Source organism: Motacilla alba, chromosome 2 (assembly GCF_015832195.1).
Source record: "Motacilla alba alba isolate MOTALB_02 chromosome 2, Motacilla_alba_V1.0_pri, whole genome shotgun sequence".
Taxonomy (NCBI): Eukaryota; Metazoa; Chordata; class Aves; order Passeriformes; family Motacillidae; genus Motacilla; species Motacilla alba.
In genome coordinates, this window is record NC_052017.1 from 112,127,138 (window position 1) to 112,271,316 (window position 144,179).

General features: G+C 36.7%; 1 protein-coding gene across 2 annotated transcripts; it reads right to left on the reverse strand.

The window, feature by feature from the left end:
- Positions 1 to 19,516: 19,516 nt before the first annotated feature.
- On the reverse strand, positions 19,517 to 86,628 carry RB1CC1 (RB1 inducible coiled-coil 1). Of its 2 annotated transcripts, none has more exons than XM_038123754.1 (24): positions 86,364 to 86,628; positions 73,552 to 73,657; positions 71,470 to 71,597; positions 68,955 to 69,081; positions 68,535 to 68,705; positions 58,078 to 58,280; positions 56,537 to 56,972; positions 52,342 to 52,512; positions 50,349 to 50,533; positions 49,193 to 49,379; positions 49,030 to 49,111; positions 48,124 to 48,185; positions 47,013 to 47,116; positions 44,397 to 44,523; positions 37,429 to 39,344; positions 33,493 to 33,652; positions 31,131 to 31,239; positions 30,771 to 31,011; positions 29,151 to 29,202; positions 28,017 to 28,064; positions 24,951 to 25,009; positions 23,148 to 23,275; positions 21,511 to 21,581; positions 19,517 to 21,167 (listed from the first exon to the last, which is right to left on the reverse strand). In XM_038123754.1, exons 3-24 carry the CDS (start codon positions 71,538 to 71,540, stop codon positions 21,090 to 21,092), a joined length of 4,788 nt encoding a protein of 1,595 aa, XP_037979682.1. In that variant the 5' UTR covers positions 71,541 to 71,597; positions 73,552 to 73,657; positions 86,364 to 86,628; the 3' UTR covers positions 19,517 to 21,089. The 2 variants fall into 2 exon arrangements, with proteins under 2 accessions (XP_037979682.1, XP_037979670.1); XM_038123742.1 differs by having other exon boundaries at positions 23,139 to 23,275.
- Between the last annotated feature and the right edge of the window lie 57,551 nt (positions 86,629 to 144,179).

Below are 144,179 nucleotides of genomic sequence, written 5' to 3' on the forward strand. Positions count from 1 at the left end.
GATGCAACGAAAAACTGCTAGGGTCAAGACATCAGCAAAATTTGAGGAGAAAATGGTCGTTTCTGCAGATGACAGGAACATCCACAGTATCACTCATTACAACTGATTCGGTGCAAGAGACATGAAACCACAGCCTTCAGGATTTAAGCAAATTTCAAATGATTACAACCCAGAATAAGCCTTCAAATGTCTGTGTATTAGCCAAGACCACATAATCCCATTTTTGACTGATGTATATGACACTAATCATTGATGGATACATGGTATGGGATTAGGTGAGGTTTGGACTTGATCCAAGATGTATTTCCTCTATGCCAGCTCAATTCCACTTGGGGCTTTTCTGCCAACCCCCTCCAGGGTGCCCAGAAGCAGAGCAACTGTTGCCAACATTTGTTTTGACTTGCAGCCTTGAGACTAAATTAGTCTTGAAGACACACAAAGAACCAGTGCATCATGTAAGAGTCAGGAATCCTTACCCCAAGGAAGAAATGTATCAAAATATCTCCCAGTTTTCATATTTTTAAGCACTGTAAAGGGAGAAGCAAATATTCAGGGAAAACAGAGAACAGATCAAAACTTTTAGAAGTTCAAATGTGCTGGCTGAATTACACTTACTGATTTAATAATTTTTTTTCTGAGTTTTTCATGCTGGATTTGGATAGAAAGGGCAAAGACCTCTAGCCAACTTTTGCACCATCAAGAAGGCTGTTTTGAAAGACATCTGGATTTGAGAAGCCTGGGGAGATCCAAGATTGTCTTTTCCAAGCATTCCAGTACTATAGGTCAGCATCCTTCATACACTTGAAAGTGTAATAATTTTTTTTCTTAATAATTAAATTTCAATCTACTAATCTGAAATTAAAACACTTGGTCAAGCTAATTTTCCAGGTTTACAAATACCCATAAAGCATTAAATTCCATGGTTCAAGGGCTGGTTTGCTTTTTTTTTTTTGTTTTTTTTTTTTTTTGTTTTTTTTTAAGTAATCAGAAGATTAAAAGGGCTGGCAGTTCTCAGTTCTAATGACACTACAAACATTCAGCATACCAGCACTTTTTTCTTTTTTTCCTCTTCTCTGATCAAGCTGTGAAAAAAATGAAAAGAAAAAAAAAACCCAGAACAAAGTCCTGATAGCAAATAAAAACCTACTATTTGATCTCCTGGAGCCAGACTTTCATCTCATGAATTGTTATAACATGGCCAAGAATTATACTTAGCTATTGTTCAACTAATCCAACATCCCCTTCACAGCAAACCCTTGAGATTCAGCATAAATCAGCACCCAGAACTGTGAAAGGAATCCTGGGAAACCTCTAAGTCATCAACTCTGTTAGAAATAAGGAATGTGATGGAAGATAACAAAACATAAACAAGGTCTCACAATATTGAGCTTTTTTTCCTAGAACTTTCTCATTCAAAATTAAACAATTCACACAGTATTTTTTTCTCTTTTTCATGCCTTGTTCATCTGCCCCAGTTTCTTTGCTGCTTCTGAAGCTGCTAAAGCCTTATCTTCACCTTTTTTTGACACTTCCCAACCGCTAATATATTTCACACATCTGTTTTCCTAGAGTAACAGATGTTGTTGCTCAACGAAGACAATACTGTGTATGTTTAGGCTATGAAGTGCAGAAAAAGCATTTAAAGCTAGTTTCTGCTTTTTCTCAGTAGATGCTTCAAAAATATAGATTCTGCAAAGAAAGTGTATTTCCAGTGCATGTGCCCAGGGTTTACAAAGCAAACCAAACTGGAATGGACCTAGATAATTCTTGCTGCTCAAGAGGGCAAAAAGAAGCATCTTTCTGATATATGAAAAAAAATAAAAATTAAAAAAAAAAATCAACGTTTTAGCCCTCCAGTGGCTACTAATTGCATGCAATTAAATTCACCACAATTATTTGACTTTGAGCAAAATAATAATGTATGATGCATTAATGGATGCTAATTCTATTATTATGATTCTGTTCTCTTCCTTCATACTCTGGTTTTGGGTCTTGCTGTTCACTAACAGAGAGCAACAATTAGCAACAAAATATTTCCAAATTGAGACAGAGAAAATAGCTTTCAACTGGTGTCTAGCAACCCGGACAGTACAGCCCAGAGTTTATAATTCTGCTCATGGTTGTTATTTCCCATCATCACTGTTAAGTTATTTTTATGAACTTCTGGGAATCCTGGGCAAATAGGCAGGAGAAATTGGCAGGACAGATTTTCAGCGGGCGTCAGGGGCACAAGTACCCATCCACAGTGCACTGCACAGTGTGTACGTACCTGGGACCGTGGGCTCACCCTGTGACAGGGTACAGGAGCTGCCTCCAAGTGTCCCCTCAGCACAGAGCATCAGTAGGGGAGCCCAGAGACCCCCTGCTTTTTCTGGATACACCACTCTGTATCCCACTCCAGATACATCCTGGCTGCTTCTGGGACCACACTGCACGTGAAACAGAATAGTAACAGACTATGTACTAACATGGTCTACAGACATAGGCCAGCTGTCTCTTCAGCAGAGATGTTGAAATAATATAAACAATGGAAATGTAGCACAATGCTCTGTAAGACTGCCTTAGAACTAAATGTCTCTGATCCCATAACTTAATTATCTAATTTTCTTAGAATTTTGCTTTTTGCAGAGAGCTTACATGTATTTGGAAAAAAACCTGTTTGCCCATTTGGGTTTGCTCAGCAGTTATAATTAGAACTTCCTCAATTTCTATACTCCTTCTGTGGAAAAGATGTCACAGAACTCAACTGAAAATAAAAATATTTCTAGATGGTTGTGGATGTTTTCCCTTCACAGAAACTTGATGATGTTCTCATTTTCACATTTTGAAGGCTGCCTTTTCCTATAATACATTTTGTAAAACTATTCCCCCCCCCACCATGTCATCTCTAACTCATTCTGCTAAACATCCACTTTTAAGAATATTGTTCCAACTTTACCCTCACCCTTCATTTACTAATAGGGCTACTCTCACTTACATGCTAGTTTCTGCAGATCTACTGCAGCACTATTTATTACCCATATTTGGATAAATTCTTTCCAATTTTATTTGCCTATCCCTTCCAGTTTCAAGATGAAGGGATGAAAAGCCTGAGAAAAATACACAGGAATGATCAATACACAGGTATAGTTTTGGCAAAAGCTAACAGAGCTCCAAATACTTGATAATGCTATTTCAAACCACCTCAGTGCATAAACAGTTTACACAAAGCTTCAAAGTCAGATTGTAATTAACTAATTCATATTAACTTACGAGAACTATCATTATTCTAGGAGACAATTATTTTAAACTACTAAATCAGGTCAATTATTTTTATGACTCAGTCAAAATCAAAACATAGATATGTTGCACCTACAGGTTCCATATCATCCACAATCAAATCTAATACATTTATGAAAAAACCTAAATGTCAGACAGTAAATGCATAAAAGTTCATTATGACTTTCTCTGAAAATACTTCCTCACACTTGTAGCAATGTAGAAGCTGCACCCTTCACGGGAAGATGATAAAATGGAAACAAAATACTGCCCCCACCTACAAACTCTTATTGCTCTCAGTGGATTTCCAATATAATAAAATGCTGTATTAGCCTAAGATTTTTATAAATACGGGTCAAGCCTGTGCTACGAAGCACTTCACAGCTGGGATGCACTTGTCTCTAATGAGGTAAAACTATCAAAGCTGGAAGTTTCTTACAGACAGTTTACATTTTGTGATGACATTCCCTTGAATCTTAAACGAAGCAGCCCTTCTTATTTGTGGGCCCAGAGCTCTCCTCTGGGAATGGAAACATTAGCTACTGATGAAAATATTCATGAACTCTTTGTCATGCTGTTTTTATGGAAGCAAATTCCTTCTATATCATGATCACAAACTGACAAGTAAACTAATCTTTGCTCCGATGTATTAGTCATATTTTCCCCTATGCTCTTCGTAGAGCTAGTGGCACATGCGTATTTAATTTAATTCTGTATAAATATTCAACAGGGCCTTTATCGTATCACCTTGATAGCTCATTTGGCCTAATAGCAATTAGCCTTAGAGCCAGAAAAACAATCAATTTTTTACACTTATTACAACAGTATGTGACGCTTATCAGCACCCAGCCTTGCAGAAAGTGTATTGCTGATTTAAGAGTAACTAATCCTAACTCTGCACGTCTTAAGGAACTGGCCAATGACAACCAGGATCTCTGCTTTTTTGTTCACTTTCAGTCACAGTATTCATTGATTTATTTGCAGATTTTACTCATTATTGTGTTCAAGCGTTCTTCAACTAAGCATTCAAGTGATGATGATACACTTGAATTCTGCAGTTAGGAAGTGAGGTGATTAAATAATTTTAACGTGATTAAATGGTTAATTGTGTAGAGTCTGAATATATTCTGTGTATGACAGTGGTTATTTTTTAATATTCAGATCAACTTTGTGACACAAGACAAATAAACAAAATCTATCTAACTTGCCCTCAGAACAGTGCCTGCTGCTTTCTGAAGAGATTTGTGTTTCCAGCTCACCAAAGACCTCTGAGACTGCAGAGAGGACTTCTCTACTTTAATCTTCACCAACAGGACACATTTCTGCACCACTGTGAACACTGTGCCATGTGCCATTTCAGGGCAGGCACTTTCACTACAGGCAGCTGCATAGTTTATTTAGGAAGCGATGGAGAGAATCTTCCCACCTATTCTGCCTCTTCTTTGGAGGATGCACCATCCAGTGTTCTAGCCCTTCAAAATGCCACAGCTGACAGGGATGGAGGGTGGGAGAGAGCCATGACCTGCTGCTGCACTGACTGTGCATTGGATGGGGCACAGGGATGCAGCCTTGGAGCTCTGTGCACTATCTTGAAATCTCTGGCTCTACTCCTGCTTACCACTGCCAATATTACATCACTGCAATAGGACAGCCAGACCAATTTTCAAGCTGCCATTGAACTAGAGGACAACTGAGTTCATCTTTCCCACCTGTGCTATTTATATGCAGGATGTTCAGGAAGTGTATGTTGCACACTGCTCTATTTCTGACCTAAACATATGCTTTCAAGGCAGCCTACAATCACATACAGCTTAGAAATACAGTGTGATAGGGGGAAAAAAATTCTTACATAAGTTCCAGCATCACTTCCTGTAATACCAATTGAATTTGCCCTAAAAGCTAGTGATAGTGAGCTCAGAGGTATCAAAAGTGAGTTCAACAATCCAAGGAATGTGTCTGAGCAGCCTATTTCCATGATGACCCATTCTGGTCTGCAATGTCCTTCTTACATGGGAAGATGCTCTAACTGTTTAACTTCATCTCACTGGAATGTGTTTTGCAAATGTTTTAATAAGTTATGACCCTACTTGTCTATGCAATGCAGTTCCTCAAATACCTCAGCTGCTCCTTTCAGCTGTTTAAGCTGCAAATTCCATAACACCCGTGATGTTTAGGAAAAAGGGAAGTTTATATCTTGCTAAATAGGGCTGTTGCTACCCCAATGACAAATTCTATGGATGGATTAATATCTGAGAAAACTTCTTTTTTTTCTTTTCTTTCTTTTTTTTAAAGGCATTTATTATCTTTCATGGCTTCTAGGAACCTCTCACACGTTACTGGATGTTTTCCACCTCTCACAGCATGAGTGCCACAGGAGATGCAGCTTGTTTGGAGATCTCAGCACATCTGGAATCTACAGCAGCCGCAAAGATGTTCACAGAGGAGGAGCACACTACCTCCCACTCAACTGCTCCTTCCCAGAACTGGCACTGAATTCCACAAAGAATCAAAGCCCTAGGTGTGGGAAGCTTTGCCATTCATTTGCTGTCAAGAAGCCCATCATCTGTGTTTAAATGAGTCCTGAATGTTACCTACACTATCACAATAATTAGGCAATCATTTTACTTAACAAAACCAATCAGAGAAAGATCAAAAGGCTAAATATAGCTTCAAATATAATTAAGGGGAAGAAAACCCAAACAATAAACCCAGCTTATCATGCTTATCAGGTTTCAAGAAGGTCAGCATGAGGAGACTGAAAAATTATTTTGCCACCACATCTAATGTGACTCAGGAGGGAATCGTCTCCTGGGAGGTTTGTCAGTCACATTGAGCACTGACACTTAGAGTCACTTTTTCTCAGCATCCAACTTGCTTAACACATCAGTTATCTTTACTGCTTTTGAATTTAACAGAGACTAATTTAAAAAATATTCTAACGTTTCTAAATAAATACTTCAGTATAATGGCTACACATTGAACACAATGAGAGCACCTCCACCTGTTTTCTTCCCTGGCAACAGAGCACTGAGCCAATGCAGATCTGCCGTAGAGATAGTTTGAAATCCACCCTCACTGGCAGTCATCTCTGGGACTTCTAGTCACAGAGCTGGAGACTGTACAAACACCGAAGGAGCACGGGGAAAGACACACAGCAGACACAGGAACTGCACCACTTGTCCCTCCTGAGAGATGGGGCATCTCTGATGCATCTGGTTAGAGTAATAGTCTGGCTGGTAGATTTTTCTGAATGTACCTTATATTTCCACCGACAGAAAATAAATTAAAAAAAAAAAAAAAAAACACAAAAAAACCCAAACACAAACCACCACCGTCTTACATACTTCTAGAGATCAATCTACGCAAACCACTCAAAAAACATGGATAAGAACCAAAGACCTTCAGGAAGAGAAGATGCTTTCCTGCTCTACATAGGTCAGCAGACCACAAACCATTTTTTGGGCATAACATACCCTTCAGGCCCTCTCTAAAGTATCCTGGGCCAGCAACCAGCAAAACTAGAACATGAGCTGGAAAATAAGCCACGTGCATTTGATTTAGAAGGCAGGCCCCTTTTTTTTTTTTTTTTTGTCTTATTTTTAGAAGGTAGGATTAACCACTGTTACAAATACTTATGAATTAGTGGGAGCCTTGACATCAAGACCGAGTGTCCTGGAAGACAAACTCATGTTTTAAGCTATTTTTATTTTGGCAAGTTGAGTTCACTTCTGTCCTAATAGAGAAAAATATAATGGCTTGTAGAGTGCCAAACTAAGGCCAAATTAAGTGATCTAATCAGTTTTCTGACTTACATGCTATAAAATTAAAAATACATAATTAATTACAAAATAACTCATTAGAACAGCAGCAAGAGAAGTTATCCATTGCTTTTCTATCAGATGGAAGAATTCCTCATGCTGGCTGAAGACAGTTATTCTAAAATCTTTCTTTAACACTATGGAAATAGATCCATCTAAAGAAAAACTATTATTAGTGTTTTTCATTATTTACTCTTTAACACAAGGTCCTCTATTGAATTACTAAAAATAAATTTGTATTTATTCATTATTGAGACACTTTGTCACCACAAAGATTAATCTAAGAACATAAATTCTAGCCAATGTTCACTGCTGAATGGCTGTTTTTGTTTCTGATGGCACTTCATCTAATTATCTTGTAGTGGAAGACTGCTCTAAAGGGTCAGCTTCTAAAATAGTTATCTGGATGTTTAAGATCATTATAATGGATGCACACTTGTTTAGTCTCAGAACATAATGCCAAGAGATTTTTACGTGACTGTTTTATTTTTCCCAAGATAAATTATCATCAGCTTTTTTCCCCTCTTATTTTTTTTCCTCCTTCAATACCTTTCTTCAAGTATCAGATGTGCAGGATGATTTTTTAAGAAAATATCTGGAGGAAACTGAAAATTCTTTTTCAGAGATGAGATTAGATTTCTATTTTTTTAATTTTTGAAAAACCAAATATTAAATTAGGTAAAACAGATAGACAGCTTTAATAAAATTCCAAAAGGCAGCCTTTCTCACATGAAGAGTATTTTTATTTTGGTGCATCTATTTCTTTGTAGAAGGTTGTTGATTCCCTCTTTATTTTAAAGATGTTGGAGAAAGGTTGCTGCACCATTGTTCTGACCAAGCTGCATGATCTTGCAACATCTCCCATGGTGTATTTAATATCCAGGACTGCTTGAATTCTTGCAGAACACTCCATATCAGTTAACAGACAACCTTGTCCATGGCATTACAGATGTTAGAGCAGCCAAAGGTTCATCTCAGCAAGACACTAATAGAAACCATTCTTACTCAAGGCTTCTCATGAATAATGAAAAAAAGAAATCAAAGTCAATTTAATCTGTTGTCTTTTGGCTCATATTTCCTGTCACAGGCAACTTTTTCCTAATTTGGAAAACAGTATTTCAAAGCAACAGCAGTTTTTTATTAGATTCATAACTTCATGGGATTTCCCACTACTGTGGTTGTGCTATTCACACCTATAAAGCATCAGAAAAACCTTGTTTTTCTCACAGATGCCCATCCAGTTGTGACTGCTTTCCCAAAGAATAATCTCTACCCTTTTCTCTCACTAACAAAGAAACAGTTGTGCAAATTTACAAATTCCTACTATAGGCAAAAAGAGACCAAAAAAAGAAAGAAAAAAAAAAGAAGATAAATCCATGCCTCCTAAAAATTGACAAAAACCATTCCAAGCTCTGGATTGTTAGGATCATTCTTCTGAATTCAGTTTATAGGTGATGTTTTGCTGTTGCCTGGATTTGTGGGTCTTTCTTTAAATAGTACTGCTCTGCCATCAGGAGACATTACATTAATTTCATTTGGCATCACTGGGCCTCAAAGCAAGAGAGATGCTTTCCTTCAGCAGGACAGAAAGATCTGGCATTTTTAATTCACTTTCTTGTGTGTCTTGAAGTAATTTAATTCTCTATTTGCCCTTCTGAGAAGATAATCTTGTACGAAAATGAAGGTAACTTATTTGTAAACATTGTTATCAGAAAGCACCACCTTTCTCTCTGCTTCCCTCATGCTACTGCCACAGTGCCAGCTGCTGGCATCCGAAAAACCAAGGATTGATTGATCCTTTTTTTTTAAATTTTTAACCACTGCATGTTTTGAAACTTCAGTGTGAGATGAACTGCAGATGGGTAGGTTTCTAACATTTTTGCTCTGGGCTTTCCTTTTAACAAATCAGAAAACAGAAAAAAAAAAACAAAACCTTGAGGGTACAGATCCTAGATCTTTGAATGCTATGGAAATTTTCTTTCCATCCATTGCTTTGGGATGAGGAATCCCAAAGGAATAATGTATCTAAGCCTGAACTTCTCTGCAAAGTCCTGCACTTCATGCTCAAACTGTGACTCATTGCAAGCATTAGACTATTCTTCATCTGAAGTCCCTGGGAGGTTTTTCTGTAGTAGGTAACATTGCACCAAAGCCTAAACAAGGGTAATGGCACAAGAATTCAAGGGTCAAAGTGTAAGGCAAGGGCCTATTTTTTCCCCACAAACCAATCAGCATAACACTGATCTTTCCTAAGCCACCAGCCTGAGGTTTTCTTGCTTGTCCTGATCTTTATTTTTAACATGTGCAGCAGAAGTTTGAGCATTTCTTCAGGATTTCTAGCCAAAGCTGTATTTGGAGAGGGCTCCTCAAACCTCTGAAATGGTCAAAGACTTCCACATATTATTTTAATGTATCTTTCTGTACCATGTGAGGAAATGTCACTCTGCCCTGGAAATACAGACCCATGGAGGATCAGATGTCTTTAATAACTACTCCATATGTTTGTATCTTAGGAACAGGGAGGATTATGGGAACCTTCTTCTACACCAGAAAACCAGAGACACCGGGAAAATGAGGACCCATCGGAATACTCAGTGAAGCACGTGGGAGCCTTCAGAAAAAAATTTTCTTCCTCTTTCGAAGTGGAAAGCTATTTCTGTCACAGAAATAACTAATCTGTGAAATTCCAGAACCATTCTAGAATCTGTATCACATTGCTAATGTTTACCTCAAACCTGAACAGCATCATTTCCATTCTGGTATTCCTTACAAATACTGCAGCTTTTCCAAGTAGCTAATGCCACAAACAATCAATGTTCACTTTTACTCTGAAGACAAAAAATATTTTTCTTGCCTCTTCATAGCTTCAACCTTCCTGAAATGCAAGCAGGCCTTTTCTCCTTTAATTTGCCATCAAAGAGTCACTCAAAGTGTGTAGTCTTCAGGTTGAAAGCAAACCATCAGCAAGATGACCTTAGCTGCCTGCCAGGGCACTGCTTGTTTTTCCTCTTTCACAGTTCAGCACTTCAGGGTAGCAAGGGATACAATTCTTCAAGGAAAAAAAATCAATATATATTCTCTCACAGAATTAAATAATATTGTTTAGAAATCAGGAGACAAGGAAAAAAATCAAGGCTAAGAGAGTGGCAAAAAACTCAAACTGGAGAATAGGAAAAATATGCCAAGCAGTTGCAGACTTGTAAGGCCTGATTTATATGAAACAGGGACCTGGAAAAGCAACTCAATTGAGACCCTTATTTCCACCTACCAAAAAGTGATACAGAGAAGTGACTGGAATTATGAGTAACAGCCCTTAAGAAGTGAAACTACAGTATAGTAAAACAGTGTTACTTATCCTTAAGAAAGTATCCTCTCAGTAAAATATTGTTACTTATTCTTAGGAAAATATTTTCTAGTCCATAGTCAGCACCTTACTTTATCCATTATCTGTAGTTCTCCCCTTGGGATTTGCTCCAAAACTCAAATTTCTCAAAAAGCTGTGAGTTTTGCTTCTTACAAAGCACAAAGATTGTGTAGACCCATTCCTCCTTTATAATTCTTTTCATATAACTTTTTAAATAGAATATATTTTCATTCACAAATCAAAATTAGAACTTGGTAGAAAGAGAGGAGACAGAGGCTAAACTAATTCCTTGCAGGAAATTACTCTTTTTTCATGTCAGTCTTCAACACATGCAACTTTTAAAAGCAGGCCTAGAGGAAGTTGGTCTAATGAAAGGACTAATCTCAAGTCAGACAGAAACAGACAAAGGGAATTATCAGCTTTACATTAAGAACATTCAAAATATCACAGAGTAGCACAGCTGTTCATCAGTATCACAGAGTAACAGCAATGCTGTTTTCATGCTACACAACCTATATAGAAACATATGTTGAAGCCACAGCTCAGGCATATTGCCTTAGTCAAAGGATGAAGCACAGAAGGAAGAAAGCAGGGAATTCCATTGAAGTGGTTTCCACTGTTCCATTTTTTCTCTACTTTTACTGATCACCAAAACCAACCAGAAATTGTCTCAAACCCACAAAATAACTGTTTAACTACCCTGCGTACATAATTGGATGCAGTTCAATAAAATAAATTTTTTTTCAAATCAGGTTTTAAAATTAGAAAGCACTTAATTCTATATATTTCAACATTAATTTAAACATTACTTATGTAAAAGAATTGCATGAGAATAATAGCATGGGGGTTTTTGTTGGTTTTTGGTTTTTTTTTTTGGTTTTCATGGAAGTAACCTACAGTTTTTGTGTTATAAAAAGACTCCTGGGTTCTTGGGACACATTTAAAATAGTAACTTACCACAATTCATTGTATGCATTCAAAAATTTAATAATAGACCATCAGACCATCCCTGAGTTGGAATTTCCTTTTTCTTTTTTTTTCTCCACATCTAGAAAGGCTTTCAAATGAAAATAACTACTAAATCAACTCCTTCCACTTTCATGTGGAAGCATAATCACATGCTTTTTAAAAAAGGAGTAACTAAGCATGCAGAAATGGAAGTGTTACTATTGCTCTGTCATTTATCTAATAACCGTGCTCATAGACTTAAAACAATATTCTCTCAGAAAGAACTCAGCAAAGGTTATGCAACAGTGACAGACATCATCCTGTTGAAACTACCCATCTATATTAGGAAGGTTAAAAAGTGGAGACTGTACCTTCTGGAGGTGTGTTAAGGATGGAAATGCCACAACCGCAAGTCATTGGAACTGAATATTTGTGACTGGGAAACATCAGAGCTTGTAGAGCGGCCAACTGCATTTTTTGAGGGGGCTCATAAATGTCTGCCTCTTGCAGCATCACACTGTATAAAAGGGGGTGAGCTTTAAACAGTGTGCTGGGTTTACTTTCTTTCACAACAATATGTGCAGAACTGTTTTATCAGTGATCCTGCAGAGGACATGCTTCAGGGTTAAACTTCAAGAACAGCTTCAGAAATTACTTTTAGTTCCCCTGGCCAAGACTCTAAAACCTGTGCTAAAATGGCTTTTCTATCTTGGTACCAATTTCTGGATTAATGTTAAGAGGAATCACAGGAAGCCTCTGGCACAGCTATTACAACTCCCTCCTCTTCCTGATGTCATCTTCCTCACCCCTACATCCAGGATCAACAGCCACAGAAGCCTGGATCAATGCAAGAAAAGACCTGCAGCAAATGAGCATCCTAAAGAACCCGCCTGTGACCCTGTGCTGTATGATCACAGGCCACTGCCAGCATCAGAGCTCTGATCCCACTGAGGTCCACTGCTCCTGAGCACACATCCAACATCCACTCCCTCCCTTGTGCCACATGTCCTGAACATGCAATGTACAGCCATAAAGGATAACAACATCCAGCTCATTGCAAAACAACTCAAGTTTCTGCAGACATCTCACAAGGGAAAACAAATTAAAATCCCACTAGCCCAGGGAAACAATTTAACAAGTTAAATATAACAACTTTGGAGCAACTGAAAACATGAAGGGCAGGTGAGGAGTATTTATGGAAGATGATCCAAATTCTGTGGCAAGGAGAAGGTAAAATGTCACCAGTGAAGATGGTTATCATAAACCATCTTAAGGATATTCTTCTCTCACTGGTCAACATGCAAAGTTCAGTAAATGAGAAATGTAGCCATCAGCACAAGAGCAGATTTGTCATTTTTCTCACCTAAATCAAGTTTCCAACATCTACTGGGCAATGACTAAAGAACACCTTCATTACGTTTCCTTCTTATTTATATTAATTTATGCTTAGAAGTACAAGACATACTTTACAGATTTCTTTTACTTACAATAAAAATAATAATTCCTAGGATAATTTCGGTTCTCTAAATATTGAGGATGCTTGAACAAAAAATTCCATATTTAGGAAAAATCAAATTATGCACTGAACACCTGAATAAGTTTATGACTTCATGCTCTATAGCTGTCATAGGAAGCAAGAAGGAATAGACACTGCCATCTCTAAAGTGTTGATTTTTGTCTCAAAATTTGATTGCCAGTGAAATTACAGAATTATCTAAGCTAGGCTGAGAGTCCGTGATGTCTCAAGATGTTCCTGCAGAATAAACTGTTGTAGCCTGCTGTTTAAAACAAAAGAAGAGGTAACAGATGCACTGATTTTAGTTGCTTGAGAAACACAACAGCAATAAAGAAATCACTGTCTGATGTGTAAAGGAACACAACATAACAAATTAAGTTGGTAAGAAAGTTGAAAATACATTTTTTAATAGTTACAGAAAATAAAATCATTTTAACATCTCCCCTTCTCATAGTTTCTTAATGTATCCATTAAAATACTTGATTATAAGAATGTTTTGTAGTAAGGAGACTGGTGCTACCGATGCCTACTAAACAGCTATTCCTCTGTACAGAAAGCATTGCAGTTTTGATGTTTAACTCTTGCAGTTAAGGAGAAAAAACAAAAAAAAATCCAACAAAACCCCGAACACTAAGACTCCTTGGAGAAAGCTATTTAATCAGTGGCCCAGCAGTTAGAAGTGAGGTGTCTTCCCTCAAGAGCCACATGGCTCCTTTCATGCCAGACCACTCTGTGGCATCTCTACTCTGAGCAGCTTCAATGTACAGCCGTGGAACTTTTCAAGATCCCAAGAGTTGAGATTTTCCAGAAAAGAACTTTGCACTACACCCTAACCAAGCAGCTCCAGCACATCAAAGCTTCTGCACAACTTCTTTTTTTGTCCCCAGTGAGTAGGTTAAATTACCTGTGTGCAATGGAAAATGTGATTCATCTACCCAATGAGACAAACACATTTGCTTCATTTAACCATACAGGGATACAGGGAATGGACTTGAGTTTTCAATGGTAAGTTCCTCTTTCTGAACTCATTGAAGAGCTAGGAAGAGGACATGCGACACTAAAAAGGTATAGGAAGAAAGATTAAAATAGACAGTCCAAAGGCACCATGTAAGAATCATGGCTCATCCTGTTTCCTGTGCAGTATTGTATTGGGTCGTAACTTACACACAATTTCTCAAGATAATTTCTAGGTGACTATAGGAACAAAAAGTCTGAAAGTTCAAGATGACACTTGTAGCTTAGCAAAGAAATAATCTGGCAGATGGAGAAGCGCCAAGATTGATTTTTTCTTCCTTTTTTTGAATGCATTACAGAAGTGTAATATAAAGCTGAAAAATACAGAAGATCTCTAGAAAGAAACTGAAACCTATAGAAGTCCACTGAAAATAAATTAAAATTGATTTTTTGGTGTATTAGGTCTCTGTCAAAAAAAACCACTAAGTATGTGATTTAACACACACGCCACATTACTACAGTGCATCTTGTATGAACATGGAAAACCAGTTTCCAGAATAAGAACTGACCCACACGGATACCAACATGCAGTTTCCAGAGGCGCCTGAGAACCACAAGTATCAAACAGGGCAGAGAAGCAAGGCTGTAAGTTTTACTTGAAGCGCCACATGCCTTTGAACACACTGCTTTACCTTCTTGCTTACATAACGGAGACAACAAAATGGTGAGAGCACAGGATTCAAAGATATAAAACTGCTATGGTACGAAAGAGCAGCCCAAGTATCTCAAGTTGGTTGTCAGGTACCAAAAATAAGTAAATTATCTGGAGAACCTCAGGTCTTACGTAAGGGATACATAGCAAGCATTCCGCTCAGAAATTGCCACCATAAAAAGGACAAGAATGTAATCATATGTTCATGGCAAGGTTTTTATGCATAACTGAGAACAGATGTGGAAGCACAAGCACAGGAAAAGAGCACCTAATTAGCTAATTGAAAAGCGCACCCTCAGGCATATAAAATCAAAGTCTGACAAGCAGTCATAAGCTGACATTTCTCAATTTTTCAGTGCTTTAAACTGCCGAAATAGAAGCATATGCCATCACAGTATATAAATACATTCTGTAATCATACATAGAAATGTGGAATATTCTGGACTGGCAGGGCCTTCTAAAGAATGTCTAGTCCAACTTCCACTAAAGTGAGTGGACATCTTCCACTAGATCAAGTTGCTCAGAGCCCCATCCAGTCTGACACTGAATGTTTCCAGGGATTAGGCATGCACCACCTCCCTGGGCAACCTGTCCCAGTGCTCCACCACCCTCATCATAAAAAACTGTTTTTATCTGGTTTGAATCCACCCTCTTTTAGTTTAAAACCATTACCAGTCACCCTATCCTATAACTACGTTCAAAAGATCTACTGGAACTCTGGTGTTCCAGAGTAGCAACAACACTGTATATATACTTACATTCTACTGGTAATTTGGAATTTTTTTCAAACTCTACAACGTACTGTTAGAAGGTCAACAGAAGCATATTTAACTGCATGTATCATATCTGGGGCAAATTATTTGAGCTTCCAAAAATTCACTTATAAGTAAGAGCTACAAACATAAGGAACTGAAATATTATTAGTATTACATGGTCTAAAATTAAATAAAATACTTTACTTCTTAGCTGTTTTGTTGATTTTAAAAAATACAATCTCTGAAAAATTACTTCAGCCTAATTCAAGAAATCGTAGTATATACCAAAAAAGGCTATTTCTACTTTACAGCCTTTTAAAAGCAGACAGTTGGTTTTAGTCAGCTGATTTCAACTGAAAATAAGTACCTGGATTTTTCTGTATAGTTACATAAAATAAATGTCTCTTCTGAAGCTTAAAAAGCTGTCAATTGTCTACAAAATTATCACTTGTTATTTACAGAATTCTATACTGTATTCAATTTAAGTATAAGCTTTTTCTACCATTTCAATCATTGCTAAATCATTGCTAAAACTACACCCCACCATTCACAAGAGACATGGTAGACAATTAATGCTGACCAGCACCCCACAAGAAGCATAGCTTAGCAGTCTCATCGTGAGCACTTTGATTATATTAGACATTAAGAGTTGACATTTCAACGGCTTAAATTAACTGGCTCAGAGATGGACTGGTACTTAAAACTGACTAGTATCCCTTAAGGATCCAGGATCTTGAGGCCATTTTTTTGGTCCCTCCTTGATAACTGACCTGTAAACATTATTATGTCCTTGATAACGACTAAACAATGTGTAAACTCACAAGTGTAAAATTCCAACACAGCAGATTGTTTTGGTTATATGTAACTCATAGCTCTGTACCTAATCTTCATTAAGAAATAAAAAATAGGCATTACTTATCAATTTTTTCTGCACCTCTAATGCTCCCAGCACAGGAGCTTGTGTTGTGTCCACAAGCATGCATCTCTGTATCCAGAACAGGTAGATCTCATGCAGAGATCTGGGACAGAAACAATTATTCTGAGCATGGTGAAAAAAAATTTCTTCATTAGCACCCTTTTGAAAACAGTACAAATTTTTGACTAGGAGGTAAGAAAATAGCTCTTCTCACTGCAGAAAAGAAATCCACTACTCACTAAACAATTTTGCCTAAAAAGTCAAACCCACAGTGAATTTAAGTCCAAAGAAGCAAAAGTCAGGAAAAGGAAAGCAAGGATGCCAGCCATTATTAATTTCAGAAAATTGAGCCAGAAATAAGGGAGAATTTAAAAATTACTCAAATTACAATGGCAGTTTAAATCCAGGCTTCATAACAAAGGACTAAATGGAATGTTGAAAACATTTAATTGCCAAATCAGTTGCAAACTGAAGATCCTTATTAAAAACATCACAGGAGTCCAGCCCCAGCAGAGTTGGGCAAGAAAACCTCAGGAGGTTTCTTACAACCTCAACTGTTCTCTAAATCTGATGCTGCTTGAGAGCACCAACACTGAACTCAATTCTTAGCCAGTATTTGGAGTATCTGGAGTCTGGGGACTAGACTTTCCCATGGTCCTCAGTATTTTATTTGGATGTTGTTAATATGAGTGAGTGTTAATAGAGCGAGGGCTAAAGGAAGTAACTGTTTACCCTTTCTCATTTGTCATCGCTGCTTCAGGACTGCAGAATGGCTTGTAAAGTGAGATAAAGAAATCAGTGACTTAAAATGCAGCACTGAGATAGACCACTGAAGTTTAAAAGGCTTGAGAAGGAAAAAGAGTTCTTCTATGGAGAATGCTTTATTTCTGATTTATTAATTTGGCAATAAGCAGTAATTGCCTGCATTTACTAATTTAAAAATAATAATAATAATGTATTATATTGTTATAATAACTAACTACAATATAATTAATTATTAAATAACAATTTATCAATTAAAAATTACAGTAATGAAACAGCACTCCGAAGTACTAATCAATTTTTGCTGTAGCTGCTCACAGCCAACCTGTCTTCTAGCTAAACTCCACAAAATAAGGCTGCAATGTAGGTCACAAAGAAAACTAGTGCTGCAAAAAGGCACAGAATAATTCTGCAGAGGGCAGACTACCTAGTTCTACTATACAACATAGGTAACTTAGGGAAAAGTACATACTTCAGTGTAAAAATGGTCCTATCAGACCATCTTGAGGTTCAAATGCAACACAGCTGAATTCTAAAGAGCACAAGCTGCTGACAGGAGACTGCAGAGCAGTGCAAAAACTGATATGCTTCTCAGAGTATTCAAATGGATATAGCTTTCCAAGCACACTGGAAAAAATCCCTTTTAAATTATCACATCCCTTCTGTGTTAAGTCTGCAGGACAGCATTTGCTTTCAATCAACTTTTTCTACCATTCATTTTCCTTTCTGCAGTTCAGAAAAATAAATTTCTTCTCTCTAAAGCCAGACTTTGGAATAAACACGTATTAGCAGTAGCACAAGAGGCTTTTATTTTTAGTATTTGCTATGTTTCCAACATGCTGCTCCACAAAAGAATTAGGGAAATTTGAGATCATCAAATCTATCCTCCAACTTCTCCCCCATCCCTCCTGACTATGCTCCAAATTATATAGCTATACACAAAGTTTTATTATGGCACAAGATGAAGCACATAGGTGGTACATAACAAACATACTTTCAAGAACTAGTAAGGCTGTGACATACAAAAAATATGTAAACTACATTTTTCTCAATGACTGTTCAGAATCATTACTGAATACGTTAGGAGTTTGTTTGACAGAATTTCTATTTTGAATATACATAAAGATTATAAAATGAAACACATGACAAATATTCCTAAAACCCAAAGGCAGTGCTGTTTATTTATATTTTTAAAATATTATGTCATGTAACAATAACAGATACATCCTGGCATTCTATTAAGTGGCAGATATCAGCAGGGAAGAAGTTTTTCCTCCCTCATAGTTTGCATTACAGCAATTTATTTTAATCAATTTATTTAGGTACTTCCCAAGTTCACTTTCATATATTGGTCATGTGTTTCTGAGTTATATAAACCTCAATCATGTCTTTTTATCTTAAACTAGAAATCAAGCCAACTTTTATAGTATCATAAATCATTGCTGCTACTGTCCATATATAAGCTTGAAAGTATGTATTTTTAATCTAGGCAACAGTAAAAAAGGACTAGAAAGCTTAGATGTTTTTATAGACAAAGACAAGGAATTTCTGAGGTTTTGTTGATTTTTTGGCGAGGAAGTTAATTCTCAGCACAAGTTCTGCACTCACCTCACTTCAGCACTCAGGGAACCATCTCAGAGCCTACAACCAACGAACTTCATGGTATGTCATCAACACAAAGCAGAAAGACACACAAACCTTAGTGATTAATGATTCACAGTGTAAGAAAAATGTGTACTTTTGTATGCCCTAAAAGGAGTGCCACTTGTAGGTACTCTGTCATGGAGGGCCATCATCAAATTAGCAGTTTTATCGAACTTGAAAGAACTTGATTGACAACACATCCTTTCCTCCCTGGAGAAAATTCTAGGCAACATTTTGCTTATCTTTGAAGTAGATTATTCAATAACAAAAGAGTGGAGTCTTATGTTATAGCACTGGATTGCCCCTTCCTACACAGATTCATTGCTGCTACTCAAGGAACAACTGCCCTCCCAGAAATGGAAGGAGATTCAGTGCCTCTTAGCAAAGCCTGCTGGCTTCCAAGAGATAACTAATCCCTGGAAGACTTATAATACTCACAGCAGTACTATCTGAGGCTGTGAAAGTTTTGTCAATGGGTAAAAGACATCAAGGCTTCTAAACATTTGGCATATTAAAAGAAATGAATTACACTATGTGTGCAACTTCTTAAACCACTTGTGACTAAGTTAACTTAAGGAACAAGACTGCACCAAATTGCAGACAGAACTGAATTCCCATTTAGCTGAAGGTGAAAAATTCAATGATTAAAAAAATCACTGCATCATGGGTGGTTTCTCTGGCTTGCTTTTTTTATGCATTAAACCTGTTCTATAGATCCACGTTATTTACACACTTGACACTGGACAGTACTCAAGTACGGTAATACTATTCTTGAAGAACAAGGCACATTAGAAAACTAATTTTAAAAAGTCAGTACATCAACTAGTAAATTTAACAACCAGGTAAGAAGGCAACTTGACGAAATGACATTCTCTTTTCCACAGATCAATTGTCTTAGATTTATTTAATCAAAGATATGATACAGTTACAAGCCCATGCATTTCATAAAAATCTGAACTTAAAATTTTTATGGAACAAAATTTTAAATAAGGCATATACAGATGTTTCTGGGTATTCAACTGGACGGGTTAGTCTAGAGAAATGTTATTGGAAACATATGAGCAGAAGCATTGAGATTTTCATGTGGTTGTTTCTTTATCTCTTCCTCTTCCACTCCAGACCTGAAGATAAATCACAGCTGAATAACTCTATGTATTGAATCCTAGGCATAAGCTCGTAGCTGAACTCATAAATTCACTTCCCACTGGTTACGTATTTATAGTACATCCCTTTTATACTGTTATTAAAAATAAAATAAATAAGACTACATTTTAAAAATGTAGGAGGTATAACTACTAAAAATGTCATTTATGCATTTAATATGCTGACAAAATTAAAATTTCTGTCTACTTAAATTAATTTTTATGATTACAAGGAAATTCTTGTAATTCCCAAATGCTTTTGAAAATTACTACCTCTCATAGAAAATTTGGGTATTTCTATGTAATGAAACCGCTGGAGAAATCATAGAGAAGATACAACAGATTAACATGAAATAAATATTAGAGATAGTATTTAAAAGGCACACAAATACTTCAAACACATACAGTTTCAAATCTTTATTGTTTTAAAATTCTACATGTCTTTTACAATTACAATAATTTGTTACTTAAATGACTCTTGTATGGTTAATGTACAATGAGTTTTTTCCTGAAACTCAACCATGAAATACAATTTCATCAATATGATTTTTCTAAATAGATTAATACAAGACTTCTGTTTTGTTGGGAAGAACAAGTGCTTCACCTTGAATAAACAGCACAGGTGTCTTCCCTTCAGAATCTGTGTGATCAATCCATCGAAAGTGCTTTTGAAGATTGCAGATCTAACTGTGACTGATTTTCAAAATCAGTCCATCAAATTACAAGGGTTTTTTAACATTAAAGAGCATTTTCATGTAATGAAACAAGCTGCAGTAGTTATTTTTTATTCATCTACTGAGGCAAACTCATGTTGAAGAAAAATTATATGATTATCTGCATGCAATGAACACCCTCTTTAAATAGTTGATGAATTTTACACATATAAAGAATCTGTTAAAGAGTGCAAGTACTTTGATAATGATTTCACAAAAGGACATATGCTGGTAATAATGGTAACTAACATTTAACATCTAAATACAAGCTAATGTATATTTAACAGGCAATTAACATGGCAAACAAACCATGTTTCATGTGGTTGCCCTTAGAGAAAATGAACTCATTTGGTCCACACTCTTAAAGTTATCTGGGTAAAAAAATCAAAGCAGTTAGGGCCAGAGTTTTTGATGAATTTCTAAAATGTCACCTGTTAAAAAGTAAAAGCAGTACATCAATGACGTATCTTGTCACATGACCTCAGTATAAAAAAGATGGCCTGGTATTTGGAGCGATGAACAAGCACTGAAGGACAAGTCCAAAAAGAATGGAGACAGAATGAACTAAAACTTTTAAATTTGTTGTGTTATACTTTCTTGTTCCATGGTACTGCTTTCACTCTGTAGAATTTTGTACCCAAAGGAACTTTGAATCTGTTTTGTGCCTACAAAAAAAGAGTAAAATAATTAAAATGTGGAATTATTCTACTGATTTTTGTACTTTTAAGGTCAAACTGATTCCTACTACTCAGTATTTAGGAGACCCTTAGAAGTCTGGAAGGGCTCTGGACAGTGTGGATGCAAATACCCAACCCGCTGCTCTCTCAACTCTTCTGGCTCCCCTACTCTTGCTATTCACTGACTCAAAAGAAAAGCAGCAATAGCAGAACTTAGGATAATTTTCATCTACCTTTTTATGCAGAGAGAGTTTGTCACAATTGTTAAAAATATTAAAAGATACTTTCTTCTTTATTAATCACAGATGATTTCTCATTACTATTTTCTTACCTTTTTTGCCTGGCAATACTCCTTTTCCATCACTTTTCCTAGCACCCAAGGTCTCCTAGATGCACCTGACGCTAAAGAGAGAATGTATGTAATATTTTGGATAAGCAACTACAGGTACCAGGATATTACATTATATTTCCATTAAAGGCAGAAATTTTTTTGAAACAGTTTAAATAAACAAACAAACATTAAGTAAGGTCAGACTTAAATGCAACATTTTGGTGGCCCTTAGAACAATAATTTGCAGTACCTAGGCCAACACCAATTTTAACCTATCACAAATACAACTAGTGTTCTGAATCTTATTTTCCCCACTTCCTTGATGCAGGAATAGAATCAAGACATAGTTTCCTGAAGCAGTGAGACAGAGACAAATGCATCCCTCAGGCAGTTGTTAAGTCTTGATATTTGTTTTATCTGCAGTTTTCTTGGATTTGAGATTAACTCTATTCAGGCATTGGTAAAGACCAGAGCAAGCTAAGTCGCTCTGAAAACAGCTCAGTGAATTAAGCACTCACAGCACATTTAAGCACATACAAACTGACATGGCTTTTACCTTATATACATGAAAAACCAGTAAGAAAAGTCTACCATATTTCACACAGCTATGTATGCACTACTAATGCCATAGGTAAGAATATATTACATCTAGAAGTGAGACAGTCATTTTGCCCTTAACTTTCACAGATGACACATGGCACAGAACCTTCAGCAGACTCACAATCCAGTTAGGGCTTAGTGGTCTTCTGGAGAATACACAGTTATTCAAGATCTATCATATTTCATCATAACTGCAATCTACAGTGAGTCTGCTCAGGGCAATTATTTGACAGCTTGTGACATGTAACAACACAGAAACTTTCACTGATAAGTTAGAATTGATACAAATTTTCTTTTGATGCATGTTCTTAGACGTTTTTACAAAGTTGGGAGCATAGGTGGGTTTGCAAAAAACCACAATAGTTTAAAGGCATTTCAATTAATCCACTTCATGTAGAGCCCATGGTTGAGTGCAAGGCATTGTTATTTTTCCTCATTTTAAAAGATTTCAATTATGCCAAGTTTAGATCACTGCCAAAAAAAGCCAACAAAAATCCTTGAAAATTATGGGAGAAAAAAATGTACATGTGCCATCAACTTGAACATAAAGACATACAGGAAGTCTTCTCTGAAAATTTATAATAAATACCATTTTAATTTGGTGGAAAAACCATGAGCAAAAATATTGCTTGCAAACTCCCATATACTGTTGCCTACATTTTTTTTATTTATTATTTATGCTGAGTAGTTAAAGCAGCCTGATGGGAATGTTAACATACTCTGTGTGTGTACCAAATAGGCATACTCTCCCTCTTTTTTTTTTTTTTCCATAGTTTACTTTGAAGGCGCAGATATTTTTCCCCAGTTTTCCGAGATATTAACATCTATATAAATTTTTAATTAAAAATGTTCTGCTTTGAAAAGTATTTTGCACCAGAACAAGTAGCAAAAGCTACAAAGGCAGCGGACAACTATTACATGCTTCTTGTATTTATCACATATATAGTTATAAAAATCATTTAGTGTTAGAAAGTTAAGACTGTTAGTTGTGAGAGGAGATAATAATTAGAAAAAAATCTGACACTTACCACACTCACCTGGTTTGAGATCCAGTGCAGCAAGGGACTCTGAGTGCAAGAAATACAAGGTTGGACTAACAGTAAACAACACGTAGTTGTCATGCCTTTCATCCAAGATAATGAGTACCAAATCGCCAACCTGAAAACTAGGGAAAAAAAAAATAAAATCACAGAACTTAACTAAAAAAAAGACCACAGAAACTTAAAGCTACATTAATTACACTACATTTTTCCATCATGTATTGCATGAGACAGACTAAGTTGAAGAGCAGCAGACATTTCCACGTGCTATGCCAACTCATATACATTTCCTATTTTCGGACGACAACAAAAGCAGGCTAATTTTAAAAAGGTTTTTGAAATGTTCTACACTCATCTGCTCAAACTGTTTTTCTCAAAAGAACTGCCATTTTTTCTTTAAAACATAATCAGAAATACCTAACTAAATGCTAGTGTTTCAATTTTGTATTATTTTTATTCACCCGTATTTAAGGTAACCGTCACTGTAGTGGTGTTTACAAACATTCTTTTGTCGTTTTAAACTGAAGCAAAACTGAACACAGAACGACAAAGAAGGGATGAAGTGTTTATCTTTGATCAAATGATGAAAAGCCAAAGAAACACTGTGGCAACTGTACATGAAACATTTAAACTCTGCCTTTCTGACACCAGGGTAACACAATTTCAACTACAGAATTCAGAGAGCAACTTTTGTCTCCAAACTTCTTGTTCCACAGTGTAAAGTGTTGTGAGTAAATTATTTACCCATTAATGAAATGAAGTCTAAATTAGCAACAAATTAAGCATTAGAATACAAGGGAGCTCTAGGAATAAGTATTACTAGTCCTCTGGGGATGAGGGAAGTGCAAAGAAAGTGAAAAACTTCTCCATAGAAGGAGTCTACAGATACACAGACAGTCAATTGAGTTTATCTAGAGAAATTTAGGTGATCATCTTTAAAGTTCATTTTTGGATTAAATAAACAATACTCCAAACTTTTCTGCCTGGACTTACTATGAAGACAGGCTATATTGACTTAAAAACATCTCTACTGGACAGATGAATTCTTCTTTCATACCATTTCCCTCCTCAAAAACTACCAAGACACTTGTGACAATTTTCAGATGCTAGAGAGAAAAAAATTATTCTTCACCTCCTGATCTTGTTACAGCAAAAACGAAAACTGGTGTAATTCAGAAAACATTAACAGAAAAATCTGTGCAGGTTTTCTCCAAAGATTTTTTTTATATTATTCAAGTAATATATAAGCCTAATATTAATTAAGAAGTTGTCTGTAGTTTTTACATTTTACAAGAATACTTCTTTTTCCAGCAACAATTCTACATGCAGCTGCTAACAGATTGAGAATACCTAACAAAATGTTTCAGTTAGTTTTATTTCATTCGGTTAGAGTAAGACAAGAACTTGGAAGACTTCAGGAAGGTAAGACTTCTCTTGAAATATAATACAGCACTATGTATATTCAGGATGAACAGATTTCCTTTTTCTTAGACTTCAAGGTTACAAGTAAACAAAAAAGTAATCTAAAAAAAGCCTCAGAGAACTCTAGAAATCCTACAAAGTATGGAATTCAAGAAAGTCACTGACAGAGAATTCAAAAAGGTCTTTTCATTGTTTATAAAAAGGTTTTATAAAATATGATTTATGCTCAACTGGGACCGTTCAATAGCTGATGGCTAAATTATAGTGATCTATGCATCCTTTCACCACAGAGCAAGAACAGAAGAACTGTAACATTAACTATACACTTATTTTATTGTAAGCATATCCATCTGTTTATAGGAAAATTAATGTACTTACTCTCTAATTGCTATTTTTTCAGAATGTCTTGAGGATACTGATGACATGCTTTGGGACATCTATAAAAAGAGAAAAGCTATAAAGTACTGGCAAGCTATGATGAAACTACATTGCAGATAAAGATATGACAAGATGATTTATCATTGATTTCAAACCGTGCCTAGTCTTGCAGATTTTATACTCACTCAGAAAACCCACCATACTTTTGTGATCCTGTTATGCAGTGTGTTTGGTTGCTTGTGATTTGGTTTTGTTTTTTATTATTGCACTTTTTTTTTAACAGCTACCTTTGTTTATTAAAGTTCCTACATAACTAACTTCTCCCTCATTATTTAAAACTGGGAAGGGCTTTTCATATGAGTGCTAGTGAAGATTTACTCTGGGTATACACAAGACCTATGACAAACGTGTCCATTCTAGCAGAGAAGTCACTGGCACCAGAACAGGCTGATGGTAGAACACCAGAGATTAAACACGTTTATTACAATTAAACTCTAGATGTTGAGCTCAACATAGTCTGAGTTTTTCTACTGACTGTCACAAAATCTCAAGTTTATTGTAATCAACAGGGCAGCACTCCCTGGAACAAAACTGGAGTCAGGACCAAACAAATGTTCAATTCTGTAAGGTTTTGGACATAAGAATTACCTCCTATCTGTATATTTGCTTTTAATTCTCCTTAATTGATACAATACTGGCACGAACAACTTCAATAGAACAAACTAGACCTAAAAATAAACATAAGTGCACACAAAGTTTCTACAAGAACTGTGATAACAAGAAATGACAATGGGTAATTAATTCTATGTCCAAAGGAATACCTATCCCACATGCAGGCAAGTAGCTGGGAAAGCTGTTCAGACATAAATGTATCAGTTCCATTACCCTCTGGTAGCCTCCTTACAACAGACAATTCATAATTGCTCCACAGAAATTCTGACTAGAGGTCCTGCAGTTTTTCCATCCATTCCTACTTCCTGGATCATTTATACATGCTATTCAAATCTAGATTGCTCACACTTGAAGTTTAGCATGTGATTTTTCAGCTGTAACTCAGATATTGTTCCCCACAGCAAATTTCCTTCCTATTGTCAATCTTGCCCCCTGCCTTCCCCAGAGGCAGTACCAGCCTGTTTTTGTATGAGCCTGAAGCCTATTCACAGCTCATTTTCTTCATTTCTTCAAAGAATGGGTCCAAATTCAATGCAGTACATCACAGAATGCTCTCAAATTCTGATGACACCTTAAGCAGTTTTCTTTACAGGGTCCAACTTCAATTTTTTTAGTTTTTATTTTTTATTATTTTAAAAATTTTTAGAGGTTACCTTTCTTCCTTTAAAAGGTTGCAGCTAGCATGAAATTTGTCAAAATTGTTTAGACTATTCACAAAAGTGTTTAAGAGTTCTCTTCAGATATACAGACCAGATATTTTCTTGCAGTTTTTTTCAAACTGGAATAAGTGTTAAATGAAAACACTAAATAGCTTGATTTCTGTAGTTTTCCTTAACTTCTAACTTCAAGAAAAACCAGAACAAACTAGAATGTTGAGAATAATTACATTAAAACCTAGTAAGGAATGTTTTATTAATACAATTGTAATAGCCTTTATACAGAAAAATTGTTCCCTTTCTCAATAACTCATTTATTGTAACAAAAATCCTGTAATAACATTCCAAGTATTAAAAGGAGCTCCTTTTTTTTCCTTGTGGAAGTAATCCACAAGTTCTTCTGAAAAAGCCAATGAGCTATGAAGATTTTCTTTTTCACACATAATGCCTTCTGAGCTCCTTATCCCAAGTGCCTCAACAGAAATAAACATAGGTATTGAAGTGTTGATGTGTATCTCAATTTTAGAAGTGCATTTAAATGGCGGGAGAGAGGGAAAGAAGGATGGAGAGACAAATAGTAAACTTATCTATGTAAAAACTCACTTTATAAGTAAGGAATTGAAAAGATATGAAGTTCCATTTAGAAATCAAATTTTAATAGCTTTAGGGACCAAAGAACCATCAATTTCTCCTACATGGCTTTGTATTATCATAACAAGAATAATCTTATATTTGTCTCATACAAAGTGTTTCTTCCATTTTATTTTCCTCCAACATGACAAGAGATCAAGAGTTTGATTCAGGAAATCTACAGAGAAGTTTAGAAAACTGTCTGGGTGTATTTTGAGTTTTTATTGTGAAAATTACACTTAAATAAATTCTGTGTACTTCACTGTCATTCTGAATTAAAAATAATCATTGAAAAATTATACTTGTAGATGTCTTGCAATTCTTTCTTACACCTGGTATGTGTAAGTCTTGTGGCAAGTCTAACTTCCCATGACAGAGCTATCAGTTCCTGCCAAACTTTTAGGTATCACCTGTCACTTAATGAAAGTATGATCTCCATGGTCAGTCCAACCAAACTGCCTGTTTCGTATACACTCAGGAATTTTTTTAAGACTTAAAATTGAGACCCACAAGCATGCATAACATGTGGGAATAAATAAAAGGAGAAGAATTTATACTACAGGAATCAAGGGCACTCTGTCACTAAATTATTTTTACTTCCATAGGCATTTACTGTAGCATTTCATATGGTGGCTGCCTGCCTGCATTTCCAGCTACTAGGCAGAATTACAGTTTGCCACACTACAAAGCAGGCAGGTGCAGTTTTCCCAAAACAATCTGTAAGTTATTGTTAACACTCCCAATTATGCCTAAAGTGCAGGCATATTCTTGTAAACTGGCCTTCAATCTACTGCTCCTGAAAACTGAGTCATGGTGCCCTGGAAATTGACACCCCGTTACCCCAACTCTGGATGGTCTGTATTCTTTGGGAAGAAGTCACTCTCCAGTCCTGTGAACCTTTTTCCATGAGAAGATTAAGCTCACGTACCTCTGGAAGGTTATCAGGTTACCTACTCATCACTTGCCTTAACACTTAAAGTATTTTTAAAATTAATTTTAAAAATTTTAAAATTAATTTTAAAAATTCCTAGATTTTAAGAAATGTAACATTTTTAACCTTTTCTTGTTTTTTCATGAGGCTTAAAAAATGGACTGCCCAAATACTTACCAATCTTTGATTTAATCTCTTATTTTCCTCTTCTTTCAACTGCAAAGTCTAAAAGAAAATCTTCATCTCATTAACTGGATATTATACTTCATACAGTACAAACATTTTTTTAAAGTTCTGGTATGACTAGAGACCAACTACTTGTACAATACTGCATTCTTCAGTTCTAAAACAATTATCAAAACATCTTTTGAACAAAGACGCGCAAAAAAACCCCTTGAAGTCTAGGGATTATCCTAGTGCTGCAAATCCCCATGTTAAGATTGTACCTGCATAGTCATACTTCTCTCTCAGTTTGAAAAACATGTCAATGATAGAACAGTAAAAGGAATGTAATATATTACTATGTTTTAGCTTCTACCCATAACAAATCCTTGGTAATCAGACGACAGAAAAAAGCATATATGTGCTCACAGTCAGAAACACCCAGGCAGTTGCTTCATACAGTGTCACAATCCATTAACAGAAAGCATTCCTGTTCTTTATTTGGTCCCAGATTATATCCAAGTGATCCTAGAAAGCTGGAAGCTAATAATACCTGTGGTTTTTGGTTTTTTTGGTTTTTTTTTTTAAGTCAACTTCAAAAAGACAACTGAGATGAAGTTAGATATGACTGGCCAGTTAAAAATTACTAGAATCTGAAATACTCCAGTGTAATTACTAGAGGTTAAAATTTCACATTTTACCAAGAATTCAGCCTATGAGGAGAAATTACCCATTTTTATGAGAAACTGGCAAATCAATCTTAAATCCTGTCCAGCTGTTTTGTATTTCTTAATTAGAAAAAGAAATTGTAACTTTTTTTTCTATATAAATTCTCTGTATCAATGATCTGCCACTCCTAAAAAGTGACAGATCATTGTACTTGTACATTGTACTTGTACTAAAGCCCACATAAACATAACAAGGTTAGGCCAAGAGTAATGTTTTAAAAGTTATCTTGAATTACTTCAGTGAATTACAGTGATCCAAAAGTACAATGAAAAAAGATGCCCTGAAATCATATTTATAATACTGCAGAAACTATATTATATATATATATCAGAGCATATAACTGACCACAGCACAACTTCACATGTACATACTTTTGAGTACTTAGTCATAAGTACTTAATTCCACAAACAATCTACTCACTCTTTCTAGCAACATTATCCTCTGCTTTTCTTCAGACATATGAACATTTTCACTAAAAGAGAAAGAAAATGGACAAATGTTAGGTTAAAAACTAGTATTTTTTTAATAATCAAAAATTGTCTTTTCCACACCCAGCTGTTATCTTCACTCAGTGAAGAGTGTTACAGATTTGCTAGCACAGAGGAAACAGCATAGAAAGACAGACACATTCGGAATCAGCATCGATATTTCTGGCTGGTGTTTTGGATTTTTTTTTCCTTTTCTTTAAACCAAGGAGGTTCTTTCTCACAACAAGCCAGTGGATTTTCAGCCATTGATTAGTTTATCAAGCTACATCAGGGCATTTCTTGGTATTTTGCATTGCTTTGAAGACACCAGGATGAAAGATATAGCCCCACATGCTTTGACAGTTAACCCCTGATATTGCAATTCAGCTCTATCATGTCCCATTTTCCTGGTCTGTAGCTCAAAGGCTAAGGGGTGCAGTCTGAAGTGCCCTGGTACTCTCTGGTAGAGACACTACTGTGAACTTGCTACTTGTTGCCATTCATCTGTGGGATACACTGAGTACTGAGGCATGATAAAACAAATGCTAACATCCCGAGTAATTGCTTAAGAACAGAAACAGTAATTCCTAAAACAGTTATAATGTACTTTAAAAGCAATTTAAATAGGAAGAAACAATATATTTTCTAGTCCAAACTGATTTGGTTCAGAAAACAGACAAATTTTAGGATGAAACATGCTATAAATCCAATCAAAATAATCAGAAAAGGTAACATTATAATTAAACCATACTAATCATGACTTTACTTCAGTTTATCACTCATGTAATAGGAAGCAGTCAACAGCAACCTGTGAAAATTTCTGTCTAATCATACATTGGGTCATAATTTTTTTGTTCACAAGCTCACCCTAAATTTTTTTTTGTACATCTGTTTTAAAAGTGCAGGACTAGAATGATTACTATAAGAAACAGCTCTTTTTTTAAAGATGGGGTAATTCCTTGTTTTATTATCAGTGCAAGTTTAGCTTGGCAAGGACAAACTGTTTTCATCTTCACTTCTACAAAGCTATTCAGTGCTCTGGATATGACTATTTAGTGATTCTGGCATCGGGTTGAGACACACACTGACTACACCCAGTGTAAGTACATCTAACTGTTTTGCTCCTGTTCCTCTGATAAAAACCTTGCTCCTCTTGTGTGGTTGCCAGTGAAAGGTTTGGAGAGAAGTCTGGGGTTCTTTAAAATGCTAGTGGCATGAAAGTGAGACACTGTTCAAAAAATGTGCCAGTAACATGCAGCCTCCCAGTTCATTCACCGTTAAAGTTTTCCTTCTGTTTGATGTACGTTCCGTATACTTAGGTATATTCTTTTATGTCATGTTTGTGGGGCCAAGTTTCATCTTGAAGCTGCATACTTCAAAGTCAAACGCACACACTCCTAATGACTGCAACACCACAATTGCATGCATATGTATGTTAAAAAGGATATTTTCAGGAAGAGCATCAAGGGTAGGAGGAGAGTTAAACATGCTCACCTGTACTTCACACTGCCCAAGAGCTCAAATTCCCAAAACAAGAGCATGCTTTATTTCTACTGTGATGCCCCATACTTACTGCACAGCCATCATACTGGTTTCCATTGTGGAATCCATTCTCCCCTCAGCCCCAAAGTCAGCAACCAATCTCTCTGTGTCTGTGGGCACATCAGCAGCACAGGCTCCACAAGCCTCTGATGCTGCTGCCAAGTAGGTTGATGGAGAAAAATTACTACTTCTCAGTTTATTAACTTCTTCTTCAAGTTTCTTCTTCTCTTCAAGTAAGCGAGCTCTATCTTCAGAAAGTGTTTCAATCAAATCTATGGCATAAATCAACGGAATTTCTTTTAATTACAGCAACACTAAGGACAAAAACCAATCTGCAAAGAATGGAACAGTCCAATTAGAAATGATGAAACTTCTTCAGAACTTTGCTTACCCTTATCTTTTTCTTGCTGTTGTGTAAGCACTTTTAATTTGTCACTAAGATCATTAATTATGTTTTCTTTTTTCATTTTCTCTCTTGCCAGAACAGTGTTAAAGTTGGTCTGAAAACAGAAAGGAAGTATTACTGAAATAAGGAATGTACTGTAAAAATGTAATGCAAAATAGTTCAAAAGACAGCATGCATTTTAGTTTTCCACAATATAATTAAAGAAGAAATTAAAGCTTTTTTACTTATTGCTTTGGTGAAGAGATAAAACGCCAGTCCATTTTATTTTTATGTTTGTCTTTAAAATTTTTTTGTAATTAATTTTATTTTTAACCCTCTCATTCCCTCAAGCCTGAAACATACAAGTAGTACAATAAGAAATAATTTTAAAAAACCGTAAGTTGTTCATTTTTCTTTAAAATTAACACTTTTTATTCCAGTTAATGTAAAATAGTCAAACATTCTACATTTAAAACAGTTACTAGAAGGGTTCAAATTATTAAGATAAAGCTGAACTGCATCCAGATATGTTACATAAAATGAAAATAAAAAATACCATTATCAATACACTATAACCTGAATTAAAAATGTATTTCAAGTCATGCATTAATTCTTCAGTGAACAATTCATTATTGTAAAAGATACACAGGAATCCTGGTTAATAGCTTGAATAGGTGAACATAAAAAGCACCCAGCACAGCCTTCAGTACCAGTCTAACAAATCTTTCCACTTCTTCAATCCTTCCACTGACCATTGTGCCCTTTAATTCTTAGGGTGCTGCTGAAGAGACAGACAAAACCTACTAACAACCATCTATTAAAAGGATATTTCAAATTACTTTAAATTTTTTCTGTGACTTTGAAGATTCTCTGGATATATGCCTATTAACTCTCAGTCTTAAAATGCAAACGATATGGTGGGCTACACAACTTACATAGGGCACAGCAGCCTTTGTTATATGTCTGCATACCACAACCCTGTTATATACATATATATAACATATATACATACACATAACTTTGTTATATGTCTGCATAACAAAAGCGTAAGTGACACCTCTAAGGAAACTTCACCAAAAACAAAAAACCAAAACCCAAAAAAGACAAAGGCAAGACTAAATAGCCAAAATATCCAGTAATCAGCAGAGCCAGTGAAGTAAACTGTCAGCACTGACTGATACAAACTTTTTCTGGGTTTGGGGTATTTGTTTGCTTTGGCTGGGGTCTTTTTTGGGGTTGTTCGTTGTTTTTTAAAAGAGTTCCAGCTTTCCCTGGAATTTGCTGTCAATGCCTCAGAAGCTTCCCTTTCACGCTCAGCTGCAGAAATAAAAGCTACTGCTAGATAATGAGGAAAACAGAATACTAAGGAATATTGGGGAAAAAAAATCAATTTATTACCAATCTAGGAAAACATTTCCTATTAGATTTACTATGTAAGGCTAACTTCAGTATTAATGCTTGCAGTCCAATTGCAGTAAGACTCCTTTCTTTACAGCCATCTGCAATTTTGTGCTCCCTACTCCCTGCATCAAGTGATTCATAGCATTCATTCACCAAGCTGGCTGATCACCACCCTTGTCTCTTTGTAATTATTTGATCCTACCACAGCTACAGTAAGGAGAAGTGCTTAAAACAGAAAATCCTTTCTCAGTGTTTAAATGCAACAAAGCTGCAGATAATAGCTGTTACTAACAGATTTAATTTAAGAACTCGAGACATCTACAGAAACTAAGAGGCTCAAGATGTTTTGAAAGGAATAAATGTGAGGCTACCGATGTAAAATAATAATCCTGTGCAACGTGATTTCTAATCAAGATAAGGAGAACATAGCAGCTTTAAGTTTATTATGCAAAATGCAACATATTCAATTGTTTGAACTTCAAAATGAAATATATTTATGCTTTGAACCTCTAAACACCACCTGTCCATGGTAATAAACTTTAAAAGCCAGTAAGCAGCATTCCAGATCAATTAGTATTTCACATAATTAATTTAGTGTTGTCCATAAATTTTGTAATACCTGGTATCTTTCTGAAGTTCAAGAGATGAATGACTATAAATTCCAAGCACTTAAGAAAAAGAAGTCACATAAACTGAATCTGGATTGCCAGTTGTCTGGTAATTTGTTTTGCCTTTTGGTCTTTTTTTTTTTTAGTTGAGTTTTTTTCTGTTTCTTTGTTTTGATTTTTTTTTTATGCTTAAATATTTGACTGCATTAACACATCATATCCTGGCTTCAGACAATCACACAAGTTTAGAATGTGGAAGTGTTACAGAGCAAAAGAGAAAACCGTACTCTAACTTGAAAGCAGCAAAAGAACACAACTGTCATGGGAGCAAAAATAATTTTTAAATAAATCAGCTTTACCTGTTGCTCTGCAGTGAGCGATGTTCTGATGTTCTGCATTTCTTCATTCTTTCTTTTCTCTTGTTCTTCAAGTTGCTCTAAGAACTTCATTTTTTCTTCCTGAAGCTTCTCCTGAAGTTCAGCAACTAAGTTTGATTCAGCAGATGATTCAGCAGGAGGACTTAAAAGAAAACATTTAGGCTTTAAATGTGCAGCATATACCAAGCCCCACAATACACGAAATAATCACACACACAAAAAGTCAGATGTTCATTTTGAGACATTATTTCTGAAATATTTAATAAATACTATATTACAATTAAGCCATTACTAACTTCAATTCTACTTTTTAATCATGTGCATCTTACCAATTCTTACTCTTGGGCATTCTGTGTTTTTGGCATAGCATGCCAGCTCTAACTTTGAAGTTTGTTGTGAGGGAGGACTTTTGTTTATACTTTTACTAATGTAACAGAAGGCACAGAAAGTGGTAAAAAGAAACAACTATCAACTTCACAAAGATACTTAGTATGTAAAAATAGAAAGCCTTCAGAAATATCACATAAAGAAAACAATTCAGCAGAAATCTGATGCTAAGGAATCCAGATGTGAAATTCAAAACTCTGAATTTGGAGGACAGCAGTGATGATCATAAAGGAAGGAAACCATCAAGAGTCAGGAAGGCAGGATAATAACCTTAAATGGCTTTTGAAACAATGTTACATAAGCCAAGTATTTTTCACCACTGAAGCAAAAACTAACTACACTCTTCTGTGTTTTGGCTTGAGTTACCAACAACATCCCTGAAGAACTTTTGAATAGAGAAACCCCTTAGATGGGCAACAATTGTGAAAATTTGTATTATTTTAAATGCCTATTATTCATCTGCACCAGAATCATATTTAAACCATATTGATATTACAACTAATCATATTTAAACCCGAAGTTCTTAGCTGAACTAAACCGAAGCAGGAATCATCTGCCTCTCAGATGGATTGCCTGGACTACTGTTTGCAAATGATAGCCAAGTAAAGGATATTGCTGCTCAGCAAAGGATGCTGGCACATTACCAGTTTTTATACCTCATCACTGTACCAGGCAGTAGGTTTCAATATTTAATCTGAAAAGGTCTTGTCAGCTACAGCAACAGTGACAATGCCTAACTTTATTGTTTTCAAGATGCCAAAATCACTTATCTTCAGATGGGGGTTTCTTTTCAAGCAAACCCTTGCACTGCTCTAAGATGACAAAGCATGTACTTAACAATACTGCTACTGTTCTACCACATGGGCATATACTGAATATACAAACTATTATGCAGCAGCTAAGCACTCCAAAAGCCCATAAGAAGCTCTAAATAAAAGAGCTCTGAAAGCCAACTGAAGCTCTCAGAGTGGCTAAACAGCCTCTGACGTTCTAGAAGCCAGAAATAAAATAAGCAGAGAAAAGAAAGTCATGAAACACTCTGGAAAACTTTTTTGTGCCACCAAATAAACATTTTTGTGCTTGATTAAATTTCAATTTATTTCTAAATGAAGCCTAGCTAAGAGAGAGAGGACACGCACTCAGTGAAGCTCCACTACATATGGGGGTCTGACAGAAGCGGCTGGGCAATACTAAGACTGCAAGATACCAAAGCAGTAATTCCATCTTTAAAGCAGTTGGGATTCCTATTCTACTTTTAACATTCTTCAGAGTATTATAGATATTTTAACTAACCAGAAAACTGTTTCAAAATGCTTAACAACAAGTCATTAAAGATATTGTCGTTCTCTCTACTGCTTTACACTACCACATAGTGCAGAAAGAGTAAATGAAACTACAAATGCCTTCAGTTTTATTACATAATCAAATTACTTCATTTTCAGACACACCAAACCATGTTAATTTTTATACTGTGGTAATGCATGGATAGCAAACATTTCTTTGTTGCCTCTTAAAATTTTTGTTAGTTTTCATGGAAGTTCAAAACCTAAATTCCTGACATGAGTGCAATACTCAGGTCAAATTTAACAATCCCCTTCTCTCTCTGTACCTTCTGAATGGGTAATGTAACATTACTCTTGCAGGAAACAGCTAACATAGTCACATGCCAAATAAAAGTTGTTTTCTACCATTAAAACTGCTAAACAATGAGTGAGGATAAATCAACTTGAGTTACTGACACAGCTTGGGGTTTTAGGAATTCAAAAATCAAACAAATAGTGATTTCAAATGGACTTCGAAATATTAGGACAGATTTACTTAACATATAAGCCCTCTGGAAATAAAACACACTATATCTTGATTCCTAGAAAAAAAAAATTAACAGCAGAATAAAAGCATAAAAAGAAGCTTTAGGAGACAAAACGTATTTCAATGTCACACTAAAAATTAAATTACAGAACTTTTAACAAACTGACAGCATTTCTTTAGATTGAAGCAGATAATATTTCTTTGAAATACATTATCTGTTTTAATCCAGTTTGGATAAGAATGCACAAAGCTGTGATCACAAGTTCAAATTTAAGTGTAGGTGGATTTTTAAAAAGTCTGATGACACAGCTACATCTTTTTCCTGTTGAGTCAAGTTCTTAAAATTTCTACAATGCATTATTACACAGAAAAGGAAAAGAATGCAGAATTTATCATTTTTCTTTTCATCCCCCCATATTTCATTAAGAGAATATCTTCCTCAGTTAAGAAGGGCTGTTCTTAAATTTCATTATATCCCAATCTTAATTCAAAGAAGTAATATTATCTAGATGCATTTCTTTATACACTGACAAGCAAACACAGTCACTAACACAACACCACATAGTGATGGATTTGCTCGCACGTGAAAATCTTGACATAGCAGACAATTTCACTGAAGCAGATATTCCCATTTCCCTTGGACTGTGCTGCTGGACTCTGCATGACCTCCGCTCTTCTACCTTTTTTTTTTAACAGTACACTGATACTCAACATTTAAAAGCTAACTTAAGTCTGTACTCATTTTTTGCAGTATCCTTGCTTTTATGTCAATTCTGTCCATTTTACTGATTTTTTCCCATTTCACATACTTGGCCTAATACCTGGGAAAAAATTCCTCTATTAAGATATTTTACAAACGAGATCTGCTGCATTGATTCACACCACAAGAACATAAATGATAAATGCTAGCATTTAAAAAAAGTACTGTTGCTAAGCCTTAATCACATGGAAAAATTCTACTATTTCCATTCTATAACAACATAATGTAGGCTGCTGGCAGGCATTACAAACTCATAAGTATCTAAGATACGATAAGTCAGAAAGAATAAGTCTATGCATTCTTGGCTAGGGAAAAATATATTTTTTAAATGGAAAATCTCTGCAGAAATTACCAAAGAAAAAATGGTGATGTTAGGATGTTCTTTAAGATTATGTTGCACCTTTGTGTTTCATTATGAAGCTCAAATTGAAGACCCTAAAATAGGTAAGTGGGGCAGCAAAAGTTAATGGAAATCCATGTGGCCATGGGACAGCTCTCAGTCAAGCCTGCATTAATTCCCACACAAGTTTTCATGCCCCATTATCACCAACCTGGTGTACAGCTAGCCAATAAAGAAAGTTATCAGGCTACCTAAAAGCCAGACACTGTATGCTCCCACAGTGCTAGCAGAGCAAAGATGGGAAAAGAGAGAGGGACTGAGACCATCAAAATCGGAACTCCAAGTAACTTGTTACTGTGGAAACACTCCTTCGACATGACTGAAATATAAAACCTTCATTGCTGTCGTGAAATAATGCTGTATAAGATATCTCACAATCCTTGAGATTAACTACAGATATGGGAACACCACTGCCTATAAACATTCTGAAACTTGAATATAGAAACCAATACAGATAAACACTATTACAAATACAACAATTTTAGTTACTGCACAGCGTGTCATGAATATACCATATTGATTAAAATACTAGGAAAACACAGTAACTTAATTCTTACAGTACCTCCGATTCACTTGCATCTCAAGTTGCAGTATTTTTTCCAAAAGCCCTTTTTCAGCAGCTTCCCTCTGTAATTCCAACTCTTTACAAGCAGTTTGTACTGCATCCTCTTTCTCACAATTGAGCTTCTCAATGAGCGACTGCCTGTCTTGTTCTTGGTTAGATATTAGCAGTTCTTTCTCTTCCTTTAGCTTATGGATAATAGCTTCATACTTTTCCTGCTGCTCACAGAGAGACAATTTTTCTGTTTTTTCCTTCTCTAGGGCAGTCATTTCCAACTCCAACTTACTTTGCAGTTCTGTTATTTGCTCTGAAAGTCTTTTTTCTGCCTCAGCAGTTTTTTGATGAAGAAGCGTTACTTTATTTAATTCAGTTCTAAGCAAATTTGATTCTTCTTCATACCTATCTACTAGTTCAGAAATACACTGATCTTTCTCAATTGTCATCAGAGTCCTTAGTTCTGATAAGCCCACTTGATGTTCATCACTGCTGATTTGTATTTTATTGTTTAATTTATCTATCTCCTTTCTTAAGCTTTCAGTTTCCTTGTCAATCTGAGATCTTAAGGTCTCCTGTTGCTGGTTTCTGCTTTCTTCCAAAAGAAGCTTCATTTCATCAGTTTCTGCCTCTTTCAGGGCAAGTTCAACTTCTAGTTTGCACCTCAAATCAGACAGATCTGAAACCTTCAATTGTAACTCTTCTACTTGTTGTTGTTTCTCTTTCATAACTACCTCATGAGATTCCTGCATTTGTTCAAGTCTGTGCTCGTTCTCTTTTTTTAATTTATCCAAACAGTCCTTGTGCTCAGCTAGGACCTTCTCAAATTCCTGTAAATGCCTGGCTTGTAGGTTGCTTTCCAGTTCTTTTAAATGGCTTTGCTCTAAACTCTCAAGTTCTGCCCTCAGGAGTTGTAGTTTCTCATTGTTTTCAACATGAAGTTTTTTCAAGTCTTCAAGTACAATTTCACGTGACTGCCTCAGTTCCTTGATTTCAGAATTTTGTGTCTCCATTTGGCATTCCAATTCAAGTAATTTCTGGTCTTTTTCATTCTGAAGGCAAACTACAGCTTCTTTCTCATTCTTTACTATTGCAAATTCATCATTCTTATTCTGAAGAACTTCCTCAAGACCTAACAGGTCACCTTTTAACTTTTTGATTTTCTTTTTATTTTCTTCACCATCCTCTAATAATTTATTAATTTTAGTTTCATACTCACTTTTCAAAGACTGTAATTCATTTTGATGTTTATCATTTAGCGTTTTTTCAAGTGAAAGCTTTACCTTTTCAATTGTATTTACTATTTCTAAGGAAGTACATTTTAAAGAATTAGAAAAGTCACACTGTTCTTTTTGTACAAGTGTTCTGAAATGGCAAAGATCTTCTTTTATACCTCTTAAATGTACCTTTGAGTCTTGAGCAATAACCCTACACTTCTCCACACAAACACTGAGAGAAGCATTTTCTACTGAAACATCCTTTACACAAGAACTTGTATCTTGCATACGCCTACTGTCTATTGCATTGATAACTGAAGAATAAAGAGATTCCACCATCATTTCTGGGCTTTGTGGGTCACTTATTACATTAGGAGACACTAGATTTTCTTCTATTACAAATTCGTTTACTGCTGACATAAAGTCAGATTCTGGACTCTCTGCCAATGAATCCAAGTCTAACGACCCTTGCTTGAGAGCTTGCTCCAAGTTCGGATGGGCAATAGTTTCAAAATCGAACGTGTGAGCATCAATGCTGTCTGGAGACAATTCTTCTAATGGAGCTGGGGGGCACACAGGAGGACACAGGGGACCCTGAAGACTGAGTGATGGAGGAGTTCTTGAAGAGGTAGCAATTGCGGTTCCTGTAGTACTTTCCATCCTTGGTGTGGTAGCAGATTGTGGTGATGCTTGACTATTGGAGGCCTACAAGTTATAAAACAAGAAATGAACACAAAGTGATAAGCAGAACTGTTAATATTAAAAATTAATTCAAAACCACCAGGCAAAACAAGAACTTTAAAAAATCAGCCTTATTATTTGTAACAATCCAAAATATGTACTACTAAAACTTAAGCAAAAACTGCAGAAAATCAAAGAGATCTTCCATCAAGTTTCAGAAAAGTATCATTTGTAAACACATAAATACTAAATGTTCACCTAGCCGAAAATCCTATGTAGAGCATAGCCAACTGTATCTTACCAGTCAGAAATAGGCTTTGGTTCTTTACAGCCTACTTATTTCAGTTTTCCTAATAATTTCATTACTAAAATATTTTTTATTCTATTAATGCCGATATTGTCATTAAAAACTCCTTTAGTAGCTTATGCTATTAACTATTATATACAACATGGAATATGGAAGCCCTAATGCCGACCATACATCTATAGATTCTTAAAAATATAAACCTTAAGCTTCAGCAAGTGCAGAACACTTTCCAGTGTAAGCCAATAAGCAATGTACAGCCTCCACCAATGTAAAGTATCCACCAAGGACGCATTCCTGGAAAAGTTTGTAATAGGATGGATAGTGAAGCAATTTTTCCTAGGAAGATTATAGTGACACACACAGTTAAAATACATAAGGCAAGTAGCTGTGACACACAATTAAGGGGTATGCACAGGATCATCAGGATCACAAACTAGAAGAAATGCAAAGTTTTGTGAACATATCAGTGCTCTGAAAGATCGCAGATGCATTCTCTGTAACACCATAGCTCAACTATTACCTTGCTCTTCCATCTTTCATCACTAAGAACTTGCTTGATTTAATTCATATAAGAAATGTGACCACCTTGAAAAGAAATAGCTCCTGAAGAAAAACTCATATAAATTTTTCCAGTAGAAAATTCCCATAAAATATTCAGTCTCAAAGTGCTGGAAATCTGGGGGTACTCTTCAAAAAGCCAACATTGCCTCCAGCTGATAGTTTTGTGATCTTGCTGATGCCTCTTTCCCAAACCATCCACACTGCCTCAATGCAACTAGAATGCATGTCTGGTGTTCTTTACCATGTTAGCTATTATTGAAGAAACCTCTGCCATCCATTGAATTCAGCTACTTGACTGGCAACAGTTAGTGGAGCTTGGCAATAAATGTTCAGCAACAGCAAAAATCCCAGAAGTGACAGACATTGATCTGCTGTCATATAAATAGCCATTTTTTGCTGTCTCCATCTTGTAGAAATGACTGTTACTCAAAAAGTGACCTTACCCTCCTCTGTGCCAAGGAAATATTCCTTGAAGGAGATATAGTGTGTTTAACAATTCTCAGCTGTGATTTAAGAAGAATCTATTTCCAGTTTCAACGCTCATCTATTTAGCAGAGTTGCACTTGCACCTCAGCTCTCTTAGCTTTTGCATCTCTATGAATCGAAATCACACAATGATTTTTAAATACATTGTAAAAAAACCTTGTGATCATTGCATACAGAATATTGTATTTACAAAAAGTGAACAAGACATGATACTAACAAATTAAAAGGAAATGCTCCTTTCTAAATGATTCTATTAGCCCAGGTTTAAGCATTTCCCTCAGACTTAATTTCAGCTTGTTGTTTATCTAAGAAAACTTATAAAAATAGATGTTGAAGGGTACTGTGTTTGCTGATACATACCCAGGTTCAAAGCTTTAAGTGACAAACATCTACCATTAATATACCAGAAGCAGTAACAAAAACTATCATCACAGATATCAAAAAAAGCAATTCAAAGACTTTGAATATGGGAAAGTCCTACAGAAATCCACATGCAAAGGAATTATAGTAACTACTTTTGGCAACCACGCAGAATCATCCTAGAGGATAAAGAGTAAGGAATTAGCATAAAGAAGAAAAAAAATCGTCACTCTGTGGAACAATAATGAATGCTGTTTCCTCATGACCTGGGGCTGTAGCACACCACATGCCTCAGCACTGGCCTCTGTGAGTTGGGAGTCTAATGAGAGTACCAGATTACTGCTTAGAGAAGAGTTAAACCTCACATTTTAGGTGTCCGAAACTGTATGAAGACTTTGTTTACTGAGAAGCCTGTGCTTGCCATCTAGTCCGTTTACAATCTGCAGGCAGCAATGTATGCACATGTCATACACTAATATTCATAACGACAAATGAAGAGGAGTCAAGAGCAAACAATAAAAAAACAGAGACAGAAAAACAGAATTAATTTCCAAGTTCTCAGGTATTGCAAGACTACGTGCCTTGCTCTGATTATGTTACTACAAAAAACAATAACCAGGGATGCTGCAATTCTCAGGAAGATTACAAGTAGTGTTTCAATTCCAAACTCAACAAGAAGAAATGGTAGATTTATGATCTGATCTGAAAAGCCAGCCTCCCTTATAAAAAAACTTTTAATACCAAAGAATTGCAAATTTTAATTACCTACTAACCACTGAGAAGACACCTTAATCATCTTACCCATGGGCACCTTAGCTTCTCCTGGACATCTTTAACCAAATTGCTGACCTGCCTAAACTTTGCATTATGGAAATAAGAGGGCACAGCAACATCTTTGAGGCTATTAAATTACAAAGAATAAGCAGAAGGTCTTAAAAATTAAAATATATTTTGAAGTATTAACAAATTAAACAAATACCCACAAAAATGTCCTTTAACTACTCCAGTGTAATACTAAAGTAAAAAATTGTCATTAATGTTCTATGAACTTGAAAGTTGAAATAGTAAGAGTTATGGAGACACTCGAAAAGAAATACTCTCAACATCCCCAGTAAGCAATTGGATCTCCTCTGACTTGCCCTTTACTCACTTGTTCACAGTCACAACTTTTCCCTCCTGCCTAAAGCAACTATCAAAGGACAGTTGCTGTGGCTGATGCAGTAGGATGAACTTCCTCTTGACCCAGACAGAATTCAACTGCTGCACTACCAACAATCCAGGGAAACTATCCCAGTGAAATCTGAAGAACCAAGCTTCTGCTGCCACTAGTATGGAAAGGGAAATGCCAGGGTCGAATGTGTCTCCTTGGTAGAGTATGAGAATAACAATATGGACAACACTCAACACCTGCACAGCCAACTCTGCACCAAGCTGGGACAGTTCACTACCAGAAAAAGTGGATGCATGAAGATGTAGGCATCTTCATGACAATTAATAAATGTTTATTCATTCTTCTAATTATTTATTGTGAATTCCCAGCAATATTGAAGATATAAAAAAATATTTAAAAACTACTTCAGTAGCTCTACAAAGGCAAAAGTATTATAATTAAAAAAAACCCACTTCTATAATAGCTGCAGAGCAAAACAACACAGAGAAAGACCTTGCGTCTTTCCTCAAGTAGTAAAAAGAACATTGCCTTTGAAAAGTAAAAAATCTCTGACAAATTTGTTTGCTTCAATTCCAAAAAGAGTTCAAATGAATCACTGAAATGACACACAGAGATGGGCATTTTCAAGATGACATCATGAATGGCCCAGCTCTGATTGTGCAATGCAATTTGCTCTAAGGAAAGAGACAATTATCCAAATCTGTCTAAGCACCTGACATTTCTGTGTGAGTGAAGAATCCAAATTAGTCAAACAAAACCAAAAGAAAAGAGTATATTCTCCTGATCTGACAAACTCCTTTTTCAGTACAGCCAGATATTTACAAATTTTTTCAGATAAGTATGTCTGAAGAAAGAAGGGGAAATGACAAAGACTTCACAAATTCAGGTATATTTCCTGCTTATCTTTCTACTGTTATTATGCATATTTTAAATTAAAACCTAAATTTCACATTCTTCTGACACTGCAAGCCTTTGTGAAAAAAATAATTTATTAGAACAATTGTCACTATCCTAATTTCTTACGAGATAAATTTCAGGATTTGGGTGGAGTGAATGTCTATATTTTAGAGCAAGGTCTGTTGTAAGGGCATGTTCAGAAAACACCAAAATTTCACAGAATTTCACTTCCAGCAATTTCAATGGCTGTTACAGTGTTCAGGCCCTAATATTCTCATTCTTAATGGCTGTTCATTTGAAAAACAATCTTCATAAAGAGAGAAAATAGCTGGAAAATAATACTTCAGTAATACAGAAAATACCTTTTCACAGTGAACAAAGTGCAGTCCAGATTTCATATTTTACACAAATAAAAGATTTCCAATAAATCTCCTGTTCAAATCCCATAGAAATCAAGAGATCATGTCACTTGGTTTAAGCAGGAAATTGCTATTCAAAATTAAACATGCCCATAGCTTTATCTGTTATATAAGATGCTTCCCAGTCAGCCGAGCGCATAAAACAATTTACACTGCAGATAGTAACACAGCCCCTGGAAAAACCTACTGATTTTCTACAGCAAAAGAAATCCAGTTTGAAGCAGTCAGCTTCACAAAAAAATCTTAAGCATTGCTAAATTCACTCAGTGTTTTCCTGAGAGAAGCCACAGTCAGAAGCTAAAAGGAACCTATTGGGTGTACTATGGAGTTCAGAGGCTGCATGCACAGAAACAAAAGTGATTGGCAGAAACACAGTTTGTAGGGGAAGAAATCTGTTTGACAGGCAGAGTGAAACTAGGAAGGAATCTTTTTACCATCTGTTCCTTCTGTACTCAAAGAGAAAGACTACGCAACAGCCAACCAAAGCCCTAAAATCTCCTTAACTGCTCGTGCCAAGAGGACCTAAGAAACAATGCAGAAATCCAGAGAAGTTACAAATTCACTGAATACAAACTAAAGCAATGAAGGCAGAACGCATGCTGCAGACAGCAGATTTGAAAGTGACAGAAAACAAAAATATAAACAGTGCAACTCTACACTACAAATCTACAACTTCTGTGGAATACATACATCTGTTAAATATTCTCAGAATATTTACTAGTTCATGATTAGAAAGAAAACTTACGCAGTTGATCTTCATATCAGGAAAAACAAAGATGCATTCTAAAGCGTTTGATAAAACAATGTTATGAAAATATTCTACTGTTTTAAATATAATATTCTCTTTTTTTATTGATAAAGAAAAGTAAAAATACCTTTTGCTCATTCAGCAGGTCTGTAATAGTTTGTGACATTTCATCCAAACTCTGTGCTGCCTTGACCAGGTTATGTAGAGCACGTACATGCTGGTGAAGAGGTTCAAAGTCACAAAGTATGGGAACCCTTAAAAACAGCACAGGATTACTTTTTTCCACACTGTTAGTTTAATATTCCAATCTATGAAATTATTACGTGTATGTTTCAACAACACTAAGCTTGCCTCTGCGTAAGGTCTGTACGTTTTTAATTTCATCTATTTTATATGGAAAAAAGTCTACAAAGACTCTCCCGTTTGTTTTTTTTTTTTAAATTGAAAACTTGAGCACTATTAAGGAGTCCATAACAATAAACACAGTGATGAGCAAGTAATTCCAATCTTTCCTCCCAAAAGCATTTGCCAGTAGTACCTAGAGTTCCAATGACAGTAACAGAAGTGATTAGATCTCTAATAGAAGCACTTGTGTTTGCAAATGATATTTTGTCTCCAGTTGGATTCTCTCCAATCCAGCTCTTCCTCTGAAGAAGCGATTAATTCTCTACCGTTTTATTTCCATGACAGGTTACCTAAATTAAACAACTGATTAATGTGTCCTGATCACATTTCAAGTGTAGCAAGATAAGCTGAAAACATGGAGCAAGAGTTCATCTAGACTAATAATATAGTAGAAGCAGATTGCACTCCAATGTATTCTGCATTCTCTACTCAGTATATAGGGCAAGTGGCATTTAGTGTATTTTTTCAGTATTAAGGTTTCAATAATTGTTCAAACACAATTTCAGAAGACAGAAGCACTGTAAGTAAATTAAAACATCATTTTAATTATGCAGCTGGAGTGGTTCAGTGCTGATAGAAAAGGACTTAGTGCTGGGTCTCAGTTTTGTTTATTGCTTGTTCTTTACTTGTTAAATGAAAATACCAAAGAAAGCACTGCTCTCAATTTTCTTCTGAAGATCAGTATCTACCAGAGGTGTGTGACAGCTTTTGCCCACACGAGTTGCAAGTTCACCACTATCCTCTGCACTTTTCACCAAATACAACCCTGAGCACAGAAACCAGGAGGAATGACATAATTCCACCTCTATTGCCATCAAGTGGAAAGCTATGTCACTACAATTCAAGCCAAATAAAACATCTTAAGACAGTGATTGGTTTTCTGACAAAAAGCAGGGCAAAATTCTTCCTGAACTCAGTATAAACTTCCAGGAAGATTGTAAAATTCTCATAAATAAGAAAATCAGGCAAACATTAGGAATAAGATCCTGTAATTACACTTTTTTTCCCCACAAAATTGATGAGGAATAACCTAAGGAGCAGAACAAGAGAAATTAAAAGGGTACATCAGCTATAAAATTACCTATGGCAAATCCACTGTGATGCTGACCAAGCTCACTACACTTGTTAACTCCACCAACACTACCATAAAGATAGCCAGGAATTTTGAATCAAAAAGAATGCCAGTCCAAAACACAGATGAACAAAAGCAGTGGATCCAGCTCCTGCCTTTTGCACCAATAGCAGGTATTAGGTTGACACTGTTGGTGGACCTGACAGATGGCAGTCAATCATCCTCCTCTTGCATTTACCTTTGTAAATGCAATCCCACCTTTGTGGGACTGTGGCCTCAGGGCTAAAAAAAACCCCCAAAAACAAGAAAACAAACAAACAAAACCAAAACAAAACAAATACAACAAAAAACCAAACAAACCCCCCCCAAAAAACCAGAAAAACCAAAAAAAGAGGAATCACACCAAATCTTAAATCTCTAACTATAAATCTCTTTTAGGAGGATGATGATGATACATGCAACATCTGAATGTGGGCATACTGATAGATCTCCTCCTGGGCAGAACCTTACGTACAACTTGCTACTACCCATTTCTGGCCCATTATCTTGGTTGGCATTTCTCCACCTTGACTGCTCTGAGTTTGGAAGCTCACACTAATGGTCATCTTTTTCAGTAAGATATCTCCAAGTTCTAGATAAGGAACTAATCTCATAAATTATTTGTGAGACAAACCAGTAGCATTCCTGTCTACATATGCATGTCTGCCTCACTGTTGGGAAATAAGAAACACAGAAATAGATCTTCTACTCAAAATTATGGATTTCCATTGACAGCAGAGGCACTTAAGAGAATGCACTTTTTAGCAAATTCAGTTTAATAAAATCGGAGAAAAAGTAGTAATTGAATATAGGAGATCTCTGTGATCTCATGCTGAGCTAAAGACATTTATTTTATTTCCTACAGAATACCACACAACAAAGATCAAAAGAAAAAAGTATCAAATCTCATTCTGATCTGACAAAACATAGTTATGAGTTTATTTCAGTTTAAAACTGATGGCAATTTTTTTTTGCTTTTTAGCTCTGAGGCAGATCAAAGGAACACCCAAAATCCTTTACATCTCAATACAGAATAGATATGTTCAAACCATCAGAACTTGAATACATATCTATCTGCATTAAGTCAGTGAAGATCATTGCTTAAGATCAGAAAATATCCTTGTTTGTTTTTTATGGAAAATTACCTAAGGGAGTGGAAAACTGATGGGGATGGGACCCCCAGTAAAGCTATTTCCATAACACACCAAGTATAAGAAGGTGCCTTACCTGAGTAATGGCTGTACTTCTGAAGGACAGAAAGACTGCAAAAACTGCAAGTCACTCAATGAGATATCTGGAAGCTCACTGTCAAATCTGCGAGGTTTTCGTGTCTGTAAAGAAGATATTGATTTACACATTGCTGTAAAGTATCAGATGACTAAAGAAGGATTAAGAAGAGCTTAATAAATAACATGGAAAAGTTAGCAGTAAACTGATCTCTTACTCAAAAGATTTTTAACTTTTAAGAAACCATGTCTGGTCCTTCGCCCCTAAAAACATCCCTTACACTTGTAATGATTAACTATCAATAGTGCTTGGGCAGCAGTAGAATAGAGTATTCCAGTTGGAAGGAAACTATAATGAGCATCTAGTCCAAATTCCTCCCTACTACCAAGCTTCATAAACATTATGGATGTGTTTAGAAGTTAAGGGATAAGAGATGGCACTGAAGCTTTATTTATTGTGCTGCTACACATACAAATATTAATTCAGTTCAGTATTTGAAAAACTGAAGTGAGTAGCATTCTTATTTTCCAAGTATCCTTTAAATAAAAAAAAGGCTGAAAAGGAGAAGCTGAAAAGTTAAAAAGGCAAAGTGAGATGGCAACATTAGAATCAGGGAGTTAGCTTACCTCAGTTAACCAAGCTGTATGAAATCAAAGCTAACAGGCAATACTTAATTACAATGCCCTCATGTTATCAGCCAATTAAGAGGCAAAAATGCTTTTCCACTCATCCAGTGATTACATGGAAAACTTTTACTTGCTTTTACCATCCAATTAATTTTATTGCTCTATTATTCACAAGACAATTAGATGATCAAATTATTGCACCTAGCTTCTTTTTTCTGATTATTAAGATTAATTTTTTTTCAATACCACAGACTAAAAAAGGACTGCAGTACTAAAAAGGAGATCTGATATTTCCTCTCCCACTGCATTGTAAGTTACAAACCAATGTTAATATGGGACACTTGAAATGGCAGAGAACACTAGCTCCCAGCTTCTTCATGTGTCACAGCAAAGCAAAAGGCATACAGCTTCCATGAATAAAGCCTGGGTTTTTAATTTATAAACCTATATAGAAATTAAATAAACCCCAAAATATGAGTACATACACAAAAGGATGGAGGCCAGGAGTCAAGTCCTCTAAACAAACGATTCCTTAGAAAAGACTTCCCTGAAGAAAAAAACCCAAACAAACAACTTATTTAAAGGAAGAAATGCAACATCTCAACAGAAATCAACTGAAGTTACTGCAATTTAATAGCTGAACTACATTTGGAAGCATTACTACCTATATTGATGTCTACATAAAATTGCAAATGACCACAGAACATCACACAAAACCCACCATTCAAGCAGAGCTCCCTTCACAGAAGTCTCTTTTTGCTTAATGTACACAGGCAAAAGCCTCAACTGATTTTTGAAATTTTCACTGTAATCTTTCTCATCTCCTTTCCAAAAAAAAATTTGATAAACTTTCACCTAATTTTCTTATTTTCACTGTCCATTCAGAACACAAGCGGCAGACTTTGCAGAAAAAGTAATCAAATTTCTTTTAGTAGAATCTTTATTTTGAATTATGTTTTTAAACTTCTGGTGAAGGTCTTTAGACACGGGTCTTAGTTCTTGGATTTTTCTGGAGTAGTACGGAGGAAGACATAGTAGTATCCAAATATCCAGTAATGGTTTTAGAAGTGTTATTTAAAAGAAAAATAAAGCTCATAAAAGCTCACAAGGCATGTTTAAGCACAAACTGCATTGAAGTGTGATAATGAGAAACCGTATCTTTTACAATCATTTCACAGCTTTCACATTATTTTGGATAATCTATTTGAAATAGTTAATTGATTTGATCAATGGAAAAATATTTTCTTTGTAATAGGACCAGCATGCACTCCTATTTAAGTAAAAGAAAACTTTCAGGTCTTGAAATTAGAATATGATGAAAACTATTTTAACTACAAAGACAAGAGACATACTTTAATACAATTCAACTTCACAGAAGAGAAAGTACTTACTAAAGAGTTTACCAAAAGATTCCCTTTTTGCCTTTTCAGCTTCATATAGATGTTTCCCATCTTTTATTAGAGCACCTGCCCACTGTGAAAGGGGAAAATACATAGTTACTTGTTAATTTGTATGCTGATACAAAGGTTTGGTCTCAAAGTTTTATTTACTTACCTCCCTGTAGTGTTTTATGAACATTTTTCTCCTCACAACTTCAACAACAGCTAAACAGTACATCTGAGGAACAGTGCTGAGAGCCTCTACAACTTTGACCCTTTCTAGGAGTTCTGTTACAAGACGAAGCAGTGCTTGTAGTTTCTCTCCATCTTGGTCAGCATGAAGCATTACAAAACAACACCACCTACAAAAGTAGATTACACTTTAGAAGATCACATCTTAGCATTTTTTTCATTTAAATTAAATTAGCAACATGTTTGGATGAAATGAACAATGAAATCATTTCACACGGGACAACAACAGGCTAACTGAAAGTAACAAGCTGTTCAGAATTCAGTAGTCACCTTGCAGTTTCCTATTAATTGCTCACAACAGAATATCCATATCAAAAATGGACATCTACCACCAACTGAGTTAAGACATTGGTTTTGAATGTCTTGGTAAGACATTCAAGTTAGTAGCATAAATAGCCTTAGGAGTAGTACTAATGCAATTTTCTCCAGTAGAATTAAAAAAAAGCTGATACATCCTGAGCAAAAAAAAAAAAAAAAAAAGACTACTTTTTGTTTATAGATCTTAAAAATACTTACTGAAAAGCTTTAGCAAGAGGTATTAAAGGTTAGAATGCTGTCAAAGAAATAAGAACACAACACTGTTTGGGAAGTCCACACAATGTACTCACACACTACAAGCAACAGCCCCTGTAACAAATTCTCACATCTTGTAACCACATCTTCAATTCCCTTAATCATACAATCAATAGAAAAATTTCAAGCACAGACACCAATATAATTAAACCACGGGATAACTACTGGGAAGGTGATCAACTGGTGTGATTGAGGAGAAACATTACAGCAACTTCGCCACCAGAGAAGACCTAACGTGGAGGTATATCCCACAAGTAATAAAAAACATATAAAACCACTTTTATTATCAGAATTGAAGCAAAACTGAAACAACAAATACAAACAAGTCAATATCAAGCAATCAGGAATATATACTAACAGAAAGCAATTAGGAATATATACCAACAGAGACACTACAAGATACATGCTCTTGACCTTTTCATAGTAATGATTTCCTTCAGACACACATTCCTTACACAGCCTTGCTGCAAGTGGAAGTACTATAAAGTTGCAAAGTTTTAACTTACTTCAGTCTGACTTGCAGATTATTTGCAAGCTCCTGTTTGGCAGTGGTACACTTCTGTTTAATATCTAACAGTTTTCTGTGATTAGTTAACATAATCATCAGCTGATTTGCATGACTCAAACACAAATCAGGCAGCACAGAAGGATCTTTCAAGTTCTCAGCTCTCTTCTGATTAGCCAAAAATCCCTAGAGGAAGAGACACATTTGTTACATGTGCTTTGTGACAATCAAACAGTGTGAAAGTGATACATATTCTCTAATGCAAGAATTTTAACAAACTGACTGTAACCATTGAGAAGTATAACAGAATGATACATGGAGAAAGCAAGTGTCAGAGTTGCTTCCTTTCAGTTTTATTATCTAATCCAAATCAATTTTGTTCCCTATTTCCCTACCAAATAGCTACCAACACAACCCTGACAGAACTTCACACAACTAACTAACACCAGTGAAAGACCACAAAACTTAAATCAGCAGAAACATAGCTACTAGGATAGAGGGGATCAACCATCATTCTGACTTCTGCTAACAATCTTCTTCCCAACTTCTGGCATTTGAAAGATTAAACGTCAACTCAGAGCATCTTCAATACTACTGTGGGCTAAAGAATTTTTATATCTTGCATAAAGAAATTCCCACATGAAACTAATTCTTCTCAACACCTAAGATCAAGAGCCACACATCTGATTTGTATGCAAACTGTTCACTTACATCCTAAGTAAAGGAATAGACAATTTATAAAAGGAAATGGCAAGGAAGAAGGTTTGAAAGCTGAGGTCTCTGCCAAGTCTTGAAAAGGCACAAATTCTAAATTTACAGTAGCATTTAAACAAAGTGACGAAGTCTCTTTCCAGCTGACTATAACACTTCTTACTCCAAAGTGGGATTCATAAACTTGAGGTAGGCTCTTCATCCAAGTGAAGAAGGAAAAAATAGCTAAAAGCACCACTCACAATATAGGGCAACCAAGCCTAGGGATGGGAAGACTAGCTTAGCCATCATGCTAAATTCACTTGAGTTTAGCACTGGCCTTCAATATAAAGACCACGAGACTGAGATTTAGCATTTGCTCCTAAACTTACTCATTGAATTTATTTGGAGACAGGCTCCACTTTTAAACAATGCTGCCAGAAGTACTGGTTGTATACACCTTCACATACCAGACCAAAGCAACATACCATACCATACCAGGCAACAGGGAGCATGGTCCTACACAACTTTCAGCCCAGCACTGCCCTCCTCAAAAGGGGCCTCTAACCTCCCTCAAAACAGGGAGGCAGGATTGTTCATTTGTCCCTTCTAATAATGTATTAGTGTGTAAGCAGGAGTAAGAAACTCATACCTTTTTCAGAGTCGCAACTCCAAGGTGATGGTGAACATATGAACATCATCATGTATTGCCAAATAGACTTTTAATTACTTTCAGTAGCAAACGACATTAAAGGACAATCCTAATTATCAAATTAACTGGTGCTCTTTACAGAAACTGTATTTAATAAAATAACTTTCATATAATACTGAAGTGTTTGCTAAAAATAGGAGCTACATATTTTACATTCAAAAGTCTTTAACTCAATTTCTTATCACTGAAAATGACACTGTCCAGTGAAGGCATGCTACTTTTTCTCCTTACAACAATACTGATGATCAACCATTAACCTATTCCCTGATCCTGTATCACTGAGTGATAAATTACCAAGGATTCAATATCTCCCTTCCAAATTAAAAGCGATCTACTTAACTCTTATTACCTATCTCTAACTAAAGTTCTGATTTTCTAGCTGTAGCTTTAAACCACATGGAAATATGACAACAAGATGTAAAAATTGCTAATACTTAAATGCCAAATTATTATGAAATAGCACCATATTGACTAATCCCAGTGTGAAAACTATCTTGCATAAAGACATGCAATTGGTTCATTGTAACTTTAACAGCATACACATATCAAAAGCCTACCATCTTTCCATGTTGTACACACAACTGTGTATTACCTGAGCAAGTTCTTTTTGTTCATTCACCAGTCTGCTGCAGCTTGCTATCATCTGGTCCAATGCATAGAGTCTATCCTCAAGGCCTTTAATAGCCTTCATGTTCTGATTATCTAGTTTGGCGATAGTTTGGCGACATTCTGCCAGAAAGGGTTGGATGATCCTTGGATCAAGCTAAAAAAAGAAATGTATTAGTATATGACACACTGAAAGGTGATTTAAGTTAGCTAAATGAGGTTTTTAAACCTCAAATATTTTCCTTTTTTTTTTTAATCTAATGTGTGACTACATCTATCAACTGTTTCAGAATTCTGAATAAATGAGTCTGTGCACATTCTATACCACAGCATGAATTTTTCTAAAGTATTCCAACCAGACCATCAGAGCAATCCGGATCCTTACAAAGGGAAGGGACACTGGTTGACAGGGCAAGGTGAGGTGCAGGAGGAAGAGGCACTTTGTAGCGAATGGACAGTCTGACCTGTGACAGAGTCCTTACAGCTACAATCAAAACCCATCACGAATGTGGCTCAATGGAAAGTGCAGAAAGAAGGGTAGTCAGAAAAAGCTGCAAGAGCTGCAAATCTTTGCCCACTAAATAAAGTGTTTTAATTGACTACTTAAAAAAGCAGATAATTTCTAAGCAACTGAAAAAGACCTCATGGAAAAAAATCATATTTGTCATACTTTTAGCTAGAGGGTTTTTTTCCTAACAGAAACACATTTTTAAGTTGTTTCATAATATACAAGAAAAAAAGAAGTATTTGAAACATTAGGAGTCTACCAATGTCCACAGATATTAAGGGTGACTCTTCATGCTTCACTGTAAGAGTAGTGAATTAAAGTAACAGTTTTAGAAACAACATAGGCAATTGCTAAATTGTTACTTCTTATGAAGGTCAGAGTTTAGTGTAAACCTGAAATACATTAGTTAAGAACATAGTAAAAATCATTAGGTGATAGCAGAAGATGAACAATTTTGCCCAAATTTATCCAAAATGGTCATGGTATACCATCTCTTACAAGGGAATCCAGTGAAAAGGATGCTATTTGTGAGGTGACACTGGCTGTCACAGCACTGGCTTCTTTCATCAACACGCAGGGTTTATATTACTTACAAATCAACTCCCACCCTCTAAAAATATCAACAATACAAATCAACCCCCACCCTCAAAAAACCCCCTATTATCTGACGCAATAGTAGCATAAGTAAAAGTATTTCCCCCTCAAGCTACTATTTAACTAAGTTTTCACACACAGCACTTCATCCTGGAAACATCCTTTTGGGGGAGCTAGAGAGAGGAATCTGAAGAGGAGAAACATTAAAAATTAAGGAGCAACTATAAAGAATAGGTCTTCCCTTCACTTCAAACAAACAAACAAAAAACATCCCAAAAAATCACCAAAAAAACACCAAAAAACCAAAACCAGCGAACGAAGGACTTCGTGAACCTAGTAATAGCCCAGAACTCCTTAGAATAAACAATAAGTGCTGTTATTAATGTGACAAAATACATCCAAACTCTCTGAAAACAAAGGTTAATTTTTCACATGCGATGTCTTCTGAATCTTGGTCTTTGCTGCACTCATCCATCTTCAAGAAACAGTAACAGAAGTATTTAACCAGATTGATTTTACAGGATCATCTTCACTGCCATCCTATTCAGGATTACTCCCTAAGACATCCTGAATTCATCTACTGCAGCATCCAGAAGAGTTTTTTAAAAAAACAAAATACTAAAGAGCAATATAGTGGGTTTTTTTTTTCTTTTTACGTTCTTAAATAAATGGCGTTTTATCTCTTTTTACAAAGAGTGGCTATTCCTCTCATTCTGTTCTTACCTATTTCCTCTGTCCACTCCTTTTATCCCATCTTTACCCTAACTGCATCTGTAGGATCCATCTCTACTTTCACAGGCAGATAATACTGCTCTTTCCATCACTTTAAAGTATCTTCCACTTCTAGCCTCTTACTTAAGTGGCTACAACAGCACTTAACAAAAATACCTGGTAAGCTCCTACTTACCCAGTGCTTTTACTGCAGCCAAGGTTTCTGCAATTAGAAGTGCCATTTTGTAGAAACATCTAGACCTAGAACCGTCAGAAACTTAGCAGCACCCTGTGCAACACATCCATGATGTCAAGACTACCAGTACCAAATGTATAAACCTCTTACTCTTGTGCTTTAAGCTTTCAGGAAAATCTTATCTGAATTCAGTTTTTGAAATAAGAATTGCAATCACAGACTATTTTTATGGTTCATATTTCCAAGAAGGAAAAGGCATGGGGAGAATGCAGGCAAAACAATTTTAAAAAGTTAGTGCCATTTATTCTATTATTCTATTTTTTTATATTAAAGTGTCACCTCAAATGAATATTAAAAGAAAAATTATGGTGCAAGATGCTTATTTGGGATTTTCTTTTCCTTTTCACCTGCAAGCTACTTCTGTTTTCAACTAATTCTAAACCAATGGTATGCAAAGATTCAATGCTTTGTCTGCTTTTGCTGCTATCAAAACAGAGTAAATGAATGTTTTCCTAAGAAGAATCAGGAACGCATTACTTCAAAGCTCTGGGGGTTTTTCGTGAACCAAAATGGATTGGGACTGATCAATCACAACTGCTCGGGTGATGTCCAGAATACTCCGACTGAAGCGCCTCCCCTACCTGCCAATTCTGCTTATGCCACGAATACAAAAAGGAAACTGCATTTTTTGCAGGTTCAATTACAACTTTTTCCCATAAAAATTGACTGCAGTTACAAAGCAATTACAACAGACAAAATAAAGCATTTCTGCCTAATCTTAGATAAGACAAGGACAGAAAAGACACGTACAAGACAGCACCTCTGAAACACATGATATGTGTCAGATAAGACTACAAGCTGATCAAAAAAGGTAGAGCATGTACTTAACCAAAGTATTCTTAGCATTTTTGTGTCTTTTGGAATGTTGTAATTTATTTGGAAGCAATTCTTTAATATCCATCTATTCAAATACTGATTTTTAAAATTTTTAGAAAACATCTGTGTTCTGTTACTATTACGTAGAAACTGAATTTATTGTCTCACAACCCATCTAGCAGGTTCTGTTAATCTTGCTTTATAATAGTAGAAAGTACCTTATAACAATACTTAACAAAGAGGATGGAGAATTGTCTCAGGCTTCAGCCAATAGGAAATCTTTAGTACACAAAATTAATTCTTACTTTTGCTAAAGAAAAAAACAAACTTCTAATGTCCAATCTCTTCCTTAGCCTTTTTTGCACTACTAAAATCTTAGACAATCCTTAAAATTAAGCCAAATTCTCCAATTAATTTTAAGACAGAATCAAAATATCAGTGTACAGAACTGACCATACAATGATGTTCCCTACAACAGATAGGTTTTAGAAAGCACTAATTCAGTCTTCCTGTCCTACCTTACAGAGGAAATAAAGTGTCAAAGACAACAGAAATTGATTTCTTTGTTCAAGGTATATTGTGTTGTAATAGGACATTATACCTATGAAAACAAGGCTACACAATGTAAGAAATATCAGCTACAGTGAAAGCAAAGAGAGAAGGAAAATTAAAGGCAAAAGAAATTTAAAAGGTTATAATGCTAACTGATTAAAATATTAATTTTGAAAGTAAAGTGAGCACTGTTGTATTCTTCCAGTAGCAGAAATACAAACTCTCTGAGCCCTTCTGAGCATCTCTGTATCAGCTAATAAAGAAGGTTGAGATATTGAGATATAAATTATAAATTTATCCCAATTAACCATGCATTTTTTAAAATATTTTAATAAAGGCTTAACTATTCTGAACTCATCATTAATTTTGGTCCAGGAAAATATTTTTATTATAAATGTTGCTTCTATGAAAAAGGCAAAGAAATAATAGTAGTGTCACTTTGCTTATACACTACAAGAAGCTTTTGGCTTTCCAAAAGAAATGGCTATTTGAAAAAGCAAGATAACAAGCATTCATAAAATTATACATCTTCCTAAAGATCAAATTCTTAACATTAAAACTCATAAAACACTTTCCCCCACTTATCCCTCCCCAGCCTCTGCTCTGGCTTTCATTCAGAAAGTTATCTGAGAAACAAGCCACAAAAGAGTTGAGTCAGTCACTTCAAAAGCACCTGCATGTGAAAAAAAAAGCTGCAGCCTTCAATGCAATGCAATTTAATTTGAAAAAAAATCATTAACTTACCCTGCTCATGGAATCAAAACATTTTCTGACCAGGGATTCAACATCATTAGGTCTATCTTGAACATTTATCCAGTCTAACAAAGACACATTGAAGGAAGGCTGATCATCATCTTTCAATTCTACTGACATTTCATTGTCCTGGACAGTAGCATTTTGACCAGACTCCTTATCATCTTTTACATTTTCAGGATCTGTGCCTTCCAAAGCTGAATGTTCAACTGACTTGCAAAATGATGCTAACATTGATTTACTGTTCACTTTAGATCCATCAGGATAAAGCACCAATTCAGGAGATTTCCCATCCTCAGTTTCTTCACTTTCTGCTCCTCCATGTTCAGGTGAAGACTCCAGTCTTCCTAAACACTCTCTGTAACTATGTCTTGTTAGGCACTCCAGCAGTGGTATCTTGGCCATGATAGAAACAGCAGAACCCAAGCTTTTTTTAAAAAGTGAGAAGAAAAAACCCATCAGTATCTAGAAGCCAACATGACATGAAATCTTACATAAAAATCACCCACAATATGAACTGCCATTCATTTTAGAATTTAAGCAGATTTCAAAATTATTTTGCAACTACCCTTTAAAACTTCTGCACTGGATATGAACATCATGGAAGGACAGCTAAAGAAGTGAAAGTTTTTGCTGTCTTCCACTGCTGAATATGATATCTTCTACACCTCCAAGCTTATATTGAATGAAAAAAAGTGATAAACAGAGACACCCACTTCTTTGTTTAAATGCACAACTGGGACTTATGTTTCCTATCTGCATTGATATCAACATTTCTTATCAGAGCTTTGAGTATCCTCTGTCTGACTACTTCTGCAGAGTTTGAATAGTTTCTATTTGGTAAAAGCTATGAAGTTAAACTTTTTTCTTTTTTAAAGACAAAACGTATTTATGGTTTATTTTTTAAGGATCCAATATCCATTTACATTCTATTAAGCAAAGCCCTCATAGAAATACCATAATACTACAGTGGCTACAAAGATATAGAAAATTTTCTTTGAAGTAACACCCAGAGTTTGCAGGACACAAGTACAGACACATACACACATACAAGAGATTATATATCTACATACATGCCCCCCATCCCTTTCAAAAGTACACAAATTCACTCAAAGTTTATGCTATGACTTCATACTTTCAACACAGATTGTAATTCTAAATATCAGTTTAAGTTGTTAAAAGCCAATTAATTCAAAAGTGTTAATAGGTATTTAAAAACATTAATGTCTAAATTTGTTATCCAACTTTTTGTAGTGCACATTTGGAATGACTCCAGCTCTTAAGCAGCTGTTCATTAACGAGCTTATCTTCCACATAATTCAATACAGGTTTCTTTGTGCTGACAAATACAAGGAAAAATGTCAGTTAAAAAAAGTCACTAGCATAGAACAAAAAGAATGTGCTCCATGACACAATCAAGCAAAGACAGGCTTGATTAATCAGAATAAGCACCAGATATAAAACACTTTAAAAAATTAAGTTTAAAATTGAGTAAATCTGGAGATTGAGAATGAATTTAACAGTAAACCTACTGTGTAAGTTTCAATTTGATATCATCTATGGACTGCAAATAGCTTGAATACACATTTTCAAACTTGTAAAGCAGCTTTTGGTAAGAGTATGTACAGTCTTCCAAGTTGGCCATTATAGCAGCCCAGCCTTGATGCTGAAGATGTTCATCATGTACAAGACCTTCACAAAAGGAGCAAAGCTTCTTGGCAACCTCATACATTTCCTGAAAAAACAAACAAAATACTAATCAGGCTGTTGCTGCAACTTTATTTAAGATATTAACATAAAAGCATGAAATTTAGACAGCTAGGAAGTTGTACACCTTAAACTTTCATAAAAATAACATTTTTTTTAAATTTAAGTATAAAGGAAGTTAATTAGATAACAAAAAAGTATGTACTATTTACTGAGAAAGAACTCTTCATAACAGATAGGTGAAAACTGTAGTTCCAAAACCCTCATGAAATTAATCAAATGCTGATAATGTAAAATATTCAGGGTACACACACATGAATAATAACCCTCATACTAATAATATGATAACAAAAACTGGCAAGCAAGGTCCAATAAGGAGTACATTTTTGATGAGCCAAGCAGAAGCTCACAAGACAATAAAATGCACAATCAGTCAGCAAAAAGCACAGGTGGATCAGGTGCAAGAAGAGATGCATGAGGAAACAGCAGGGCAAATAATTTAAGTCTTTCATTGATTAATAAATCAGATGCAACATGATAAGCAGCAGTACAGTGTCCACAAAGCTCTAAAACATACCCTGAAACTTGGCATCTACAAACCAATGTGGAAGTTAAGTTTTCTGTTAAAGTACTGGATGACAGAGAGGCATTTTACTGCCATTATAGGGTGAGAATATACTGCCTCACTTGGCAAACTTAAAACAGAGGTCTACATATGGCAATCACCAGATCTTAATAAAAGTGAAATGCCCATTATAATCAATTCCAAAGTTTCAACTAGTAGGAAGAGAAACTATTTTAAAGGTAGCAATTTAAGAAAAAGGCTGTTCCCCTCAAAGAGCCTATCAAAACATCAAAAAGTAATAAAAAAGGCACACAATAAATCCTCATCTCAAAACAACATCAGTTACAGACTCCTTGGTAAACACCTTCCTGCGCAGACCTGCACTTTAGGTTTTAGTATCTATCTAACGTACAAGAAAAAGGTCTTTCCACTTTTTGCAGGTTGAGCACGCTGTTAAACCAGGACTGAACAGAACTCCCCTGTGCCATCACACATGCGAGAAAATCATGCATGGAAAACCAAGTTATACAAAATACAGTGAGAAAGCAGTGTTAAAAATCTAACACATCTGTGTATTTCAGAATGCATTTGCTGATGAACACAGGGTTAGCAGCACATATGCACACAAAAAAATTTAGGGACCAACAACACTTACATTCTGATATAAACCACAAAACTGCATGGCATTTTAAACAAACATTTCACAATTCATACTGAAAGTTATGATCATCCTCCCTGTGTCAGAAGTCCAAGCCTTGTTTCAAGCAGCATGACAAAATATTACTGTCCTTCAAATCACTGACAGCTAAGCTATCAGCAGATGAATGATGAATATTCGATATAGTCATATATGCAACTCCAATGAAATCCTAGATAGTTAATACAAATTCCTATCACTTTGTAGTAAAGGTGGCATTTCTCTTCTTGTTTTCTGAACTTTGGCAGCTTCCTGTGCATGTGAGAATGATGATTTCCAGTTTGAAAAAAAATGGTTATTTTAACTGCTCCAGGAACTCTTGCTTCTTAAGTCAAAAAATCAACCAATAACAGAACCGGGATGGTATCCAGACAATGGTATCGAATCTGCAAGTCATTTTCTCCAAACTATCCCATGTTTGGCTGTACAATTTAAATGTACATAAGCTGACTAATGCAATATTGACTTGGACATTTGAACACTTTTTTTACTGTCTTAAATTAACTTTATATACAAGTACAAAAGTACAAAGGCGAGTTGCACAGCACATAAAAAAAAGCTGAATTACTGCTTCCTCAGTTATCATATTAAGAATCAAAAGAACAGGCTGTTTTACCCTAAGATACACAAAAAAAGTATACCAATAATATAAAGCTGAAAAGGTAACTCAAAGTCTCTGCTGCATTCTAATGTACATCCTGGAAATGTACACAAACATTTAATTTTCAACTCACAAAAATTATTTTCTCTCAAAGTCGACCTTCTGCCAAATGAGGAGCCACACCACCCCAAACCACTAGGAGCCATAGTTCCAGAAGTGAGAGAATATACAAAAACACACATTAGTTTCAAACCGTTTAAAACAACATAAGCCACCTACAAAAATTAAAACTAATCATAAAGTCTTTTTTATGCAGTTCCTCCAAATAAGTATCAACCAGACAAAATAAAGACTAGACTCAGCTGTTTCTTTAAATGACCTGAGTAGAGGTTTTTGCCAGTTCTATTTTCCTTTGGACAAGCTCACTTAGCACAACACAGCTCATGTGTTTAACACGTTAAAGTATGCACTAGGCTTCGTATGACCCAACTTTCCACCCTGAGACAATCTTAACTAGTGGGCAGTGTTTGCTTTTTCAGCTAGATCCATTTATTGTGTCCACAATAGAAGTCAAAAGTTACAAGTTAGAGTTGCCCTATGAAGCTTTATTATATGTCATTTTTGATACTTGTTTCAGAACCTAAGTGTTGCCAATTAAAGATTTTTGTTTTAACAAGCTTGTTTCCCCTGCAAAACACTTTCAAACACAAAACAGAAGTTACAAGTAGAAAAAAAAATGCTCATAATTGAGACCATTTGGTACACAACTGAAAACCAGCACTGACACTCTGTATGTAAGAGTCTAACCTGTGGGCATTTACTCAAAGTTAACCTAAACAGGAGCTCCTAACCCAGCAGTATGGTTCCTAGAAAAGCAAGGGTGAACCAGAGCAGCAAATTAATACTTGTTAATTTTTCGGAAACCTTGTAACAGGAGGACATTCTACTAAGTGTCAGAATCTCTCATATAAACAGATACATGCCCAAAGGAACTATTATATAAAAATACCCCAAGGCCATCTAAGTGTGCAACCAGGTATTCATTGTCAGATGAGCTGCAGTTTCTTAATGTGTACACAGGAGACGTAGACATTAAAATTAAAATCCTCTCATGAAAGCCATCATTAATATTGCTCATAAAGCATCTCAATCATAAGCACTGAGACATACTATGTCTCTCAGAGGCAAAAGATTTTTTTTCTGAGCTAACTCTGAGATCAAAATTCATTAGCAAAGTTTCTTTCAAGTACCGTGTTTTCAAAGTTATCCATATACTAATGGACTACAAATCAGATTGTACAAATGAGCAGACATGTTTCAGGGCACATATGCAAGGTATTACAACAGCATCACATATTATCATCCTCTCAAAGTTATTTTTACATGTGCCAAAGAAATTCTGTCTAGGTGGTAGGAGGCAAACAGGAGAATTATGTCAGCATGACATGCAATCAGAGTCCACAGAAACACAATAGTGCTTCTGATGCTGGTTTCTTAAGCCATATCATGAAATAAGCTCATTACATTAAATAGTAAAGAATATTACTCAATTCAGGAGCTTCCAAACAGATGGCTCTAATGAAGGTCAAACCACATGGAGTAACTTTTTGTCCACATGCCAGAACTGTTTCAGACTTAGATTATACTAAGCAGATATTAGCGCATACAAGAACACTATGTTAAATCAATATTTCATTTGTTTTGTTTTAGTCATCCTGCTTTCAAAATGCGAAAGCACACAGCAAGAAAACACAGCAGAGAAGTTGTTTTGTATCCTTTGGAGTATCTATGTAACTAAATTTTAACTATTTTCTTTAAAGATATTAAATTTAAAAGCTACACAAATGTACCTTTCTTATCTTGCCATCACTTCTGAAATAAACCTTTAGGTGATGTGGCTTTTTCTTCCTACATGCTGTCTACCTCCATAGACAACATTTTTGTGAGAGATCTCAAGCTACTTTAGAAGGAACTAAACCAATTAATTTTATATAACTGTATAGCTCTATACAATAAAGAATTAAGCAGCTCTCTACTAAATGAAGTCTAAAAACTGAATTATATCAAGCACAGAAGTAAAGGCCTGCAATCCAACATATGTTTTAATGCTTCTCGGTAAGGTTGCCAGCTCCAGCACAGAAAAGGAAGCCTGCCTAACAACAGGCTTGCTTTTGTCATTGACTATTCACAGATGCACTCAAGTCTTACTGGCAGACACCCAATGGTTCACAGAGCACAAAAGTTAACTTCAGTTGCCTTGTAGGGCTACATTCATCCTACAGAGGTACATCAGCATATCTAGAACACCAGCTGCCTCACTGCACCACTGGAATGAAGACCTAAAAGAGCACCACTACCACCAGAACATGAATACCAAGACGCAGACTAATCCTCATGTGCTGTTATGTTGAATAGTAAATAATGACATCTTCACGATCCAATTCTTCAAGAAATCCACAGGGCCACCAGAATGCATTTAATCTTTGGCTGGGTGTTGTAACAGAGTGTATAGCTGAATTATTTCCCTTGAGAATCACAACTTAAATTCAGGTGATTCTTCTGATGAAGAATCTTCTTATAATGAATTCTGTTTTCTACATTTCAACCAAAAATCAGTAGAAGCAACGAAGTATGTTTTATTTAAAGCAGAAATTAACCAGTGAAGTGTTTAGGATTAATTTCAAGACTGTCTCTGCATCCTACTGTCATAATTCTGCTCATATGAATGAGCAAAATCTGACAAAGGTCTGCTTAAGTGGTCTTTGGACTTACCTCTAAAGAACAAAAGTTCTCAGGAAATGCAGGGTTCTTTCCATTCTCTAAAACCCTGTGGTAGAAGGAAATAAGTCCTCTATTGCTCTGTGTCTGAAACCCTGTAAAAGGGACTCCTTACAGGTTTCAATCACCATAAAAATCAACCTCAGACCAATAAAAATGATCCTTGAAAGTAAAATTCCACGAACTTACACACTGCAACAGCAGATAAACACTTCCACAAAAAGGAACTGTAACCTTATGTACCAAAATTAGTAACCAAGACCATTATCTCTAATACATACACAGCTATAACATGAACCTACTAAATTAAGATACACTTCAACATTTAAGTTTCTAAAACCTATAACTGGAGAAGTTAACTTCACTGCGAGGAAGACTAATATTTCATGGTAACTTCTTTCCTTTCAGTAGACAGCTGTTTATTCCATTCTCCTTTAATATTGGTTATTTTTGGTGACTGTGTCCTTTGGACGTTTGTCCACACAGTTCATGACTTATTTCCTACTCACAAAGTACTTATTTCACCAGCATAGCACAGTAGTAATTTTCAATGGCACAGATTGATTATTTATTCACTAATGTTTTCACTAGTTCTCTCTGATATCATAAGCAGGTTTGGAGAAGTCAAGTGACAGAACTTCCCATCAAAAAACAAACTGAGAAAAGACATAAACCACCACATCAGGGAGTCAAACCATGGTATAAGGTAAGTGTTGGCTTTGACTAGCTTGATTCCAAGTCACCCAACTTTTTTTGTTCTGATTAACTTTTTAAAAACTTGATCTAAAATTTTGGTTACGAAGGTCAAAAAAAATGCTAGAGTAGATTTAAAAATATCTACCTTGGAGTAAATCTTTCATTATACCTTGGGATAAACTAAAACCCATTTTACCTCGCCCTGCTCAATTATTTTAAAAGATTAAGACTGATCTAAGGTACAGAGAAGTCTGGACTTAGGAGGAACCAGAAGTGTGTCTGACTATTAGGCGAATAATTTAGCCAAAATTAATTTGGCCACACAATTATTTCAAACACTACACACCACAAAGAACATTAATATTTTAAAAGAATTATTTCCAGAGAGTCTCAAAGCAACTTTCTAGTAGAAAAGAGCATTTCTCTAAATAGTAGATCCACGGCTTTCAGGAAGCATGACTATACTTCTTGGCTTAAATATCTGAAGTGTTTGAAACTAAACTGAGAATGATCTATGACTATGTACTATGACTACAGTCATGGTTTTATGCAACCAAATGAAATGACCACACAGTTTCTCATCCTCATTTCCAGTTCTCAAAGAAGAACTAACAGGAATTGACAGTTTGATCATGACAGCAGCAGCATCCCATGAAGTGTGAAATGTACCCACTCCCAAAAAGTTCAATATCCTTCCCAGACAAATGACATGGGAACTTCAGTTAGATCACTTAAAAAATAAAAAAACCACCAAAACAAAAACCTTTCCTAAAGGCTAAGCTATAGGAAATTATTTTAAGTAGTGGTGTTAAAAGACCATAAGATTGACACAACACAGCCTATTGCACAACATACTGTGTAGAGAACAGCTTGTTTTCTCAGCTGGTGTGCACATAACTCTTCGCAAACACTGTGTGCACCTCACGGTCCACATAGTGCAGCTCACTGCAAGAACTGCTCAACTGCAAGAAAGGTGGGAGACCAGGCTAGTTGCAAAAAAGGCAACCTGGAACCCTTCAGGCAGAGACATCTCAAATGTAAGTTTTTAGCCCAGGAGAAACCAGTATGCCAAGACATAAAATGAACACAGGATTAGAGAGTTGACTTAACTGAGCTTTTTAAAAAATCATATGAACAAAGACATCATACTGTAAATGACAAAACCTGTGGCAAGAATTTCAGTTCAAACAGTAAAGGAATGAGTTAAAGGAACAGATGTAGCTTCTTTAAAGCTACCTAATCTTTATGCTGTGAATTCTACATAATGAGATCATGGATGGTGAACAGGAACTTAAGACAATCCATAATAGATGTTAAAATCATGAAAACAGAAAGAAACAGAAAATGGCTGTATGACAAACACAGTACCATGGAAAACAAAATGCAAGATATGTTCTGCACAGGAATAATTTTTGGTTAGGAGTCATGAAATCTAAAAAAATATTGTAACTTTTTTTATGTGACTTTTTTTACTTTTTATGTAACTCAAAGAAATTAGTGTTAATTCGGGGAAGTGAGGGGGGGAAATGGCTGCTTTTACATATACTTATATCCTACAAATATATATGCAACAGGGCACAAGAATGGCAGGACCTCCACAATGAACTAAAATATGACTTCCATACCTGAGTAGCAACAACAGATTATGGGAAAAAAAAAGCAGAAAGCAAAACCATAATTTAATTCAATAACAGACACAGAAAAATTACAGACACAGTCAATTACAAATATAGAAAAAATGATGGAGAGGCCATAATGCATGGATTCATAAAATACTTGTTAAAGGAGACCCTAGAAGTACTTATTACTGAGAGGAAAAAAAATTAGAGGCCATATATCACTGAATGTTTCAACTTCCTATCAAGTCTGATTTTAAAGATCATATCCTATAGTCTCTGGGCAGAGCAGATACCAGATTAAATAGAAACAAGTAGCTATCAAATATTCTTCCCTTCTTTTAATATTTACATATCACTGCTTCTTGTTGTTAACAAGAACAGGTAAGACTTTTTCATGTGCAGTAATTTAGAATGCAACCTTTATTTTCCTACTACATAACCATATAATAACATGCATTTAGTAGTAAATATTAATTAATCAAATTTAATTAATTAAAATGCTCTAAATAATTACAACAGGCAAAAAGCTCTCCATCATCAAGTACTGCCATTTTGCTCTTCTGTTAAAGCAGGTTACCATTTCTCTAGAATTAATAAAAAGACAAAGCTTGGATTATTTTGCAGGAATTCTCCTATACGGTACCCTCAGTGTGGCTTTGGGGGCATCAATCATACAACCAAAGAGGTTCAGAGTCTTTGTAGCTCTCCCCAGATCTTAATAAATTTTGAGAAGGATTAATATACCATGTTCTTTCTTCCTCCCAGGCAAGAGGCTTATGGTGAACCTTGGAGAAGATTAATGCTCTAACCACATTCCCAGTCCTCCCTCAGTTTCTTCTGAATTACTGTTCAATATTCTTCAAGTATGCATCATGAAAAACTACCTTAGTACAATACTGCAATATCTCTTTATACAGTTTTCATACCTTGGTACATCTAAAAATCACAACAAACTATTTACTAATCTTCTATTACATATGATAGATTTGTCAGTCCCCTGACATCCCAGAGAAGTACTCAATTAATTTCCACAACCCAACACAGAGCCTATAGCTTTAGAACATTTAAAATCTTGGATAAAATTAAATATGGATGTAAAGGTGAATCAGATTTAAGAATATTACTACCTATTTAATCTTTAAATAAATTTCCAAGTTTTTAATGAGAAAACAAATACCATCACTATAACCATTCTATAAGCAGGGAAGAACTGTCGGAAGTGGGAAACAAATAATAATCTTCCTGAAAATGTGCAAGCTAAAAATAACACCTGCATTCTACTTGGATCCATGTTTAATGACAATTCCTGCCCCCGCTTCCCCCAGTCCTGCAATACTACTAATAGGTGACACTAAGAATGGAACGATTTCTTTTCTCCTTGCAAAATCAACTCATGATCACTCTCTCTACAGAAAGTTTCCAGTCTGTAGCTAAATATTAATAGTATTATAGACTCGCACCCAGAATGTAGAAACAACTATAAATATGTTATTTAGAATCTTTAGAAATATCCAAGTAATATGTTTAAAAGGCATAAACACTGAAATAAACTTGCACGCACTGCGCATTCATACAATCTTCAGACTCAAAGGGGGCAGATTAGGCAGCACCAACAATTCTTTTCAAGTCTAAATAGGAGTACTTTTTATAAAACCTTGGAATTAAAAAAAAGCTTAGACCAGAGGGACTAAATATGTTCCACTGTTGTATAGTGATTTTACCAAACTGAAAGCCAAACTACAACTCAAAGAGCAGAAAACAGGGCACAGAACAGAGAAACCAGATAAAACAACAGTGAGAAACATGAAACACTATCACCACCTTTCACGTCCATTATCCTCAACAAAACACAAAGACTGTAGCAATTACTACAGCCCCCCTTCACATCAAATCAGTGTTAAGTGTTTAGAAGCTATCAGTCTTCCTTTCTTTTATAACCTCCTCTTAATACTTCACAAAGAATGGTTTTAAAGCACTTTCAGTTTCAGCTAGTAAAACCAGAACCCTCACTCTTCACAGAGCACAACTGAAAACCTCCTACTCAATGTGAGCTGAACTCACATTGATATCTACTCCTGCCTATGACAGTCATATGACTCACAGACACCTAATAACTCAAGGTCCTATTTACAAAGTCAGCTCTAACTGTCAACAGGTGGGGGAGAGAGAAAGAGAGTCTACTGGACTCAATCCTTGCCTTAAATCAGACAGTATGTCAAGGTCACATTATTTCACATTATTCAGGAGAACCTTCCCCCTCCTGACAGCCCAGGATGCCAAGGGGAAAACCAAAATCCCTGTTGTACAGGGGATTCTAAAACTGTTCTACAACAGTTAACACTTTTCTCTAGATTCTGCTGGGTAGTGTTAAACCCCAGCCACTTCAAGTGCTATGTGTTCTTCTCAACTGCATTAAAGTTGCCACTGAAACTAAGAAATATTATTACCAAGACAAAAAACATATCACCATTCATTTTGTGAGAAGTGCTCCACATAACTATTCCAGTGCTGCTAACCAGTGCAATAATATTCAGAGATATGAAAAATACTTAATCCAATTAAATGTAAAATTTGTAAAGAAAATGAGATCAGTTTTTAATACAGAAACATAATCTGTCAAAATAAATCAAACAGTTCTGCTACTGAAGGCATTGTGTCAGTGTCTTGAGCGTGCAGCTGGTTTTTACTGCATGCACACTTGGTATCTTACTGACCATGTTGCAGCGAGCGACTCTTCCCTATCGAAACAACACAGAAATAATCAAATTTGACTTCTGACCAGTTTGCAAGTAAATATATGCAAGTAAGAGGCAATACTCAATAATAAGCAACCTGAATTTTGGGGAAAAGCTTAGTTTTATTAATTCCTCACCAGTTGTTTAGACATAAAACATAAGCATAAAACAAAAGATGCTTGGCAAGATGCCTTTAAAAATTATAGTGTTCGTTTTCTACTTGAGCTAACATCGCTTCCAAAGTTACTTTTCTCATTTCAGGCTGAGGCAGACTGAGGACACTGAAAATGAGGCAGTGCATTAAGGCATGGTCCAAAGCAACCTGATTGCTTTTGTTTTGTAAATACTGCAAATGTACACGTCCAAAAGGTGCCTTACACAACAGTTTTGAAAGAAGCTCGCAACATGCTGAAGAAGTAGGCACATGTCTCAAAACTTACCTTGAAACTCTGAGACAAAGGCTCTGAAGAGTGCATCTTCACTAACAGAGCATTTTTACTGCCTTTTGAAGAAACTATTTCATATTTTACATCAAGCTTTCCCTCTGACATATTTTCCTTTGGTGTGCAAATCCAGTAACAATCTACTTACCACAGCAAGCTGTGTTCGTGATGCTACTGTATGAAACACTGCAGGCATCATAAGAGATTCCTCTACTTTCAATTCCATCTCATTCTCTGCTGAAAATGTGGTTTTGGGGATAGCTGGTGGACGTTCACACAAGATCATTTCTTTGTTGAATAAAAAAATTGGGTTGGTGTCCTACACTCAAAAAGGAAACAAAACCAAACACTGAGTAAAGGCAACTTCCTGTTGAATTACCAATTATTTCCTCACGTGGGTAACGTGTCTTGAGAACAAGTTAAAATCTACACTTAGAAGCTGAATACATAAACACTTGTTTCTCAAATGAAAGAAATCCAGCAAACTATGGAAAAAAAATTAAAATCCTTTACTAATTAATCTTTTTCTTCCCTTATAAATGAAAGTTTAGACTAAGAATGCACTTACTGTTCCAGCACTGTAACTACACACTCTTCTGTCTGGTGCCATACACTCTCCTCCATTGACAACCAGTACTTGGTGCTGAATGGCAATCTTATACTTTGTTTGAATTGCATGTTTCAGATCAGCCACGCTGAAAAAAAATGGGAAGAGAAGTCGATGCTATCAGATTACTTATGTCTCTAATTTTACATATTTCTGTAAGAGACACAGGTGACTTGTCTGCGTCAAAGCAGACATTTTTAAAAGAAACATTTTTATTCTGCACAATGATATATTTCTAAATTTTGTAAGTAATATGATGTGTTGTATTCTGGATATCCAGTTAATACGCTATCAGCTAAAAGAAAACAGTCTCTGCATTACTGGTAAATCTCCAGCAATATTTTTTCCAAGATCTGTTAGCATGCTGAAATTCTGGTCTAAGTCACACCAAGCATTTAGGACAGCAACTGTAAAAGCCATATTGTATTCCTTGAATTTATACTTTATGACCAAACAGCCGACTTGCTAAGGCCCTAGAAGTCAACACCATCAACACTTCATTATTCACAACATAACCACAATTCCACCTAAGAAACTCTGACTGATTTACTGTACATGAAGAACCATAAAGCACTTAATAATAACAGGAAATTCAACAATCGATACAAAAAATTAATATAAACATCACAGATTTTAATACAGAAACAGTACATCAATAGACTATTTCTGGTTGTAATTCACCAGCCTCATACATTTAATTCTAGCTGATAACATCTTAACATTACTGCATATTTTAGACAGTTTTAGGCTTTGTCATTAAGACACTTGTAAACAGCAAAGTAAACAAGAATTCACCAATCAGATACAGTCACTGACCCCAGCTAACATAATACACTGTGGCAACACCTGTGCAAAGGTATAAAAAAGCTTCAGAGTACGAAGTGAGTAATATAAGCATCAGTAGTTTTGCTATAACTGGCAGGAAACACAAGTGTTACTGTTATTTGAAAAAAATCATAAATATCTGTTATTTAAAACAATCATGATTCAGCATGACATCACAAATTCATTACAAGCCTCTCATGAGTGCAAGCTTGTACTTGCCAGCTGTGTTACAGTAACCATTCACCTATCACCTCCCTGGGCTTTAGGAAGATAACTGGGCCTGTCCATGTACAAAGAGACAGGCGAAGAACCCAATAAAGTTAGTCTTACTAGAAAATGCAAGTCTATACATGCAGATATACAGAATAAGCAGTAACACTGCTCAACTGAAGAGCTTTTGATTTTGTGTCGTTCAGTTGCTGGAAAGCCTTCTGAAAGAACAACTCAACTGAGCAAAAAGGGGGCCCGTAGCAAATTATTAAGAGCCTGGCATGGCAGCTTAGATGCTGCACCTCATTCATAATGATTTAGAAATGTCATGTCTAAATGTATCAGACAGCTTACAGGGGGTGTGGGCACATCTGTAAATGACCCAGTACAAACAGAATGGCTGAAACACTATTCATGCTCAGTAATAGCCTGACTGTCAGTTGGCTTTAGAGAAGAGCACACAAAAACAGTCTAGACAGTCTTTTTTCCATCATGAAAATTACAAATATGAATTCAGGAGAAAGGAAACAATGAATTAGAAAAAAAAAAAAAAACATGGAAGAAATCTTTCTTACCCAATTAAATGTAACATATTCATCACTAACAAACTATGAAGACAACAGGTGAGCTTGGCTCTTGCTACCCCCAAGGTGTCTTGCACATGAGAGCAATGAAAAATGATACAATACAAACCTCTCTAAAAAGTATCTATACGTTTACAAGATGCTTTTAGCATGCTGTGAAAAAAAAATAGAAACAGTAAATTTGTTGGGACTTAACCATGATCCTCTAATACTGATAATAATGCTTCAGGCAGTTGAGCATTCAGAAGTTCACGGTTTACATATAAAATCATGTAAAATAGTTGGAAGCCTTACAACTTAGCACAAAACCAACTTTTACCCATCTAGCCATGAGACAAAAACCTTCATGGCAATTCTTTAGCATCCAAAAACATTACAAAACACACATTTTCTTCAGGATGAGTGTACTGACAAGAGAAAGAACAACCTGCAGAACTCCCTCTATGATGCCAGACAGTAAAAAATAAGCCTTTTCTAGAGAAATCCCAAATAAAAACACCATTCAAAAATGACACACACGATCAGAATTCATTCTGACAGTTTTTTCAAAAACCACCAAACACAACACCACTCTCAGTGAGGAGCAGGTCAGCCTCTGCCACTGTCCCAGAAAGTAAATAACTTCTCTAATGTCATGGAATCACACACACAATCACCTGGCAAGGCAATGAAAACACTAATCATTAAAAAAAAAAGGAAAAAAACACCGAAATTCACTCAAATACCAGAAAACCTAGAGGAAAACTACAATGACTAAAAAAAAACCCCTAATTTTCATCTGTCAAATAGTTAGTATATAAAAGTATACACACTTCTTAATTTAAAACAAACAATATGCAATTAATTTACTCTCTTACTTTTGTACAGCAAGTTCAGTGTCAAATGTAAGGGTAGTTCCAGTGTTGACCAAAAATACATATAGCTTCATGATGATTTCTTTAGGTCTCTGAAGTTTGTTACTTCCACTGCTAAAATCATTTAGAAACTGAAACAAAAATATCAAGTGTTAGTTTCAGAGGAGTTATGAAAAAGACATAATTATGTCTTCAAAAGCGCTCTTTTAGATATAGAGTGTGTGAATATATCAATGCTCACATTCCACAGTTCTTTATTCAATACCAAAGACAGAGATGTTGTTCCTCTAGCCAGAAACACGGGCAAGGTAAATCTCTGCATATACAGTTAGGAGAATACGAGAGAATACACACTGAGAAGAATAAAAGAAACTAAATTTTAAAAATATAAGAAAATAAGACTTCCAACTGCAAAAGCCATCATCCCAGATCATTACCTGGCTTTTCTCAATTATGAAATACCTTTTTAAAACCCCAGATAGTAATTTCCAGACATCTTTTTTAGATTTTACAAACAGCAGCACAATCTAATAAACACCTCAACTTACAGCTACGAAGTCTATGTGCTCACTGCTATCCCTACCCATACTTTTTCCCTCAGAAATTAGAGCATTGGCAAAAAAAAAAGAAAAAGAAAAAAGGCAAAATTGCTTTTTATATTTCTCTACAATAAGTAATAGCTTTAAAAATATTTTCTTCTGTTACCAGCATTAGCTAAATCTGTAGCTTCTATCTTTGTTACTGATGGCAAACATTAAGTATTCAAGGAAGAACATGCAGGTCAACACACCTTTTCAGTTCTGTGCCCTACAAGAACCTGAATGAGTAACTTATGCATGTGTTTCTCCAGAGTATGTGACAGAAGAAAAACTTTAACCTGCCTCATGAAGCACTGAGCTTTAATTTCAGATTCTATTACTGAAGTACTTCACACTCCTTTTTCTCTTCTCCTTAGGAGCTAGGAAGCTTACAAGTAATTTCCACCACACTACCAAAGCTGCTGCAGAAATACAAGCACTGCAGTCGCTAATAACCTGAGATTTTTATTTGAAAGAATTACAGAAAGTTAAGCTGTAAGTTTTAGCCACTAAGCAATATTTTTGTACCATTATAAAAATGACTTTTTGGATTAAATTACTACACAGGTAATGTAAGTCATCCCTTTTTCCTCGAAATATTAATAGGACTCACATGCAGTGTCCATGCAGCTAATCATATTACTCAAAAATTAGTCTGACTGTGCATTTATCTCTTTGTCTACACATAGAAAAATTGACAAACCACAGAGAAAAATAACAAACGTGCCAGTAATATGAGGAAGGGGGAGAGGTTTTATCAGAATATTTATTCCAGAAAGTCATAAGAGTTTGCTTACAAGAGAGCAGCTATCCTCGTGCTTTTCAAGCTTTTACTATAGACCTAGTTAAAAGATGGATTTTTACAATAAGGTTTCGGAAATAGACACAGATCAAATAAAAAAGGACCAGGTAAATAATTTGATCTGAAGAGAGTTTTGTTGGCCTTACACCTGAACTCAACTGTACTCAGTGGTACCAGCTTCATTTTGAATCAGAAAAAGAGAACATACTCCATAAACTAAGTTATTAGACTGGTAAAAACTGCTGAACACCAAGAATAAGGTAAAAGTTCTTTATTTTATTAATTAATTCTTTGGACCGTGTTTCAGAGTTGATCAGTCTCATGCACACACTCTTCCCAAAGAGTACTCGTGACTGTGATCCAGGTAGAATTAGAAACAAGGATTAAATAATACAATGTTCCAAGCACAGATCACATGACAAAAAAAAAAAAGCAACTTTTTTCCATCTAAGCATGATAAAATGCTTGTATAGCACCTAGTTTTCATACGAACATTACCACCCAAGCTAAAGCAATATTTAAGAGAGGATGCAAGACACACACAAAGCAAAATTTTAATCAAACGTTTACCCATCCATACCATAACACTAAACCTAACTAAAACATAGAAAGAAAAAACATTATTAAGATCAACACTATTTCTGACAGCATCTGCCATACATCAGGAGTCTCTAATTTTTTAACTTCTAACAAAGAAAGAATTACCTTCAGGCATTATACAGAGCTACCTCCTTCTTCAAATTCAAGTACACATTCACTTTACTTGATTTTTGGCAACAGAGTAGCATGGCTGTTCAAAGCCAGAGAAGATCTGCAAAGAAAAGATTCAGAGAGCTATTATTACTAAAAAGTCAGGATTTTATGATCATAATTGCATTTAATACAGAAATCAGTGTATGTTAATGCTAGAAGAATAATTAAGTGGTAGTTGTTTGGGGTTTTGTTAATTAACAATGCTATCCAGTCACAGGTCTGCCCAGATCTGCTACACGTCTGAATACTTCTGCTCATCATTTTTGTTTAAAATAACTGCTAATCATACTTTTGAGTGTTTACAAGGAGAGGAATTTAGTTCACTATAAAGAACTGCTTGCTCTTTCATTAACTCGTGCAGAATGCTGGTACAGTGACACTGAGAGCAATAGGGAAAGTCTTAACAATGCACTTTTTCCAAAGAAAATCCAGCACTAAAAGGTATACATGCTACTGCTGTTGAATGAACAGTCTCATCCAGCAACTGTCTCCCACAGATTCCTTTAGGAATCAGTATCACCTTCCTTACCTGAAAGGTAACCTATGTTGCTAAGCCATTCACCTACTTTCAAAGCATTTGTTAGATTTATTTATTCTGTTTTTTTAAATAAACTGGAGATGTTACCACTCCCAGATGGTCACTACATCTTGGCCAGGGGCTTCCTCTCCCAGAACTGCTTCTTAAACTACAAAATGAGCCAGATCAGCAAAGGTGACCTTTTTAGGCTACCCTAGTTCATTTTAATTATGTTCACTTAAGTAGCAGTGCCAAAGGAGAAGGAGCCTGGGCAAAGCTCCTTCGTGGATGACCTGTTGGGCTCAGAGCAGTGAAACAAGCAGTGAAACAAGTCTGCACAAACTCCAGACTGGAAACAAACATTATTTCTATCATGTTAATGCCCTAGCAAGCTTTCTGAGAAGATGATCAGGCACTATAAAGGGTGATAATCCATTACTAAAAATAGGCTTGCTGAAGCCTGAAAACCATTAGAACATGTAAACCATTTTATACAACCTATGCTAGTACAGAAAAATCAAAACCACTCCATCCTACATTCTAAAACCTTAATAAATGAAAAAATCATTTTATTGTCATGGAACAGAAGAATTATCTTCCTCCTTTTTGTCCACTCCCTCGTCAAACCCATGCAAAATGCACACATGACATTTTATCAGAAGCAAAGGTACAATAAAAGGGAAATAACCAGTGTGCTTAAGTGCTACCATTTAAAAAAATATTAATTGAACTGTCCTCCTCCTGTTTAGCTATCAGCAGCCAGTAGCTGTACTTGAGCAAAATGAATTTATGAATACTTGCCTTATGTCAAAGTAATGCACATTAACACAAAACTGCTGAAATACTTCTGCCACAAACTAGGAACACAATGAAATAACCTCTTGCCTCATAATTGCTTTGCAACCACTAAGATAGAAAAAACAAGTGCTGTTTCTTCACCCAACATCTCATCAAATGATGCTGAGAGAAAAGAACTACACTAATGCAGGTAGAACAAACTTGTATTAAATAACTCAAAAAAAAAAAGATAGAATTCACAAAATTCCACTCTCAAGGATACTCAAAAATATTCTCAAAATACTCTCAAGGCTGTTACAAATTTCAGCGAACACTTCAGGACGAGGGGAATGATGTAAAACAAGCTTCCAGAGAATATATGCCTTAAACAGCAACCTCTCCTGCAGATTCACTGATGTCCAGCAAACACATGCTACAGCATGTCCTTCCTCCCTTTAGCAGGAACTACGTCAACCACCTCTCTCCAGCTGCCTGTCTTCACAGCATTGGAAGAAAATTAATTTAGAGAGCTCTCCCTAGTCTTGCATCTCTGGACAACATCTGCCTGACTGTGTTCAAAGTTACAGGGGGTATGCATAGAAACCTATCACAGTTGCCTAAGTTTCTTTTCTTTCAAAGGTCACGTTAATGCTGACTGTTACAGGCAAGGTCAGCCACAAATCACAAATTCTCCTTTAAGTTTGTTCCCAGTATTCCACAATATTGTCATCATCCAGCAGTAACACAAGTTCTTAACATCATCTTGGAGTGAAAACCACACCATCAAGCTTCAACAGAATATATCCATACACATTTTGTTCTTCTTCTGTTTGTATTACCACAACAGGACATTAGGAGAGTATCAGGCTTTATTCATTCATTTTTAGCTTTAAACTCTTAGGTAGTGTTACAAGTTTCAAGGCTCTTATAATGTTACATTGCTGAAATTATTTTCATTTGTTTTAATAGAGGTTCAACAACTACACAATTTGACAGCTACCAAAGACAGAGCTGCTACCTATGTAATCAAACAAAACCACAAACAACTAATCCACCCAGATTATTTGTTTAAACTGTGTGACTTGCAGCATTAAATTCATGCTATCATATAAACCAGATCCTTCACACTATGGGATAGAAGTCTGTATGACCAACTGTCATGAATTATCAGTAATACCATAAAAAAATAGCTGAACATTTTAATTTTTCTTTAACAGCTGCCAGATCAGACAGAATATGGTAGGCATGAATAAAAGAAAATAAATGAGATGACAAGAATGTAAGAATGACAAAACATATAAAAAGTTTCCATAATTAATTGAAAAGATGTATAGTGTCACGTTAGGTAATAAAACACCAAAACCAGCCATGAATACATTGTGCTAGTTGTAACATATTTCACTGCTCTACACTCTACATTGCAATGCAATTACTGCAAACTTTTCTTGTATAATATAAACTCTTCAACAACCAACTGCTTTTGAAGTCAGTGTTGATCAATACTTTCAACACATGCTGTTTACAAGTATGCAGATGTATCTCAGTTCGGAACTTGCTCATTGTTACATCTCTAACAGGAAATTGTCTGCTTTACGCACTCATTACAGCACAGGCATCACAGGTTTCACACCACCCTGCAAATAATCCTATGGATGCATTAACCATCTATTTCTGCCCTTAAATGCAGAATTCCTGCTTCTAATTACCTAATGCTGACTCTTCCATTGTTTCAAGGTACAATTCTTTCCAACTTCACAAACTCAAACACTCAATGGCATGCAGAGCAGGACAAAGACAGAAATCAACATTTATGCTGCTTGGGTTTAATGGGATATTAATCAACTTCACTTTGGTCATTAAGTTCCCTGTATTATCTTAATTGTTCACGCCCATGCTTCTGACCTCTCATTTTTCATATTTCCTTTATAATCTGGATTACAAACTAAACTTGAGCAAACAGAGATACTGATAATTTTTTTCTTTAACACCATAAAATTTAAACTGAACTATGCCAAAGTAATGGCTTTCCTTTAAATCCAGTGGTGTAAAATTCCATCCACAACAGCAACACACAAGCACTACATGCTATCTTGCTTTTTGTTCCCAGGAAGAGCAGGGAAGTGCAGCTCCACATCTGTATGCTATATCGATGCTTCATCTGCCAGGTCAGATAGAACCAAGAGTCCCAAATTCTTTTCCCCTTGTGTGTATTTCCAGGTCAAAATGGGCTCAAGCCTGAAAGCAGACAGAACTAGCTGAATTACCTGATCAAGGCAAGACTGTTCACTCAGTGCTTGCATTACCACACTGCTAACTAGACATTCACATTCTTCTGTGTGACCACCATCTGTGTGCTGCTGATAAAGAAGTTTCACTTCCCTTACTGCAGAAGTGCTAAGGCTACGCTACAGGTAGGAGTGTCTCCTATATGAGTCATAAATGTTACCCCCAATTACCAGAGTCAGGAGTCTCACAGGACACCACCACAGAATTTCTGCCTGTTGAAAGGGAAATTCATCTGAGGCAACGGCTGACAAGTCTGTGACATGCTTAAAAAGACTCAAGTGCTATTCCTCATTCAGTAAGTATCTTACCTGGGTAACATCTCCCCTCAAGGCCAATATACCTTTATTAACTCACAAGATGGAGTCAACTTTGGAGCACATTAGCGCGTTATTAAATTGTGCTTTATTTCCATACCACAAATCTTAAGGTTTGCATCTTAGATGCTACAGTTGCTGTGATTTCACCTTTCAGAGCAGGATTTCCTGCTTCACCTTGACTTAAGCAACTCTGCAATAGACAAAGGTACAAGACCAGTACAGAATATTCCTTACAATTCATTTGGTTTTCTTCTATAAACCTGCCTTCTACCTCCACTTCCTTTGTTTTTTCAAGTGCCCTTCTCAAATATTGCTCTCTTACTTCAACTTGCAGACCCCAGCAGCACAGTATTTTATAGCACATAAATCAAAGGAAAATGAAAATAGAAACTGAAGCTAAATTTAATGCAACTAACACCTTTCTTTAATGTCAGTTGTAAGATCCTCTCTAAAAGTAGGCTCAAAGAACCTTTCTTCAATACTGCAACCAAATGCATCTAACCAGAAATACCTTAATTTTGCAGAACATTACTACTACCACAAATAAGAAATAGGAAAATAGAAAGTATGACCTCATTGTGAGGGCACACATTCTTTACTAATGCTTTATGTAACAGATATAGCTGTTTCTAAAATACAGTGCAAATGCATATAATTTTCTGGATAGCCAACTGTTGAATGGAAATATGCTTTAAAAGGCACTAAAAAACTTAAAAGAAAAACTAAAAAAATTTAAAAACCCCCTAAACTGTGTGATGAATAAGTAGCAGGGCTCCTCCTGACCCAGGTGCAGAGAATAATTTAATTCTCCTACTCCTTCAAAATAAATTTAATGAGAAGACCACATTTAATCATAAGATACCTGTTACTGAAGGTGGAGATTCTATCTCCCACCGCCACCTTGTATCAAAGCCTATAAACCTCATGTTCAAGCCACACTGTAGTCTTAAAGAAAGGCTGTCAATCCCTGACATCTGTAAGGCTGCAGCCATCTGGAGCTCTATTTATATGTTGAGATGTGCATCAGGCACAGAGGCGGTTACTTAATTACAGCATCTCCAACAGGCACTGTGTTCTTCACAGCTCTCAAACTCAGCTGCTGGTCAGCACAGCAAGTCTTTTCCACTCAACCCAAGAGCCAAGCTCCAATCCTGCAGAGCAGCCAGGACACATTCCTAAACCCCTACTTCCCAATTCATTAAAGAGGACTTTCAAAAGTCAGTAATTCAGTATTTCATAGTCTAAGAGCTTTATTCCCTCCTTCCCCTCCTTTAAGATGAACAATTTTATATATTACTAACCTAATACTTCAGTTACATATTGGCCATCATATTCAGAGTTGCTCCTACAACTCTGAATTACATGAAAGCTCCTCATTCAACTAAGTAGGTGCTGCAATGCCTTCAGAGGTCCTCAGCAACATCAAGGGTGAAAGAGCAGATCAAAAGCAAATCTGGGCAGGTAAGAAAACACTGTGCATTAAAGAGTGCTTTGAAATCGGCGTGGGCCAAAACAATGCAGCTTCTCACAAGTTCAGACAAAACTTACACTGAATTTTAGGAACGCGATCATTTCAAACATGTTCATAAGGCAACAAGCACATGATCAGGCACTGTGTCATGATTACATATGGACGTGATTATAAAGCTTCAAGTCTGATGGTTAGCATCTATTTACACTGCTGCTTTCACTGATTTGAGGAGTTGCCAAAACACAGTCCATATAACAGATCAGACAAAAGTTCTCCTCTTCCAACAGTAAATACAATTTTACCCCATTTTTCAAAACCTCACATCTCTTGCACAATAAAAAGTGAAACTTCTGTGCTTCAGCTAACAGGTACAAGCCAGAAAATAAACCTAGGATTTCTGACAATCTTATTGCTAGGAAACAGCCCACAGCCTGCAGAAGTATCCCTTTTCTTTCTTTTGTTTTTTTTGTTTTTAATTGATGGAAACAAGTCTTTCCACAGCTGTCTGCACCTTACTTTTGACAAAGTTAACTGAAGGTTTTGTCAGATTTTTCTTTTTTTAATGTATAATTTTGCCATTTCAAAGCACTTGTGGAGTACAAGCCTCCCTCGAATTACAGAGATTAATACATTCTCTTTGCAAAGATTGGTACTCTCAGGTACATAGAGCTTCAGGTGGTTCTATTCAAGTTACTGACTGACTCCATAGTGGTGGGAAGGTTCTTCCTGTAGGTACATACTCTTTAAAATAATTAGCATGTAAAATCTTCCAGTGTTTGCAAACAATTCTGCAAGGAACAGACAACAAAAAATTCATTCTTTCTCATACCCAACTCAGACAAGTCAGCACCAGCACTTCTTCCACTAACACTCTCTCTGATCAACCAAGAACACAAACTCTGGAACAAAACACAAAGAGCACCAGACTTATGAATCCCTTTCCTCAGCCAGTTCTTCTGCTCCTTTCCCTGCATCAACTTTCAGTGGCGCAACTACCTGTATTTCTGTGGAATAAACTGGATGACTTTGCTGTAGTAAATTATAAGCACCATACTTCTCCACGATACTGATAGCTCAAACTGGTTCCATGATCTGGTTCATTACATAACTGCACAAACTACGCTTCAACTAAGGCTGGAGAGAAAGAAGCCAATGAACACAGAGCATACTCAACATCAGAACCATCATTCAAGAAGACAAGTGAAAATTTTCAGACTGCATCATTCATATTTCTAACTGCCCTTGCCATCCTCAGTTATTAAGAGATCACTTCTTAGAAACCTAATAAAAAAGCCTAAACCAGTACCCTCTTAAAAAGCAGGCTAAGATAACTTAAAAATCTGCAATTACTAGAGATGCAACCAAGGGCAGAGTTTCTCAAAATTTAGTCTAGGATGCCATTTGCCCTGTTCTTCCCTCTTCAGATACAACACCCTAATGCTACAATTTTTTTTCTTTTATTTGGAAAAGAATAAAATCTTGGCTAGAAGTATTTAAAAGAAAAAAATACAGAGCATAAGACTGATTAAATGGCATTTACTTCACAGGAATGAAAAAACTACAGATGGGAAAAAAGTCAAAGATTGACAATAATGAAATGTAAGGCAAGTAAAGATCCTTGTGATTTAGTCTGACTGCCCACATAAAAGTCACAGGTTCTTCCTTAATTGCTATTCATAAGCAATCAGATTTTTAAAAAACCATTAAAGTTTTCTAGTAATAAGGAAATCCACTACCATCTTCGTAAAGTGTTTAATTGGTTTGCAACTTTCAAACTTGTTTCAAGTTTTTCTTATCCTACATTAATTATAAAATCAGTATTTGAACTTTCAAGATCTAAAGATAAAAAAGAGAAATTTGATAAATTCTAAGTTACTTATAACTCATATGTCACCTACTGACTTCCTCCTATTCATCAACCTTCTTTTATTTTCAGTGGTATCTGAAAATAAATGACCATCAGCAAGATGCAGAGCTGATTTAAGCCCCAGTCTCCCTAGGAATACATATATGTCTAGATTCTTCTCAGATCAATTCATTAACTCTTTCTGGATATCACACATTTACAAATCACCTTCATATCTCTATTGGCAACAGTGTGAAATAAGGTAACAGCAATGTGCTGAGAAATGAGAAAAGCTGCAGGATAGTTTGCAGAATATTAAATTGTCTCCAATCTCAAGAAGGTGTTTTCTAATCTTCATCTGCCCTTCTTTACCTTTCTGGAATATAAATCTTTGGTAGCTTGTAACAGCTAACAATGTGCTCTGATAAATTATTTTATGCAGTTTTACCAACAAAAGAACTATACAACCACCAAAGAAACCCCAAGAAAACCAGAGAAAAGCACAACTTACAATGACTGAGGTATTACAACTATATTCCTGCCTTACTGAACTCTGGGTGGGCTGTATAGAGCCATAACATGCAGGTGAAAATGTTGCTATAAAAAATTTGTTTTTTGAAATGTATAGATATTTTACCACCAAGCCTTTCATTTAAAAAAGAAAGTTTACACACTACCCCTCCCCCCCTTCATTCAGAAAGAACTGAGAATTTTGAGTCATATTTTCAAACCATTCACTGGGTGAGAATCAAGTTTCTTTCAATCAGTAGACAACACAAGTACTTGTGAAGAATATTTTTAAATAGAGAAGTCAGCTTGAATTTACTAGTAGAACACTTACAACATCACATAAGCACAACGTATTAGAAGACAGCTTCTAGTCCTGTTACACAATATATTCTTATGTAAGAATCTTCCCTTCATCTGAATTTAATAAAAATACACACTCTGAAGGATGAAAGAATAACTGTATAAACAAAAGCACCATTTTGTCAATATGAACTGTTTATCCTAAGCCAACTACAAGAAATACACTTTTGATGTATCAGCACAGCTACTTGGCCTCAACAAACTCAAAGTTCGAGACAAACCACTTTGAAAGTCCCTGCAATATCAGGAAAAAAACTACTATTCAAGTGATGAAGAGCAAAAGGTACTGCAGCTATAACTACAACACAAAAGAGCATAACATGTTCAATCATAGAACTAAATCAAAATAGACGTTGGGAATTTAAAAACAGCTACTTCAAACATTCAAAAATCAGACCTCAGCAAAGTGCAATTCTTACAGAATTTATATTTTTGCTTTGCTAAGGATGGTATGATTATTTGAATCCATGATGCAAGTAAAACTCTCCCTATAATTAGTTCTTCAACACTGCATCCTACCTCTAAAATACATTTCATTTTCAATCTGTTCAAAATGAAAACAACATAGTGGCCTGTCAAACACATCTTCAAGAAAAATAATGAAGATTGATGGATCATACAGATACTAATTCCACCTAATCCCTCCAAATGAAAGCAACAGGCAATCAAAATACTGAACACACTATTTCACTATCCCCACCACAGCTTTCCTAATCTCCTCAAAAAGCAAAAATTCTGTTTCAAAAGAAAGTCTTAAGAGGTAAGGAAACATGAGTTATTTCATAAAGAGAAAATACATCCATGTTCTGCAGTCCATTAAAATACCCTTAGAACTATGACTTAGGCAGAGCTGTTTTCAAATATTCACACACCATTCTTCTCATTGATCCTACACAGCAAGACAGATGCAGGACAGTTGGAACCCAACTAGTCAACAAAGCAGTTTCACATTTTACTTTCCATTAACAAGTAACTAACACAGGTCAGAAAGAAATTCATACAGCACTCAAACAAGCCTTTTTTGTACTTATTTGTACTAACTCATAGAAGACAGTCCACCACATTCTACCACAGCTTATTTTCTAGATGCACAAACTACTTGAGCTTTATATATAGCACACCGTAATCGTTTCACCTTGATGCGATAAAGACAGCAGGCCCAGCTGCAAAATCTCTTTCCAAAAGAAACTGTCAACATCTTGGATGGACATAAAAAGCTACACTGAGCTGCTGCTTGAGTTCAGAACCCTTCTGAACCAAGGACTGCAAACCCGAACAGCAAAAGGAAAATACACACTTGGAAAGAGACACAAGACTAGCAAGAACTGCCCTGACAGCCCTGGTGTTTCTCCTGACCAGCCCTGTCTCAATCTATGGACATAAATGTTGGATCAATAAATTTGTTTAGATACTTCTATTGACAACTTCCAATAACTAGTATTGGAAAATTATTCATGCAATATTAACAACATAGTTATGCTTGAATCCTTTTGGAAAACACAAAGCATATCCACTTCCAACCCTGCTCACAAATAGAAAAAATAGAAAGAGCTGCTATGTGGCTATGATGTCTTCCAACTTGCCTTTCAACTGAACTACATTAAAAAACTAAAATTTAAATTAAAACTACATAAAGACTGGATCTGCACTATGAATTAACTCATAAATAGACAAGTGACTGTCTCAGTAACCAGAGAATGTTAATTAGCTCACAAAAATAATTGCTAGCAATTTCTTTATCACCATTAATCGTGCTATAGGCTTTTACAACATGCAATTCATGTGAAGATCTTTCAACTTGTACACCAAAAACATTAGTCTGGCAAATCAGCTAGAAAACAGACACATTGTAATTCCTGCAATTGGATTAGTAATTTACATATTAATGATTTTTTTTGGCCTGTTTGGTATCACTGCATTCAATCACATCCTGCAGTATAATACAATATTATTATGTAAGCTGGCAGCTTGTAATCAAGTGTTTGCTACTCAGTAATACTGATTAGCAACTTTGCACCAGAATGCTACCTATTAATAGGCTCCTTGAAAGTAGTAAGGTACTATTTGTTTTTTCCCCTCCTCATCTTCAGAAACCGTTCATATAATGTCATTGAGCTGTGGACCCAAAATCAGGAGCACAACTTTCTTGAGCAATATTGCAAATGCAGAAGGAGACACATGACTGCTTGGGCACTACCCAAATGACTGAAGAAGCTCGTGTAACAACTGGGTACACACACTATAGTTTTTCATTTTAACTTCTTTCCACTTTACCTCAACATGCTAATGAACCCATCCTGTGCAACTTAAGTCTCAAGATCCTCACACCACTCTTTCACAGAAAGTAACTGCTAGTTTAAAAGCAAATAAAGACTTAAGGACACACTGATAACATACAGAAAAAGTCTTTCCAGTGATTCCACTGTAACTGCCACTCTTAGCAAAAACAAATCAAGTTGTGCTCTTCCCTTATCCCCAACATACACTCAGTCCCCTATTTAACCAAAATAACTGAAGTTCAGTTTAGAAATTGTTTTCCACCTTAGCTTCTGCAAGGCCATGTAACAGCTGTGTTCAGACAACATGCAGGGACACACCGTTTTTTAAACAGACACCAAAAAGACCTCAAAATAACCCCTGCCCTCTTCTCCAGGCAGAGCACAAGTCTGCTGCGTACACTTCTAATTATAAATATAGTAACCTGACATGGGGAGAGTGACAGCCCCTTGGACACAGTCTCAGAAACTACTAACCCAAATCTGTGCTGAGCATAAGCCCAGAGCAACACAATTGTAGCTAAGATAGACTGCTGTTTTACAATCGACAAAACACACAGCTACTTGTACAGAGTGGACAACAAAGATGGACTTCCAAAGCACAATTAGGTCTATCTTACAATAATCCCCTATCCCAACAGATCCCGTCTGCATTTCCAGCTCTAAAACTGCCATAGCTGAAGTCCCTTACTTTGTGTTCTTCAGCAAGTAATTTTCTTTACTACTCTCAACTTAATAAAATAAAGCCATTTTAAGTTCCAGGCAGCATTTAGAGCAAGTACAAATATATCCTCTGCATACTTTAATCTAAACTTAACAATGCTAGAATATCTAAATCCTTTCTTGTTAATATTTGCTTCTTGGCATAAAAGTTTGTCTTAGACCACAAGATAAGAGTAAGGTCATTTCTTTATGTGCTTCATCTTTTAAAAATTTCTCAAGGTACTACATACTAAATATTCTTGAAATTCACAATTTAAATACACCATAATAGTGCGCGTTTTCATTATCACTATTATCATGTAGCACTTCCATGATGTACGGAGATGAACTTTTTAGAAGGGTATGTATGGGAGAAGACAAGGAGCAATAGCTTTAAACTGAAAGAGTATAATTTTGGATTAGATATAAGGAAGAAATTCCTTACTGTGAAGATGGTGAGACACTACAACAGGCTGCCCAGAGAAGCTGTGGATGTCCCATGCCTGGAAGTCTTCAGGGACAGGTTGGATGGGGTTTTGAGCAACCAGATCTAGCAGAGGGTGTCCCTGCCCATGGCAGGGAGGTTGGAACTAGATGATCTTTAAGGTGCCTTCCAACCCAGGCCATTCTATAATTCTGATTCTATTCATAGTGTTATTCCTCACTTCCAGCACTTCTCAGCTGTATAAAATTCAACTGTCTGAAACATGTTTTTCCATTGTTGTCATTTCTCCAGCATTGCTGAGGTACCTTTTACAATACAGTTAAACACACACCTCCAGAAGTGTAAATCCTTTCATAAACCCAACAGCACAAACTACTTCTGACACACATGTATGTGAATACAAGGAATAAAACCCAACTTCAATCTCCTCATTCTTTCCCACAAACAAGTAAAGGTGAAAGCTTAAAATATGAACCACAAGAAACGGCTCATGGCCAGGACATACCATGTAATTACTTCAGATAAAAACAAATGACACAAGAGAAAAAAAAAAAAGCTATGGTTATTTGAGACTCATTTAATTCTCCCAGCATTTATATTAGTACTTCTACCTCTGGATCACTGGCAGCCAGTACTTTTGGGGGTCAGTGAGAAAGAAAAGCCAGCACTGATCCAAAGAACATCCTGAAAGCCTACTAAAGAGCCGTAAGAAAAAACTAAAGGGAAAATTCATTACAGGACACGCGCTTCCTCGGGAGCAGGACCAAGTAAACAACGGAGGGAGAGGCAGAACAACGTTTGTAAACACACAACGCTTCTGCACGGTGCTCGCCCGTCCGCCGCCGAGGGCGAGCACGGAGGCGCTGCCAGGCTGAGTCATTCCTTGTAGTAACTTCACCACGAACCTCTCGCCCGGGCAGCGGAGCCCCGGGCAGGCAGGGAGCACCCCGGCCCGCCCGGCGCTGCTCCCCTCTGACGGCTGGCAGCCACCGCCCCCCCCCCCCCTCCAGCAGCTGCGCTGGGGTCACTCCGCCACCCCGGGACCGGCTCCAGCCGCGGGATCCCGGTCCTCCTCGACCCCCGCTCCGCCGCCTCCCAGTTCTTTGTCGCCCGCCCCACGGCTACAGCCCTGCGCCCGCCGCCCCTCGCCAAGGCCGCCCTCCCGGTACCGGAGTCCCCGCCTTCCCGGCGGCTGGGAGGGGCTGAGCGGGGCGGCGGGGGGAGCCCGCCCGTGCCCGGGCAGCGCTCGGCACTCACCCCCGGGTCCCGCGCGGGCAGCGCCGCTCATCCTGCGCCGGTGGCGGCGCGTCCCCCCCCGCGCCGCGCGGCCGGGCCCGGCGGCTCCGCGGGAGCGCGCAGCGCCTCGGCGGGGCCCGCAGCCGAGCGGGGAGAGGCGGCGAGCGGGGAGAGGCGGCTCGGCGGGGCGGGCCGGGGGCCGCGGGGAGCGGGGAGCCCTGCCTGGCGCGGCCGCCGCCGCCGCCGGTGTTTGTTGTTGTCGTCAGCCGCTTCCGGCGCGAGGGCTGCCGGGAGGGGGCGGCGCGCGGGAGGGACCGCGCGGCGGAAGCGGTGCGCGGGCACGGGCGGGCGCCATCCGGGAGCGGTGCCGGGTGGAAGCGCCCTGGAGTGCTCCGGCTCCAGCCCCGTCTGCCCACGGCAGCGACACCGTCCGCTAGACCAGCTTGCTCAGAGCTCGGTCCACTCCGGCCCTTCCAGGGATGTGTTCAAGATCTTCCCGCCTTACCTCGGGCAGCCAGTTCCAATTCTTCACCACCGTCACACTAAAGGATTTTCTCCTAGTGTCCAATCTAAACCTACTCGTTTTCAATTTAAACACATTCACCCTGTCCCTGCATGCCCTTGTAAAGAGTCTTGACCCGCGTTTCCTCCTTCCTTCCCCTAAGATACTGGAAAGCCACAATCCGGTCACCCCGAAGCCTTCTCTTTTCCAGGCTGCACAATCCTTATTCTTTCAGCCTTTCCTCCCAGGAGCGGTGCTCCATCTCTCTGATCAGTTTTGACGGCCTCCTCTGGACTCACAACCACGTCCATGTCCTTCCTTTGGTGGTACCCCGGAGCTGGAAGCAGCACTGTAGGTGGGATCTCAGCAGAGGGGCAAAACCCCTTCCCTTGCCCTGCTGGCTATTCTGCTTTGAATACAACCCAGGACATGATTGGCATTTGGAAGTCAGGCCCATGGCCTTACCTGAGCAGGAGGTTTGTTCAATTTCATTTTAATCTGAGATGACAAGAGATCAAAAGTTTAGGAAATCTACAGAGAGATTTAAATATCTGTCCTGTATGTTTTGAGTGTTGTTGTAAAGAACTATACTGAAATAACATACATGCTTCACTGACATTTGGAATTATAAAAAGAAATCTTAAAAAAGATGGGTTTAGATGACACTTTCTTACACTCTGCACGAACAGAAAAATATCAGCTTCTACTAGAGAAACTTATCAAACACTTTTGCTATGAAATGTAACTTAAAACTAAAGGCATACCAGTTCCTACCAAACTTCTAGGTATCACCTGTCACTTAAAGAAAGTGAGATCACCATGGCCAGTCCAACCAAAGGATGTGTCTATTTCCCAAAAGCACAGGAACTTTTTAAGACTAGATGTTCAGACCTGCTAGCAAGGATAAACTGGAAAGAAGTAAAAAGAGAAGGCTTCATAGCATGGGAATCAAGGGTTTTCTGTCACTATATTATTTTTCCTGCCATAGGCATTGACTATTATTTCAGCATTTAAGATGATGGCTGTTTGCATTTCCAGTTGCTAGGCAGAATTTAGCAAATGTTCATTTCATCCCTGTGCCAGCAAGTGAAGGTGGCTCCAGGTGCACTCACTGTCCAGGCCAGACTCCCATCCCCCAGGGATGGGCCCTCGGAGAGCTTTTGTCATAAAGCAGCCCAGGAGCTGTAGGGTAGGAACTAACCTCTCATTCCTGTCGAGAAAACAAAAGTAAACCTCACACACATCACTTTTGGTTTCTGTTTTATTACAAGTTTCTTTAGAGGCTTAGCCCACAAAACTTTTCTTAGGGATGAGGACATTTCCACATAAATTAGAGAAGAGTGAATTTGAGAGGAATACAAGCAAGAGGTTTGTTTGACTGGGAGATGCAGGAGAGGATCACAATGCTGGCATCAAGGACATCCTCTAGCCAAGATCCCTTGAGAACACCATAAAGCTGGATTGTATGTTCTCTGCTGCCTGCCTTCACCTCTCCTTCCATAACATACTCCATAACCAGCAGGTCATGGCAAAGCATAATGTTGTGGCCAGGGTACATTCAGATACAGAATATATTCTGCATATATATATATAAGAGGAGGATTGCAAGAAAGAGTGCAAGCATGTCATGGTCCCAAGCACAGGAAGGACATCAACATGCTGGAAAGAGTCCAGAAGAGGCCACCAGGTTGAGCAGAGGGATGTAGGATCTCTCCTATGAAGAAAAGCTGCAAGAATTTGCTTTGTTCATCCTGGAAAAGAAAAGTCTTCGGGGTGACCTAACTGTGGCCTTCTATACCTTAAGGTACTTCTCACAAGCCTGGACCAGGCTTATAGTTTTTACAATAAACTCATAGTAGTCACCTCTGCTATGTTGGAGAGCTTCCTGCCTGTTTGACACATTGAAAGCTATGTTGAATAGTCACACCCTGTCCAGACAGCAATTTCTTGGCCTTTTAAAAAAAGCCCCCAGTTGCCACCTTGTGGCACCCCATAAACAAGTACTCCCCAACTCTGCAGCTTGTTGGGAGATGCATCCAAATTTTGAAAGACACCTTTGGCACTTCAGACTACAACAATAAACAGAGCTGGGAAGACATCAGTACTCAAAACAGATGTAATGTAATGGGAAGTATAATACAGAACAAGTGGCATGCATGCTATTGTCAGAAGTCAAGGAAAAAAACCCAAAACTTTAAGCTTTGGTAAGCCTGAAGCACAAATAAGCATCATTAAAATTCTCTTGAGGAGAAACTACTGAGAGTGACCTCCTGAAGTTTTAGAAGCTGAGACATTGGCAAGAAGCAGCAGCATCTCTTCAAACACTGAAGCAGCAGTGCCAGCGGGGCTTGTAGTTTTCTGGCAAAGCACCTCTGCCAGTCAGGCTTTCAACAATTGCATAAAATGAGGCTTCAGGCACTTAAGTGTAGTTCTGGTTTTTACAGCACGTGTTGGACAACTGTTGATTGATTTGAGAGGCAGCTCAGGCAGGACTGAAGCAGGAACTTCAGTTCTGGGGAGTAAGCAAAGTGCTGCTAGCAGAGCAGGTTGTTCTGGCTTGTTCTTGTAACATTTCATTATGTTGCTTCCTCTCAAAGTGTTCCAGAGCTTCTTCATGCCAAACAACTAATTACAGGTTTTTTTCATGAGCCTGTTTGAACAAAACCTAAAATGTAGCATTATATTCTAGCCTAAAAAAAAAAAAAAAGGCAGTATTTTGTGAAGTTTTTGCTCTAGGATATACGAAAAGAAAGCATTGAATCAGGGTTACCGAGAATTCTTCACATTTTCAAAGTGCTGTGCAAAAGGTAGGTTTAGGATCCACCTATACTTTTTTTCACATTCTGTAAAATAACCAAGAAGGTTGAAGGGTTTTTTTCACTGTGGGCTTTTAATTTTGGGTGCTAAATTTGGCATACCAAAGAATGTGTCTCTTGAACTACATATTTATGCAGCTGTAGTCAAAGAGCAAAAAGAGCAGGCTGCTCTTTAAGGGAAAGCAAACTGGGCGCCAAGGCTGACAGCAAGAGGCACTGTCATGGACAAGGGGCACAGTCCCACAGTATCAGTGAGGTCTGGTGACTGTTTTTCTGTACAATTGTTGTCTGCATGCCGGTAAGGGACCAATACTGACAGTATTTATTTAGTTCCAAATGTACTTCAAAACCCACATCTTCCTATTTTCTTTAGCTCTGCTTGCCAGAAATTTGTCCTGTGTACTTCTGCTTCCCATACTGCTGTGTCTTGGTTTAACCCCAGCCAGCCACCAAGTACCACAAAGCTGCTTGCTCACACAGTTCCCCTCTGTGGTGAGATGTGGAGGAGAAGCAGGAAATAATTTTAAAACGCGTGAGTTGAGATAGAAACAGTTTAATAATTCAAATAAATATAATAATAATAATAATAATAATAATAATAATAATAATAATAATAATAATAATAATGATAATAATAATAATAATAGAGACGACAAAAAGAGAGATGAATAAAACCTGAAACAGACAAGTGATGCCTAAATCAGTTGCTCACCACCCACTGACAGATGCCCAGCCCTGCCTTGAGCAGTGATTGGCCCCTCCCAGCCTCAACTCCCCCCAGTTTATATACCGAGCATGACATTCTGTGATATGGAACATCCCTTTAGTCTATTCAGGTCAGCTGTCCCAGCCATTATCCCTCCTGGCTTCTTGTGCACCTGCTCACTGCCAGAGCATGGGAAATTGGAAAGTCCTTGACTTGGGATAAGCCCTGCTTAGCAGCAACTAAACCATTAGTGTGTTATCAACATTATTCTCATACTAAGTTAAAAAAAACACAGCACTGTACCAGATACTAAGAGGAAAATTAAGAGTCAAAATCATACACATTGCTATCTTCATGCATTTCCCTTGCTTTTTGTTTTGTTGGGTGGTTTTTTGTTTGTTTCTTCTTTTTCCCCTTTTTCAAATACTGAAAACAGCTATATTCATTCCTCTGATAAGTCAGGCTGATGCTTTAAACCCAAGTTCCTTCCTTCTCTGTTGATGCTTTGTGGCATCTTGCAAAGTAATCTTCAACAAGTATTTATTTTCAATATAAGTCTCACTCCAACTTAACAACCACTTCAGAAAACAATATTTTTTTAAAGGACAAAGTACTGTTCTGACCTGGAATACGCAAAGTGAACAGCAGTCTCCAACAACACCAGTGCTCCTGCGTGTTTTGAGAGAGACTTCAAGAACTTCGATTATCCTTTCATGTAGCCTGGCAGTCCATGGCAAACACCAAGTCCTATCTCATCTCTTGCTTCTTTTTGAGAGCACTGACTGGTCCATAAGCAATCACTAATTTGTTTTTGAATGGTCAGTGACTCAAGAACAGCTGATGCCGTTTTGAAAGCATGCCACTCCCTCTGACCTCGTTATGGATCATTCCTAACCAGTGATTTTAACATCGTGTGGCTTCCCAATGTTTCAGTAGTTCTGACTACACAAGTTTTGAATTCATAAGTGATTTTTCTTGTTTGCTGTGAGAGCTCCTTGCAGGAAAGGAGTAGTTAGGGTCAATTTAACATCTAGGTCATGAGATCAGTTCTTGGTCCTGTGCAGAAATATGCAAAGGGCATTTAAATCTCAGATTAAAAAGACAGAATGGACATACCCTCAGAAGTGGTTAAGGACAAAAACTCTCAAGGGAAAACACGCAGCCTGAATAATCCTGTAAAAATCCCTTGTTGTGCATTTTCATTTAAGAGGCTCCATTTGTGTAAGGGACCTTCCAATACCACACTTCTCCTCAGCACTCAGATGATAATGAGTACAACAAGGTCAAACAAGCGTTACAGTGCAGACTACATAGAACAACAGTAATATGGTTAGTAATATTTATAGAAATTTATGGCTGTGTAAGCATTACTGAATATTTAGTGTTACTGAGAATAGAATTCCCATTCTTTACTGTCTATCAGCTTTGGTTTTTTATATTAAAGCACTGAAGTCATGTTCATAGAATCGTAGAATGGTTTGGATTGGAAGGGACCTTAAAGCTCATCTACTTCCAACCCTCCTGTTGTGGATAGGGACACCTTCAACCTGACCAGGTAACTCAAGGCTCCATCCAACCTGGCCTTGAATGTTTCCAGGCATGGGGCATCCACCACCTCTCAGGAAGGCTATTCCATCATTTTAAAACCTTTATTATAGAAAACTTCTGTCTTATGTCTTAGAGCTTTAATAGAGCTGGAGTTGGGGAGGCACTAGCAAGCAAATTGGTATAAGTCATAGGCCTGTATTCCATTTTTCCTCTTTTGAATTTCCTCTTTTGGATTTTCTCCCTCTTTCCCAGTCAGTGGGAACTTCACTGGACTGTCATGACTTCTCAAATATGATGGAAAGTAGCTCAGCCACTTTCTGTGCTAGTTCCCTCAAGACTCATGGATGCAGCTTACCAGGTCCCATGGACTTGTGTATCTTCAGGCTCCTTAGATGGTCTCAAACCTGTTGTTCTGCTACAGCTGGCAGTTCTTCATTCTTCCAGTCCCTGCCTTTACCTTCTGCAACTCAGGTGGTGGGGCTGGAGAACTTGCTAGTGAAGACTGACGCAAAAAAAAAGTGACTGGGTATCTCAAACTTCTCCATATCCTGGGTAACCAGCTCCCCCATTCCATTCTGGAATTCTGGAGAGGACCCACATTTTCCCTAGTCTTGCTTTTACTGCTTATGTACCTATAGAAGCTTTTACTGTTGTCTTCAGATCTCTAGGCTGGTCTCATTCTTTCAGGGCTTTAGTTGTCCTAACCTTATCCCTGGTTACTGGGAAGATTTGTCAGTATTCCTCCCAGGTTCCTCACTTCCACCCTCTGAAGGTTTCCCTTTTCTGTTTTTGTCCAGGAGCTCCTTGTTAACCTACATAATGCAGGTCTCCTTGTTCACATATAAAATTGTACTTTTAAAATTTAAGTTTAATTGCTACTAACAAAAAATTATTACATATGCAGATATTTCAGTTGAAGAAGTTATACCAGGAATTTGTTTGGCCTCTACTGCTAGAAACTTGATGTATTTTTCCTTTTACAGTCATGAAAAAAAATATACCATGCCCATTTACAAAATAGCATTCTAATGATCTTTCTGTTCACAGATGACATACTCTGATGCTTTCATCATTCACTTCACTCACTCTCCTGGTTTGGTAACCATAAAGACAGAATGTCTAAACCAAGGGATAGAAGCTTCAGCTTCTCCCTTAGCCCTGCATGCCAGTGCACTTACTTGTCTCTCACTATAAGCCATGGAACAGTATGGGAATCCAGACCCAAATGGCAGTGCTGGGCCAGGATTTTAGGCCTCTCCAGCTGAAACCACAGGCCACAAGCCAGCCAGCATCACAGAAGCTGGCCTGGAAATGTACCTCATCAAGCACTTCAGAGAGTTGAACTCAAATGCTTCTAGACTATGTCCACTCCTTCTATATTTAGCTTTTAATGTGCAGTCTCTTTTTAGAGGCTAGAAAAGTATGGTTATATTTAATCTGAGTCACTAATTTAGGCATTTGGTGGTTTTTTATGTTTTGTTAATAAGTACTAATTGCCTTTTTTTACATAAGCATCTAAATTCCCCCTCCTTCCCAACCTTTCTAGTAATACAAACTGGAAATTCATGATATCAAAACTCTTTGTTTAATATGTTTTATTAACATATTTATATAAACTACAAGGAGCCTTAAACCAAATAAATAAAACCCACTTTGTAGTTACATAAAGATGAATTGCTAACTGAAAATATAATCTGTTAACATATTGAATACTATTTGTCCTTTGTTCTGCTGACTTGAACTATTCAGTCCTTTTTCTTTCACTTTTATTTCTGAATGGAATAGAAACAAAACCATCTCGCTTTTTTTGCAGCTCCCAGGGTGTCAATTCAAAGAATTAGTCACTGACCTCAATTAACAGGGTAAACTGAAATTATGAACTAAGTACACTGAAATGGTGATTCTTTGCATTTCCAGAAGAGACTATACAATATTCCTGAATACCTAGCTACATTATTTTAAATTATACTGTAGGAGTAGCCTAATTTAAACTAGGTTTTAAATCATTAAAAAAAAAAAAAAAAAGAAGAAAACTGACTATTCTGAGTGCGCTTGCATTCATTACTCATTCTTAGGAGCTTTTTTATATTCATTGACGAGCTCAGGCGTGGGTGCTGGTAGAGTCCTCTTTCAGAGCTTTGCAGCTTTGGAATCTGCTCTTCACTTGAGCTTTCCAATACAGCAGTTCAGATGGCTGCTGCTTTGATTGCATCATTTATGTTTCCTATGCATTTTAAAAGCATGTATAAATTGTTCAAATCTGTGTAGACAGGGAATTCTTCAGATAAATGGAGATTGTGGTTTTTTTGCAGTTAGAAATACCAAGGCTCTTAAATTAATGTCTTTCTAAAATAAATTTCTAAAATTATCTCATTTTGATACATTTTTATGCCAGTGCATGAAGGACAACCAAATAGAAACTGACACATGCAAATCTCTAGTAATTACAAATTACTCTCTTCTACTGAAATAAGCAAGTTAGAGGTAATAGAGATCAATACCTGCCTAATTATTTGAGCATTGAAAAGAAAGAAAGAAAAATTGTGTCAAAACTGTAGGGCCAAGTCTGGCTGACTGGAGGGCCTGGTAATGTACATTTCCAGGCTGACTGTTTCAATATTGGCTGGCTTGTGGCTTGAAGTTTCAGCTAGACATGCCCAAAATCCCTGCTCCTGGCACAACATTCTTGCTTCCTTGAAGACTGGTTTGGAGTTTTGATTTTCTTTTTTTTTTTTAAACACTCTAGGTATAAAATTGGATTTGTACATAAAGCTTAGCATTGTTTCTTATTTAACAAGGAAGAAATTAACTTCAGTAAGCAGTATGTGCTTTACTCAAATACATAATTACAGTCAATTAAAATTTACTGGTTGGAGTCCATTTTCACAAAACCTTTCTGAGCAACATTTAACTGTTCTTAATCCTTCTATCTGTATTAACTAAATTGCACCATTGGCATCATAAAGAAAAAGTGTGTTGTAGACATCAGACTATAGATTAAGCAGTTTTATCTATATGCCCTTTCTGAACATTTCCCTAACATTAATACTTGCAGTTTTCTGAAGTTTCCCTGATTTTCACATTTTTATTAGTACCAGCTTTAATGCACCAGTGTAAAACCCCAAATAAACTCAACTCACTTAAATTCCATCTCTGTCCAGTCACTTGCTTAATTTGCAGCAGATAATTTTCATATCACTAATAGTTTAAGCACTTTGTTACAGTCTCAGTGTTTAGTTCTAGGACTCTGGGGAAAAAAAGAGCAACTGACCCCTGCCTTGACTGGCTATGGACCATGTTTCATAGCTTTGAGTTCACATGACTTATATCAGTTTCTCTTTTCCTCTGTTATGTTACATAATACTGATTAGATTTGTTACTGCTGTTTTTTAATTTCAAACTGTATTTTTATATAAGTGGTGAATCTGGAAAATCTTTTAGCAGTAGCTCTCACTAGATTGTGAAATTTGGGGTTTCTATCTGCTTATTAAATCTTTTTTAAGATACTCAATTTTTGTCTACATTTTAATTTGTATGTGTGTTTTCAATTATTTTTTCTCAGTATTTTGATCTCTGGAAGGTTGGTCAAAAGTAATTGCCAAGTTTACATATGTCCCTTAATCTTAAAAAATATATCTGTTTTGAATACAAAATAAAAACTTTTGCTGGTCACTGAACAGTCACAATGATTCTGTTAATCTGGATTTATCTAAAGAAGAAATTGTTAGTGTTTTGTTTTCCAGCTTAGTTATGTGGCTATTTTTTAGAGACAGTGCTGGAGAAACTGTCATAAAAAATTTTGTTTATTATTTCTCTAGATGCTAACTCAATTTATGAGTTCACTTAGGATACAGAAGAGGAGAAACCTTGGTCTGTCCCAGATACTTCTTGTAGTCTGAGCCTGCCTAAATTTGGGTTTGCATAGTACTCTCCAATGCCATACAGAAATTCAAGGATTTCATGCAATTATCTGTAATTCAGAAATTCTCCAGACTACCATCTCAAAAAGTCTTTGTTTCCCCACACAGCCTTAAGGTCATTGTGCCTATTAACTTTTTTGTGACATATATTCTAGCATGAGGGGTGGTGTTTTGTGACTTTACTGCAGGCAGCTAGTCTAAGGATGAGCACACACTGCTGATGCTCTATATGGGATTTCAGACCATCAAAGCAGAGGGGAACTTGCTTTACACAAGTGTAGGAAACATTGTGTGGCTCAGGCAAGGCTGCAGAGCCAGCGAAGGGGAAATCCACAAAGGGCCAACCCAGCCTGAGCTCCGTGTTCTTGCAGCTATGGCACCACGGTGCTGCTATCAATTCACAGCTAGCAGAGTCAAACCCGTGGCAGGAGGTTTTATGGTGTCTAAGTACAGGATTACATTTCTGAAAGTCTGTGATGAAAATAATCTCAAATCACAGATAAAGATTGGCTAGAGTATTGAACAGGTGTGCTCTGAAAAACCGAACGTATCCACATTGATATAGAAAGTAGGCATAAAAAGGAGGCATTTAAACAAAACCAAAGTGATAAAGAGCACATGAAAACTCTTACTGTAAGGAACAACTCAGCAGTGTGTTTAACATTGTTATTAGAGAGAAAAAAAAGAGGGAAATATTAAGAGAGACAAAAATGAGGCACAAGTGAGAGTAAGCAAGATCCAAAAGTGGAATTGAGCGCAGAAACATTACTCTCTTGAGTGCTTGGTCAGGAGAGGAAGCCCTGGAAAACCTCGGAAGATCACTTTAATTTCAGTCCAGCTTTGTTTGGGAAGTACCCCTCGATCATCAGGTAACCCACACAAGGATTTTACAGCAAATTTCTTGTGATCTATTTAACCATTCTGCTGTGGCAATTTGTCCCTAAAGACAATTTTTCATATTTCACTAAAGCTGGAGAGTTTTTTGTTCAATATGTAGTAGAGAAGATCCTGCTTCTTAAATAAGTGCAAAAAATCTAAAAGCAAGGTCTGAGCTAAGAGTAAGGCAAATAATTCTGTGGTCTTACCAAATACAAGTAGTGCAGTTCCTCTCAAGCCTCAATGGGCAATTGGTTTAGGTCCCAGTACTGTCATTTTGTCATTTCATAACAACATTTGTGTATCAAGGCTTTTCCTGTTTACTCTCACAGCTAATAAAACCAATACACAAAAGCATGGACATTTTCTTGTGTAGGGGACAGGAATGACATGAAGGTCATCTTAGAAAGCAACACTGCTTTGTCTTCTCTCTGCAAATGGCCCAAAATATGTGTGTCCAGGAATAGTATGAAATATAATGCCTTCTTATTTACTTTTTCTCTTGAAATTTCATTCACTGTCTCCTGCTCCCCTTGTCCTACTTGCCCTGGGCTTATAATGCCCAGCCAGAGTGGCATTTCACCTGATACATAATCCTTGTTCTTGAAACAGGTCCAAAGAAGAGTACAGAAAGTTACCCGCTGGATCATCAGATGCAGACACTTTCAACTCAAACAGTAAACTACTTTTTTTTCAACTGGAGAAATACTGAAGTATTTCTGCTGCTGTTAGCTTTAGGTAACAGACGAAACATTTTCTCTTCTTTAGAGGAGCATCTTGTGTGCTGCACTAGTAACTGAATAATACAGTCTAAAATTCCGTGGATGCTCCATGGATGCTGTGGTTTATTGCCAGCAAGAGTATTTTGCAGTACTGAAACCACAACACTAGAGGTCATTGCTAGTCTTTACATTTTTAATCTGTCTGAAAGCAAGTGTTGGGAGTTCTCTGGTTACAGGAATTGCTTTTTAAAATTGTCTAAACATGCATGGTGTGGAGTACGTCTGCTATCAATATACACTCTTGATGTATGGTTTCATAAGTTTTCACACTTCCTTTTGGATTTTTTGAGAAATATTTTTAACATTGTTTCTGTATTTTAATTTTTTTTAGGATTTTTTAGGAGTAAGACAGCCATCCCAGAAGAGACAAGAAAATATACATTAAAAAGCATAATGGTCTTAGCAACCTGCATGCCAGTCCTGTGCAATTTATTTATTTCTCTCTCATTCATTCTTAACTATTTTTCCAAACTCTCATTTAGCAAGGATTGATTTAGGTTTTGATGTTTTTTCATTAAAGGACAATATTAGGAATATCTACTGAATTCCAATGCAGAATATCATATGTAGACTCCTTTGTGAGACTAGGAGAGTTTTCAGAAAGTTATTTAAACTTTATTCTATTTTTTTTATGGTCAAATGATTGCAAAAAAGTTGTCCTTTTTTTTTAACTATTTACAAAAGTTATATTCCCTGAATATTTCTAATGCACTAAAAAACAGCAAGCAGAAATTTAGAGGTCCAATGCAGTGTGACAACAAATGTTCAAGTACTGATATAGAGATATTTTACTAGATACATGTACTTAATTTCACAAAGGATTGAAGTTGATTGAGCTGCTTAATGGATTTCAAGTAATGTTCCAATTGAAAATTACCATGTTCATAATTCAAAGATAACCATAGCAAAAAAAATGCAAGGAAATGACACTTTAAATTTGTAGAAGAAATTGTTTTCTTTACAGAAAATGGGTTAAAATACTTTCAGAACCTTGAGCTAATTAAATTTTATTAGTTACTAAGTGGAAAAATTGTAACAGAGTTTTCTTGCTCCCTGAAAACTGGTCAATGTCATTGGTTATTTCTACATATAGTAAATACAGGAGAAAATTAAGAAAAGTATTATTAAATAGGCTGAAAACTTTATGTTCCTTACCCTTTTAAGTTCAATATCTACCTTAATCAAGATTGTTGAGTTTACAGTACTCTTCCACTAACTGCAAAATTATTATTATTATAAAATGAAATTTTTTGAGGACTTTGTTTTTTTTATCTTAAATTGTATGGAAACCAATCCAGATTCCTTCAGCTAAACCTGCAATAATATTTCTGCCGCTTTGCAAGGATGAGAAGATGAATATGAATCCATTCTTTGTACAACTTTAAATCAGTGCAACTTTTACCTCTTCCTCAATTATCATTATTATTACTCAAATAATACTTGGTGGGGTTTTGTTGTTTTGAGGGTTTTTGGGTTGAGTTTTTTGTTGCAAAGGCAAGTTCTTTAGATATTATTTTTAAAAATCAACCTTTTATTACTGTTTTTCATTGTTTTTCACCAATAAATTGTCCTCATGTAATTTTAGCTTACTTTGCTTCACTATATAACCTTTTGCCCTTTGAGTAACATTTATGAAGTGAACAGGTAATGAAGATTTGGCACCAAACTTACACTTAAGAACAGATATTAATGCTCTACATTAAGTTTGTAATTTTAAGTATCTGGTGCCATGATTCCTTGAGGCCAATTTTACCAGGACCAAATAGATTGACATCATCTCAGGTTATTCACATTTATTTTTTAATCCTGTTTCCTTTTGGATGTGTGAATATAGTCCTCACTCAGAATAACTTGTGCAGTCTTTGAATGTTGTGAAGTGAAAACTGAATTTGATCATGTGGCTGTGGCAAGAACATGTATGTAGAAGCAATAGTTTCATATGATCTTTTATTTTGAAAATTAATAAATATATCCTTGAAAAGGTGATCAGATACTTTCAGTGCAATATTGCTAATTAAAATTATAAACATGGGTGTTTGTGAAGGGTAAGGAGTATGGCTCTGTTCTTCACTGCGCAAACTGAAGCACTCCTCACTGAAATACCTCACAAGTGCCCTAAGAGGGCTTGACTCAAACCTGCCAGGTTTACTTTCTTGCTATTTTATGTAGAAAAGATGAAAAATTCATGGGAACATATGAAATATATTTAATGCTTGTTTGGGCAATTAAATTTTTAGTTGTTGGTGGAGGGGAGCTTGGTTTTATTTAGCAGTATATTCTAATGGTTTTCTTTACTAGGTACTTATTTCTTCTGTTCAAATTGACAGACATATTTTGAATGTACTTTCCTGTAGCCCTTAAAACCTTGATACAACTGAGACTGAAATCCCTGCTCCACTAAGTTCTGTAATGGTATTGTTCTTTACAGCTCTGTATTTCCTCTCCATTTCATATTTCCTTGCTGTCCATGCATATTCAGCAGTATAGACTTTTCAAGACTGAGTAACTAGATGGACAGAAGTAAACCTTAGGAATTAGTTTCTGATTAAAAGTTTTTAAATTAAATTGCAAAAAATTAGTGGTTTTTTCTTCTGTACATTCTTGCATTCTTCTTCTTCACCAAGCACTTGCAGAAAGTATTTTTGTACACTAGATGACAGTGAAAGATAGTAATTACAAACAAGATTTTGATAACTGATAACTGGAAACACATTCTGTAAGGTTATCTACTGTGATCACTGATCTTATTAATAGTGTTAAATATAAATATATAAAAAAGAGTATTATCTATGTCATCAGTTTTGCTTAAATATGTTTTTGTTTCAGTATTTTGAATGTTGATGACCTAATTTTATTTCTTTTCTTAGAAAGTTGTGGCATGTTTAATTCAAAGATAAATGGGATTACTGATTTTGTGACACAGCTAAGACCTGAATTTGTACAACAGAAGGACAGGACCCATACTGCACTTTTATTTCATGTTAGACTTGAAAGAAGAGGTTGATAACAGAAGAAAAAAGTAAAAGTAATTGTATGGACAATAAAGAAACATTCTTTTTATTTCTAATTACCATATCTTGATAAGACCAAAGATTTTTTTTTCTTCTACTCCATGACTATTTCTGAAAATCACAGCTTCTGGGTGAAGTGAGCTTGTGCTTTGGCTCACAGTCATTTTAAAACTCGATGTCCACCTCTGAAAATTAATCCAGTATCCAAAATCTTGGATGTTGAATGTCTACATCAACTCCTGTTAAGTTACTATTCCATCATTTCCAATTTCCTTTTTCCTGCATCCAGCTCAGAGCCAGAGTTAAGAGAGCCAGATAAATGTAAAGTATACTCTGGTAAAAGGTCTGCTTTTGAATTCTTTATTAGGTCAAAAAAAAAAAAGTTCCATTGTGTATGAAAGGAAAGAAAACAAAATTTTGCATCACTGACAGTCTCATCATTAAGGGCTTGGAAAACTAGATTAAAACAGGTACTTTATCTATAAATTCAAATGCAACAAAACTCTGCAGTCTGACAAAGCAGTCATCTATTTTTTTCTTGCCTTGAGCTATTCCTGCTATCAATAATAAATCCCATGTAATAATAGATGAATAAAAGCATACTTTTTAATAAGCATCTTTGGAAGGAGCAAAATAAAAACAGTCAGAAGAGTTAAACATGTGGCAAAGCCAAGAAACTGGCAATATATTTCTGTTTCAAAGGAAAACAAGAAAAAGTAATAGGGCAGACATAAAAGAAATATGCTGTTTACAATAAAAATGGAAAAGTTATATAAATATATGAGAATGGGGCACTGCATTTTAGATGGATGAGATAACCTACCAGAATTTAATTTGAAAAATTGTGATGCCTTTAGGTAAATGGAGACAGTATGTTTTGGGAAGTTAAGTTGAAAATGCTAGCTAACAATCTTTGTTACAAACATATAGTGGCACTGAAAAAGGAAGTTTCTCCAGAGGTTGGATCACAACCCCTTTTCCAGGTCTCAGAAGACTTTGGAGTGTTTTGATATGAGATCCAAACTGCCTCTGGAGAGGCAGATCTAGACTGTAGAGTGGAAACGAGAAAAGACTATTTCCAGTCTTATTAAAAAGTGACAAATTTACACCCAAGATGTATTTCAAGAATATTGAGATTTTTATGAAACGTGGCATAGAGCAAATGACAAACAGAATTACCTTAGATTTCTTCAGTGAGTCTAAATCAACATGTGAATGAAAGTATGTCTTTTTTTTTTAACATACCACTTTATTTAATTGGTTTCAGGATAGTGGAGTAATATACTGAGTACAATAGAGCAGTATGGGTTTGTCTTGATAGTACAAAGAGCTCCTCATATCCAGCAAGCAGTTCTTACTGTAGCACAACAAACAATCCAAAAGTGATGGGTGAATTGCTTCATTACTGTCAGACTCATATAAGGTTAATGGTAAATGCTGATTAAAATGCTGATTTTAAAAGGCAGCTAAAAAAAACTGAAGGGAGGACTGATTATTTTCAGTCAAGGAAACCTTAAATGAAACAAGTTAAACCAGTGTTGCCCCACATTTTTATCTCTGAAAAGTAAGTGAAACTAAACAAACACAGAGATATCTTTCCAAGCCATATACTATTTTGAAAGTCAGTGAGGAGTCCTTACAGACGTCTTCTAACGGAATGTCAAAAGTCTTTCTGTGTTCAGAAGTGACCTGAAAATGGTGAAATGATGTTACTCCAGGGCTACGGACAGTCACAGTCACTGTCTGGATAATATGTGTCTGGGACTTTTGCCTAGGAATAGTTTTTTTTAACCTTTTGCTCAAGTTTAATTTCACAGACTTAAAAAAGATAAAACTGTTAAACACAGTCAGGAAGTATTCCTGGGAAATGAAAATACATTCCAGCTGGTTTGTGTCATCATTTGGAAAAGATTCAAATTGAAGGCATTCCTGACATAATGCTGTTGTAGGTGTAGAAGCAAGTTAGACACAGAAAAAGAAATGGTTTCTAGATAATGCATAAAATAACACTAAACTCAAAAATTTTTATGCAACCTTTTAAAGCATAAATATATTTTGACAGAACAGGAAACTTATTATGGCATGGACATACAACTTCTCATTTCTGTACATTTGGGGTTAATAGTCTCCTGTGGCAATTTTTATGACATATATTCTCAGAGAGACATTCTGAGTCTGATTCATAAAATTGCTGCAGCTATTACTGTTGAATAAATGACTGGGAAAAGCTCATTCCTTATTTCAGGTGTTGGAAATAATTGTCGATGTTTCTCCCCAGACTATTCCCCATACACCATTTCCATGAAGAGGGACCGGCGTGCATTCCTCACTGCAATCAGTGGGAATTAAGCACTTGTTTCAATAAGATCAGGATTACACTGTTATGAAGACCTATATTCACAAATATCATTGTAATGCAGCACAGTAGTGCCTGTGTCATATTTGTAAAAAGATAGACGATACAAACCCCTTCATCTCTGAGGCAGACTAATTGTAAGCGTAGTACGTGGAGCATCAATGAGGTGATAGAGATGTTCAGGGAAGTTTCACTAAATGAAGCAAGTTTCACCTCTGCAATTGATACATTTGTCTGATAAATCACCACTTCCAAAATGTGTCACTGGACAATGAGTCGCAAAGAGTAGACGCATTGTGATAGCTCTAATGTTGGGTTAGCTGAAGGCAGTGTTTAATTTATTTTCAATAGTTCTAGGGAGGCATTTATTGCTTTTGCTGACCTTATCAGAGTGATTAAATGTAGCCATTTATTACCGTCCTGGGAAAGAGCTGATATCCTCTCTGTTTAACTGGACCTTAGAATCACAGAATATTTTAGTCCAGAAGGGATTTCTTGCCTTGTCCAATCCTCTTTTAAATATCTGCAAGGATGGAGATTTCACATCTTTGGTTAACATATCCCAGTGCTTAACCACTCTCATTTTTATTTTTGTTTTTCCTTTTACCTGTCAGAATTTCTGCTGCTGCTACTTGAGGGTGCTGCCTGTCATTCTATGCACTGTAGAGAAGCTGGAGTCAGAGTCTTCTATAGCCTGCATTTATGTAGCTGAAGACTAGTTACAGTTTTAGTCTTCTCCATCCTGAAATAAGGCACCCTCTTTATTGTCTCCTCATTTGTTAAACTGCAGCACCCCAGCCGTGTTGGAGTCTTTCTGCTGGACTTCTTTGGGTGCTTCAGACTGTCTTTTGTGCTGGGGAGGAGGACCCTTGCAAATAGTGACTAGAAAGGAATAATCACTTCCTTGACTTCTTGATGCATTCTGGCTAATGCAGCCACACCATCACTACAGGGGACCACTGCGATCTCACCTAAATTCTTGTCTACCATCATCCCGGGCCATTTTCTGCAGGGCTAATCCCCAGTCAACCAGAGCCAAACCTCTACTCCTGACTTATTTGAGACTGCACATCCTTTATTACATAGAGGTAATAAAGCAGACTAGTTAATTAAGAAATACGATAATGAAAAAAAGTATATTTGTTTAAGTAAGTCATCTCTAATTGATATTCTGAAATACTACCTCATTCTTGTACTGAGACTTTATCAAATAATTTCCTGGGTGATAAAAGAGCAGAGAATTTTGCAAGAGCAAATCAGATTTTTCTCCAGATTATAGATATGAAAATTCTCTAATTTTAATTGTCTTGACAGATCATGAAGATCATGAATATCAATGACAGTAGGAAGTTTTGTTATATTTTGTTAACTAGATGTCATAATTATAGCTTATTTTTCCTGAGAATAGAAATTGCATTATTTAAATGAAAACTTAGAGTTTTAGTTCAGCAAATGTGTTAAGGCAGATTTCAGGAGCTGTAGATTGTCTTGTAAAACATTTATTGGAACCAAGCCATGTGTTTGTGGTTTAGCTTATAAAACCTCAATTTGTATCAATCCAGCTGCTCAGCAACAAGGCTGTGCCATCAGTTGGGTTGGTATAGCAACAAGTGTTTGGGAACCTGAATAATCTTCCTTCAAACAGCAGCACCTTGGATCTGTGTCAGTGAGAAAAAGCTGCTTTTCTGCAGGAGATGAGACCATGTTAATGGAAAATCAAGTCATGTAATGTGCATATATAAAAGAAAGACACTTCCACTGATTAGTTCCACAGTTTTGACTTAGCAAAACGTGTGAAAGTTGAAAAATTTGCTTGAGTTACTGAAACACCTAAAATTTTGACAAGGAATAGCAACAGTTTTGGTGCTAGAGCAAATTCACTAGAAATTCTTCCTAATGGTATCAGGCCAATAAATTCACTCAAGCCCATAGCTAATTCTTTCCAAACTGATGCCTGCATGGAAGTACCTAAAGCTAACCTGCAGGTTCAAAAGCAGCCATGTCACGAGATATGAAGGAGTTGTACTGTAACTGTGACAATTTGTTAGCTTTGGTTTTCCATCCCTGAGTACAAAATCTATTTAAAAGTGTGTTTTTCCTCCCCTCCAGAAATTCACCCTGCTGCTAGTAAAGGTGAATGTACTTCAACTCAGTGAAAAATAACTTCTTAGTATGAAAAGTCATGCTCAAGTTGGTTTAGAGATGTCAAAACAAGGGATATCTGAGACATAGTTGTCTAAAAAATTTTGTCTTCCTACGTACATAATGTGAATCAGATGGGATACAGACAAAAAAATATTAAAGGGGGAAAATTTATTTTTAAAAAATCTTACTTTGATGATTCTAACTAATAGATAAAATTGTTTGCATAGCTTCTTCTTCCAAAGGGATTAAGGGATTTAAGGGATTTATTAGAAGATATACTTAGAGACATTTATTTAAATATCTCTAGATATTAACAATAAATTACTGAAAACTGTAATTATACTTCTTGAAATTCCAAGCTTAAAGAAATGCTCTGAAACAGTATTTTCAAATCCATTCTTTAAAAACAATACAAAACAAACACTTAAATTTAAGACAATTTCTGAGAAATAAGGGGAATACACTATAGCAACATAGAGTTTGCAGAAAAGAGTACAAACAGGAATGACAAACCTGGAAGAAACAGCACTGCTCCGAACAGCTGTGGCTGAAATATCAACTGAGTATGCACTGCTTTCACAAGTCATCACTAAATACAGATCTGTGGTCACATACATTTTGTCTGAGCAAAGCAGGCCTCTTTGCCTCAAAACTATTTAGTCAATCCAAACCAATTCAAAATCTGTGGTCCTACTTCTGCATGCATTTGATCTAAAAGAGTTAAAAACCTGACTATTTACCTAAATTTAAATTTTACCACAAAAAGTCAGTTGAATGACTTTTTGAGTTACAAAAGACCACTGAAAAGAAAACTTTATTTTATCCACTTACAAGTAGAACCAATTTTCACAGTGGAAGTATTTAAGGATTTCTTTAGGTAACAGCATTTACATTATTTAATTAGAAGTATGTCTTCATAACAGAAAGAAATGCTACCTGATTTTAGCGAGTTATTCTTATGCTTTCTCAGTGTCGGGTGAATATGTTCAGTGAATGTTTCATTGAGAAGCCCTTAGAGCCGCATGTTAATGTGAGCAGAAAGAAACCATCTTAGATTGTTTGTCTGTGTTTTACTTGGTGCCAGGAGACTGCTGTTATTTTGAGATATTCAGTCTTCAAGGCAATTCAATAATCACATCAAACAGCAGGAAAAATGAAATGTGCAGAAAAGCTGAGGAGACTAAATCAAAGAAAAACTTTAAGTGAGGAGAATGCTGTTAGGAGTTAGCTCTGAAAAGTAAAGATGGCACAATATCTACTCAATATTAATCTTTGCACAAAAATATGCTCAGGGAAGAAGACAGCATGAACCAATATTCATATCCATTTCACCATGTATGTGTATTTAGGAAAGTCATAGTTCCAGTTGTTCAGAAACAGATACATCCATAAAGTCTGGAAATAAATTGAGTGAGGGAACAGGAACCTAAGAATTTCTTGGTAATTTTGTTGAGCATTTTATGTACATTTGAGTTCCAAATATTTGAAATGGAAATGCAGAATCAGGAGAGGATCCCATTAACTGGCTGCTTCTGCTAGGATTAGCAGTGACAAAGCAATGTGCAGTGTGAACCTTAACATCTTTAAATTTCAGAGTTGGTATTTCATTAAAATTAGTTCACAGTTCACAGCTCTCGAAGGATAATTTTATAAGGGGAAAGAAGACTCACAAGCACTTATACCCAGCTCATCATGATGAAGGAAAATCATGAATTTATACTTACATTTCTTTGAACAGTCATGCCAGCTATTGCTCCAAATCATTGCTTCATTTGCATCACTATGTTTGTGGACCTTTTGATAGGCAAGGAACAAAGACAAGTTAAAAATAGCCTGTTTTCACCACTGGTTTAATTTTTAGCCATGAATTTCCCCTTCCAGTTGATCACAATATATTAATAAGACAATGGGGCAGAAGCACGGCTTGGGGCTGGAAGCAGCCCATTCTTTTATTGTAAGAAATTACTTAATATGCTGGTAACTCTACCTGGAGGTTTAGCACAATTTGGGATCTGGAATGTACAAGACATTGAAATTGCTGTTTGAAATCAGCTTCAATTCTTCTGCTTGGGAACCAAGTTAAAATGTTTTCAGGTTGCTAATTTTCTCCAATAGTATTTTTCATCCCTTGAGATCTATCTGTGCAACTTGATCACATTATTTACCCTCTCAGAACATGACCAGTGAGAATTATGGAGGAGACAATGACTGGGTTTAAAAGAAACTGGAAAACAGAAATCCCATCCCACAGAGAATACCAAAATTAATTACATTTACTTTTTATTGCACATCAAATCCTCCCCTAGCTCACCCAGAAGGAAAAGATCAAGATATACTGAGAAGCTGTGTTTGATACTTGGCAAGCTGAGATAAGTTGATCTCTTGGAGACTGAAAGTGTGAATGAACAATAATTTTCATGAAATACAACAGCAAGTGACCTAGATATATTGATTAATATTGATAAAATACAAAATTCAGACTGCATTTTGGGTCAGTACAATGCAACACTTGTGTCATATCTTAAGAGGAATGACACTGAAATACTTCTCCCATGATTTTTTTCCCTATGAAACCATATTGCTATTATTAATGAAGAGGAGAGAGTGAGTATTAAGTAAAGAAATTACCCGAGATCTTACAGAAAATAAGTGAAATTCTCTCTCTTCTTTTTAGCTGATCAGTACGGAGCAATAAATTAGGGGTTTTTTGCTGCCTTTCTGAATGCCTAAATAAAATGTTCACACACAGGGTCTTCCATCTGCTTTAGTTATCTAAAGCATCACTAAGGTGTTTTTGAGTTTGAACTACTTTTCTTATAAATCTTTCAGAACTCTTCAGGAAGAACTGAAACCCTCCAAAGGACAGCTTGAATTTTTACCTATCCTTGAATTTTTACCTTCACGTGGTGCAGCTGAACAGGATGTGCTTTACCAGATCCAAGTATGTGACTGACAATGTCTTCATGGGGAAATGTTCTTCTGCATATCCAAGCAGCACCTCTCTTGTTTCATGTTGTGCCTGGGCTCTCTTATACTCCCCCTGTTCCATTATGAAGAACCACTCTCTGTCTTCTTGGGATGGTATCTTGGGTATTATTTGTGAAAGTAAAGAACTTTTTTTTTCTATGTGGCTAGTCTGAAAATATACTCTTTGAACACATTTAATGAAATCACATTTCCTGTGATTTTTGATGATGGTGCAATTTTTGAAGAAGACTAGGGATACGTAGCAAATAATAATTCTGTTATTTCCAGAAGACAAAAATAGACTTGCCTGCTATTAGATATATAGTGATATTTGTTATTAACTTAAGACTTCAGACTAAGCTCGCCTAAGTCAATTTTATTTTCAGGAAGGGATGCTGTTGTATCTTTTCTACTTCATCTTTGATGGGAGGTGATACAGGAAAATACAAGAGGTCTCACGAGAATGCTCCTACTGAACAAGTGAACAATAAAATTAGATGTTTTATTGAGGTACTGTTCCTAAAAATTACCAAAAAAATAAACATCAAATGTTTCACAATGTACAATTGAGAATTAAACTACACCTCCATGCTGGAGAAAGTACAGCAAGGCAAGAACCCCAGAATCATCAAGGTTGAAAGAGACCTTCAAGATTATCTAATCCAGCTATCAACCCAGCATCACCATAATCACCCCAAAACCCCCAAAACCATATCCCTAAGTGCCACACACAGATGCCTGCAGAGATGTTGACTCCACCACTGCCTTGGGCAATTTATTCCAATGCCTAATGACCCTTTCAGTGATTTTTTTTTTTTTCTAATATATAATGTGAACCTCCCCTGGGACAATTTGATGCCCTTTCCTATCATCCTTTCACTTGAGACATGGCAGAGTAGACTGACCCCCACCTCACTGCAATCTCCTTTCAGGTGATTGTAGAGAAAAATGAGGTCATTCCTGAGCCTTTGCTTCTACAGATTAAAGAACCCCAGTTCCCTGAGCTGTTACCATAAGAGTTGTTTTCTAGACCCTAAAGAAACTGTCATGATTTCAACCTTAGCTTTACCAGTGGTCAATCCATAAGGTTAATAATATACATATTTTTCCAAATACTCCAGCTGTGATTTCATTCTGCAGATTGAAAATAGCAAGAAAGGTAATATTGACATTAAGTCAATCTTCTTGGAGCTCTGATCATGTGATACAATTCAGCCAGTTTGTCTGTGTTCATGAGATGAGTCAAGCACATATCCGTTCGTGGAAGTGTTTAACCAGGCACACCCTCTGTGTGAACCAAGCTGTAATGCCCCTGAGATTGGCAAGAGACTCTCCACTGCAACACAGAATAAAATGTTCCTGTTAATTCAACTTAGTTAGAACAGCTCTGTAAGATAATATAAACCCCATTAACTTCAGTGGTGGGTATCTGTGTGTTGGAACGAGGAAATTAGATGAGCCACATACCATACTGTTTAATTGAGGGTGGATAGAAAGATAAATATGTGCACTAAACCAAGTTAGAATTGTTGTAAGCTTTGCTTCCCTGTAATTTTTTGTCTGTCACTGAAAATTGTGGGGATCAAAATGCTGAAGATTTTCATTTTTTGAGCATCAGCAGATTAGCATTTTTATTAACAGTTGTAGATGGGTGGGTTAATCCTTTGTTTTCCCTCTGATTTATATTTTGCATTTCTAAAAAATTATTTTCATTGTCCTGAATATTTTCATGACAAAATTATGACCGCTTGCTGTTAGTCCAATACCCAAATGTTGACATGCTGCTGCTGGGTCTGGAAGCTAAAAACTCATTTCTAATATAGTCAGTAAAAAGTGAAAAGATGGTTAATTTTTAATTTAGAAAGATAAGACATAAATCAAGGTAATTTTTTTTTTCATTTATCATGGAAATGTATATATACAAGACTGAAGAGGAGGAAAATAAAATTTTATATATGTGACTAAAAAGGGGAATTATTTTAAAATATTTTAGCATATTTTAGAGAAGGAAAGCCCTTTTAGTTAAAACTCAGTACTTGACGAGTTGAAAAGAAAGCCGTGAGAAAACAAAACTCCAATACATAGCACACAGGAAATAGAGGCAAGAAATTCAAACTGATAACAATGAAATGCAAATAAAGTTGATGATTACAAAGAGGAATACATGAAAATTATGCCTAGGAAGGTGAAGAACATGGCATTTTAAAAATATTTTAGAAACACTAGAATCCAATTCTACTGAACAACAGGTTCAATAGAGTTGACACCAACACAACTACATTTGCAGAAAGCAGGAGCTTTATATAGGGTGGTTGGAATAGCTCTTTGTCCTGGTTCCAGCCAAGACAGGGTTAATTTTCAAATAAAGCTGTCATGGTTTAGGAATGGCACTCCCCAATTTAGTGTTTCTACTGAGACTCTCCAAACCACGTGCCTCTCACTTGCACCCCACTCCCCCTCCCTCTCTCCCTGAAATGGGCTGGAGAGGGCAATTGGAGGCACAAAGCTCAGGGGTTGAGATAAGAACAATTTACTGGAGCCAACAATGAAATAAGAAAACAGAACAGTAACCCAGCAATACAGAGGGTACAAGAAACAGGGAAATGATTCTCACAGAAACCTCCTTAACACCCAACCGCCCCCTCCAGCACACTATAGGACCCAGAAGGGAGTCCTTCCATCCTGGAAAATAGCATGAAGTGGTACAGTATTAACTTTGTGTCCCAGACATGTCCTCTCCTGGCTGCTGCAAAAATTAATTCTGTCGTGGCTGAAATCAGGACACTCCTAAATGTATTTGAGTCATAGTGTCATCCTCCCAAGTCCCATCATTAAGACACATTTGATGCCTTGTGAGTTTCTCCAAAAGGAAAAAGATAATAAAATATTAGCAAAGGATTTGTTGTAGAGGGGCTTTTTATTATCATTAAAATGTAAAAACCTTGTCCAGCAAGGACTGAGTAGGCTCAGTTTCATTTCAAGCATTTCTAAAATGCTTCTCAGCAGAACTGACCTTTCAGTCAGAGCTTCAAATGATCTGAAACCTCCCTGGAGAGGAACACTACATACCACAGCAAATGTGCACTCTTTGCTTCCTCTCAGTACTTTCTGACATCCAAAAAGGGACAAGATCCTCAGTCTAGAAGTGGAGACTGTCCAGATGTGTCCAGTTACCTCAGTGAAGGACTGTGACAAAAGCCTGCCAGGTCCAAGCCTTTTTCCCTGTGCTTCTCCCAAAGAGAGCACATTAGAGGTAACAAATGTAGACTTCAAAGTCAGGTTGGACAGACTTTGAGCAGCCTGATCCAGTTGATGTCCTCACTCATTGCAGAGGGGTTGGACTAGATTATATCTAACGGTCCTTTCCAACCCAGACCATTCTATGGTTCTATGATTCTGTAAATCTTCCAAAAGGCTTTGTGTTTTATTACTTGCTGTGGGGTGAGGTGGGGGATGGAATTTTTCTGTACCTACAAACCCTTTCTAATATTCTTTAGCAAGACTTTGCTGCTTGTTGCAAACATGCTGCTGCATGAAGTCAAAACCAAGAGAAACCCATTTGTGTTTACCTTCAGCCTCCTTAGTAAAAGCTTCTTTTTGCATCTGTAGTTGTTTCCTTAGGCAGATCTTATGCGAGGTCACAGCTCTTTCAGGCTCAGCTGTCTTGTTCCACAAGAAGCTGAACTGCATTTTCACACAGGGAGACCGTGGCAAAGGCAGCTTGTGGCAGTGACTGCTTTCCCTGCAGCTCTGCCCACATCTTCCCTCTACCAAACACATCACATCAGTTGTCTGGACTGGCTGGAGCAGACAATTGGTCAAATTTTACATTAGAAGATGCTGCTTTCTGTGAAGCAGACAGCAAAAATGTCTGAAACTATACATACCTGGTTAGCTCTTCGCTAGTGCATGAAATGTCTTTGATGAAGGAGTTACTGATTTTATTTTCTCTCTGAAGAATAAAATGTGGACCAAGGAAGAATTTCATAGGAACATACCTGATTTAAAGGCAACAAAAGTGCTAGGTTTCACACAGTTTTGTACAACATACCTTTTTAACAGTATTGTTAAGAGGAATTAATGAAATTAAGTACTCATTTGAATTTTTTAAATGCATCAATGACACTATAAGCCATAAGTTTAAATAAAAGGTTAATAATAAAAGAATTTGCATTTGAATAGTTTCTTACAGTGGAGGAATTGTTTTGACTGTGGATTTTGCATAATTTTTTATGAACATCCTTTTGATTTTTTTTTTAAATTTTCAGGCATGAATTGCTAATTATGGCTAAATAGTTAATTTATGAAAGATCCAATTATTTTTTCCCATACAAAAGTAGGGGCAATTTACTAGGTGCAAGAAATTTAGCCTTTTTATAGACTAAAAGGGAGGAAAAAGAAGAAGAAATAAAACCAGCCCATCTGTTTTCATCCATCTGGTTAAGTACTGTTATATCTGTGAAAAATTGTAGTGCTATCACCATGAGCATGAGGAGAAAGTCAGCTTCAAAAAACAAGGAATGGCTAGTCAGCTTTTCTGATCTACACAAAAAATAATAAAGGAAACTGAATGTAAATGCATTTTTATTTTCATGAATTAAAATCAAATGAAGATGTAATTTTGAAACGAAATTATGCTTCAATGTAGATGAATTTTTTTTGCAAAATTACCTTTGTGTAGGCATGGAAATGCAATAAAAGAGTACCATGACAATTACCTTTGTGTGACTGTTGCCTTATTTAATGATCCTTGTCCATTAGCATTTTCCAAGACAGTGCCACTGCTTTTTATTATTTGAGTTAGGCATGGATCCAGTGCACCTAAACACATGAATCTTATCTCTTTGTTGCAAAGGCTTTGTAAACTTAATCCCTCTAGAGGGAGCAAATTAGGGATGCATATCAAGTTAGTTGTCAAAGGCAGTATAGATACACAAACTGTGCCTGTATGTGGGGTAGTTATAAAACCACATACACTGACTTTTTGAACACAGCCAAAGAAAGCTAGGTATGCCTGAAATGCCAAGGTGAGACTCCTTAGCCAGTACATGAAACCAGAAGCACTTAATCTACATTTCACAGCAGAAACAGTAATTTTCACAGAGTAAACAAATGTCCTGTATGCTGTCATTACCTGTAACAAATGGTAGTGAAGACAAAAGCTTAATGATATTCAAAATAGGCTAAGAGATACTGAAAAAATATCAGAGTTACAATGGTAAGAAATGGAGTGAAAAATACCAAAGATGTCTGAGGGGTCCATGCTTCTGTGCACAAGAGTGTCCTACCATCTGCCACAAGGAATCCTCCCACTGGGTCTGAATTAGTATTACTGAAGTAGTGTTCCTCTATCCTACTGTTCCTATGAAAATGTTGAAAATGCCCCAGCAGTTCCCTTCTCACAGACCAGTTTTAATTCTGAGCCTTAAAAAGGATATTTATTACTCATCTGCTTCACTCAGATGCCATCTCTAGGCAGGTTGGCTGGTAATATACAAAGAGCATTTAGGCACAACACTTCCTGTGTTCCCTGCCAATAAGAAAATCACAACCACCACTTAAATACACATTTATAGACCTGAGACATTATAGCATTGCTCTAATTTTAAAATTAAGCGTCATTATTTGAGGAGTCTCTTAACTAACCCTTCTTTAGCGTCTACGGAAGTCAAAGAAAAAGTCAGAAGTTCTGACTTATCTTCAGGTAAGTCTGATGCTTTGGACGTTGTTTAAGCCAATCCTGCTGAGCTGTGCAAAGCACTGCCTACCACATTTTTAAAGGTTTGTTACCACGTGATGCACAGTATTGGAAATACAGTAAATGCATAAATGCAATTTTTTAAGCCTGATTTAAACCTACATATCTCAAATCACCTCTTAAGTTTTTATTAATAGTGGCCTGAAAGAAAAAAAAAAAGTCTCTTCCTGATCCTGAGCTGATTCTGATCTGATCCTAAGCAACAACATCTAAGGAAAACAGAAGGAAAGAGATATTGCAGGAATTTAATTATTTAGTTTGAATAATTTTTTCCCTAGAAAGACCCATAAAAAGCAGATATAAGATTTGTCAGGTTTTGTATTTTTTCCTTTTTTAGCTGTGATATCACTGAAAACCATGTGGCGCAATATCCCATCTCCACTTTTCTGTGTTGGACACTGATAGATCAGCCTCAAAACAGTTTTAAAAGCATTCCCACAAACACCATAATCTTCAAAAACTTTTAAAAGTATTTTATGCTACACCTCCTTTGTTGATCATCGAATCCAGAGAAAAAATATTTTTCATTTTACTTTTGGATGTTTTGTCTTTGTCATTCCAGTTTAGTCACTTGGGGGAAAAAAATCAAACTATTTCAGTGAATTCTGTAGGATTTAAAGCTTTCTAACTACATTTTGTCAGTGATTTGGCTGTTTCTACAAAAGGCTCCTTTTTTTTTTTTGTTTTTTCTTTGCAATATCAGTCCCCACATGAAGCTAAGCCTTGGCCAGGTGTTCTACTTTTCATCATGGTAGGCAGTGTGTCTTGGATAGCACTTCTGTTTTACAGATTCCTGTTTTTTTCTGTCTGCATCATTGCCACCCCTCAGAGTCCTTCTCTGTTTCTGCTCCAACTGATTTCTTGTTTTTTCACTTGAACAACTCTTGGTCATCTTCGTATTCCATTAAAGTATGTTGTTTTGTGTCATACTGATCTGGAGTGCAATTTGCAGCTGAGGAAGTAATATAGTGAAGCACCAAATTAAATACCTGAGGAAAAAATTACTAAAATAAAATTCATGGCTTATGTAAATTTTCACTTGTAAAGAAAAAGGACATTAGCTAAGCAAGCAAACAACAGTTACAGATTACTGCAGTAATGCAGTACTATAATTTTCTTTGATTTGATTTCATTTGATTTAAACACCTCATTGTATGCAGCCTAGGTGTGGGGTTTCACCCCTGGATTGGGATGACCCCGAAAGATGGAAAAGTCCCTCCTCCAACCCGTGCCTTTAAAGAAAGACTCAGTAGTCTTCTGTTGTCCGTTCTCAAGGTTGTTTATTGTTGGTTATCTAAAAGATTCTTCTCCCTGAACTGCTGTGGCCCGTTCAGCAGCTCAGACAAAGGCACTCTGCCCTCCCAGGGGGCTGGTGCTATCTTTTATATCATATATTATGTACTGCATGTTTATACTTTTTCCCCAATGCCTACTATCTATATTGAATGGTGACTTTCTACTCTAGACCAATCTGTGAGTGCCAACATCACCAAAGACATGGAGGCTAGGAAGGAGAAAGAAAGAGGACAGGGCACACCCAAATCCCTCCATCTTAGAACTCCTGACCCCCATGTACAAAACCTGGACCCCTGCGTACAAGGCTTAAAACCCCCCTGTACAGCACTCAGAAATCCTTCCTTTCACTTCGTGATTACTTCTACTATGCTATCTAAACTTGTGTGTGTGTGGTTTGTAATTCTTCATACAGAGTTAGTAACTTGCTCCAGGGGCTAAGATCAAAACCCCATGTGTGTCTTTGGCTGCATGCCAGGGTCTCAGAGCCCCCTGCCAGCGGCTCTGGCCATCCAGGACACCCAGAGGGATGTTCTGGATTCCGACACCTAGGTATTTACACTTTCACATTTTAGTGAATATTACATATTAATATTGGATTAATGATTTCACAAAAAAATTGATAAATTTTAATAGATGCTTCAGGTTCTCTTCTATTTGGAAAAGTGTTCAGATGGGGTAATTTTCCTTCTGGTGACTTTTTTGTAAATACTCAAGAGAGATTTATGGTGTATGCAGCTTTCAGGCTCCAGATTAGAACAGGTCTTGTGATTATTTAAAAAGACTTTTAATAGCTCCATTTTGGCACAGCACAAATTTAATCCACAAAATCTGTGTTCTTACACTGAAAAACCCAGCTGGGATATTTTGGTGGATAACAGCAAGCTTTACTAACCTCTGTTTATTTATTGGACTGTCATGGTTTGACCCTGGCCCAATGCCAGTGCCCCCATGAAAACCCATCCTCCCCTGGTGTCTGCTGTGAGATGTGATCAGAGACAGAGCAAAGCAGGCCTCCACTTGCAAACAAAAGGAAAAAAAAACTTTATTAGCACACAATTATAAAATGGACACACAGAGCAGAATGGAAACCTGTCAAACATTCCTCCTCCCCCCACTCAATTCTCACAGAATGACACAAAACCTCAGTTCTTTATCCAGTCCATCACACTCTTCAAATAATCAACACAGTCCATCTCCACCCTTCCGACAATCACCTCTCATTTCATCAAGGAGAGAAGAGCCCCCCCTTGTGCCACAGGCCAATCCCCGTCACTCAACAACTGCACGTCGTGACTTCTTCCTTCCATGTTCAGTGCTCTCACCACTGCACATGGACCAGAGCTGCTTTTAGGGTTTCCCTTTCAAGAATGCCCAGTTCCAGAAGAGAACGACAGTCTCTCACTGTTTTGGGACACCAGTCCCCCCCAATATTTCACCCCCTGGGGCCGAGGGGTCTCACCATCACTTCTTTGGCGCCGCCTCCCCCTAAAATGCAGTCTCTGTATTACAGGAAAAATTCTGCTCATGGCTATACAAGAAAAAGTCCAGCCAAAAGCCACTCTGTCATCTCCTCCACCTAGGATTTCCTCAGCTTCTCTCCGTCGGTCTTCACTTGCACCGCTCTCTCACCTTTTATATTTCCTCTCATCCGTCTCTCTCTCCTTCGACTCCCGGAGGATCAGCATTTGCCAGGTTTCCACCTTCCGCAGAAGGGTTAAAATCACAGTCTCTGCTCAGCTTGAACTCCCACACTGCTACACACTCTTCATTGGGCACGGTTCCCATTGCCCCCCCCACTTCTCTTCCTCGGCCCGGCCGGTGCTATCAAGTTCAAGATAGCACTGGCACCTCTCTCTCACTCTCTCTCTCCCGAGGAGGGGGGGCTGCCTACTGCTTCTCTGAGTTCCTCCACCCCTCCGTCTCTGTGGGGAACTCGCTCTTATCCAAGCCATCACCTCCCGTCTTCGGCCCATGGCTCCGGCCTACCTCCTTTGGCCGCGTGGCCTTTTCCCCTCCCCCACCCAGCCCGAAGCCGGGCAGGGGAGGTCTGAACTCTTCCATCCACCGGAACCAAGAGAGCTAAGATCCTATGAGCTCTCACTTTTAACCCCTGTGTTCTCAGAGGCGGATCCATATCCTCAATGGTCAAACCAGGTGCCAATATCCACATCTGGGCACCTATTGGTGACTACTACCACCTCCCAAAAACTCATTTCCTCTCAAACCACGACATGGACATTCTAGATATCATAACAATTATCTTGCTAAAAGTTCATGGATCAATTCAATGTATCTGTAAGAAGTACAAAATTACACACACACAGACAAAAAGGAAAATTTTAAAAGTTTATTCCAAGAATTACTGAAGCAGAATGAAATAAATTACAAATATGGAAATTGTCTTTAAATATGATCCAGTCCTATCCAGTGGACCAGAGTTTGAAGAACCTTCTTGTGGTGTTAGTCTGAAGACAATCTGAATTTTTAGCCCAGCAATGGGCTAAAAAGAGTAAGCAAAGTCATTGATGTGAATTGAAAGTACAGATAGTATTTTAGAGACCGTGGTTCTAACTTCCCCAATAGGTTAGAAATTATGGTTGATTTCTTTCTAGTTTTCAGAAATTTAATGCTTCCTGGTGAGGTATTTGATGCTTTGTTTACAGAATTTTTCCCTTCTCAAGAAATCCTGCTGTTTTGTTCTAGTATTTTCATTAAAAACCAATAGCACATAAGGCATAACACAATTAATTTAATTTTCACTAATGATAGCCTTTTATATTAACCAGTACCTACTCCTTTTATTTTATGCAGTCCTGCTGTGCTCTGAAATATGTTACATATGTGTGTAAGAAATAGACTAATAAATGAGGAAATTTAATTTCCATAAATATCTGGTATAATCAGGATTTCTAATAAAACATATGCTATATTACAGTGGCACTTATTTGATGGATGTATGAGTAATTGAAAAATCAAATTTCTGGAAAGACTTGCTGTGGAAGTCTATCATTGAAATAATAACAGCTGTGAAAGAAGATGTTTCCTCTGGTTCAGAATGCAGTATTTGAGAGCAAGAGAGGCTTATGATCTTAACCTGTGTCTAAATAACAGGCTTTTGGCTGCTTTTGAATAAAGTTTATTCTTGATTTTACTCTTCTTCTTGTGGAAGAAAACCAGGAGTTGGAACATCACTTTTTCATTAAATCAGAATTCTGCTTTTCTGAAAAGGCTATTTGAAAGTGGTTTGGAAGTTGTTTTCCAAATTGAAAAATCTTTTCAAAATTCAATTTCAAATTATCAAAGGTAAAAAGACAGCCAATTCTATCAAATATATCTAAACCAAACCAAAATGTATCCAAAAACAATTATTTTCTTTTCCTTCCCCGCTCCTCCCTAATTGTGTAGCAACTTCTTTCCAGCCCAAATCAAAATGTTTCATAAAATCGTGGTAATTAATGGTTTGGGTTGGAAGGGCCTTGAACGATCATCAGTTCCACCTGCCCTGCTATGGGCAGTGATGCCACTAGACCAGGTTTCTTAAAACCCCATCCCAACTGCCTTTGAACACTTCCAGGGCTGGGGCATCCCAAACTTCCCTGAACAACCTATGCCAGTGTTTCACCACCATCACAGGAAATTTCTTCCTAACATCTAATTAAAATCTCTCCTCTTTGCAGTTAAAACTGTTTCGTCCTTGTGCTATTTCCACACTTTCTATTTGACTGTTGCTCTACAATTTCCATTCTTTTCATCCTATAAGTGTCAAAGTAGAAGAAAAAATATATTCCATTTATATTACCTACTCTTCTACTTTGAGTATTTTATGTATTTCCTCCCACACACACTGAGATTTTAGGACAATCAGATCAATCAGCTCCTTATCTTACCTCACCTCCAGCCCATTGCCTGACAAGATAGTGCATAACAAAAGGCACCACTCACTGTTACTGAGCTACCACAGTCACCCTGGGACTCGAACAAATCTAACCCTGATCCTTCACTTACTTTGACCTCAGTGTGATTGCCACCTATCACTTGGTCTGCAGGAGTCTGCAGGTGATCACATCCTCTTCCCTAATAAAGGCTCCTAATCCTGTCTAGAAAACAGCAGGAAAGGACTCACACTTCTGAATCTTTCTGTTTCAGACCTGATACACTAACAGGAAACTCCATTCCTTTCTTCAGTACTTCAATCCCTTTACTTCTAAGAGAGGCAGATAAAATTTTTACTAGTTGATTCTTGTTCTTATTCTGTGCACATATATGTGATTCAAGATATCCTTCACCAACTCAGAAATGACAATAATTCTCTCTGTCCCACCCCTGAGGAAATACTCTTGTAGTGAGACAAGACGTGGGAACATATTCTTCTACCTTGCTTCCCTGTTGATGGCTCAGCAGCTTCATTTCATTCACCTTCAGCAGTGGCCAATCTAATTGAGCAGGTATTTAAATGGTGCAGTGAGAGGTGGGATCGCAAATCACTCAGGCCAGCTGCAGTTTACCCAGGCCAGCAGGGAGGTCAGCTGGGTGCTCAGCCACAGATTCCCCAGGGCCCTTAGAAAATGTCAGAGGATGGTCTCTGAGCAAATCATGTGCAAATCAGCTGGAGTGGCAAGGTGCACTGTGGCAATTACTAGCTTATTCTAATTACTTATTAATTCAGTTTATCTGCTATTTTCAACTCCCCCATAAAGGGCAGAAAAGAACAACTTTACAGATGATTATGTTGCCATCTACCTGACTGTATTTCAGCAAGCAGCTCAAATTAAAAATGCACTGAAAGTGAGAGGGAGTGACTTAACTTTCTCCCTGAATCCAAAATAACCCCAGAAACCTCCATCCAGCTGCTCTCTCACTCTGGGGAATCTCTAATTCCATAAAAATAAACTGGAAGTGGGGGAGAGGTCTGCCTCCTAAATTCAGCAGATACCTCCCTGCTATATGTGCAGAATTACCCACCAATAACATTACTGAACAAGCAACTAGCATATTTAAACAAGTTGGAGAGCCACAAAGGAATCTTTTCTCTCTAGACAGGGCTCTGTCTAGAATAGCCTGGCTCAAGCTGTAGCATATTTGTTGGACCACTGTCGGAATCCAGAACATCCCTCTGGGTGCCCTGGATGGCCAGAGCCGCTGGCAGGGGGCCACACGTGGGGTTTTGATCTTAGCCCATGGAGCAAGTTACTAACTCTGTATGAAGAATTACAAGCCACACACACAAGTTTAGATGGCATAGTAGAAGTAGTCACGAAGTGAAAGGAAGGATTTCTGAGTGCTGTACAGGGGGGTTTTAAGCCTTGTACGCAGGGGTCCAAGTTTTGTACATGGGGGTAAGGAGATCTAAGATGGAGGGATTTGGGTGTGCCCTGTCCTCTTTCTTTCTCCTTCCTAACCTCCATGTCTTTGGTGATGTTGGCACTCACAGATTGGTCTAGAGTAGAAAGTCACCATTCAATATAGATAGTAGGTATTGGGGAAAAAGTATAAACATGTAGTACGTAATATATGATATAAAAGATGGCACCAGCCCTCTGGGAGGGCAGTGTGCCTTTGTCTGAGCTGCTGAACGGACCACAGCAGTTCAGGGAGAAGAATCTTTTACATAGCCAACAATAAACTACCTTGAGAACAGACAACAGAAGACTACTGAGTCTTTCTTCGAAGGCACGGGTTGGAGGAGGGACTTTTCTATCTTTTGGGGTCACCCCAATCCGGGGGTGAAACCCCACAGACCACTAATCCAAAAATGTCTATTTACCTTCTCTGTTTGATTACTGTTATGCCTCCCGAATTCCCAGCACACACATAAACAAAGTTTTAAACATGATATGTTGTTTCTCTAAAAACATATCACTACTCTTTCTCTAGCTATGAAGCTTTGAAGAAAGAAATGGAACTTTCTTTATAACCTCTGGGTTTAGGGATCCACCTTGCACTGAGCATCCTACCCTGGCTGGCCTGGCTTTGAACTGGGGGCTGGACTGTTGTTTCCAGAACTCCCTCCCAACCTCAGCCGCCTGGGGCTTGCAAAAAAGAGAAGACCAAGATTCATGCTTCTGGTTTGAAGATTATCTTCGTGTTTTGCAGTAGGAAGATATGGTTTTAAGTTCTGCATGAAGACCCACCTGCCATGCATTGGTATCAGAAGTCATAAGGAGGCCTGTTCATAAATATACTTCCAGATCACCAAACTTTTTGGGGTCAAGGTTAAAGTGAATCAAAATTTTTCTTCTTTTTTTTTTTTTTTGTAGCAATCTCACCTGTCTTGTCTTCATAGGGTTAGCATGAAAATAGGTACCTTTCATCTAACTGTTTGTGTTTAGCTCTCTAAATTACTTCCTGTTGTTTAGTCTACAATCAAGATATTACATATATTTTATTTCAGACACATCCACTTTTTCAAGATGCTGATTGATTAGTTTAAGATTAATTTGCAACACCATGAAGATGATAAATTTAGTGCAGGCTACACTAGGCTCTGTATTCATGACTCATTTTCCACCAAAGTGGGTCTCAGAATGAGTGGAAGATTTTCTCCTGTGTATCCCTTTACAAGGACAGTAAGCATTAGCTTGTGCTTTTGGATTGCTACTCCTGTGCTGGGCAGACAGAGAGAGGGAGAACAAAGTGAGTTTTCTAACCCTTATTCTTAAGATGACAATGGAAAATAAAGGCAGTATTTCAGTATATTCATTAAAATATATTTTTCTACCACAAGGGCTAACATTATGATACTGATGAAATACAATTCAATTATTTCCTTACTATATCCATGAGCCTTGGCATTTTGTTACATATATTTTTCTTCTTTATTGCCATTTTCTTTCTATTTCCTCCTTTACTCCTTGCTGCTGTATTTCCATGTGTCATGTCTTCTCTTTGTGTACATGTGTATGTATAGTGGGAAGGAATAGACTTTCCAAAGGATTTTGAACTTTTCCATTTTCCTTGACAGATATCACAAGTATAATGGAAATCTTGAGGTCAGAAATTCAGTTTCCCACATCCCTCATGTTTTCTTCTATACTGTCTCCACAAAAGAGAAACCTTCTTCTCTGTTGGTCAATTCCTTCTTACAATAAATGTTTCTTCAGAGTTCATGACCTTCCTCCTCCACCTTCTGGTCACCTCAAGAAACTTCTGTGGTCCAACAAAGAAAGAATTGCTGACATATTTATTTATTTAATTCTATTGTTATTATTTATTCATAATCTATTTTAATCTACTAAACCTATTTTTTCCCTAGAATTAGTTTCAAAGAAAAAAATACCTTTAAAAATAAAAAAGTCAGTCCTCGAAATGTTCTTGAGGTGTGGCAAATTCTTACAATATACAGCATATTTTCTTAAGACAAAACAAAGTTTACAGCTTTTAACTAAATTAATTACCTCTTTAAGATATGTACCTTTAAATGTGGCCTGACATCTAATTTATTCTAATTTTATTATTTAACCTGGTTTAAAATTTGAGAAATGTTCATCCCTATGTCCAATTTCATTCCGTAATGGATTTTGTTTACCAGTATCATGAGAAGTGTATATTGTCTCAAATGATCAACATGGGCAGTATTTCCAGGTACTCCGACACCTGCCCTTTAATGAGGTATAATTTACCTCCTGTTTATTTAGACTCTCAATATTTATGCATAGTCTTCTTTCTTATTGAGTCATTTATATTCATGATGGTGCAGTTTCTTCTTTCTAGGATGTACCACCTTGATGCATTTATTGATTTCTTCTAGATGATTTGATTAGTAAATCACTTATTTCCTCACTTCATCCTTTCTTAATTTTCTGTCTCCCCCTATAAGTATTTAATTATAGCTAATATTTCCATTTCCTTGCAATCCATTAAATTGTGGTCTTCATTTCCTCTTTCTTATTCTGTGTTCATTTGCTCTCCTAATTTAAATTTTTGACCCCTCTAAGCTATGATATCTATTTTAGTCTTTGAACTTCCCACCTCTCCCCTCCAGCAAAAAACTTCACCTTCTGAACACCTGTTGTGCCTGCTAACTTTTTTCACCATGGTAGTTACTAATATGGTTGAGGGCCATAAAATTATTCTTCCCCTGATTTTGAACGTGCATTACCTGCTCAGCATAGAAACCTTTTCCTAATAACAGCTAGTGTCAGGATCTACTAATGTAAACCAGAATTGCTTTCAGTGCTTAGCTTTCAGTACCTCTTCTAGGTGTCTCCAGCCTAAAGGAAGCTGTCTACAAACGTACTGTAATGCCTTGGATTTCTAGGGCTTCTCCCATCATCAGGAAGTCACTGTAGAGTCTTTACACATGAAAGTATTCCCACCACAGAGAAGCAGTATTGCAAATACAGAATATTTTAGCTCCTCTAAACAGGAGCATGCCACTGTTCTCCCTTAAGATCATTAAAAGTTTTATTAAGTATTTATCTATGTTTTAGTGTTTGCAAAGCACATAGGTTAAACAAATATTAGTAATTAATTTTCATGTCCAGAATTAGACAATAAAGTTACAAAGGTTTAATGAAGAAGTTCACAGAAATAAAGCAAGCTGCAGGCTTTCATCAGTATCAGTGTCAGATCTCTCCTTTCTTGTCACCTGGCAGTTATCTCCCTCGCCATCTAGCCACAAGCTCAGCTGTGTGTCTGCTCTTACATAAACCTTAGGACTGACACACTAGAAGGGTTCTGCAATCCAAGGACACAGGTAAATTCTAAACCTAAATCTCTCCTTGCATTTTTTTTTTCAGACATGTCCCTTTTTAATGCATCAAGATTTTTGAGAGCAGAAATCAGTCAAGACTTTGAATTTAGCTTTTTCCTCAGGAAAACTTCCTCACATACTCATAAATTAAGAAAATATTATTGTCTAAGTGAAGCCATCTATAACCAGATATAAGCAGTTCATGAGTTTTCTGAGAGCAAAATGTTCTTCCCCTCCTGAGAGAAAGAGATTGAAATCTCAGGACAAAAGCAGGACATTATCCACCAACCTATTTATATACATATACATGTACATACACACACACACACACACACACACACACACGCACATATATATATATATATATATATATAAAAGATTATGTAGGTACTATGGACAATACTAATGAAGTGCATTTTTTGATTACTGAATTCCTGACCCTGGTTTTAAGCCTACTATGGCAGACACCTCACATTTTCTTACAAACCAGTATCTATTCTGCTTCACTTTATTGTCTATGACCAGAGAAACGATACTTATTATCCTCTCATTGTACAATGGGGTGCTGCAGAAGGAGGGTTTCTCTAACCACATTCCTTGCTTGTTAAATCACTAATATTCGAGATGGAAGGGATCTGCAAGGATCATCATGTCCTATTCTTTAAGTGATAGGCCCATACAGGGATGAAACCCATGATCCTGGTGTTATTTCTGTGCTCTAGCCAACTGAGGTAATCTCATGGTGTATTTATTCATACCTGCTGGTTTCTGTCCATTTCCAGGGCCCAAAGCCTCTATTGTGTACTTAGAAATCTGCCTTCTTTCTGGTACCAAATACAAGCCATTCATAAGCAGTGAGAAAGGAAAATATTTCTCAGCCTTCTCTAGGAGAATCAGCCACTGTAAATATTGGTGGTGCCAAGAAATCCTGCCAACCAGAGATGAGTGAAATGATTGATATGTAAAGTAACTGGTTGCTGTAGCAGATGACTACAGGAGAATTTTCTGCTACTTCAGCTGTCATCCCAAATGGGAATTTTATTTATTACCTATCTTCTTGATTTTGTAACTTTCCAACTGCAATATGAAAACTAAAAGCAGTTACAAGCAATTAACATTTACTTTACTTGATTCTAAAAGTTTGGTCACACTTGCCAGTTTAATCTGCATATAAACTGATGGCCTGGCAAAATTGGCCTTTGAAAAAAAACATATGGTACAGTTAATCACTGTGAAATCGTCAGAACTCTGCAAATCATTGGAAAGGCATCCAAGCAAGCTGTTCAGCAATATTAAATCTTAGCGGCTATATGCTAGGTACCAAAGTCATGTTCCAATATTTTATATCACCTAAAGATAAAAATCATCTGTCACTGATATTGAAAAAAAAAAGTTATTCCATATTAATCTGTATTTGAATTACTGTCAAGTCCTTTTATTTGGTATAAATAATAAATCAGCTTATAGGAATTGTTTCTGCATATTTTTTCACAAATAAGTGTGAATCTTTATACATAAAAAGCTTGCTTTGAAATTATTGCTTACTGAATTTCTCAGGGTACTTCTGTGGTGATTAATTTTTCTCTTGAAAATTATGGTAAAGTATGTATGTAAGCCTCTTGCACTCAAACATGTCTATGTTGATGTAAAAACTAAAGACAAGCTGTTGCCAGGTCTATACTCGTAACAGTGTCATGTGAAACCTTCTTCTAAGATGCATTTTCTTAGGGTAGTGGCAGATTTCTTATCCCAACCTCTTGTTCTTTTTATCACCATCTAAGAGAGGAATGTTAGATGCTTCCAATTTAGGTTTTAATTATAAAAGCAGAACGTACAGGTATAACCAGTCTATTTTTTATTTTTTTGAATTGTATTGTGCAGCTTCTTAAGGACTGAACAGTACATAGTTGAACAATTCAGACTCCAGGCCTACAAATTCAGCTTCTCCAGAATCCTTCTCAAGCTTCACTGCATCACCTTACAGAGATGATGTGAAATCCATGCACAATTTACTTTTTCTCACTTCTCACAGATCAGATGATTAATTACAGTGTGAAATCACAGCTACAGAGTTAATTCTCTTTTTCAGGAGTTCTCTGCTGGAAAATGGAATTGGACTTAAATAAAGGGGAAAAAATGGTGCAGGTAGGTTTTGGCCATTTTAGTAAACAGCATCCAAAAACCAAAAGTTATGTTGGCTAGTAACCAGGTAATTTGCTTTCCTAGTGGTGGGTCTAGAGGCAATGGACACAAACTGAAACTTGTGAGGTTCCTTCTGAGCCCCAAAAAGCAATTTTTGACCTTGAGGATGACCAAGGAGAGTCACAAGTTGATCAGGGAGGTTTTGGAGAGTCCATTCCTGGGGAGAATCAAAAGCTGACTGGACACAGTCCTAGTTCTAGGTCACCCTGCTTGAGTCAAAGATTGGACCAGGTGCTCTCTAGAGGTCCCTTCCAACCTCAACCATTCTGTGATTGTGGGAACCATTAAAGAATTAAATACAATTTTGTCTAGCCTGAGGTCATTGTCCCATTTCTCAATTCTGCACAAAACATTTCTCCTCAAAGTCCTGAACTCCCTTTGTTTTTGTTTTCTAAAGGCAACTGGGAAATTTGTACCTGTCCCACAACCAGAATTATATTTTGAAAGTTACAACTGCAACTCAGAAAGGAAGCTACTGATCAAACCTACAGCCTCGCTAACAAGATTTTTAGAGAAAATAATTATTCGCATATTCTGAAAAGTCACTATTCAGCTCACTATGTCAGAAAACTTTCCTAGAATACATTTCAGTTCTTTGTCCAGTTCTGTGTAATAACTGAAAATTGCTTCCATTAGTCAGTGAACTTTTATACAGTTTGATAGACCTTACCATTAAGTGTTTTTTCTAGCATTCAGCCTAGATTTCCCTTTGGTCCATTACTTTCCATCAGTTTTAATTATAAGCATTTATAGCCACCAACTGTTTTTCTTCCTTCCTGGTGCATGCAGTCATTTAATAACTGTATAATGATTTGGGCTCATTTGCATAATGCTCAGTAAGATTTTGCTCCGTCAGAAATCCCACTGACTTCAACAGGCTGTAATTATTGAACCAAATCTTCCATCATGACATTCACTCTTATACTCTAATACCAAAATACTCAGGAACTGCATTTAAATCATGGGAATTAATTCAGAGTGGCTCATTTTGGGATCAAGTCTGCAGGAGTTTCATCTTGCAGTTGAATTAAGGTGAACCAAGCAGGGAAGATGAGGAGAATAAGATGGACACCGTGCAGAAGAGAGAGCTGAAGTGACACATTTATCAGCTTGTAAGTAAGCAGCATGAGGCTTGGAAGTCCCTGATGAACTGCTGCTGCATACAACAGTTTTCCATCTTGGAGTCCTGAAGCAGATTTAAGTTTTGTGTCCAATGCTGCTACTGATACTCTATTAGCCTGGTCTGGAAATAATGGTTGCTATCCACCAGTTAGGTTTTATGACTTTAACACTCACAATAGCTGGGGAAAAATATTTTGAGCAATGTAATTAATGTAATTTAATTGAAAGTCCAAGTGCTTAAAATCTAAACAATTAAAAATTCAATATCAGTTTAATCAGGACTTGGACCTGCATTGTGCATATCTGTAATTATTTTCAGAATTTAATGGATAGTTTTTATATCAGGTGCTACTTAAAACTCATGAAATCTTTGTACTTTTGAGTTGATATGCCTAACTGAAGTGAAAAACTATAGTATGAAGTGCTATAAAAGACAACAATAACCATTTTATTTGTTGAAATATCCACTTTAAGAATGATAAAGGAAATCCCTCAAACATCACAGAATGTTAAATCGCTTAAAAAGAAAAAGAAGACAAAAATAATTTTTTTTAAAGGCACCCTTTATACCCTACAGATAGAATTCTGAAAAAACTGTACTAGGATTTGCCATATACAGAGAGAAAGCGGAAATTTAACAACATGTTTAAAAAGCATCACTAAAAGGCAACTCAATAAATTATTTTTTGTTTGTTTCCTCAGAGGGAAGAGAAAAGCCTCACAGGGTAATGAATCTCATCTATCTAGAAAGCAGTGAGACGATAGGCTAAAATCACCTACAAGATGATATGAATTATTTTACTCCAGAAAAATTGTGCTTCCATCTAATAACACAGTATTGAGAAATTTATAAAATCAAAACTTCAGTTCATTAGTAACCTCAATGAATGCTGAAATTTTTTTCTGAGCTGTAGCCAAAATCAAATTGGATTTCCAGACAAACCATTTCTAGCAAGTCAGCATCTAAGGAGCGACCATGCTACCAAAGCAGTAGGGCAAAATGGAGGTAATTATCCCTCACAAGCAGGGGTCCCAATAATGCTTACTCATTATTCAAGGAAGTGAAAAATTAGATGAGTATGATCTGAAATATGTACACACAACACAGTTTTCCATTTGAAAAACACTCGTCTGATGGAGAAACCACATCCATCTTGTTTATTTTAGGGAAAGATACTTGAGAATTGTTTACTTGCCTTTAAAAACGAGAGAAGCTGGAGGTCTTATGACTTGCTAAGAGAATTCTGTTCTAGATGAAGTTTTACAGAAATACTTCAAATAAAATAAAAGATTTCTCTAAGTTTCCTTCAAAACCCAGTCCTGAAATTCAGTTCTCACATTGACAGCAGTTGCAATAGATGTCATCTCACCACCTCTTAAAAAAAAAAGAAAGCCAAGTGATCCAATATTTGGAACCAAGTGTTATCCAAAAGCTTGATCCACCTTTCAAAGCTTGCAATCAGTATGGAATCTTTCTAGTGTGCCACAGCTGCAATAGGCGTTTGACAACTTCACAACAGTCTTAGAAGAAAAAAGAAAAATAATACATGCAACTGATATATGGTCAGAAAAGAGGTGATTGAAGTAAAAAAAAAAATTTTACTGATTCCAGTCAAAACTTCAAGCCATGTATATTTTTATCCTATTACATTCTTACTTTCACATCTCATTCTACTTTCAGTAAATAACCTCCTGTTCTTTAATCAAGCTTCTTAATTCCTCTGGAAATCAATGTCTAGCAAAATGATTTTGCATTTTTAAACAGACACATGGAAAAATGTTAAATCTTTCTTCTGGCACTTTATTCAACAAATATTAAAGGATATCACAGCTTTCTTCATACGTTCTCTACTCTTTTCAGTAAAAGCAAGCTGTGATAGACTGACAAATTAAAGATAGCGCCTTTGTAAGTGATCTACTGTATACTTTAAGTATAAAAATACAATTAGAATAAAATATTTGAACACATTCCTTCATCTAAGACTGACTAACTGCAATATCTCTCCATCTGTCCTGTGGGAATCTATATCTCCCACACAGTTGTATCTGAAAATTATTTCCTTCAAGATTATTCTGGCTACATTATGCATTGCTTAAACTCAAACCTTTAAATTTGATTCTGTGCTTCAAAGTATAAAATAAATGTTGTCCTTCAGATATTAAATGTTGTATTCAGATACTGAGAGGGAGGTTCATCTATGAGCAGATGAGTCTTCCCATTAGAATTTCTGAACATTTGTTTTCCACCAAGCAGGCCTCTCAGTTTTCAAATTACAGTGTTATGACACTTTTCACAAGTAATTAATTTTATTCTGTCAATATTTACCTGTGACACCATTCAAGCTTTTCAGTATTTGCACAAGATCTTAACTTTCCTGGGAACAGAGACAGAATGTTTACTAGCTCAAAATCCTTGACATAGTTTACTAATCAAAATAAACATATGCTAAAAAAAATAAAAGAGTAATATTTACTTTTGGAGTCAAAATGAATGCAAGACTTCTCTGATTTAAGCTTATTTCAAAGGGTTGTGTGGATTTTCAGAGCTCCCAAAAGGTGTAGTGACTTAATAGTAATAACAAGAGCCCTCTGGAAAACCATGTCCTTCTTTCCAATGGAAAATGTTTGTTTTGTTTGTTTTCTGGAAGAGAATACATATTTTAAATGAAAGATGGATTTTCTAAAAAAAAAAAAAGAATTATAATAAAATGTGGCAGAAATGTAAATTTTTTAGGAAACCAGCAAAAGTATGGATTGGTAATGGCTGGTAACTGAAGGTGAATTATTTGGTGGGATGAAGAAGAACACTGGAAAGAAAAATATTTTTCTGTAGAGACTTCCCTGCCAGAATTCCTGAAGGGTGGGAATTGGGAAACGGATCTGACTATTTCCATCTGTATTTTCTTTTTGTACGAGGCATGCACCATGTTATTTTGATATCAGTGATATTTGCTGATAAATCTAAGCTAAGAGCCCTGACAATACAGATGGAAATATTCTGCAGGAAAAATTAAGGGCACTCGATACTTAATTACATTTTTGTCACTGCTATAAATGCCCACAAGTTTGAAGTAACTGAGAATCACCTGGCTATGGCAAGCAATTTCCAATCACAAGTCAGTATTATGATCAGCCTGTAAAAAAAGACAGATGTTATTCCCAGTTGCTTCCAAAGAGTCAGAGACTTATGAAGTTCAACATAGCATGTGCATTCAAATTGCTGTCTACAATGAGATCACATAAATTCAAATTATTGAATTAATTGAAATCTTAAAATACAATGACACCTGTGAAAAGCCACAAAAAACTCTCATAATTTTTGTGGCCAAATTATTAGAAATAAAAATTGCCAAATGTAGAGCGAAGAGCTAATATATTGAAGATGCTATTTCTAATATATACTCCCAGAATAACTTTGGAAACACTTCTGAGGAAAAACTTCCAGTTACAGTTCCACTGAGCAGGATTAATCTGGAAAAGAAAATAGAATCCCAAGCGAAGAAAAGCTGGATTTTTCTGAGGGAATTTTTTTATTTATTGGCAGGGTGGTGGGGTGGCAGTCACAAAATTCAATGGCTTCTTTTACACTGAGTCTCTTTTTTAACCAGTTCTTCTTCTCACACTCCTAGCAGAAGCTCTCAAAACCTTACTTCATAAAGACTAGACAGTATTTTGTGTATTCCAGATTTTTCTTTCCATTTCTCCTTCTTCCAAATTCTGTCCCTTCAAATGTGTTTGATTAGCCTTCAAAAGTACCATTATCCCTACTTCTCTTGGAAATAATCCTTCTCCCTGGAGATGGTCCTTCTCTGAGGCTCAGACCCATGACTGATTGCCTGAACAGCTGGCTTACACAACAGGAAAATGAAAAGCTCACATTTTATTCTGCACTGTGTATCTCCTCCTGTATGGGGGAAGAAAAAAAAGAGAGGGGCAAAATCAATAATGAATAGTTTTGTAGTTTGTTCAGATGCAGGCAATTGCTCTCCCAGGACTGGGAAAAGAACTCAGAAACCATTTTTTAATCAACATAATAAAGCTTGGCCTCATTAATCTGCCTCTATGAATTCAATGCTATTGGTATACTGGCATTGTTGCTGTGGCACCTGCAGCTTAAGAGGCTGAATTATAAGGCCAGCTATTTAAAAACATGACAGGTCACAGAATCTGTACTTTTTTCCTCAATATGTTCCTGTATTTTTCATTTTTAAAACTTGTTTATGGTAATTATCTCTGGGCCAAAGCATTGAAGCAAATTATTTTTTCCATTCTACAGTGGTTCCCCAAATAATAGGTGAGAGCTGCAGTCCTGCTTGTTTTTACCATGGAGCCCTCTCTGATTTATGGAATTTCAATCCATAAGGAAAGTGAATAAAAGTCAAAGTTATTACCCTCAATCAAAAAAAGATTATTCAAAGGCAATTATGCTATTTTTGCTGTCAACAATCTCAATTCAAGGCTTTCATCAATGCTTATTATAGTGTAGATACAGAATTCTTCCTGTGGGCTCTCCAGTGGCCTTTTTGGAAGATAAAGAACTTTGTAAAGACTCCAGGGATGTACTTTGCTTCAAAGTTACAGTCAAAACTAAAGAAAAGTAATTAATAACTTCTTACTATCTGTTAGGTCTTTACATATTCCAACTTGAGCCACAAGAGAGGGCCAAGTCTATTTGCCATTTTCATTTTGTCTGAGTGTGTCTGCAGTTCTCACAGTCTCCAGATTAATGCATTGTATTTATCAAGTATTATATTTATTATTAAAAAAATAACACCAAAAAAACCACAAAACCAACCAAAAAAAACCTTATGAGAACTTGCAAGAACCCAATCTTTTATAGCATATTTTGTACACGTATAGAGTATACTACATATATATATATATATATATATATATATATGATTTATGCATATTTTCCACTTTCAGTTATGTTCCTGATTCTGCCTTCACACTATAATTTTTCTGTAAACAAAGTGCTGCCAGTATAATGAAGATTTTCAATTGTTACTAAAAGAAGGGTGAGTTATATGCTTGAATAGTGTTGTGGGAGTCAGAATCAGTATTCATGGTTTGTTTTTTAAACTCTGGTTTTGGTCTTGTGCTGCCACACATGTAAGTGAATTTTCACTGTGATTAAATCAACTCAGAGGAAAGCAGAAAGCAAACCAGACCACATGAATTGCAAAGCAGGCAGACATTATCATCTGATATCCCACAGAACTCTGACCCAGTTATTAGGTACAGGAATTAACTTCGTACTTGTGGACCCCCAGAATTTTCCAGACATTGCATTCATGAAAAAGTTGGACCTTATACTGTGTTTTTTTGAAAAGGATAACAGGACAATTTACCACCGTTTACTCCTCTACATGGGAAATATGAAAACTGGGATGCACCAAAAACTTAAATGTTTCTAAACATACCATATAAATACAAAGACACTAAAAGGACCATGCCATTTTATACAAAGCTTCTCAATAATTTATTTTATTCTTTTAAACTTGCTGCAGAACTGTGAGAGTTTGAATACAGAAGTCGATCACCTCTCTTAAGAAAAATGAGGATTTCGCTAGACCTCCGCATTCAAAACAGGGATAACAAAATCAAACCTCCAATTTTTATCAAGTTGCTCAGGGCCATGTCCAACCAAATTTGAGCATCCCAATGGATGAAGGTTGTACAGTCTGTCTGGTTACCTGCTCCAGTGATTTACCTCTCTCATTGCCGAAATACTTTTTTGCACTCATCAGAATTTTTTGTTGCTGAAAATGGTGACTGAACAGACCAAAATTCCTGATGTCTCAGCTTCAAAAATCCTTCAGGGCACTCTGGTCTACTGCTGCTAAACATTTCAGTTGAGAAAGGTTTTATCAAAAATTGAGGGAAAAGAGCCAGAGAACAGGGCACAGATGATAAATGCGTGTTTCCTCTTTTGCTCCCTGGTAGGATCATGCAAACACAATTGGGTTTGTATGATCAAGAGAGATGTGAGTTGAAATAGGCTTCTCAGTTGTTGACTGCTTGACTCCAGGGAGATTATGTTATCTATTTACCACAGCATTTTGTCAACTCCAGCAGATTGTGGAGCCCAGAAGTAGACAAAGGTCCTGAGGTGCCCCTCTAACCTCCCTAAGTTTTAACATGGTGAAGTAATTCTTTGTCATATAGTAAAAGAGTTTTTTGCTGTGACACTGATTTCACAGACTAGTGTACAACCAGTGATATAGCATAGGTCAGTGAGAATTAGTCCTTGGCTCCTGATGTCCAGCTATAGAAATCAAGTCCCAAGAAATTTGGGATATATGCCTAGCAAACATGCAAGCTATCATACATTCAAATTTCAGATTTTAAGGGAATGGACAATAAAGCTATATTGTATCTATAGCCTGTGTAAAAAGATCACCAGTAACACAAGTAATACAGAGTTTCAAAGTATTTATTGTGTTATGTATGACTACATTAGATACAAAGATAGACACAATGCTGTAAGAAAATGAAAATTATATTAGTGTGGGGTTTACAGAGTTATTGTATTTTAATTTTGACTAAAATGGAAAAAAATATTAAATAGAAATATTTAAAGTTATTCCAACATTTGTCCCATTAGATACCTTGTAATTCCTATTCTTTGATTTTAATATTGACATATAATGAACAAAAGTTATTTTTTTATTATGTTTATCTAATGCTTCTACACCTACAACAATGCTCCCAAAGTAGTTAAGGCTCATGAAAATTATGTGTCTGCTTCTATTTCTTGTTTCAGAATAAGAAACACTCCAGAACTTTCAAAATACTGAGAAAAATATGCTATATTATTCACAAACACTTCTTTCAAGTCACCAGCTCAATTTATGCCAATTTATATCATACTGCCATTTCAAAACTGTGCAAGTCTCTCCCCAGTGACACTCCAGTCCCAGAAGGGAGAAAGGCTTGAAGCGTGAATACGTAAAGCTGAGCTGAGTTTATCTTTGTAGGGGCACAGGGTTTAGAAAACAATATCAAACCCTGGCAACAAATCTGTTTGCCTTTGAAAACATGACTGAATCTTTTGAATCACTGAAGGAGAGCAGCATGGTACATCACTGCCCGTAGGCAGTAACTTTATAGACCTGTAGAGATGGTGTGGCTGTGCTGTGCATCCTTACAGCGGGCTGTGATGGGTGGGGGCTCTGGTGAAATGAAACCAAATGGTTGTTTGGTGCCTGAGCTCTGAGTGCTGAGATGAGCACTTCACAATAACTTCCAGGTTAGCTGAGGGGAGTGCAATAGATCTCAGCGCAGCACCCAATGATGTTTTTCACCAGAACCTTTAAATTCATCCCACGAACTGCTTTGGTTTCTACTTAGAGAATTTATGTTTTCCTCAAACAACATAGTCCAGCCTGTTTCTGCAAGTCTCATTGAAAAACCTGTTTATAGGAATTGTCCCACAGCAAGGGCAGAATGTCCGTGAAAGCCCCAGCTACAGTGAGGTGTTCTGTTTCACAGGAAGTCCCCTTAAATTTAATTTTTGGTAAAAATAAAAAGTGTAAATACAAAGGTTTATAGCTGAACAATAAATAGAATAGATAGACACATAAATGTACTAATATGCCAGTATGTATCTGAGTAAATTATGATGTTACATTCTTGCCACAGCCAAAAATACTACAGGTATTTTATCCCAAAAAGCTCAAGTGATCCCTCGAGAAAAGTAGTGTTAACATTCAGAGGAACTCCTGCTTTAGTGATGGATACTGGCTGAGAATTTAGGACGTCCAGGAAGATGTCAATGAACTATCCCAGCTTAAAAACAGCAGCACTGGTTTATTGACTGGTTCCATGTATGAGGATACATAAGTCTGGATGCAAGTCCAACTAAGGCAGCCAGACTTACTGACACTGCCTGGACACCCCATGAGTTAAGATAACTGCTTGTAGAAAATCCAGACTGACAGGCTCTTCTACTCCCATATGAGTACCTGGGTACTACTATCACCTAGCTACAGGCATGATGCTCCCCAGGAAAAAAACACTCAGGTAACTAATCTGATGAAGCTGAAGGAAAAAGTCAGCATCTTCCTGCTAGCAAACACCTGCCACTGGTCACCTCAGGGCTCAGAACAATTCCTTATTCTAAAGTTCTGGCATTTAATATGATAAACTAATATTCTTTTCCATTTCTTAATTTTTAATCATATAACAAAACAGAGCTTTGTTTCAACAATAGGAAGGCTAGATCTGACAAGCTGTTGTTCTAAAAATAAGTAACTGTTTTATTATTTTGGTTCTGAGGCCTGAGGACAAAAATATGCCATTCATCCACTACAGACATCCCAATACTCTTCCCTGAAGTATCAAACCAGATAAAAGACTTATTTTCTTCGTCAACATACTTTGGGAAAAAAGTCTTTTAGTGACTTTATTATGACTCCTTTTTTTATTTCCTTCGGAGGCCAAGAAGGGGAAGAGGAAGGATGAGTACACTCTTTTGAAGTGTTGGGCAAGCAGTCTAGAGTGGGCTCCAGCATCACTTGAATGCCTAGACATTGCATCAGTGTGCAGGTAAGGGTGTGGAAGAAAAACTTCCTCCAGTAACCCCACTCAGGGTTCTGTTGTTGGATTCAGGATATTTTGCATGTCTGGAAAAGAGAAAACCAAACCAAAATGGATGACACCCTGTATAAAGTATTCTTGGCTTAAGTTCTATCATTGCATAATAGCCTGAAAGGAAAATGCAGCCTTTATTTTTAACCACAGAGCAGACTCCTTTTTACTTACCAGGTTTCCATTTTAAATATTTACTATCCACAGTTTATTGCTGGGCAATTGTTCTTTGTGGCTTATGAGTGAGAGAGGTTTGGTTTCCCATGTGGCTCCACAGTGGTGTTGACAACTTAGAGCCTGTGCTGTAAGTTGCCCTATGGGCACTACAAAGAAGATCCAAGCAAAGCTTTGCTTTTCTTGCTTTTCACATGCTCTGAGTGAAATCCAACTATAAGTAATGCCAGGAAACACAACTGTGACAAATGATATTTTGGAAAATAATTTGTAGAGGTACTGGAGAATATCACTTTGAGAGAAAAAAGTCGAAAGTCTGAAGAACCGTTGTTACTCAGCTGCCTATCTGGGCATCTCCAGTGTCACAACTTCTCCATGAAAAGCTGTTTGAGAGCTATTGTAAGAATATGAGAATATCTGCAAAATACTGTGCTGTAGAGTATATGAAAAGATTCAGAGGACCATTCATTTTCTGCACAGATAGAATGAGCAAGGAAGCAAATTACTTTTAATCAAAACCATACTAAAATATCCTATAACAAAAGGCTGAAAAAAATGTAATCTAAGTGCAGACAGCAAGACTGTACGCTAAAAGTCTGGTGTCTAGACTTTTACCAATCTTTCCCTTTTTATCGTTATTTTAGAGATAGGAAAACATTCATTTGATTTGAGAAGCAATTTAAAAGGGCTTTATTTATCAATACATTTTGCTAGAATCACATGTCTCTGGGTGGTAACAAATTTGTGAAGTTCCAATAGCCCCATTTATCTAAAAGCAGGTATTGAATTCAGAGTTGCAAGCCAGACAGTACAGACTCAATAGCCTTTGCTTGCCAGCAATCTTGCTTTGTACTTAGGAGGCTGACTAATTTGGAGTGGTCAGCCTGCAAGACTGCAAGACTAATAGGACTCAAAACCACAGTCCTATGTCTAGGCTTCATCAAGGAGAGCAGTATTTGTTCCTCACACCTTCATTTTTAGTTTACAGAAAAATTTCTTTAAATTCTGGATGAATAAATCAAATAAAAGGACATTTTAATTGCTATTGAAATCTGCTCTATTTCACTTGCAACATCTTCTGTAGCTTTGTAAGACTAAAATAGCAAAAAAGTATAGCCATATCTTTATTTTCTGAACATCTACTGATGAAAAACTGACAATTTATCATTAAGTGGTATCAATACTGATCTCTTTTTTTGCAGTAATAATAATAAATATAACAATAATAATAACTAATAATAATAGCTAATTTAGCAAGTCATTTATAACCCTGTTCCGACATTTTGCAGTTTATATTCTCTTATGAAAAAATTAGCCATTAGGCCAAATAGTGAGTCATTATTTTACTTTCTTTGAAGTGAAAACTGAGAACAAAAGATGGTAAATTGTTGATCACCATGGATACCTGCTCCTTTCACAATACAGGTATTTTTTGATACTTACTTTGAGGAAAAAGTGTAAATTATCTGATAAGATACTGTTCTTTGGGGGGAAAAAACCCAACATTTTTACATCTCCCTAAGCCTCAAGAAACCAAGAATAAATTATTTTTCACAACATGGTGAGTGGAAAAACTCTCAAATGCATGGGGTGGGTGGGTAGAAATTCAAGGGTTTTCAATCATTTGACTTTTTTTTTGAGATTAAAAATTTCCATTACCCAAAATTATCATTGCTATTAGTTTGCAAGTGTTTACTGAAAATACACATTCTTGCAGTGTGATTTGCAAAATCTCAGCATAACCCAGGTGGCTTCCTAGTAAAAGCTTGTGACATTAACAGGGGATCTGGTTACACTCCAGGGATACCTCTCTGTTCCAGATGACCCAGTGGCTCTGTATTTGAAGCCGCTGTACCTAAAGTGAGAAAGAAAGTCTGAAACATTGCTGCCAACAGAACCTTTGACTCTGTTCAATCAATGTTTCTCTTTTTCTAATATCTGAAGAACTTGACTTATGAAGTCTTGGTGCTCATGGGAACGGGAATATTTTCTCTTTGTTAATGCCAACTGCAATTTGTTTTTTGTTGTTGTTTTTGTTGGTTTTTCTTTTGGGTTTTTTAGGGGGGTTGTTTGGTTTTGTGGTTTTTTGTTGTTTTTTTGGTTTTTTGTGGGTTTTTTTGTTAGTTTGGATTTTTTTGTTTGGTTTGGTCTGGTTTGGTTTGGTTTTGGTTTTGGTTGTGGGTTTTTGTTGTTGCTGCTGTTTGTTTGTTTGGAGGGTTTTTGTTTGTTTATGGTTTTGGAGGGTCTTATCCTAAGGATATAGACTACCAAAATGTCATCCCCTGAGTTCAAGCAGATATCTTTCAGAAAGAATTTGACCTCTAGTAAATATGTTAACGTTACATTTGACTGATCTTTTAGCAGCCACTCCATACACTCACAAGCTGATCCTTCTGTAAAGATTATTCCATACTTATCAAAAGCTAACTTTCAAATTTGTGAATCCATTTTTTCATCCCTGTACTCATTGCTGGCTCTATCCAATTACCATGCTAAGTGTTGCTTCTTTTGGGTAAAGTCAATCTAGATGTTCTAGAAACAGAAGCACTTCCTGTGAAGAGCTCTGGATTTTCATAGACCATAATATTTTATATTTAAAAAGTTGATTTTATATTAAAATAGGTGGCCATGAAAGATAGCAAATTTTTCGGCAGGAAAAGAAAGAATTATAAAAGAATAAAAGCAAACTTGGCCGTGTGCCATCCAACAGTAAGTAGTTAAGGACTACTTTGCTTCTTGCTAAAGAGTAATGTTGGGTTTAGCACCTGACAATTCCCTTTGCAATCTTTTCAGGACAAGATAATTATTTATTTCTAGTGTAAATTATCCAACTGGAAAAGTAGAATCTGTTATTGATGAGCAAACAGCACTGTGTTTAGGCATGATTAATGCCATGATTCCCTCCTTATTTTGTTCATGAAAGGAAAAAATAGAAATATATGAAAGATAAGAGGAGGTACAACACACTGTAAAGTGAATTTTTAAATGTTGGTCTCATGCTGCCTTGGGCCAAGGACAAGTTTTGCGATGTGCTTTCACACACACTGACTTAGCTAATTCCAGGTCTTTTGCTGTTTCCAATCCTGCAAATAAGAATCCCAGCACACATGGCATTGATAACTGTGACATTCAAACAGATTTACACAGGCCACCTTATCTGCTTTACCAGCTGTATACATCACAGTGCAGTCCAAGGCAGGCAAACTTCATTTCCATCACATCTGATGTAGAAAAGACACTGTACTTGTGCAGCCTCTGTGCAAGGGGAATGAGACTTAAATGGGGCAAAGTCTGAAATCCACCCAAAAAAATGGCACTCTGATACTCTGCATCTAAGGCTAACCCTCCTCAAGACCAACTGAGACCCTTAAAGTCTCCATCACTGTTTATTTCCCTCTGTGGAAGATGAACATCAAGCAGCATAAATAAAAATATTAATTAATAAATCAGAGTGGAGGACAATAAAAAAAACCCAGAAAATCAAATTGCAGAATATTAAAAGGGCTTGGTAATGTGGAAAACAAATGTCACTATCAATCACTTGACATGAGGGACATTGCATCTGACTTCTCATCCTGGATTAATAGTGTACTGGGAGGCAACTGTGGAAACACTCCATCAGTCCACATGCAAGGTGATAAGGATGGACAATGACAGAGTGCTCACAGTCACTGCACAGGGGATTTTTAAAATCGTTTCTCCTTTGAAGATGTTAAGTTTTTTTTGTTTGATTTGGTTAAGAAATGAAAATCAATACCTTCAGTCAGAACTAGTAGGAAATTTCTAATTAGTCAACAGAAAGGCTAGCTTCAGAGGAGATGTAGTTTTGCTAATGAAGCTAAAGGGGTCTGAAGCCTTCCTTCACAATTTTATTGATAGGAGCCAGCGTGGTATAGTTCATGTTGGTTTCCTGATGCAGAAATATTTGCACTACTGCACAGGGTTCCCCTATTTCCTGAAATTTTATGGGTTTCCTAGTCCAAATTAAATATGCTCACCATCTAGTGCAGTTAGGGTTCTGTTATCATTATAATTATCAATAATAATATTATTTTCATTAACCTTAGGAACTGGAATTGTTTAATAGAAACAAGAACTGCAAACTGGGGCTTTTCAGCGCTGCAGTCTATTCTCCTGTCCCCAAGCATGAAATGGTACTGATGAAAGTGGGGGTTCACAGCATGTATCATATTCCTAATTGCCTCCCTTTTTTTTTTTCCCCTAAAAAGCACTAAAATTTATGACTTGCAGAATGCAGAAATTGGCACGCAAACAAAACTGAGTTGCGATAAGCAGTTTGTAATCATTTTGTCTGATTAAGAAAGAAGAAAAATTAACTGTCATCTGAAATTAATGTGATATCTGAAACTGACAGTCCGGGTATAGACCCACAGTTTAATATTTCTACCTGTAGAACCCTCCAAGCCAGGGAAATCACAGCTTTAACAGTTTCATCTCAAAAGACATCATATTATAAACTAAGAATGGTATATTTGTGTGGATTTATTTCTTAGTCACTGTCTTGGTGCATTTCATAGCATCATTTGATCAAAATCTTAAAACAAAAGAATGTCAAGGTTTAACCACCAGTCAATAATCCCACAAGTATTAAAAGCTACATCCTTTCTCCCCTTGCCTGAGGATTGGTATAAGCCTATTCTAGTATTTATTCCTAAAGATTGGCAAGCATAAGGATGGGTTCTTGAGAAAGATAAGAATAGATTAAGGGTAAGCTTTTTAAAAAGCTTTGAACTACAGCTGTCTATTAGGACTAAGCTTCAAAAGGCATATTATTAATCATTTTATGTGAAGGCACACCGGCCAGTGCTCATTAATATTTTTTCAGCTGTTTATGGCTTTATTCTTACCACATATATTTTTGTTATTGTTGTCATTGTTATCATTATTGATAATTTAGTATCAAGAAATCCTCTGGAACAGTCTATGTTGGCCCTAAAGTCACTACCAGCCTATGTTGGAAGCCCTGGTTTGGTTGATAGATTAAACAAACAATGGATTTTCCCAGTTGCTGAAGCTCAGAGAAAATACTTTTACCTGCTCATCTGTGCCTAATTGAAGTCACAAACATTAATAAATTTTTTTGTTAGGCTAAATGAAAGCATAATTTTTTTCTCCCTACCTTCACACGCTCCAAAGGAGCTAAAATTTAAGATGCAATGGACACACTCAGGCAACAAAAATGATTATTCACTGGTATTCTCATTCTGCAGCTGGCAAATGTGAACATATGAAATGTGTAGTGGCTGATAAAGTTACTAATGGAACAGATGTCTTTTCATATTGAAATTTTAAAAAAATGCTGCATTTTTTTATCTGCTTCTGTGTGATACATTTGATGCCCCAGTGGACATGTTAAGTAGCAATACTTTTTGAAGATTCCTTGAGAACTGGCATCCTGACCATGGAAAAAAGACATAATCATGGAATGAAGAAGACTCTTGGCATTTACCTCCTTGGCCTAATTTCCCCCTTCTAAGACCTAATTTATTCTGAAAACAAATCCCCATCTTCAGCTAAATGGAACACATCCCCTATTTTCCTTCCATGCCTTAACCCATATTCCCTTCTGAGCAGGGTACTGTTTCCATGTCTCCAAAGCTACACAGCAGCAAAAGGCTTCTTTATGAATTTTCACATCAAATTCCATCAGAACTGAAAGCTGAGCATGCCTGTGAAGCTCTGGCTGATTGGAAATGTGGCTGAAAAGTGGCAGAAATAGTGATTTTTTTTTTCAATATTTATTAAGATATAGTGTATCCTTTCACTTGTGCTGAGACAAATCTCAGAAGGCTGCAAATCTCAGAGGACTGTAAGTATATCTTACTAGTCAAAATTAGCTGCCAGAGAAAATGAGCAGTTTCTTATGGCAATGTTGAAGGTGTGGAGTAGGGAATAGCTTCCTTAGGATCACTCGGAGGGGGCTGAAGCCAAGTTTTAGAAATTATGTGAAAACTTGAGCCTCAATAACATAGAATACATGAAAACACATGGAGGGGGAAAAAAAAGTGCTAAAATGAGAATCAGAAAGGAAGGTAACCAGATTTCCAGGACTGTCAGAGTGAAGGGAACATTTCCAAGATTCACAGAGAAACTCAGCTTAGTCTTCCCACTGACCAACAGGTTAAGATGGTGAGACCAAGAACAGCCATGGACATGTTGAAGAGAGGGACCTGGAACAAACACTCCTTCCTGCTCAGTCATATTCCTCCCTGGCCTGTATCCCCACCTCCCACACTGAGACATTCTGGCTCCTCTTCTGCCTCCAACTTGCTTCATTTGCAACAAGGAAAAAAAAAAAAAAAAAAGGTGAGAACAGATGCTTTTGCCATGAGAAATTTTCCAGACCACGTCTTCCACAATCCCAACTGCTTCCCACACTGTGACCAGCCTGGGTCTTCAGAGTTCAAGCTGCTCCCATTAGCTACTCCCTACACAATTTTCAAGCTGTTTTTAAGCTGTTTACACAAGCATTCTCAAGTAACCTCAAAAAAACTTCTGCTATTACAGTTGACTGAAAAATGCACCATTGATGACTCTAGAGTAATAGAATTATTATGCTGCTCATAAAGAAAAAGAAAAAAGAAGTTGTTACCTGCTTTAAAATGCCCAAATATGATATGGACATATTCCAGGCATACAAGAATCCCACTTCCTGTGGCTGAAAGAAATGACAGGTCAGTATTTGCAAGGAAAAAGTTCTGCTGGTCAAGAGACAGAACTGTCAGATTTCTCACTTGGGCTCATGGTTAACAGACATTGACTCCAGGCCTATGGCTCCATACACATGTACACTTTGAGATAAACAGCACCCAGGAGAGCAATAATCTCACCAAAATTAATTATTCCTTTTAGAAGGTGAAATAGTTCCACCAATAACTTTTTTTTTTCAATCTGAACTTTCCTTGATGTGCTGTCCACTTGTGCCAGCCAATTTTCCAAAGCAATTCCCTGGCACTGCTGAGGAGAGGCCAAGGACCATTCTTAGTGGGCAGCACCCCTCAAGCCAGTGATTTGGAGACAGGATCCTAAGACAGGATTTAGCACTTTAGTACTGTTCTTTCCTACTGGCCTCAGCATCTGAAAAGTAATAAATAACTCCAGATAACAGTTCATTGTCACTGTGCAGACACAAAAATTGCACACTGCATATCTCAAATTAGTTTTGCTTTCATGCCAATTACAGCACTTTGTGATTTAAAGTTTTATATTTTAGCACTTAGGGGAAAAAAAAGTTGAGCATTCAGTACCTGAGTATTCAATATGAGGTAAAAATAGCTGGATGCTGGGGTTTACTGCAAGTCAGAATAGTTAATGATGTACCCATTTTTCAGTCTTGGCCACAAGCCTGACTTTTTTGCCTCTTTATTCTGACTGGCAACATTATGGGTCCTAGGGAAAGATCTAAATCTGTTCTTTGCTTGCTAGCCTTATATATTCTTTACAGGAGAATCGCTGGCTGCCTGGTACTATCCAGATTGAGTTGAGGATGTCATGAATTCCTCTTTTTTTTTTTACTAAGAGAGAAAGAAAAAAAACCAACTATTTTGGGAAACTCCATCTGTGTTAGTGCTACCATGACTAGAGATGGAAGTGCTTGAACTGTCTCCTTCCTCATCCCATAAAAAGAGTTATCAGCAGAAAGGGCAACCTACAGATTGAACATACTCCTGTTTCTGTATCAAAAGACTGACTGGGGCATTGAGGCAGGTCCTTCCCTTCAAGCTGTCTGTGAGAAATGCTGATGGTCCAAATCTACTCCTCTGGCTGTCTACATTATTTTAGCTTTTGCAGCCAACTGCAAGCATCTCCACTCCACCTTGAAAATTATTAAGTTTTATTTAAACATTAAAACAAATGGCACAAGAAGAAACACAACTTAAAATTAATTGCAGAATTATAGAATGGTTTCTATTGGAAGGGATCTTAAAGATCATCTAGTTCCCACCCCTTTGTCATGGGCAGGGATGCCTTCGATGCCAAATGACAGGATAGGTAATGTCCCAGGACAGAGGGGATAGAAAGATTCCTAGGCTAGGGCAGTCCAGCTGGCAATTTAGGTGTACCAGTCCATCAGGAGGTATATTGCTCTCTGTTTACACATGGTGGGAACAACAGCAAGTTGGAATAATGTATCCCATATAAACCACAGCTTGCCTAAAATCATTGTCATGCACACAAGGCTGTGTTGGCCCAGCCCCCAGCAGCTGAGAATGCCAAGTCTCCTGTGAATATACAGCAAACTGAAGAACAGTCTGTGTCTAGGCTTGGCATAGATCTAGAACTGGTCAAAGAGGTGAAAATTATTGTTGGCCTAGCTACAAAGTGGCCTCAAAGTGGCCACAAATACAAGT

What these genes read in the sequence shown, in the direction of transcription:
- RB1CC1 (XM_038123742.1), bottom strand. Translation starts at nt 71,540, where the DNA reads ATGAAGCTATATGTATTTTTGGTCAACACTGGAACTACCCTTACATTT. An exon ending in CCTGGCCTCCATCCTTTTGT is followed by an intron (nt 47,117 to 48,123) that starts GTATGTACTCAT and finishes TCTTCTTTACAG; the next exon opens with ACACGAAAACCTCGCAGATT. An exon ending in AGTATTGCCAGGCAAAAAAG is followed by an intron (nt 21,168 to 21,510) that starts GTAAGAAAATAG and finishes CTTTTTTTGTAG; the next exon opens with GCACAAAACAGATTCAAAGT.